The sequence below is a fragment of the Ahaetulla prasina genome, chromosome 1, assembly GCF_028640845.1.
Source record: "Ahaetulla prasina isolate Xishuangbanna chromosome 1, ASM2864084v1, whole genome shotgun sequence".
Classification (NCBI taxonomy): domain Eukaryota; kingdom Metazoa; phylum Chordata; class Lepidosauria; order Squamata; family Colubridae; genus Ahaetulla; species Ahaetulla prasina.
Genome location: NC_080539.1, coordinates 270,459,578 through 270,565,816, shown reverse-complemented (window position 1 = coordinate 270,565,816; position 106,239 = coordinate 270,459,578). Strand labels below are relative to the sequence as shown.

Here is a 106,239-nt window from a genome sequence, read left to right as displayed (position 1 = left end):
TATTTTGTCACAACAGTATATGTAAACATCGACATAAAACAACAACACATCATAAAAGAAAAAACATTTATATAAGCAAAAGTATGCAACAACTATATTAATTTGATATAATGAAAGGGAACAATAGGACAGGAACGGTAGGCACATTTGTGCTCTTATGCACGCCCCTTAAGCTTTTTAACTTACTATTTTCCTTTCTTTGAAATTACCTCCTTTCCCTCTTTTTAAAGTTCAAATGCAACAAGCCCCTCTTCCATCACTTCTCCACAGACATACACATATATCTTGGTGATTAAGTTAATAGTTATTTCCCTCTAGGTCTAGGAGCAGGGAAATCTTCACTTTGGCGCAAAAGAAGGCTGGGTGACTTTGAACCAGTCATTCTCTCAAAGCCTTAGCCTGAAACATCAGAAAATGTTTGTCAGTTGCACTGGATCACATAGTAGATTAAAGTTCGTAGCCTTAATGGCAGTGGATTATTATTAATTTTTTTTGCCTAATTGGGACTGGCAACTGTCCATTGATTCTGCTTCTTGGAACTTAGCTGTGAAGGATGCAAATGATGATCATAGGAAATTGTTGTGGTTCTAAATGCCTGCAGCTGTAAAGACCTAAATCTTGGTCATGTAACTACAGAAACACTGCAATTGTTGTTAATGGGAGGACCCATCATAAAGTTACGTTTTCCGTTGAGCTTCCACAATAAGTTCAAATAGACTAGGCAATCATCAAGTGAGAACTACCTGTATATACATGTAGTCCTCACTTAATGACTACTTGTTCAGCACCTGAACTTGCAGTGATGATGATTGATGGTACTTATGACCAATCCTTGAAGTTCTGGTTGCTGCAGCATCCTGTGGTCATGTGATTGCAATCTAGGAACTGGTGAGCAACCCAGATTTCTGACAGTTGCAGCATCCCATGTTCGCGTAATCATGATTTTCCCTGCTGGATTCCCAGGAACAAAGTTAATGGGGAAGCCCGCAAGTTTCAATCACATGAAGTCGTTGCTTAACAAATCTATGGAGCTTTACTTAACAGTGGTAACTGAGGACTGTTAAAACTGCCATTGGAATGTGGTGTGGTCATGTGATATCATGCTTTATGTCATTTAATGATGGAATTTCTGATCCTAATTAACAATGTTAAGTGAGAAATAGTGCTGTTTGTTTTATTGCTTTATCTGCTGGCTTTCAAAACAGCAATATAATTACATGCCAGGCAAGTATTGTAATCACTATGCTGTGGTAGAGCTTCTGCTAAAGGTACCTCTATAACAGGGGTGTCAAGCGTGCAGCCCACAGCCCGGATGCATCACACGTTGGCCATGCCCACCCCTGGTTTAGTGAAGGGAAAAAAAGTTGCGATGCGTCATGTGACAACAATGTGTCGGTGCAGGTTTGACACCCCTGCTCTATTAAGATATTAGAGACCATGCGAGTTCCACTTCTTTCTGGTAAAAAATCAATATGCCACCTGTTTTTTTTATATATTAAATTGTGGAAGGAGTTTTATTTTTCTGCATCTCACTCTGGGATCCAGACATAAAGTCAGATTGCCTTATCTCCAAAGCACATTAGACCAGATTGGGTGGATTCTGCATATTCCTATTCCATATCAGCTTCTGGAATTCCCATATCTTTAACAATATTCTTCCTTATCTTTTCCCACAAACCATTTAACCTAATTGCTCAGAGCTATTTCCCTAAACAGTGGAAAGAGGAATTCTTGTGAAGGAAATGATTTCGTTGCACTCTTTACTGCCAGCAAAAACAAGCGATTGAAACAGAGATTTGACTTTAACAAAAAGTAGCTTGGAATTATTTTGAAAAACTAGGATTGCTATTTTCTTCCCATATTTTCTACTACAAGGTTTATTTTATTATTATTTAATCTACTATTTTCATGATGCCTTTGTTTTGGCTGTATGCTCTTTCTGTCTTGTTCAGCAAATATTTTCTTTTATATCTTGTTTGCAAGTCGTGTTTATCCAACCATTTTCCTTTAGTTGTCAAGCAACAACTACCCAAGCTACGTTCTTTGAACCAATACCAGCCTAAGAAAGAACAGCAGATGGCCTAGCTGCTAAAACAAAGAGTTGCTTTCATTCTTAATTTTGTTTCCTGTGCTCTTTTCATTAAGGAACTCTGTAATGGAATACCTGACCTTTATAAAGATCAAAATGTAAATATTGTTCTTTACATGTTGGTCTTGAATGTTTGACTTTTAAAACGGTTGCTAAAGCCCTGCTATGGTTAAAAACATATTCTTGTTACCAAGATATATCTATTCTTTTCATACTTTCCTTCTTCCAACCTTTAAATATTTTCTTTTATTTATTTACAACATAGAGAAAGGAAACCTCTATTAACTGGCTTTTTTTGTGAACACATAATTGCATGCCTGGTTCAAACTAAGGATGTGCATATACCAAATAGTTTACAGCCTACTGTCCACAATATACCTGTTTCTGATGTTTTCTTCTGGACACGATACAAAACAGACCATTTGTTCTGGACAGAAATGGGCGAGGACAGGGAAAATGCTGAAGAGAGGGAAAACAATGGAATATTACGGAGGCAGGTGAACCAATGGGATATGTCACCCCAGTATCTAGAGAAAGACAAGAAGGAGTACCAATTTTTTGCTGCTTAACCCATCCAGAGTTGCTTTTGCACCATCCAAATCAATTAAAGTGTTCTGAGATTGCCTGAAAAGTTCAGCAGAATTGCTGGAACTTATTTAACTTCCCTGGATTCAAAAATGTCCCTCCGCTTTCATGCATATTTGTGTATTTGAATTATAATCTGCCCAGAGTAATTTACCGAGATGGGCGGTTATAGAAATGAATCAAACAAAGAAATGAATAATAAATATGAGGAATATAAATTCATACAAAAAGCCACACTAGATCAGTCAGAGGCTTCATTCTCAGTCAGCCTTCAGTTCTCATAGTGAACAACTCTCCATTAGAAGTCTGCAAACAAATAAACAAACAAACAAACAAACAAATACAGTGCCCCTCCATAGGGATTCCCTAGTCTGGTGTTCATCATGTATTGGAGTTCAAAATCCCATAATCCTTCAATTCTCATAATTCTTTGGCCAAATAGGTTTGAAATTATGTGAGCTGAAATCTCATTCATCTGAGAAAAACGCTAATTTAGGAATGTGGTTATTAAACACTGATGCCTTTATTTTCCAAAAAAATAGCTTGTTTTTCTTTTAAAGGAATTCAGGTTGGCAACCATCTTGCAGAAAGAAAAAAAATCCCATTTAATTTCAGGATGATTCCAAGTTTAATTATGATTTCAGAATGGAAAAAAGTCATTCTCCTCTACCTCATATCTATAATTTTAGATAATTCTATCATGTTCTTCTGTCTTCACACTTTTTCCAAGTATTCAGCTTACTTTTTCAGTTCAACAATATCTTATTTCTCATGTAATGATCAGTAGTTATTGGTAGTCCTTGATTTAGAACCATTTGTTTAGTGACTGTTCAAAATTACAGCAGTGCTGGAAGAAGTTGACTTATGACCAGTCCTCACATATATGACTGTTGCAGCTTCCCTATGGATCACATGATCAAACTTCATATGCTTAGCAACTGGCCTGTATTTACAATGGATGCATTGTCCTGGGTCACATGATCACAATTTGTGACTTTCCCAGATGGCCTCCAATAAGCAAAGTCAATGAGGGGAAGTTGTATTCTCTAATGATTGTGTATAATCATTTTATAATTTATAAATATAATAATAATTTATTATTATTATATTTATAATAATTATAATTATTAATTATAATAATTTTGTGCATAAGAGCACAAAAGTGCCTTCCGTTCCTGTCCTATTGTTCCTTTCATTATATCAAATTAACATAGCTGTTGCATACTTTTACTTATATATATATATATATATATTTCTTTTATGATGTGTTGTTTTTTATTTATGACGATGTTTGTGTATACTGTTGTGACAAAATGAAATAAAAAAAAAATCACTTAATGGCCACAGCAAGAAAGCTTGTAAACATCAAGTGTGCTCACTTGGCAATGCTTCAGTTCCAATTGTGATTCTGAGTTGAGGCCACCTGTATTCCAAATAGTCCTATCATAGAATTCTATAAATGAGGTGACATTATTCTGACGGACAAAATCACTTTAAAATCATTTCTAAGTTGCTGACTGGTTTTATGAATTAAATTATTAAAATAGATGAAAAGTAGATTATAATAGCTTCTTCATTAGAAAAATAAATACGTGCTCTGCACAGTTTGTACTGTAGGGGATGAAAGTATGTGTTAGACAAGCCCTGAAGAACTCAAGGTACTTTTATTGGAATTTACTGATGATAAACAATCACGGAGCTACAAATCATTTCATAAAGAACTGAATCACCTTTTTATGAGTAGAAAAGTACACAGTATTTTTTTAAAATTTGTCTTTCAACTTTTATAGGAGACATGTTTATGAAGAGTCAAAATTCTGCAGAACTACTTGTTTGCTCACTTTTTGTCATGGAAATGTATCTGGATTATAGACAGTCTACTTTCTTCATAAAATAAATTTGAGGTCCAGAAATAGTTCAGTTTTCTTTCTGGAGAGTGAATAACACATAGTTCTATTTTTAATAGCAATTCTTGGAGACACATAAGTGCAGTTTAAATAAATACTACAAAAATAAGCCAAAATGTTTGTAGGCTCATAGCCAAGTATATTACAAATAGCAAAATAATTTAATTATGAAAAAAATAAGAATTTACGACCCATCAGGACCAATGTAAACCATATGTATTACTTTTAGTACTGTATTGAAACTTATTTGGGTTGTTATTTTGACTAACAATTTGATCTACATTGTGTTTCAATATAAATTCTGAAAGCCACCTGGAGTCCTCCGAGTTTTGTTGGATAAATTAATCCCATAATAAATCACAAATGTAATTACTGTAGTTTCATAATGTAACAAAGAATAAAACAAGTCTAAGATCTGGACAGCATGATTTTCCATGAATATTCAGGAAGCTATAAAAATGAATAAATCTTCATTTCAGAACTAGAGAATCTGTCTTGATGAGAAGAAAAAAGCATAAACTCTTGCAGAAAAAGGAAAAGGTGATAAGTGGAAACCCCTTCCAAATCTGAGAAATGTAACATACATACATACATACATACATACATACATACATACATACATACATACATACCATGGAATCAATTGGATCATTAGATGACAAAGAAAAAGGAATGCTGAAATATAGTACTTGGAGAGAAACTGCCTACTTTGTATATCTATTACAAAAGATATAAGGCAAATATTTGATTTTCTCACAGACTTTAGGATATCTTTAAAGTCTACCCAGTAATAAATAGTTTGATTCTAATCTCTGTACTGTGGAATCCTTAAACAACTCAGATGTGAAATCTTAGCAAAAATGTATAACTTTTTCCTCAAGTCAGGCTCAGTCAAAGTGTGATACCATGTTTGAAAAAGAGATTTGGGAAAGTGTATAGTAATCAAAAACAACATAAACATACAGAGGAGTAAGATTTGCTGAAGGAAATCAGTAAGGATCCTGCAAAAGTAAATCCTACCTCATCAACACTTCATTTTGAAAAATGCTTTGGCAAAGCTTACTAAGTAAGAGTAAACATGGCAGTCGCAGCCAGGATATGAAAACTTGACTATTTAAGGATTTCTGACTGGTTAAAAACAATAAATTGCCAATTTAAAGGGTCTCCTTAGAATGATCGGTCAAATGGCAAGTATGCTTCAGTTTCAGTAAGTGTAAAGTGATGCATATTGGAGCACAAAATTCTAACTTCCTGCATGGCATGTAAATAAAGCTATTTTTGTTGCTGCAGAATTTGCGCAGCTCAGGAAACACAATGATCTTTTGGTCTTTATTCTCACTGCTCTGGTTTTCAGAGTTGTTTTTAACCCCTTGGGAAGTCCCAGGAAATGTGTGACATGTGAGCACACCCTTCTTGTATCAGTTCTTGGTTGATAAGACTACCTGTCCTGTTTGCTATGCCTTATAAGGAAGAAAAGAGGCCAAAGGGTATAAACTTAACGTCATAACCATAAAAAAAACATACTTCAAGTCAGATAATGAGAAATAAAAATCAAACAGGTGCTCATGTTCAAAAATCTGGCAGTGGTCTTCCATGCTTAGTCAAAAAAGCCTGTCAGAAATATATTATTCAAAGAGCCTTAAAAGTCCTCAGCAAAAGTTCATTTTACTCCATTGAAGTAAGAGATTCTTCTACTTCAAAGGAAAGAAATTAATAGCAGCAGCCTTAAAATTATTTGAGGTCAAAATCCTCACTCAACCTTTATACAGAGCCCAGGTAGCACCTTATATTAAAAAATGCAGTCAACTTTATACAAACAAATTTTTAAGGTCCATACTTACAGCCCCAAGGAACATTCCCAGTGACCTCACACTTGAGATAGGAGTGACCAAATTAATGGTGAGAGCATGGCATTTAGTTTTGATATGTTGGTTTAAGGTTAGAGTCTTTCCCAGTGGCCTGATTATGCTAATATTTTTGGCTAAGCACCCATCACCATGATTATCACACTGGACTAGAAACTAAGGGACTATGGGCTGGCCACAGATTCACTCTTAACTTCTGACTTTTCCCCAAATACCAGAATCCTAATAGTGAAAGACCGCTGACAACCTGCAAGTTATCTATATACACTGATCTTCTCCAAGCTGGAGGAGGATTTCTTCAGAGCCAAACTATGATTACATGGGAACTATTACAAGGTTGATTTACCAAAGCCCTATTAATAAAATGTACCAGTCCTTGTGCTTCTGAAGACATAAAAACTATCCATTGTGTGCTTTTCCACTGTAATTCTTATATAGCTCAGCTTAGGGGTAATATGTTCTCCCAGGAAGGACTGAAGAATATGTCTATCTTTTTAGATTTCTACTATATTAATACCCACATAATAGCGAAATTCTATGATTAATAGCCAAGATAGCCATAATAGCAAAGACCTATGATTTTTGTGGAATTGAAATTTGGTAAATTGTATAAAACATTTTATGACATAAATTTATCATAAAACGTTTTATGACATAATACACAACGTCATAAAATGTTTCCTAACCTGCTGTTTGACTATGCTAGAGAGTTCAAAATGGATTGTTTCAAGGAAAGATACAGAATATATTTCTGAATGTATTCCAACTTTTCCAGTGAAGGCAGTACATTAGAAGTTCTTTAATTGTTCAAGGCTTTGAGGAATCTGTGAGGAAATATCTCTGAAAGGAAGTCATAGTGGGTCATAGGTTGCCTAGTATACTATTACAGCTGTCATATCTGTTCCTTTAACTGGACAAAACAGTACATCATAGAAGCAAAACCTTTTGAACTAAGATGGGCTAAGTTACATAATGTATCCAAAATCCAGAACCCCACGAGTCCCATGGAATTGAAATTAGGCAACTTTTTAAAAACATGTTTAACATAATGCAAAATGTCATAAAATATGGCTTGTGGTCAGCTACTGATGTTTGACTGTACTGAACAGTTCAAAAAATGGGCTATTTTTAAGGCAGATAACATCTATGAATATCTCCCTGAATTTTTAAGAATTTTACCAGTGCATTAGAAGCTCTGCCATTGTTGAAAGCATCTAGGAATCTGGTAAGGAGTTATTTCTGAAATAATGAGCCAAGGGGTCACTGATTATCTTAGTAATTTATTACATTTGTATGCTGATCAGTTCTCGATGGGTGGCTCACAACAATGAAAGAAATTACAATCAATAAATAATAAAGATAAAAAAATGGAAAGTGAAACAAAGTGAGGGATCTCATTTTCTCCTTGCCAAAAGCCTGGTTGAAAAGCCTTCCAAACAGCAGAATGGATTTGAGTGGTGGAGTTTATTCAAGAGGTCAGACGCTGCCACAGAGAAGGCACACTTCCAGGGTCCCAATAGATAACATTGTTTAATCGAAGAAATCCAGAGAGTGCTTGCAGGATCAAAGTGGCTAGGCAAACACTGTAGTTTAATTCCATTTAGTACAGGCAGTCCTTGATTTACAACAGTTCACTTAGGGACTGTTCAAAGTTATAACAGTACTGAAAAAAGTGACCTATGACCATTTTTCATACTTATGACGGTTGCAGCATCTCCATGGTCACATGATTTACATTTGCATGTTTGACAACTGATTCACATTTATGACAGTCAGTGTCCCAGGGTCACGTAATCACCTTTTGGAATTTTCTGAGGAGCAAAATCAGTGGGGAAACCAGATTCACTTAACAACGGTGTTACTAATTTAACCACGACTTTGATTCACTCAACGAACGTAGCAAGAAAAGTCATAAAATGGGGCAAAGCTCACTTAACAAATTTCTCACTTTGGCAACATAAATTTTGTGACGGGAAGTTGAGGATTACCTATATTACCGATCTTTTGATCTGTCACCTTTGATTTGAATTCAGCATCGAGATAAGATGAGCCTAGTACTTAGCTCAAGTTGGAAAGCGGGGAGAGAGAATTCCTGCAAATTGGGAATTTGGGAATCAGAGCGGGTGGCTTAAAGCCAAGCTGACGCTTCGCGAGGCCGTAGAAAGGGCGAACTCGCGCCTTAAACACTGCATTCCTGCCCTCACAAGGATTAAACTTCCGCAAAACTCGTTAGAATTTACAGTACCGTATTTCTCATCGCCCATACGGAGTCGCTCCTCCCCTTTCTATTGGGGGGGGCGATACCCACCCACACGCATTCTCCTCCTCCGATTGGCCACCTTGGCTACCCTTTCCTACTTTATGACGTACGCCCTGCCGGGCGGTCGGCGGGCAGAGAGAGAGAGAGAGAGAGAGAGAGAGAGAGAGAGAGAGAGAGAAAGAAAAAAAAAAAAAAGCAGAAGCCAGCTCCTGCATTTGTGCCGTCACATGAGGGCGTGTCTTGGAAGAGCGCGTGCGGACCTTGCTGCCCTGGAACTCTGGGAGGCGGCAGCGCGTTCTCTCCGAGAGAGGGGAGGGGGGTGAAAAAAAAAAGGGAAAGGGATACTTTTTACCTCTTTCTATCTTCCTGTCTTCTACCCACCATGCTCCCAGTCCGGACTCTGCTGCGATCCCGCCGCCGTTTGCGCTTCAGGAGCGAGGCTCCTTATATTGCTGGCTTTCTCCGGCTTTTTCCTCTCTTGGGCAAAAGATTTCAAAAGATTTCTGCAGGGTCGGGAGGTAAGAAAAACTGACCGAGCCCGGCTTCTCCTCCCCCGCCTCCTCTTCTCCAGCTTTTCCCGCTCGAGCACCATGAGGGACGAGAAAGAAGCCGCCGCCGCCTCCGCTTCTTTGCACCGCGGGCTCCACAAACTTCTAAGCCAGCAGCCTTCGGCGCGCGGCTCTGCAGAGCCCAATCTGCGGAACGGCTACTACGCGAAGGGTGGATGCGCGGCTCCTGTGGTCCGGAACAGCCTCTTGCTGGACCTTCGGGCGCTCCTCCCAACCACCCCACGCCGGGCTCTGGTCTGGGGTCTGGGTGTTGCTGCGGCGGCAGCGGCGGCGGCTACCTTGGCGCTCCTGCCGTGCGCCTTGCTCTGGGGAGACCGTCAAAGTAAAGCGGGCGCGGCTGCCAGCAGCCCCGAAGCCACCGGGCTGTTGGCGCCGCTCGGGCTTTGCCGGTGCCTGAGCCCCCTCTTCAGCCTCGCCTGTGCCTTCTTCTTCCTTACCTGCTACCTGGCCCGGGATGAACCCGGCGGGCCCCGGTGGCTTCTGGCGCTGCCGGTTTGTTGCTACGCGGGGGATTTGGTGACGCTGCAGTGTCTCCTGCTGTCCCGCCAAGCCGAAGCCGAGGAAGGCGTCCCGCGCCCTCCTCCGCCAGCCGAATTGCAGATGCTGGCGGGGCGGTTGTTGGCCGCGCTGGGCACCGTGGCCGGACTGACCCTTTTGCAGCGCAGCCTCAAACTCCGCAGCAGCCTCCTGGTTTTGGTTTTCTCCAGCCTCGTGTGGCTGGTCTCGCTCACCAGCCTGGGGTCCCTGCCTCTTCCCCTTAGACCGCTGCTGTCCTGCTTCGCCGGGACGGCGGGATGCTTGTGGGCGCTGCTGGGAGGAGAGCGCTGCGTTTTCTCTTCTCGCTCCCTTTCGGCTCGGGGTTTACAGCAGCACCTCCACCAGGGATCGCATCCGAAGTTGCCCGGCAGCGCCGAGCACAAAGTTCCAGTCATCCGACCCAAGAGGAGATCCAGTTGCGTGTCCTTGGGAGAGACTTCTGCCGCTTACTATGGCGGCTGGAAAACGTCCAGGAGACCTTCGTTGCCTTGCTTTTCCAAAGAACAGGTAAGCCTGACTCTGCCAAGAAAAGACCTTAGGCACTGCGTAGAGTAGGGGGGATGATATCTGCATTAGCATCCTTGCAACTCTAATGCAGAACTCTCTTTTCCTGTTAGGCAGTGGCTTCCTTTTCCAGCCAGTGCTTATAAAAATTGTACCTGTATAATTTGGTCAAGATTATGCAATGTAACTCACTTGACTCAGAATAGAATAGAATAGAATAGAATAGAATAGAATAGAATAGAATAGAATAGAATAGAATAGAATAGAATAGAATAGAATAGAATAGAATTTTTTATTGGCCAAGTGTGATTGGACACACAAGGAATTTGTCTTGGTGCATATGCTCTCAGTGTACATAAAAGAAAAGATACCTTCATCAAGGTACAACACTTAAAACACTTAATGATAGTTATAGGGTACAAATTTTAACACTTAATGATACAACACTTAATGGTACTCATAGGCTACAAATAAGCAATCAGGAAACAATATCAGTATAAATCATAAGGATACAAGCAACAAAGTTACAGTCATACAGTCATAAGTGGAAGGAGATTGTTGATGGGAACGATGAGAAGATTAATAGTAATGCAGATTTAGTAAATAGCTTGACAGTGTTGAGGGAATTATTTGTTTAGCAGAGTGATGGCGTTCAGGGAAAAAACTGTTCTTGTGTCTAGTGTAAACCTATGTTCTCCTGGAATAGACACCTTAGCCTGTTGCAAAAATACAATTTGTCTACTGTACTTTGATATTATGTGGCTGCGTACAGAATGACTTCATGTTATTTCATGTTACGTTACTTTAGTTGATAATTTGCAAAACAACTGCATTCTCTAAGCCAAACTAAACTTTTAAAGGACTTTGTAACTATGCACTATCTGATGGCCTTTATTGCTCAGGGCCAACTTAATATACATTTTCAAAATGCGGGCTACAGATTCTCAACAAGACTACAAACTAGGTTAACATTGGGTTGTTGGATACTTTGAAACTAATTCAATATTACTTTTATCATTCCAAAATAGGCTGAGAAAAGCAGGAGGAACAGTCATGTAAAGTTTGTTCTGTAATATGTTTTTGGAACTATTCACAAGTACTCAGCCATGTGACAAATACAGTCAATTTTGTTTTGACAAACAGGAGACAGATAAAGGTTTAATATTATTGGAAATGGCAAGAAAGATAAAAGCCTAGGGACAGAACAGTAAGAAAGATGTACCAACTGTGGAAAAAGTAGAAAACATTTCTAAAAAAATCTCATCAATAGTATTGCTTTCAAATTGTACTCAGCCTATTTCATTAGCAGTAATTGTATTTAAAGGAGATTATAAGTGAGCAAAAATTTCTCTTGATTGATTCACCACTTACATTATTCATTATAAGGTAGATATATTATCTTACACTGAAAAGATTAAAATTATAATATTATATTACAATCATCTGAAGTGAACATTGTCAGTTCAGCCTCAGAGCTAACAGACTTGATTATGAAAGATTCCATAATTTGAAAAACTCACGGTATAAAATCTATTAGCAAATAAAGGAAGCTTCTCTGCAGTTTTGGGTGATTTGGGTTTATCATGTACCATCTTGTTTTTTAAAATTAATTTGTACAATAAGATTGCGATTCTGTGCATATCTACATATGTTTAAGTTCTAAGGAAAATTGTGTTTATTCTGTACATAAGATTGGATCATTCATTCTCAAGTATCTTCTTCCCTGAACTTTTAAATATGAAGTTGTATATTACATAGCAGATTATTAGTTAAATGTATTACAACTGAAAGAATTAGCTTTGTATTTATATAAGATGGAAGAAAAATATTTACAAGGTACAAAATACTGTTGCAACTATTCCGTCTAAGGAACAATATGTTTTCTAGTAGCCATTTATAAAGTAGTTTACTACTAATTATCTTAAATACATAAGCTTATAAATATGCAATGACTGCAAACAATAGATACCCTTGAGCATAATCACTTAAGATTAGATCATTGCCCTCAGTTAATTTTAATCAATATTAACTTTTTATTGTTTTAAAATATTAACATAAATATTGGCAAATAAATCCATAACTGGTAATGTATCAATTGTCAAGTTTTTAAAAAAGTTATCCTTCTTTCTTTATATACTGTAGAAACCGCCATTACAGATTAGTACGGTATTAATTTAGATTAATGTACTATTTAAAATTAAGATTAATTTAGTATTTAATGTTATAAATACTAAGATTAATATTTAATGTGGCGCTAACATTTCCAAACATTTTGTTTCTTAAAATATTAGGTTTTTGGTATAGTAAAGAAATGTATAAAGACAATTTGGATTTTATATGAAAACATTTAAGTTATATTTTAGAAAAATATAAAACAATAGACATTATTTAATTCAGGAAAGTTCTGAGGAAATACAGAAAAAGTATATTAGGTCATTTTTTAGCACATCTTTGTAATTTAAGATTTATTTTTTGAAAATAAAATCAGGGGCTGGATAGCTCAGGCTGGTAAGGCCTGTTATTAAGAACACAAAGCCTGCAATTACTGCAGGTTCAAGCCCGGCCCAAGGTTGACTCAGCCTTCCATCCTTTATAAGGTAGGTAAAATGAGGACCCAGATTGTTGGGGGGGCAATAAGTTGACTTTGTAAAAATATACAAATAGAATGAGACTATTGCCTTATACACTGTAAGCCGCCCTGAGTCTTCGGAGAAGGGCGGGGTATAAATGTAAACAAAAAAAAACAAAACAAAATTAAACAATAATACATCATTAAAACATAGATCAAATAATCGAAGCAGGAAAAAGGTGTGCTATACACAACCATGAGTGAAACAAATAGGACATTTTGTGTACTCTAATAGACACTGTTCTCAGTAAAAGTATTTGTCATTTTCTAATGTCACACCTGCCATAGCAAAACAGGAAGTACATCTCATTAGTGAATTATACTTCTACTGTTTTATTTCAAACATATAGTATATGAAGCTTAAACTGTGATTGAACATTCCTTTTTATGCTTTATATAATACTAATAGGAATGAGCTGTAGAAAAAAATGTTTATTAATATTTCATTAGCTAACGTTAAAAGACTTAACAGTTCCAATAATAATCTGCACTATAGCTTTTTTAATCATAGTCTGAAAAAACCAAGAATCTTATAATAATCTTATTATGGGTAGCATATATCATTTCAAATGATTCAACAAAATATGGTGGTGAAATTTAGGTTCAAACCATAAGAAACTATTGATTATTCTGTAATTCAAATTTCTTTTAAATTAAAATTTCAAGGAAGGCATCTTCCAAGGCATACATTTAAAAATACTGTTCAAGTAATAATTATATAACTGGGATTTTATTAAAAGCCTGATTCATTCATCTGAACTTGGTAACATCTTCTTTGGAGCAGACTAACATTCCATGTAAACATTCCAGGAAGATAATTGCTACAAACTGTCAGGAGTAAGGGGCCAAGACACAATGAATTGCCCATAGTAGTTTCCTTGTTGCTCTTTGCCCATAGACAGGAGTCTTGCCAGATTAAAGCACATCTGCATAACTATCAGATTTATTCTGTGAAGGTTTAGGGAGGATCCCTCCTGGGCCTTTTTCTGCACATAAAAGACTCAAAGCTAGTTTGCCTTTTAGCTCTTTGGGAAAGACCGCCTCCCACCTGCAACTCAGTGCCAGATTCCACCACAAAAACACATCTCTTAGGATCAGTTTCTTTCCTTAACTAATTATCCAGAAAGTAAGGAATATAGGCATGAATCTCAGGTTAGCTTTTTCTATTTTACAGGGTGTGGACATTTTAAAAAGTAGAAACTATTAAAATAGAATAGAATAGAATTTTTTATTGGCCAAGTGTGATTGGACACACAAGGAATTTGTCTTGGTGCATACGCTCTCAGTGTACATAAAAGAAAAGATACATTCGTCAATAATTCTAAGGTACAACACTTAATGATAGTCATAAGGTACAAATAAGCAATCAGGAAACAATATCAATATAAATTGTAAGGGTACAAGCGACAAAGTTACAGTCATACAGTCATAAGTGGAAGGAAATGGGTGATGGGAACGATGAGAAGATTAATAGTGCAGATTTAGTAAGTAGTTTGACAGTGTTGAGGGAATTATTTGTTTAGCAGAGTGATGGCGTTCAGGAAGAAACTGTTCTTGTGTCTAGTTGTTCTGGTGTGCTGTGCTCTGTAGCGTCATTTTGAGGTAGGAGTTGAAACAGTTTATGTCCAGGATGCGAGGGGTCTGTAAATATTTTCACAGCCCTCTTTTTGACTCGTGCAGTATACAGATCCTCAACAGAAGGCAGATTGGTAGTAATTGGTTTTTCTGCAGTTCTAATTATTCTCTGAAGTCTGTGTCTGTCTTGTTGAGTTGCAGAACCAAACCATACAGTTGTAGAGGTGCAGATGACAGACTCAATAATTCCTCTGTAGAAGTGTATTAGCAGCTCCTTGGGCAGTTTCAGCTTTCTGAGTTGGTGCAGAAAGAACATTCTTTGTTGTGCTTTTTTGATGACGTTTTTGATGTTAGCTGTCTATTTTAGATCTTGCGATATGGTAGAACCTAGAAATTTGAAGGTTTCTATTGTTAATACTATGTTGTCTAGTATTGTAAAAGGTGGAAGTATGGAAGGGTTTCTCCTAAAGTTTACCACCATTTCTACGGTTTTGAGTGTGTTCAGTTCCAGATTATTACACAAGTTTGATTGATAGACTGATTGATAGACTGATAGATTGATACACAAGTCTGTACGCAGATTCATCATTGTCTCGAATGAGACCGATCACTGTGGTGTCATCTGCGAACTTCAGTAATTTAACAGATGGAACATTATTGGACAGTGTGGTTGCATTATTTTTTTTACAGCTTGGGGAAAAAAGTTTGTGTAAATGTGCAAGCTGTAAAAATTGATATTGTTTATGTGTTAACAATATCAATTTTTTAAGCTTGCACATTTACACAAACTTTTTGTGTAAATAATCCTATTTTATACAATAGTATTCTTTACAGAAGAAAGAAAATGCATTGCAATACTGTAGAAATGAACTGGCATATCATTTAAACCGGTGCTTTCCAAGCCTGGCTAAATTATTCAAAATTGGATAAAGGTATTTTTTTCTTTAGTAATGTTAGCATGCCCATTATTCAATTGTAGTAGGGACATTTAAAGTGACTTAAAAGTCTTTTACCTATGTTTTAGCTACTTTCTGATAAGCAGTTTTGTGTATTAAAGGAAAATGTTTGGGAAACACTGATTTAATCAGTTGAAGCCTTCTGGGGCAGGAAGTGGGGGGAGAAATCACAGATTTAATAAATAATTTAATATACTACATTACTTTTTTAAAATTGCTATTATGTTGAGTACTTTGTGTAACTTTGTATGTGCTGTTGTATTACAATAGTTATTTCATATTTTATTCCACATTATTTCAGGAAGCAAGTATGTTAAGCCTGATTCCATGAACTTTGAACTGTGATTTATTTGCTCTTTCTCCCTATGTTACAACAAAATAATTTGTCAAAATAAAATGCATTGTAGCAAAGTTTGCACCAAATTATTTGTCTTCTACAGACAGCGAAATGACAACACAATGTCATATGATATATCATTATAACAATCGTTTCATCCAGTCAACAAGGAATGCACAGATAGTCTCAAAGGTGCTTTTTTTCAAGAGGCAATTGGAATTCCCCCCTTTTTTTAATTTTGAAGATGTTTTGCTTCTCATCCAAGAAGCTTCTTCAGCTCTGACCGGATGATGAGGAAATGGAAGGTTTTATATTCCTTACAGACAGCTGGCCATTGGCATTCTTTAGAGAGTGATTGAGACCATTTGGGGGTTTATCTGTGTCCTCAGGGTTACCTGAGTAGTGCAAATGACTCCAAATCATTTGAAGAAAAAAAAAACAAGGAAGTCCAGTTGCCTCTTGAAAAAAAAGCACCTTTGAGACAACCATGACCTGAATGATTGAGAATCTCCATAGACATGAATGCACATGTAATTTTAAACAGCACTGGCTTAATAGCTTCAACAGTCCAAAAGAAATTCTGTCTACAAAATATGCTGCATTAATATATTCAATGATTATAGTTATTCTATGCTGCCATGTTTTCTGTCGTTGTTTTTAACCTCCTTGCAACATACTTTCCCCTCATAAGTTTCTGCTGCTGTTTTTTCCCATTTAAGCCAATAATTGAAATAAATAAGGATCAAGAAGAAGCTTCTATCCTTATTTGGAGGGAAAAATTGGGCATTTCTGGCCATACAGCTGCTGCTTATTCAGGTTTTTGCACATAGAATCAAAGGTTTGCAAAAGAGCATATTCAATAAGCATGCATAGAAGCCTTCCCATAAGTGGGAGCACTTCTCATTCACTGCAATGCTCAGTTATGAGGAGACATCTCTGTTTAGTTGAACATGCATAAACTTTAGAATATAATATCCAAAGGGCTTTATAGCTATGGATCCCGCAGGATTTTTACTGAAAGGGAAAATTATGTGGTCTTGCCCTTACCGTATTTTAACTCTTACAAAGATAATAAATGGATGCTAGCTAAGTAATTGACATGCTAAGTAATTGACATGTCAAGTAAAATAATTTAAACCCATGCTTTGTTTCCCTGGAGTGCTTTTACGTAGGATTGAGATACTTTGGAAGGTGTCCTGAAGAAGACCTGGAAGGACATGAATTGGTGTTGACAGTTTTGGATTGGATAGTGTGATGGGAGGAGATTGTCCCATGGAGTCTTGTTCCAAACTGAAGCTGAGTACCTCCCCACTGGCTCTCTCCCTTGAACTCAGGGTCAATCTCCCTGACTTTCTAGCTGGTTTTATCTGGTTTCCTTATCAAGAAGCAGTGGGGAAGGGGTCATAGGGTAGGTTAAAGATGTAATGGTCTGATTTTTCTTCTATCAACTGCCTAAGGCAGGTGCAGTCTGAGGAAGGGCATTTGGGCTACTGTGAGGATCTGGCATGAATGTGAGTGTAGATTTGAGGTCAGTGGGTGGGGCAAATGGAAGTCGTGGCCTGGGAAATAAGAAAGAGGGATTGGAGGGACTTGGGAAGAGGATATATGATGGCAAGATGGAACTTCTAGTCCCGCCTTAGTCATGAAAGCCAGCTGGATGACTTTGGGCCAGTCACTTTATCAGCCCAAACCACCTCACAGATTGTTGCTGTAGGCAAAATAGGAGGAGGAAGGTGTGTTGAATATGTTTGTGGCCTTGAGTTATTTGTAAAAATAAAGGCATGACACAAATTAAAAAATATTTTTAAAAAGATTTTCTTGACATTTTTTTTTCAAAGGGGTTTGCCATTGTCTGCTTCCTAAGACATAGAGAGAGAGTGACTGACCCAATGTCACCTGCTGATTGTGTACCTTAAGGCAGGACTATAACTCCCAATCTTCTGATTTTTAGCATAGTACCTTAAAGTCTTTCACCAAACTGACTTTCCTAAAATAGTTCTTAATAAAAAAAATATTTTTAACAAAACAAATCAAAATCCTTCCCAGAATGACTATCTGGATACTAAACAAAAAAAAAAAATAGTTATGCATTCCTTAGGAACTGAAACACTTTTAATGCAATTAATTGCTGTGGATGTTTGAAAGATATAGCATATGAGCTAGGAGAACAGTTTTTAACCTGCATGGCTTCAGGTCCTCTATTTGTCTCCTTTATCTTTTTAGAGAGTGATTTTTAATATAATTGGCAAGAAAAGCACTTTTTTGGTTTTGTTTTGGGAGACAGATTGATTCTTTTGCACCTCACTATTTTGTTGGCTATCACTAGGGGAGCAGGACAAAGTTAAATACAGATATTCCTCCTTTCCCAGTGATCCTTATTAAAAATGTTTTTTTCTGTGCATCTATTAATTGCTGGAATACACATTGATGGATCCTAACAGTTGGGTGGCAGTAAAAAGTGCAATAATCTGAGCTCAGAGAAAGATTTTCAGTCACGAGTTACCTGTATGAGCAATTAAATATAACGTAGTAGGTTTTCTATAAGTAGGGGGAAAAACCCTGCAAATCACAGGTACTGTATTTTAGAAAATCTGCTACTCCTGATAAAGGCAATTCCAAAAGATAGGCTAGGATATGGTATGGTTTGGCCTCTTAGGGTTTATGCTCTGGGATCTAATAGAGCTACAATTTCTCTTGTGTGCTTTCTAAGCTTCTACTTGGCTCAATAAATCCAACTGAAATATATACTGTAAAATGTAAAGTTTCATACTGATTTTTTACTGATATGGGGGAAGACATGGGAGCTGCTAAATAGGTCTGTGTGAAACTTTGGATGTAACTTTGAGTAAAGGCTGACATAAATGTTCTTTTAAGTCTACTCTGGTACCTTTTTCAACTGGAGAATTTGAGGTAGGGGAACCACAGTTTCTTTTAGCTAGAGCACTCATAGTGCTTTATCATTCCTGGCTTCATGTTAATGCTTTAAACCATCAGTCACTGTTTTTAAAGTCACTAATTTATACATTTTTTCCTATAAAACAGGTTGTGATAATTGTCATATTACAATAATATTATTGATTCATAGTAATTTTGCGAGACAAACACATTATTTCTTTTTCATATTCTCTGCATTAGGATGCATTTTCCAAATACATGTTTAGATGGGTTTAAATATACTTGAAATAAATGCATGTGTGGATTTTTAATATTTAATAGTCATGTTAATGAAATATAGAAATCAAAATATTGGTATGAAGGATGCTTTCGAAACTATGCAAAGGTTAGTTAAGGGTTAAACATTGCAGCCTCTATATTTCTGTATCTTTTAAGAGAAACAGGATGTAGTGGCTGCACTGTCAGGCTCCTGGTCTGAGAGCAAACAGATGAGGAAGTACAAGGCAGACACTCCAGTTCTTGTTGTCGTGGAAACTTTTTGCGTCATTCTATCCAGCAATTACCTTATAGTGCCTTTATTTTTGATAGTGGAATCAGTTGAACTTAACTGTAACGAAGGAAGGTCGGATTTCAGATGTCATTATTACAATCTCATTTTGAAGATGTGGCTTCATTGGAACTGCTTAGAAAATAAATATTTAGGAACATATTGCAATTTGAACAACATCTGTAGTCAAAATCATCTTGATTTTGATTGGATATCAGTTTGTTAACTAGGTAGCCCTTTTAGTGATTAGTAATAAAGTTGATTAGGGGATGGGAGGCCAAAATATATGACGAACGGTTGCTGGCATTGGGCATCTCTAGTTTAATGAAAAGAAGGACTAGGGGTGACATGATAGTATTCTAATATTTAATGGGCTGCCACAAAGAAGAGGAGGTTATCCTATTTTCCAAAGCACCTGAAGGCAGGACAAGAAGCAATAGATGGAAATTAATAATGCAGTGAACCAACCTGGATCTAAGGAGAAATTTTCTGACAATTAGAACAATTAATCAGTGCAATAACTTGCCTCCAGAATCAGTGCTCCAACACTGGAGGTTTTAAAAAGAGATTGGACAGCCATTTGTCTGAAATGGTATAGGGTTTCTTACTTGAGAGAAGGTTGGTCTAGAAGACCTCCAAAGTCCCTTCTGTTGTTCTGTTCTGTTTTCTGTTCTGATCTACTACCTCAAACAGCCACCAAAAGTAACTTTGCCACCAAAGACCAATCCTTACATTTACAACCTTCACAGGTCTGAAGTAAGACCATAAGTGCAGTCACAGTTTTACTTTACAACCCCTTCATTTAACAACTGAGTTGCCTCTCCCAATTGTGGTTGCTAAATGAGGACATCAGTAAAAGCAAACTGAGTCAAATCTATTGATGTTGTTCACTTTACAATGAATTATAAATAAATAGTATCTATTAACTTTTGCTGCAACCCAAATAGCTTATTCTCATTTGTGACTGCTTTGAATTTAATGTGAATTATATACTTCTGTATCTTTTGCTGTTTTGCTTTATTTATGCTTGTCATTCCACATATTCTTTGTTCTTTCTTCGGTCATCCCTATAATTTACTATTAACTGTTCCTCATTATTTCTTTTTGTTAATCTCGTATTTCTTTTAAATTCCACCACATAATTAGATTTTATTGGAATTTGTAAATGTTGTACCTTGATGAACGTATCTTTTCTTTTATGTACACTGAGAGCATATGCACCAAGACAAATTCCTTGTGTGTCCAATCACACTTGGCCAATAAAAATTCTATTCTATTCTAGACAGTTTAGTTGAAATTACCCTCTTTCCACAGAAGTGCATTCCACAGAAATGCAAAAGAGAGTTTTTGACATTGCTGAAGTCGTTTTAGATATAGCTGGGAAATTTTCTGTTTTCCCATAAAATGTATGAAGGAGTCTCTAAGGGTTAAATTTTTCTGTGTGGACATAACACATTGTGTGCGTTAATTAATCAAGGATATGTTACTATTTTAATGCAATTATTTATATCCCAGTTTTCAGAATAACTTATTTCAAAATGGCTTATAAACAGTGGAAACAATTGTTTAAACAATCCAATAAGTATTCTTTAAAAATAAACTTCAAGCATCTTTTCTGCAAGGCAGTGTATTGCTTTGGGCTAAGGAAAACTGCCTGCTGCTGAGAGGTCCTTCCACTCATCCCGTGTCTTTAAGGAGTCTTCCTACAGGGTAATTGATGGTATCTAGCAGCGTAGCAGTTTTATTTTACTTTAAGTTACCAGTTTTACAATTATTACTAGTCAAGACAGTTTGAACTATCATCAGCTCATAGCTGTGGAAACTACCATATTTTCAAATATAGCTGAAATAAAACATATGATTGCTTTCTGCACTGAGTGACAAATAGTTAATGACATTTTTACACATAATTTCTGGATTTAAGAATGTTATCTCTTAAAGAGCAATTTGGGGCATATGTTTTAACATCTGTATTGTAGTAGAAGTTATTTATATAAATGGCTAAGGACAACGCAATCTCCCGCTTTAGGAACAGCATTGGAAAAACGTCCTGAAAATAAGTGAGGTCTTTCAAATGGAAACATTCCATTTGATAAATTCCTAACAAGGAACGTTATTCATATTCCTCATTTTTGGGAAATATTTGTCAGTGGTGGCCCAGATCAATTGAGTGGTCCCCCATTCTCTAAGGCTAGGTTGGCATCTAACAAAATTCACACACACACACACACACACACACACAGCTTTGCTGCCTCATTAAAATAACAATTAAAAACATTGTCACTAACATGAATTTCCACCTCTAACATTTTCTTGTTCTGCCCAGTGTAGTTCCTTCTGGTTTTAGCTGGGGAGCTGGAATGACCTTTATACCATAGTGACCCTGCTAAAGATTATATACTCTGTATATATATTTTCAGTCTTCATTCATCCCTCTTAGGAACACTCCCTTGCCACAACAAAGCAGCAAAGCTGTGTGTGTGTGTATTTGCATGCACGCACGTACACATGCATGTACGTGCAAGTGAATGCACGTACACTTGCACTCACTTGCTATCCATAGTACTTCCATCTTATTTATTTATGCATTCATTTATATTTTGACTGTATTATTGTTACAAATAATTCAAGGCTGCAAACATATCCAACATCCCTTCCTCCTCCTATTTTTCCTACAACAGTAACCCTGTAAAGTGAGTTGCACTGAGAGAGTGGCCCAAAATCACCCAGCTGGTTTTCATGGCTAAGGCAGATCTTGAATTCATGGTCTCCCATTTTCTAACTTGGTGCCTTAACCACTAGACCAAATTGGTTTTCTATTACAGTAGCAATACTTTTATTGAACCTAGGGTAAGATGGTGGTAAGCATTTACCAGGAAGAGGGGAACAACAAGAAGCTATTTTCTAATCACTAGGATAAATTTGACCAATTCATTCTTTATTGCTTTTTAGTCAAAGTTTAGCATGAATGAGTGATCTGGAATGTAAAGAAATAATACTTGAATAGCCAGAAGCATACAGTTAAACATTCGGAAATAAACTTTATGATCTAAATAATGCTTATTTGAGCCACGGTGGCGCAGTGGTTAGAGTGCAGTATTGCAGGCTCCTTCTGCTGACTACAATTTGGCAGTTCAAATCTCACCAGGCTCATTCAGCCTTCCATCCTTACAACGTGGATAAAATGAGGACCCAGATCGTTGGGTGCAATATGCTGAGTCTGTAAACTGCTTAGAGAGGGTTGTAAAACTGTATATAAGTGTAACTGCTATTGCTGTTATTTAGATAGATGAACAAGGAACCGCAAGAAAAGTAACAGTCAAAAACAAGTAAAATAATTTACTTATTAAAATTACTTTGAAAATTTTAAAGTAATTTAAAGAATTACAATTTTGAGAAATTTCACAATTTATACACAAGATGTAAAGATGACTTAACACAAAAGATGAAAAACAGGTGATATATGAGAAATTCTTTTGAGGAGCATGAGAAAGGGAAAATAAAAATAATACATTAATGGGGTATTGCAGTGACAAAGTGGTAAGCTTTTTGGACAATTGGGAAATCAGGTTTTAAATTTAAGTTGATCCAGAATAACAGAAGTAAGATATTGGCAACAGTAACTCATTCTTAGCTACGATTTTGGATTTTCTGCCTGCAATATTTAGTTTTCATATTTAAAAGTCTAGCAGAAAGTCAGTGGATCCCAAATCTGGGTAAATTTCCGAAAATTGTGTAGAAGTGTTTTTTTTTCTTTGAGTGAGACACATGAACCTATTATCTGATCACAATAAGAATATTTAAATCAATTTAAAGTTCTTATACTGGGTAAAAAGGATTTTATGATAAGCAGTTTGGAGTAATGAAGGAAAGTTTGTTTAATAATGTGTTCTTTTTGTAAAAGTAGTGTTTCTCTTTCTTTCAAAAACAAACTGTAAAGATTTTTGCAGATTTGCCTTCTGAATCAAGTTGCTATGGTGTTATTGTCTTTGTTTGGTTAATGCTGTGCTTAGTTTCCATGGAAATATTTATTTACTGAGCTAAATCTGATGAGATGCTGTTGGCATATCTGAACTATTTTTAATCAATAAAAATGTTGAATAAGATAGATGTCAAAATAACGTTAAATGAATTTTGTCTACCACATACTTTTTACACTTAAAATATTAGGTTGTTGGATATTCTTATGGTAATTTGAATTACCTATGCTCTGATCATCTACACTATTGATGCTCTACTCAAATTTTATATTTTGTAGGTTCTGAAAATCGGCACATATATCCACTATTTTATTGTACTAAGCCTGCATTAAAATAGTGTAACTATCAATTTGAAGCTGCAATCTTGTTCCATTCTTATGTGGAGTTTACATATACATGACTTCAGTATAAATATTTGACCTGTCTAAATGAGAGTCGTGGGGAATAATCATATTAATTGCATTTAAATAGTTATTTGATTAAAATTAAATTGTGTTTCATGTCTGGCTCTGCAAACTTTATGGAATACTGCCCTCTAGTAGACAGTTAAAGTCCAAAATTCAAAAACTAGCATCATTTGGAAAAATTGCTATAAATTACTTTGATGTTTTGCCTGAAATTAGTTAATTTGTTATTGTTAAATTTGATACTGATCCTCTCATCTCCATTGTTTGACAGATAATGCAGTTACTAATAGACAGTCCTATTAAAATGATGCTCATCAGATCATTGATCACAGATCAGATCAAAATTGAGAGCAACTGAATGACAGAACATGAACTTTGGGTGGAATATAAGATTTGTTCCATGAGCTGAAATCTTCCTCTAATAATATGCCCTATGTGGGCTAGATGAAATCATAATCATTGGTGCTAGAACTCAGTCACATCCGTTGAAGAGATCAACAGCTCTTGAGAAAACCACTTCAAGCAATAAACGTGCTTGATATCACTCCTTCCATAATATAGTTGTGCTTGCAGGTTCCTTATCCAGAGAATCAATAAGAAAAGCTCCTGTGATCTTTCTACTTCAGAAATATTATAGAGCAGCTGAGGTGATCATTCTGCAGGTACTTGAGGTTCTTGTTGCAGGGAGAAAGACCAGGTGGATTTGTGAACAAAGTTTCACTCAAGATCTCATGAAATGAAGCCGCATGACCAATTCTGAAATGGCCGGGATTGTAGTTCTGTTGCAGTAGCATATTTTGGTGTTTTTTTTTGTTATGTCTTACCTACTAATACTATCATCACCTCCTAAGCATATCAACCTGTTCTTTACATCTATAAAACAACTATTATTTGGAATATGGTTTCCTTTTAGTCATTTATCTTCTATCATGACAGATCTAGGCAGGAGAATCATGTGTCTTTTGAAATTATTCTCATTTTCTTAACTTTCAGAAAGACAAAGATCTCCAACATCCTTTAAAGTTGGTACGTTTCAAATCAGATGGTCTTCACATCCTACCAACTTTCAGTGCAGAAATAATTTAAAACTGCTTTGCCATTTTCTTTATTTAAAGGCCAACAATTTGGTACCCTCACATTCAAATGAGACCCATCTCTTTTTTTTATTTTTGCAAAATACAATAACACGTCATAATCACTAGTACTCTTTGATATTTATTGATTTTATTTATAGCCGTTTCTTCAGGAATTCATGGTGGCTTACCTAGGAATCTGTCTTTATTTTATCTTTATCAGAACAACTCTATGAGATAGGCTGAATTGAAAGTCATCCAATTTCCATGGCTAGTGGTAGATTTGAACATGGGTCTTCCAGTTTTAGTCCATTAGCTAATCCATATTGATGCTTTACTGTACTATTTAGACAAAATATACAATATCAACAATCTTTTCATGAGATAGGGGACTGTGAGTTGCAGTCCCACCTTTGGCATGAAAGCTAGCAGGGTAATTTTGGGCCATTTACTCTCTCTCAGCAACATACCTCACAGGGTTGTTGTTGGGAAAAGAGGATAAGGAAGGAGCATTAGGTATGTTCACTCACTGCCTTGTGTAACTCATAAAGTAATAAAGAATAAATAAAAATCTAATAATAAAAATAATAAAGGAAGGTGTCACTCTGATCAGCAAGTCTTAAAGCTAATTTTATTTAAGTAGCATCTTTAGTATTCTTATTTTTCACTGAATAAAAAACAAGAATCATGAACCTAAATTAAGTAATAATTTCTCTTAGAATTACGTTTTGAGCACCACCTTGTGGAGGCTTCTCTAACATTTGAAAAGAATATCTTTGCCTACATCCAGAATCACAGAATGAAGCTCAAAGATTCACTAGTTCAATTTCTAGCTGCTGCAGGAAATTCAGAATTGTGACACCTTTAAAAAACAGCAACCCAGCTTTTCATTGCCCCCACATCATCTTCCATTCTCTGATATTTTGCCTCTTAAAATGTAAATTAGATCTTTTGTGGTTGTTTTAATGTGGTTTAAGACCTACAGTTCTCACAAAAAAAGAATCCTTCACAGTATATTTATTAAAGAAACTTATACAGCCTCCCTTCTAACACAGGCAGCAAACAAAATAAAAACATAATGCACTAAAAGGACCTTTAAAAAAATAAACAAGACTGAGGCCCAAATACAATTGCATTCATCCTATTCCAGGTCCATCAATATCCTTTCCCCAGTGCCTCAGAAAAAGCTTTTTGCTTTCCTAAAGGCCCAACAGTGTCAGGGCTATCTGTATGTCTGGAGTGAGACTTCTTCTTAAGGCAGGTACTATGACAGACACCACAGTAGATGACATTGTGTTGTGACCCAGGCCCAAGTAGGTAGTAATAAACTTAGTCCGTGGAAAAATAAACTTTATTCAAACAGCTGGGAATTACTTCATTCCCAGCATCGTTCAACTCAAAGTAAAACAAATGCCTCCCAAACACAGATTCTTTAGATATCTCACAAACCTTAGTCCAATTAGTTAAACTGACAAAGGCCCTTCCTGGCAAATGTCCAGAAGCCACAAAAACAAAGACGTACACGAAGCAGAGGACGCAGCTACAATGTTGTTTTACGGCAAGCTGAAACACTGGTGCTGGTCTGTTTTAAACCTTATGGGAGGGACCAATCATCTCTTGGCCCTACTCCTGAGTTGTCCTCTCTGCTTGAGCTGCTCTTGCCTTTTGGCAGCTCTTCTCATGAGTGCATTAGGAACAGGCTCCTCCTGTTCCTCTGCCTTACTACTATTAGTCTCTGGAGGCTCTGGAGTCCGCACCTCACTACCCGATGGCCCTGGCCTCACCTCAGCCTCATCGCTGTCCAATTCCGTTGCCAGCTCCATAGGCTACTGACGGACCACAACACATTGTTTCACTGAGGGAACCTGGAACATGTCCACCTGTCCAGATCTAGTGAGAAGATAGTTATCAAATCACTTCTTAATCCTTTCTTCTGCAATCAAAAGTTATCTATTTCCAATTTCTCTTTATTTGATTGATCTCTAGGCCCCTTATCAACTTAGTCTCCTTTCTCTGCATACATTCTAATTTCTCAGCATGTTTTTTAAACTGCAGTGCCCAGAATATCAGCAACTAATATTCTAGGTACTATTGGATAAGGCAGGACCATTATTTCTTATAACCTGACAGTTGTAGCTGATGGTCTGCTTGCACAATCTGACTAAGCCAGTAGTGGGTTTCAATTTAGTTTGCTATCAATTCGTTTGTGCGTGTGTGCGACACTTCTGCGCATGCACAGAAGCGTCCTGGTGGGTAGGCAGAGCCTCCCGCTGCTGCCACTATCAGTTCACCTGATCTGGGGTGAACAGGTAGCAATCCACTACTGGACTAAGCCCTTACTCACCAGTAATGAGAGGGCCACTGTGGGCCTTGGATTGGATTGCACCCATGTGACCTCCCTCTTACCATTGACCCTATCACTATCCATGGTTCATGCTGAAGGAGATGATACATGAGAAGAGACATCTAGAGCACGAGTGTCAAACTCGTGGCTTCACGTTGCTGTCACGTGATGCTTTGAGACTTTTTTCCCTTCACGGAGCTGAGGTGGGCGTGGCCTGTACATGACGCATCCGGCCTACTGGCCGCCAGTTTGACACCACTGATCTAGAGTGTTATTGGAGGTCAGCAAGAGATGAGTTTGATCAAAGATGGGCTATAAGATAAAATCAAGAGAATTGAGGGCAGAAGAATAATAGTTGCTAATGTTTTCTTATTTACAGCTGTTAGAAAGATTTAAAGTAAACAAAAGAGTTTAGGGTTGCGAAGATTGCAAGACCGAGTTTGAAATTGAATTATAACACATGATTAAATATGAACACATGATTACTAAAATATGAACACATGATTACTAAAATACATAAACTTATATTGAAATGTGAAAAATGAGAATATTGTGAATTTTTTTATTTTTTTTATTTTTATACCGCCCTTCTCCCGAAGGACTCAGGGCGGTGTACAGGCAAAGTAAAAAACGAACAATACAATATACAGTTTAAAAATGCAAATTTAAAAAACTTATTATAATTGGCCTGAAACTTTAAAAATATATAAAAACTAAAACCCCATTTTAAAAATTAGTGGTAGAAAATTTAAAATCAATAAAATTTAAGCCAGCCCCGCGCGAATGAAAAGATATGTCTTCAGTTCGCGGCGAAAGGTCCGAAGGTCAGGTATTTGGCGTAAGCCCGGGGGAAGCTCGTTCCAGAGTGTGGGAGCCCCCACAGAGAAGGACCTTCCCCTGGGGGCCGCCAGCCGACATTGCTTGGCGGACGGCACCCTGAGAAGTCCCTCTCTGTGAGAGCGTACGGGTCGGTGGGAGGCATGTGGTAACAGCAGGCGGTCCCGTAAGTACCCAGGCCCTAAGCCATGGAGCGCTTTAAAGGTCGTAACCAAAACCTTAAAGTGCACCCGAAAGGCCACAGGTAGCCAGTGCAGTCTGCGCAGGAGCGGTGTTACACGGGAGCTACGCGAAGCTCCCTCTATCACCCGCGCAGCTGCATTCTGGACTAACTGAAGCCTCCGAGTGCACCTCAGGGGGAGCCCCATGTAGAGAGCATTACAATAATCCAAGCGAGAGGTAACGAGCGCATGAGTGACCGTGCATAAGGCATCCCGATCAAGGAAGGGGCGCAACTGCCGAACCAGGCGAACCTGGTGGAAGGCCCTCCTGGAGACGGCCGTCAAATGATCTTCAAACGACAGCCGTTCATCCAGAAGGACACCTAAGTTGCGCACCCTATCCTTTGGGGCCAATAACTCGCCTCCAACAGTCAGCCGCAGCTGCAGCTGACTGAATCGGGATGCCGGCATCCACAGCCACTCCGTCTTGGAGGGATTAAGCTTGAGCCTGTTTCTCCCCATCCAGACCCGTACGGCTTCCAAACACCGGGACAGCACTTCAACAACTTCATTGGGGTGGCCCGGGGTGGAAAAGTACAGCTGGGTGTCATCAGCGTACAGCTGGTATCTCACCCCGAAGCCACTGATGATCTCACCCAACGGCTTCATATAGATGTTGAACAGGAGGGGCGAGAGGATCGACCCCTGCGGCACCCCACAAGTGAGGCACCTTGCGGTCGACCTCTGCCCCCCTGTCAACACCGTCTGCGACCGGTCGGAGAGATAGGAGGAGAACCACCGATACACGGTGCCTCCCACTCCCAATCCCCCCAACCGGCGCAGCAGGATACCATGGTCGATGGTATCAAAAGCCGCTGAGAGGTCTAATAGGACCAGGGCAGAGGAATAACCCCTGTCCCTGGCCCTCCAGAGATCATCCACCAACGCGACCAAAGCTGTCTCCGTGCTGTATCCGGGTCGGAAGCCGGACTGGAACGGGTCCAGATAGACAGCTTCATCCAGGTATTGGGGTAGCTGTCGCGCCACAGCACTCTCTACAACCTTCGCAACGAAGCGAAGGTTGGAGACTGGACGATAATTAGCCAAAATAGCTGGGTCCAGGGAGGGCTTCTTGAGGAGGGGTCTCACCACCGCCTCTTTCAAGGCGGCAGGGAAAACCCCTTCCAACAAAGAAGCGTTGATAATCCTCTGGAGCCAGCCTCGTGTCACCTCCTGAGTGGCCTGTACCAGCCAGGACGGACACGGGTCCAGTAAACATGTAATGGCGTGAAGCCTCCCCAACAACCTGTCCACGTCCTCGGGAGCCACAGGGTCAAACTCATCCCAAACAGACTCGACAAGATGTGCCTCCTCTCCCTCGCTTGGGTCATCCCAATGTCGGTCCAGACCGTCCCGGAGCTGAGCGATTTTATCATATAGATAACCACTAAACTCCTCGGCACGTCCCTGCAACGGGTCGTCCCGCACCTCCTGATGAAGGAGGGAGCGGGCCACCCGAAACAGGGCGGCCGGGCGGTTATCTGCCGACGCAATGAGGGTGGAGGCGTAGGAACGCCTCGCCTCCCTCATTGCCACTAGGTAGGTCCTAGAATAGGACCTAACTAGTGTCCGATCAGCTTCGGAACGACTGGACCTCCAGGTGCTCTCTAGGCGTCTTCTCCGGCGTTTCATCTCCCTTAGCCCCTCGGAGAACCAAGGGGCCGGGCGAGATCTGCGCCGGGTCAGAGGCCGCAAAGGCACGACACGGTCCAAGGCCCCAGCCGCGGCCTGTTCCCAGGCCACGACTAGTTCCTCAGTCGTGCCGTGGGCCAGATCCTCAGGGAATGGCCCAAGCTCTGTCAGGAACCTCTCGGGGTCCATCAGGCGCCTGGGACGGAACCAACGTGTAGGTTCCGTCTCCCTGCGATGGTGAGTGGCAGTTCGGAAGTCTAGACAAAGGAGGAAATGATCGGACCATGACATCGGTTCTGTTACTAAATCATCTAATTCCAGATCATTTAACCACTGTCCAGAGATATAAATCAGATCCAGCGTGCCTCCCCCCATGTGCGTAGGGTCATCATTTACTTGAATCGGGTCCAAGGCCGTCATGGAAGCCTGGAACTCTCGAGCTGCTGTAGATAACAAGCCAGCTGATGGCAGGTTGAAATCCCCCATGACTATCAGTCTGGGGGTCTCTACCGCCACAGCGGCTAGAACCTCCAACAGCTCGGGCAGGGCTGTGGTCACGCAGCAAGGAGCCAGGTACGCGATCAACAAGCCCAACTGATTCCTATGGCCCCACCTCACATAGAGGGATTCACAGCCGGCAATCTGAGGAACAGTGGCCTCCCTCGGCTCTAGATCTTCCTTAATAACAACCGCCACCCCCCCACCCCTACCTTGGGCCCTCGGCTGATGAAATGCTCGGAAACCTGGAGGGCACAGCTCAATAAGGGGGACCCCCCCCTCTGGGCCCAACCAGGTCTCTGTAATGCCCATAAGGTCCGCGGACTCCCCCTGAATAAGATTGCAAATCAGGGGAGCTTTATTGACCACGGACCGGGCATTACATAACATCAACCGAAGATCCAAGCTCTGAGGATCATGGCCGGAGGAACGGGTAGGGACTGAGGGGCCGGAGCACGTGATCGCTTTAAGACATCGCGCACGTGCTCCCAACACTCGATACGCCCCCCCCCTCCGCCATATCTGCCTCTCCCACTTACCGTACAGATTGAACAACCCTCTAGTCCTGGAACAAGACCCTCCCCCCCTGCCTTCAGACCAGATGTAGAAGTGCCGCGAACAAGCACAGGGGCTGGATCCCTCCCCGACGGGTTAATCCCCCCACCCGTCGTATCCCTCCCTCCCCTTAAAAAACCCCTTTTTTGAATGAATGATAAAGTGACAACTATCTCTATGCAAATGAAGTTCATCTGCCTATCTCATTGTCTCTAAATCTGAAATGGAAAACAATATTTTGGTGGTGTGGATCCTGCTAAGTTTCTATACTATTAATAGCTTGGATTAAATTGTCATATGTAGTTTTTTTACACTTTTTATTTTGAATATGTTACTTTTGTAAAATGTGTTTTTTATGGTTTGAATGGCTTTTATTTTGAATTATTTTGATATTATAGTTATCTGATATTTGTTATTTTTTGTATTCTTTTTTGTATTTTCTTGTTTTGACCAGAGTCACATATGGGCAGCTATATAAATTGAACAAATAAATAGTTTTTAATGAATATATTGAAAAATATTTACTGAGAAAGAAATTTGTGAAATACAAAATTGTTTAAATTACTTTTTAAACTAATTAACTATTTTCCAGTAACCTTCTTATATTCACTATTTATTGAAGTGAAGTGCAACAGCTAAATGCAGCAAATACAGATAATTTATAGAAGATTTTTTTATTTGTAATTCATGATTTGAAGAGATGAACATTGCCAAATATGGACAATTTGCTTATAACTTCCTATTTTTTTGTTGTTTTACAGATGATTCTTTGGGACTGGGATTTAAAGCAATGGTATAAACCTCATCATCAGGTCAGTACATGTAAAATATAAAAAGAATTCTAACAGAAAAAAAATACCAAATTGATATTTGCCTTGTAAATAAAAATGTGCGTCAAATAATGTAGACTCTTTCTCAGGAAATCTAGGGAAATTTTATATAGGCAGTCAGTCATTCTCTTTTGTCATGAATAGTTTGAAGCACCGGCAAGTTCACCAAAACTTCCATAACACATATTCTACCTATATATATTCATAATATATTCATCCGGCCTCCTCTTAAAATTGAAATTGATGTCGCACTTCAGACCTAGGGCCCATTAGAGAAACCACCAAGCCTCTAGAACTTAGCAATTATTAGGAATTGTTACAGCTTCATTTAGCTTCTCCATTATATTTTCTGGTAGACTTGGGCACTGACTGGCTACACACTCACAATTGACATATTCAATGGGCCTAAGATAATCACCTTTTATTCCCCAGGGTGCAACCCTCAAAACATCATCCTTCTACTTGACCTGACAAATATGGAACAACCCTATGGAATAACCTGTTCCTGAGAGCTGAATGGTCCCTCCCCTGTTGTTTTTCCAGAAGCCAGGATATTTCTTCCTCCATGATTCTTCTCCTACTTCTGTTTTGTACATGGGAAATTTCCCCTTCCCCAATACTCTGACACCAGTGTATTCACATGAGTTCCTTAGAACTGGAACATTCTTAGAACTGGCTTAAATTAATTTATAATTGTGAAATTGATGCTTCCACTGAGATATCTCCATTTCGGGCCAGATATATAACAAGCACCCTTACCTATTGCTGGACATGTGTCTGGCTCTTTTATATTCCTCCTATTTTTTCCAGAAATTTGGAGCCTTTCAGCACCCTCTTGTGGATCAAGTGAATTGTGCTTAAATTGCGTATGAGTCCACTCTTAAGCATCCTTATCAGGAAGGCCAGCCATGTTAGATACTTTTATTTTTCCTGGTGTTGAGAAAAGGGATGAGTATTACGAAAATTTGGATACAAGAAAGCAAGGGTGAAAAGAATATGAAACCACCTCAAAGAGAAGGGGAAGAAGAAAAGGAGAAAGAGATAATGAAGTTGGCAAGTAGCAGTAGTTCCCTTGAGAGAAGTCAACACAGCTGCCTCTTCTTGCCTTGAAGAAAGTGGCAAAACATCCAATGACTGAGAAGGATGAGAGGAAAAGGTTTAGGGTTAATACCTTGGAGCATAGATAAATATAACCCACCACCACTATCACCACCAAAGTTTTGATTGCTTTCAATTGTGGAACGTCATTTGTATATTGTTTTATGCTAGTCTGCCATAAGTAACTAATCTCCTTTGGTTCTCTCTAAGAGCTTTCCAGGACAATGTCTGGAAGGTCAACATTTCCTGTAATACCTAAAGGGAAAACAGACATTAGATTACCTAAAGGGAAAACAGACATTATAATCCAGTGAAGTAGCATTATATATGGGCAAAACGAAGCAAGAATGGGATTTGTTGATTTTTCGTAATTAAGAATAATTTCAGAATAACTCTGAAAAAATGAATTTGTGCCTCAGAAAATGTAATGCAGAATAACCAATACGCTTCAGTATTACTTGTATAATGTTCATATTATATAACAACAAATACTTGCCTCTGTATCCTGTAAACTGTTTCAATTTTTAATGTTTAAAAAATCATTTTAATTAGAATGCCACACCCTTCCATTTAAATGCAGTAATCCTTGAGTTACGACAGTTCACGTAGCGACCATTTGAAGTTATGACATAATCCACCAAGTACTTATAACCCTGAAGTTACAAATGTTGCGGCACCATGGCAGTCATTCACACAAATGACCACAGAGGCACTGCAACATTCGCCCTGCCTATTCCCTCCTTCCCACTGGGTTTCCACAGGCACTGGGCGTGTGGAGACTCACCTTGTGACGATCTAGTGAGCTCTTGGTTCCTTTGCCTGCTTTGGTGCATTCGCGGAGAACAGAGGCCTAAAGTAGTGCGATATCAGTAGTGTGAGCTCTTGTGCTAGTGATCTCACATGATCTTGCACTACAGTAGTGTAGGCCTCTGTTCTCTGTGTACCGAGGCCTGCACCAAATCCGCGGCAAAAGCTTTTTTCCATGGATTTTGTGCAGGTCTCTGTCTGCTGAGAACAGAGGCCTAAACTACTGTAGTGCGATATCAGTGTGCGAGATCTTGCACTAGAGTACTTTAGGCCTCTGTTCTCAGCGAACCGAGGCCTGCACCACATCTAGCCCAAGAGCATTTGCAAGTTAATGAGACTTTGGGGCAAGCCTCCCATTGGCTTACAAATGCTTTTCATGCTGAGACTGGAAGCTTCTGTGGGCTGTTATCTCATGCGAGATTAGCAAATGCATGGGTGAAAGCAGGGAGTGATCACATTTGTTTTACGTGATTCACTCCAACATATCCTCAGGTTACGAATGTAATTGGCATGCTCCATTACATTCATAACTTGAGGACTACCTGTACAATTGAAAATAAAGATTTAAAAACATCTGGCAATATTGTGTCAAAAATGTATACTATTTCAAAAAGCCTAGAAATCTGCAAATATTTTCCCCAAATTGTAAATAAGTAGCAAAACTTCAAATATTTTTCTATTATCTTAATATTACAGTAAATTTCCACAATATTTACTTGTTAAAATACATTATGCATCACATTGTTGAATGTACCTTTACAGAATATCTGAGATGTATTTCCTATTTCTATAAAAAATATTGTACAAGATAAAAGCTCCTGTTATAAATAGCCAATATTCTTTTTCTCTATTATAGAATGCATGCAGTGGAACTGAAGTTGATCTTTCTGTACTAAATCAGACTCGCAACATAGTGTCTGATCTTCTGTCTGATCCAGTCCTTCCTCCACATGTGATTTCTTCTCTTCAAAGCATCAATAACTCACTAAGTGCTTTCTCAGGTTCATGCAGGCCAAAGATTAACCTGTTTACTCCCTTTCCGGGGTTTTATTCTTGTCCAGAAATGGAAGACTCACCTGAAAGAGGAGACTGTAAGCTGCACAAGGTTAAAATATTATCATTGTAATCAATACGTAGCATGTACATAACATATTTAAATATCTTCCAATGGAATAAAGTACTTGGTGCTTAAAGTGTTCCTGAATTCCTCTTCTTCTCTTCCCTTAATTTTCACATTATTTCAGTAGAATTTAATCAATAATAAGGAGAAAAGGGATTCCAGCAGCAAATTCCTTACTTATGCTACTCATCACTTACCTTGTTAACACCTTTTTCCTTTAAAGAATGGAGACTGTTACTAGACATTAGTGACCTGATATTAAAAGAGACTAGATTGACATCCTGGAAGAAGGAGAAATATTGGAAGAAAATATTATGAAAAGCTGCAAATAGGTTACTTAAACATGAATTCTGAATTTTAATAAACAAAGAAATGATACAAGTATGACAGGAGAGGCTAGTAGGAAAAAAAGCTAATTTTATGTGCTTTAAAAGCTATTATACTGAAAGCAAAATTGTGAACAATTTCAATTTCAATAATGAAAAAAATGACCGTAGAAGAAGCCAAAGTGGCCGTACAAAAAATAAAAGGATGATCTAAATGGAAAAAAATGGCAGATCATGAAAGAAAAGTAAATTGGTCAGTTTAGAATTTTAGAAGGATGAAGGTCAGAATGAGGTAGTCAAGGAATGTTAAAAAAACCCAGCAATATAAACTTCTTCAGGAATTTTTAAACAGAAGATAAAATAAACCTATTGCTTAATGAAAATAGCAAAATGCTTATAGGTAATGAAAAGCAGAATTGCTTAATTCTGCCTAGAGCTCTGATGATGTTACCTAGTTTGGGTAATGAAATGTCTGTAAGAAAACAAGCAAACTCACAGAGCACCAAGGACCCCTCATGTCATCCCCAAGCTACAAATATTCTCCTGAACTTGCTGAACTCCTATTATTTGCAGTCAAACTGATAACTTTCCACTCTTACTAAAGTCTTCGTTTAAAGTTAAACTGCCTAAGAAATCAACTTTCTGTTATCATACCAGGCCTTCCAATCAATGATGGAGACAATGTTGTCTCAAGTAAAAAATTAATATATTTGTATAAATGCAATCCTCTGTGGTGCTTATGGCAGAAAAATAAATAGATAAAGAGAACTGATAATGTGGTAGTCAAACTTTTTAAAGATAAAGTTGTTTACAGTTTAATTACTTTAGCTATTATATATCTAGCTGATTTAGAATAGAATAGAATAGAATAGAATAGAATAGAATAGAATAGAATTTTTTATTGGCCAAGTGTGATTGGACACACAAGGAATTTGTCTTGGTGCATATGCTCTCAGTGTACATAAAAGAAAAGATACGTTCATCAAGGTACAACATTTACAACACAATTGATGGTCAATATATCAATATAAATAATAAGGATTGCTTATTTGGAAAGTAAAAGAAGGTAGAAGAGGGAAGAAGGTTAAAAAGGGGGGTGGTGACTGGGCAGGCCCGACTAATTGTATATAACTGTACATTGGATGAATTATTTGATAAGATTGTAAAAATAAAACTTTTTTTATAAAAAAAATAAAAATAAAAATAAATAATAAGGATTGCCAGCAACGAGTTATAGTCATACAGTCATAAATGGAAAGAGATTGGTGATGGGAACTATGAGAAGATTAATAGTAGTGCAGATTCAGTAAATAGTTTGACAGTGTTGATGGAATTATTTGTTTAGCAGAGTGATGGCCTTCGGGAAAAAACTGTTCTTGTGTCTAGTTGTTCTGGTGTGCAGTGCTCTATAGCGTCGTTTTGAGGGTAGGAGTTGAAACAGTTTATGTCCAGGATGCGAGGGGTCTATAAATATTTTCACGGCCCTCTTCTTGATTCGTGCAGTATACAGGTCCTCAATGGAAGGCAGGTTGGTAGCAATTATTTTTTCTGCAGTTCTAATTATCCTCTGAAGTCTGTGTTTTTCTTGTTGGGTTGCAGAACCGAACCAGACAGTTATAGAGGTGCAAATGACAGACTCAATAATTCCTCTGTAGAACTGAATCAGCAGCTCCTTGGGCAGTTTGAGCTTACTGAGTTGGCGCAGAAAGAACATTATTTGTTGTCCTTTTTTAATGATGTTTTTGATGTTAGCTGCCCATTTTAGATCTTGCGATATGATAGAACCTAGAAATTTGAAGGTTTCTACTGTTGATACTGTGTTGTCTAGTATTGTGAGAGGTGGAAGTATGGAAGGGTTTCTCCTAAAGTCTACCACCATTTCTACGGTTTTGAGTGTGTTCAGTTCCAGATTGTTTTGGTTGCACCACAAGGCTAGTCGTTTGACCTCTCGTCTATATGCGGATTCGTCATTGTCTCGAATGAGACCAATCACTGTTGTGTCATCTGCGAACTTCAGTAGCTTAACAGATGGATCATTGGAGATGCAGTCATTGGTATACAGAGAGAAGAGAAGTGGGGAGGGCACACAGCCTTTGGGGGGCCCCTGTGCTAATTGTACAGGTATTTGATGTGATCTTGTTTAGCTTCACCTGCTGCTTCCTGTTTGTTAGGAAGCTTGTGATCCACTTACAAGTCTGTTCCGGTACCTGTAGCTGGTTTAGCTTAGTTAGAAGAATGTCTGGAATGATGGTATTGAATGCTGAACTAAAGTCTACAAAAAGGACCCTTGCATAGGTCTTTGGAGACTCAAGATGTTGTAGGATGTAGTGCAGAGCCATATTAACAGCATCATCTGTTGATCTATTTGCTCGGTATGCAAATTGCAAGGGGTCTAACAGTGGATCCGTGATGGTTTTCAAGTAGGAAAGCACTAGCCTTTCAAAGGTTTTCATGACTACAGATGTTAAAGCAACTGGTCTGTAAATAATATTAAATATATTAATATTAATATTAAATAATATTAATATTAAATAATGCTAATATCTCTGTGCTTCTGAGAACAACAAAGCATGATTTAAAATGGATTTATTTTGTGGGGAAAAAGTATAATTTTTCTTAACTTGTTCTTAATTAGGTACTGAGCAGCCGAAATAGTTTACCAACACCACAGTTAAGGCGAAGTTTAGGAAGCTTGCTGCCTATTGATCCAACTTCTAGATGGGAACGTAATAATGGCAAAAGGTCGCACCATGAATATAATCTTTCAAGGTTAGCATATTACCAATGTAGATTTCATAGTATTTTTTTACCTACAGTAGAAAATATTCAGACATAAGTATTGTATTGAATTGAATTGAATCAATATTGTACAATATAGTTCTCAAATGCTATAGTGTAAAATATATGTAATTAAATTCATTATTTCATTCATCCAAGATGTTTAAAGTATGGTGTTTTAGGCAGTAATTAATAGCAAACACTAATTCTGAACATCAAGAGTTAAGAAATGAAATTGCAACTAATGATAAGTCATTTCTGTATGATATTTATTAGATAATGAGATAAAAAACAGGAATCTAGCACCACTTGAAAGCATTTAGTCAGCTTCTTTTATTCTAGTTTAGGTGATAATTCTTAGAAATAATATAAAAGGAATGAATGCCATCAGGTTGCCTAAAGTCAACTGGTTATTATAAAATTTCAATATGTATAAATTAGATTGTTAATTTAATTCGTATTATATTTAACACACACACACACACACACACACACACACACACACACACACACACACACATATATATATATATATATATATATATATATATATATATATATATAATTATTCAATAAGATAACTTTTTTCCAAACAGACAAATGAATCATTAATAGAGAGATGTAGCTTAAATTATTCAATTTTATATACGATCTAAAATATATGAAAAATACATTGAAAGTTCTCTCTCTATCTAGACAACAAAACACCAGGCTTCAAAAATCTTCTGAGTTCTGACCATACCTAAATGCTTCAAAAGTACGTTAAACATTTTAAACAGCAGATGGCATAGTTTTACAACATCGCTGCTATTTTTCTATTCATTTTTAAAGTGAAAGAGTTTCCTCAACTCTTAAGTATTCTTTTTTAATAGCAGCCCAAGATAGATTCTGATAAAAAATACATGCTCGGTGAACTTTAGTACTAAATTGGCACTTCTAGGGTTACACATTAATGTTATTAATGTTATAAGAAATAGATTGCATTAGTTAATGGGCACAGAGTTGCACAGTGCACAAGTTAATAAATAAAATCTCCTAGTTAAACACATTGTCTGGAGAGCATTTGAAATTTGGACTATTCTTTTTAATAGGAAACAATCTGTTTAAATTTATTAATGAAATACTTAATAGTTCAGGATTTCTAAACTCTTCATATATGTTTCTCGTTTAAAATTAGCTACATCTAAAAACTTTTTCTTTAAGAATTACATGAGTGAAGACAACAAGAACAGAAATGCTGTTTCTATCCATTTTTCTGCAGTCATTATTCATCAAAAATATTTCTTTGTTAATAGGCAACAGCAAAAGATAAATCAGTATTGTTTAAAGCTGTAACCTCTACTTTCAATCAATTATATTATAAATTTTTAAAATAATCAATATATAATCACTGCGCAGAGCCTCTCTCACCACCCAGAAACCCTCTTATGAGGGAGATGGGCAGCTTAGAAAATACAAACAAACAAATAAATGGTGTTTTTGCCTCCCGAGCAATGAACTTAGAATTAAGAAAAGTGCTATACAGATAGTCCTTATTTAGCAACTGTCTCGTTTAGCTGCTGTTTGTAGTTATCACAGTGATGGAAAAGAAACTTTACAGCTAATCCTTGCATTTACAATTTCTGCAGGTCAGTAAACAAAGGAAAGCTGAAATAAGATCATAAGCATAGTTATGGTTTCACTTTGCTTTGCTTAATGACCAAGTTACTGGTCCTGATTGAGGTCACTAAACAAGGATTACCTGCAAATATTTGAGGTGATGGTCCTCTGTCTCTTTTAAATTATATTGTGCATTGTAAATTTTATGTTTGCTTTGTAGATAAAGCATTGCAATATTTAAAAAAAGTATCACAGACTGAAAGAGCATGACCTGCTTTTAAATTCCCTCAACAGAGCTGTGTCTTCAGCATGTGGTTACCTTTTATTAGCTATTGATAATAGTGCATAGTTGCTAGGGAGCATGAAAAGTATATTCTCTTGTACCTATGTCCCATGTTTGGGCTTCTCGCAAGAGCTTGCTGGAGTAATTAGGCCTATGGTCTGATACAGTACAACTCTTTTTATTATGTTTCCAAAATATATTATGTTTCTATGCTATATTTTATAGCACTTAACTGCATTTCTGTGTGTTTAACCTTTACTATATCTGTTAGTATATAATTATGTAGCTGTGCCTGGAGAACTTTATGAATAAGGTGCACTTATAATAATTATTATATTGCTGTGTTGTTCTGATGACTTGCATGAAATGGCAGTAATAATCAGGAAAAATAACTGTCCCCAAAAGACCACATCTGCACCTTCTTATCATGTAATATTTTGGAATGGTGGCCAAAATGAAAAGACTATTTATTTTTTTAAAAAATTCAAAATGTGATGTATTATACCACAAATGAGTTACAACTGAATTAGACTAAAGTAGGTTTTATATTAATTCAGTTTGTCCCAGTGAGGTGAGAGACTCAAGGATGGATTAGTGAATTCTCCTGTCTTCCTTAGAGTGTTAGGCAGTTGCAGTACTGCCATATTTTGTAAGAGTAATTTAATTTGTACACACCTCTAAATAGGTCCCAAATAAAGTCACACTGAAAAATATACCAAACAAATATGGCAAAAAAAAATCAATTTATATTAATTGGTGTGGTGCTAGTACGGGTGATAATGGTCATACTTTCTACTCACAATTTTAATGTTGTTATCTGGATGAATCCCTAGTGGAGCCTCTCCACCCAAGTTCAACAAAGGACTAATGAGCTTAATGAGATTTTATCTGAGACAGTTGACCACATACCTGGACCTTTGCATTTTAAATAGCGTGTTAATTGGCAATTAACAGCTAAGTTGAGAATAGAAAGAAGGTCAGTTGGTGATTATTGGATCACTTCTCCCAAAATTTCTACTTTATCTTTTAAAGTTAGAGGTAGTAGCACATCTAGAGAGTTGGCATCATATTAGCTCCAATAATGTATAATGGGTTGGTGGAAACTGAGGCAAGATATGCACTGAATTTAGGAGTCATTAAACACTAATATGTGATTAAGGTGGAATGAAAGAAATGCTAATGCTATAATTCAAATGACTCAAAAGTCACAAGATGTTATAGAAATTACTGAGATTTAACTATCTATTGACCACAGGACTGCCACATAGATTTGTACAATAACCAGCAAATTTTATTTTATCTGGCATTAGATAAGAGCCCTGGTGACACAGTAATTAGAATGCAGTGCTGCATGTTATCTCTGTTCACAGTCTAGAGTAGGGGTATCAAGCTTGTGGCCCATGGGCCAGATGCGTCACACGCTGGCCATGCCGACCCCGTTTTAGCAAAGGGGAAAAAGTCACAATACGTCACATGATGACAACGTGACGACACAAGTTTGAGACCCCTGGTCTAGAGTTCAATCCTGACATGCTTAAGGTTGACTCCGCCTTCCATCCTTCCAAGATCGGTAAAATGAGGAGCCAGGCTGCTGTTGACTATAAACCTCTCAGAGAGTGCTGTAAATCACTATGGAGTGATACATAAGTTTAAGTAATATTTCTATTAGGAGAAAGGGACAGATTCTGTCTGGCCTCAAATCACTATATAAATTAATTCTTAGGCAGAAAAAGTAGAGAGCTATAATAGATGCCTGGCCCCAGCTCATCCTTTTAGTCAGACAAAATTACTGTCTTTTTTGGGGTGTGTGTGGATTAATTGATAGTCTGGTCAATTTGATCCTTCAAGAGAAGGAGAGCTTTAGGTTAATCTCAATAGTGAAAATGTTTATCCTGACTTCAGCACTCTGGATAGCTGACTCCAATTACTTAGCAGAAAGTCTAACCAGAATCAGTTAAGACTGGGAAGATGCCAGATAATGAACTTGTCTTACCTGAAATAATTAAAGGGAACTGTAACTGGTAGGCCTCCTCGTTGACATTTCTGTTTATATTGATTGATTGAACAGAGAAGATTCCTAAGAAGTGGAATGGAGGTAACCGTAGGTGCCCAAAAATAATATTGAAGGCCTAGCTAATTATAGACCTATCAGTCTACTAAATGTTATAAACAAATTATGTTCAAAGCATCTGAGTAATAAACTCCAGATTTGGATGGAATCTGAATAAATTTTACAGGACACACACACACACACACACACACACACACACACACACACACACACACACACCCTTACTGACCATTAGTTGATTCCTTTTAGCAATAAAGCAGTTAATTTGAACTTTAATATGTGGACCTGGTCTTTTGCACCTGAGAATCATTCAGTGTTTTGTTTTAGGGTTCTTATTACTACTTTACTATTTTATTGCTATTTGTTTTATTTTACTATCTTTACTATTCAATATTCCTGCCTTTGGCTGTAATCATTGATAGATGTCTTACACTTAATTGCAATTTTAAAATGTACTTTCCTGTATTTTAGTTTAGTAAAATAAGAGGAAAAAGATTTCTTCTTCTGTTTTTCAATTAGCCAAGGATCTTATCCAAATGGGCCTCTTGTTGGCACAAACCTGTTGACAATTCCAAAACAAAGATCATCTTCAGTGACCTCAGCAAACAATACAGGTTCTAGACGAACCGGTAAGAATGTAACAATTATTTGTAAGTTGTCTATAGGGATGTCCATAGAATGATACAGTTTATTTTGAAAACAGAACACTTATGCAACTTAAAATTATATATTGCTTAGATTATTTTATTTTAATTAAAATATTTTGTTCCTTGCTCAAGTAATAAAATACATATTTTGCAGAATGATAAAGAATGTTTTTATTGTTCTGTTTGCTATCAAAGTTAAGGGTGTGAGTTGCTTATTGTGTAAGTAGCTAAAATAAAACGGCTGATGGGACCTATAGAATGCCCAACTGCTGGATTGAATTGGAGGGGTAGAAATCACTAGGAAAGGACAGTCCCTTAGGTAACCCATCCCTAGTAGTAAATAGTAAAGCTGATAACCAGCGAGTTCAATTGCCCCCAGAAACACACTGGGAACAAAACAGTGGTGTTACATGTGTGGCAGTAAAGATTCCCCTTTAATAAACATTATGCCAATTTTGCCTAAGTGAAATATGTTATAGATGTTTTATATTTTAGTAGTCGTTGGCTTATGACCACAACTGAACCCAAAATTCCCATTGCTAAGCAATGCAGTTGTTCAGTTGTTCCTCATTTTATGATCTCTGCAGTTGTTAAGTGAATTGTGAGGTTGTTAAGCAAATCCGGCTTCCTCCAGGACTTGAAGCGGCTGGGAATGTTACAAATAGTAATCACATGACTCCAGGACAGTGCAATTGCCATAAATACTTCCAGTTCAAAGCGCCCAAATTTTGATCACATAACCATGGGGATCCTGCAAAGATTGTTAATGTGAAAATGGTCATAAGTCATTTTTTTCAGTGCTGTTTTAACTTCAAATGGTCAGTAAGCGAATGGTTGCAAGTTGGGGACTACCTGTACTTGCAAATATTTACAAAGCAGTCCAGAGGTTAGTCCTTGAAGAGCAAGCTTTGCAGGCTGAAACTTTGTCAGCCTTTTAATATTTGAATAGTCTTTAAATCTTCAGTATAGTTCCAGTTCCTCCCTCTGCCCCTCTTTAACTGGGACATTCTGAAAGGCTATAGGATAAGAAATATCTGCGTGTGAATCCATAGATAATCAATGAAGAATTAATATAAGTAACCAGATACAGTTCAAAAATTTCAGCCCTCGATTGTCTTCAGAGATAACAAGTGCTGTAGGCAGTGGTGGGATTCAGCCAGTTCGCACCACTTCGGGAGAACCGGTTGTTAACTTTCTGAACAGTTTAGCAAACTGGTTGTTGGAAGAAATCATTAGGGCAGAGAACCGGTTGTTAAATTACTTGAATCCCACCACTGGCTGTTGGATACACATCATTCTCACATTGTGTGCATGTGTGTGTGTTTATGCATATGTATGGTGCTGGCTGGTATTAATAAAAATACAAGTATGAATTAACATATGAAGCAAGTTCTAACAATAATGTATAAGTAGAACTACATTTTTTTGCAAAATAACTCATAATTCTTAATAGATCTGGGATACTCTTGTGGAAAATTAAATTAAAACTGGTTAATGAAAAGTTCACTACATGAAAAATATAAAAGCAGAAATCACAATATATCAGTAGCTAGAATTTTTTTAATATTTAGGTAGTTTATGGAGAGAATGCCTTTCTGAAAATAAATATCTTGACTCAGTAGAAATATACCAACAAAGAGGTTTCAAACAACCTTTCAAGACAGAGAGTTCCAGATTTTACCTGGAACCTGAGAACATCTGTTGAACCAGTGCTATTCTTCTAATATTTTATTTCTTTGGATTCTCTTTCATCTCCCTTTTAGGAATTTCTCAGAATTTAAGTCCTGGCATTTCACCCAGTAATGGATTTCTTTCCAGTGGGTACCACCGATCACCTGCAGAATTTCCCGATACAACTGATTTCTTTACTAAACCTAGTATTAATGTACATAAATCTCTGGGAAGCCCATTTAATTTTTCAGATTGTCAACAGCAATTTAGAACATCTTCATGTTATACCTGTAATAGGTAATGATCTATTTTTGTTTAAGCATTAGCATGTATAATATCTTTATTTGATAGAGTGGGTCACCGTAGGGTGTGTGTCCCCCACTACTTTTTAAAATTAAATAATAACTTGTTATGGTATGCAGTTTCAATATTTTTTTAAAAAAATATTGGCTTATACAATATTGGCTGCTTTTATTTGAACTTAAATAAGCTTTCTCTAATGATGATCTTTTTCTGTTGGCATCAGCCTTTATTTTTTTATACATTTCTCTCTTCTCCAATATCCTAAAAATGTGTGAGACAGTACCAGATAAAGAAATTATCTAAAAATATTTGGTTCTCTATGTTCCCTTGTCTTAAGTGAAGCTAAAATGATATTGGTGGATGTCCAAATCGGAGTTACAGTAGTGATAGTCTTACAAAGTTTTAATATCTCTTCATTGCTGCAATATTTAAGAAAAAATACATTCAGAAAAATGTGAATACAAATTGAAAATGACATTTCTGGTTTTTTTTAATCATCCATAAGTTGCAGACGACAAGTATTCAACTCAGCTGCAAACTCATTATTTGAATCTGTAGCAGAATGTCAAAGTCAAAAATCAGGTAGGATTATGGTCCATGTGAATATTTAACATCCTTTGTTTCAGTAATAACTATTTATTTGAGAAAATGAATTTATGAAAAACACTTCAGGTGATTCACATTTATGAATTTCAGTCTCAGCTACAGTGTTTTCCATCCAGAACTGTGTGAAGTGGAAAACGAGCAGAGTTTGCTTGTATAGAAAATGGGAATTTTAAATGTTTTCCCCATCCTCCACTCCCCAAAACATAGTAGTGAAATGTTGGTCTTGCAAACACACTAGAAGATGAAGAATTATTTAGTTATTATTTTTTAAATTAAAACTGAGAGGTATAAAGCATTGAACATAGTAACAAGAAAAGAAACATAGTGACAGATAAAATCCCACAAGGGGCTTAATACCTATCCTAATTCAAGGCTTGGGAAACCAGCCAAACTTTCAGCAATTTCTTAAAATCATCAGGGTGGGAGCCATATGGATCTGAAATGCTATTTTTAAAATATTTTACTAAAATACTTTATTTTAGTATTTATTTAAAACTAATATTTTAGTATTTATTTAAAACTTTTGAATATTTTGTTTTAAAATTCTTAGAGCAATCTATAGTAATTACAATGTTTTCAAATGTTAGTATGTTTTATAAAGTCATCTAATGGGATTCAGTTTAGGAAATCATGTTTTTGAACAAATTTGTTCGATTAAATTACTAATATTATGTGCACTTGTTTAAGGTGAAGATGGAAACAGCGAAGTTTCAAAAATCCCCAACCATCTTGCAGAGAAACTGCACAGTGAATTGGGAGAAACAAAAAATCCCTGTTGTCAAATGGATCAAACTAAGAATTTTCAGTCTGATGCAAGTATATTATTTCAGGCATACCTTGATAGTTTAATCTCTGGTTTTAATAAGATGTTTGATATTTTATTGTAAAAAAAACTACTTCTATACTTTACCTATATTGAATTTTATTTTCTTTGGTTTTTGTTTGAATAGATCTTGAGGTTTTCAAAATATCAGAATCAAAAGAAGATGCAGTAAATGCATACAAAAATATTAAAACATATTTACATATTTCCTTGCCTTACATATTATTTTATTTATTTATTTTTTATTTATTTTGTCACAATGGTATATATAAGCATAAGCATGAAATAACTATACAACATATAAGCATATATGTAAGTATAAGCATGAAATAATTATACGAGTTGGATACGATCAAGGGGAACATTAGGACAGGAACGGTAGGAATGCTGGTGCTCTTATGCACTGCCCTTAAAGACCTCTTAGGAATGGGGTGAGGTCAATAGCAGATAGTCTTTGGTTAAAGCTAAGGGGATTTTGGGAAGAGACCACAGAGTCAGGTAGTACATTCCAGGCATTAATACCTCTGCCTCACATTATAACTGCAATGACATTCTGACTCTCTGAGCATCTTTGCTTTTCCACAAAGAAACCCAGTGTCCTGATATAATTGTCTTGGATGGTATATGGTGGTGGGTGGTGGGTTTTTGCAGATTGTTAGTGATTCCAAATGCTGAATTATAAGTGCTGCTAACAAAAAAGATCCACTTACATCTGTACCAATTGTTTCAGCAAAGCCAAAATTGAGATTTACAGTACATACATACATGCATGCATGTATACATGCTTATATACATATTGATTTTAAATTGGGAGAAGAAAGTACCTCAGATTGTGAATCTTAAAAAAATAATGCTATGAAGACTGAACATATTTTTTGAACTAAAATATGTCAGAATATGCTGCATATTTATTTACAGTAATAACATCAGAACAGTCAAATAATCTTAATTTATATTAAGAATCAAATACATGCAAATGTCCCTTTACTTTGTGTAACCATAATAGTACCTAGTTGAATTCTGATTAACCGAGCTTGATTTTATGATAACATCTTTTGTTATCAACTTCCTGTTCTTATTTAGTCTTACTATTTTTTCTGTCACAGACTGAGGAGAATTCTTCTTCAGAAAAGATGTTAATAGAAAACCATAATACATTAATGGAGGAAATGAACAGCTGGAATTTTCAAATATTTGATCTTGTTCAAAAAATGGGAGATAAATCTAGAAGAATCCTTAGTCAGGTTTGTTGCTACTGTAGAAATTCTGTTTATTTTATTTGAATATTTCTAACCGTACACATATGAACATTTTGAAAGCTGTTCTCTTTGTATAAATACTTACAGACATTGATATAAATAAGTGGCACATTTGCAAACAAACGTATCTGTTTTCCAGACTGAACCATGTTTTTCCTCAAATAGCTCCATGTGAATGAGAGGAAGTGAGAATAGATAAGAATAAAAGAAGCTGTTGAAAACTGCTGTTATCATAGGGTAGAAATGACTGTACTTACAGCTGGTCTTATAAATCTTTCTGCTTTTTCTGCTGTATATGTTTTATGTGTATTTAGAGAGAATAATTAATGTATATACTTATGGATCAGTTGATTTTGTAAATCAATTAAGTTAATTAATCAAGAATATTTTATCTGAGATATATCTAACATTTGCTCTTTTTGTATGTAAATACGCATATCCATATATATGTGACGTACAGATTTAAAAGGTAGGAAGAAAATCTCAAGGATTGGTTAGCAAATTTTTGTTATATTTGCATTAAATATTAATTAGATTGTGACAAAAACCATTAATAGTTTCAATGCTATAATTTAAGATGATTCTTTACCCTCTGTTAAGCCCCATTTCTACGCCCTTCTCATTACATATTCTTTAGGCTGAGGTGGACTGCCAGAAAGAGGCACAGGGGAGAAAACAAACATCCATTCTCAAAGAATCTTTAAAAAATGAAATGGTTTTCATAGTGTTTTCATATGTGTCTTTTTGTGTTTAGGTTGCATTTACATTGTTTCAAGACACTGGTTTATTTGAAATTTTCAAAATTCCAATTCAGCATTTCATGAACTACTTTCAAGCACTAGAAAATGGTTATCGAGACATTCCCTGTGAGTAATAGACAAAATTAGGCTAATCTGAGACTTCCATTGAGTTTTATTAGATTATATTTGTAAGGAACTATTATTGTAACTTAGTAGTATAATATTTCTATTTCTTTTATTTTTTCTTAATCTTACTAATTATGTAATAAGCATAGATTTTTAAAAATAAGAAGGAAAACAGATAAAACCAAATATGTGTAAGGCTTTGCTGATCTAAAAGAAATATTAAGGAGAGAAGGAATTAAATTCTCATTGAGCCTAGCATCTGGAGTCTAGCTGAGTCATGGCAACTAGACTTCTTTTCTTTTTGGTTTGCAATATTTTTCTGCTTATCCAAGTAGCTTCTTCAGACTGATATGCAGCAAAACGTTTCAAGAAAATAAAAAAAAAGAAGTCCAGTTCCCATAACTTCTAGACAATTCTACCTGGATGAATCTTCATTGACACATTGAGCCTAGTGAAAAATCGTATTGAATCCCTGTGCAATTAAACCATGGATTTGAAATTCTGGTAGTCTATTAACTGATGAAGAACTGGCATGCAAATAGTTTAAGGCTAGGGGGGAATACAGCTATCATCTATAAGGCCCTTTTTTATGAATTAGAATTGTGTCTTTGCCTCTGTCTTGTGTTTCTTTGGATTATTGAGTCTTTATATGTAATGGTAAGTTTACATTTAATAAAAACTGCATTATTTTTTTAGATCACAATCGAATACATGCAACAGATGTTCTGCATGCTGTATGGTATCTTACAACGAGACCAATTCCCGGATTTCAGCAAATAGACAGGGGTAAGTCTGTAGTGTTATTCCACAAGGAGACTGTGATAGAGTAAAACGAATAAAACCTGAAGTAAATATACACTTGTCTGAAGATTGCCTGCTTGAAACTAAATTTAGTGGCATTTATAAAGAATCAGATTTTAGGAAACTGATTGGATAACTGCTGACAGACTTTACTTCTTAGCCAAGTAAACTGTTTTCATTTGGAACCCTTCTCCTGAATAAGGTCTATATTTTACTGCAGTGGTCAGCATGATTGGTCAGCATGTTTCCAGCAACTAAAATACATTAGAGTGATACTTCTTTATTTAATTATTAAAGTAAACGCCTCAGACTAAAAATACTTGAAGTCTTTAATGTAATTAGAGCTTTTTAAAATTATTCCACCGGAAAAATGAAATAGTATTCAACATCCTGTTTCAATTAATTTATACCTCTTTAGTACATTCTGTTATTTTTAGCATCGTGTGAATTGAATGAATTCTTCAATATTATGTAAAGCGAACTGTGATGCTAAGGTGTATATTTTTTAATTTATATCCCTTGTGCCTTCTCCCATTAATGCTGGGAAGTTTGTCTCACTAACTCAAAGGTTGGTGTAATTTACAGGACCTTTAAGAAAAGCTCAGCAGAATCAAAATTTCTACTCTGATAGAGTCCTGATTGAGGAAATATTTAATTGGATCCAGCACAGTGAGATCTATAGATTGCTTGATATGCTGAAAATGTTTATAAAAATTCTGAATATTCTTAAAATGTTATTTTTATGATTATTATTTTGGATACAGAAAGTGATATTTCAGTGGGCCATGTTGCCTATGTTTCCTCCAAAAGCTGTCCTGTTGCAGATGAAAACTATGGATATTTAGCATTGAATATTCCAGCCTTAGAATTAATGGCTTTATATGTAGCAGCAGCAATGCATGATTTTGATCATCCTGGTCGGACAAACGCTTTTCTGGTAGCCACAAATGCTCCACAGGTAGGATCGTTTTCTGTATAATATGCTACCTAATTCAGCTATTAAAATTTAGCATTATCAGATTTCCAGCAATTCATTATTTTAAGTTTTATACTTGCAGAGCAGTATATTCAGCATCTGTTTAAAGTTATGATGGTACTGAATCAGAGAAACTTGACCAGTCCTTTAAGTTGTGGCCATTGCAACATTTCCAAAGTCATGTGATTGCAATTTAGGCACTTGGCAAATAGCTTGTAGTTATGACAGTTGTAGTGTCCCACCGTTACGTGATCACCATTTGGATCTTCCCTGCTAGCTTCCCACAAGCAAAGTCAATGGGGAAGCTAGCAGGAGGTCACACTGCCAGCCCAGAAATGCAGTTAAGCAGCTCAGGAAGAGATATGCTCTGCAGAAGGAGATGGTACAACAGCAGCGGTCCCAACTTTTCCCTGAGGAACAAGACCTCACACCCAATTATTTGTGGAACAGTGCCTCACTTGAGTTTCTGCATGATGGTTACCACTGTCGGTGTTCCAGAAAAAAACCTCCCACTCCAAATAAAAACTTGGAAGCAAGCATCTTTCAAAGTTCTACTTATTAGGATAGGTAAACTGGCACATCTGGGAAAACCCGAATCTGAGAGGTCCGGGTTTTGCCTCAGTAAATCAAAACCATTCCCTGAATCCACAGTCGATCACATGCTCCAATCACCATCTGTCCCATCTCGAGACACCACTCCAACCACTCCTTCTCCAGATGCAGGATCGGCCTGACCTTGACCAACAGAAAGAATGCTATTATATCTAAAGACAATCCCTCTACTTAATCCCCCCTCCTACTTTCCCACACATGAGAAAGTGGCTGCACGGAAGCTTCCAAAGCTGACAGCCACCCCTCCTCTCCTGCCATGGGCTTGCAATTGAATCCAACCTTAGATGGCCACATTCAGAGTGGGGAAACATCTTCCTCTGCATCCGTCCAAGTGTTGGTAATGCAAGCCAGCTTTGCCTTCTCATCTCTGATGAAATTGTAGATAAAGAGAAATTTATTACTGGCATTTAGCAGCTGCAGCTGGAGACCAAGGCCTCCAAGGGTCTGATAATCTAGTTTACAAAATGGGATAATGCATTTTGGGATAATGAATTTCAGAAGTTAATTATATGCAGTGTGAAGGGGTTTTGTGGCTGCTGCTATAGTAGTGGTTCTAAATCTCCTTCCCATCAACTTAATTGGATGGTTCCTGGTCCTACAGTTCTAAGAAAATAGGAAAATTTCTTCCTGTCCACTTTCTCCATGCTATGAGTGATTTTATATGCCCTCCTTCGATTACTTTTCCAACTTCAGCAGTCCTAGACAGTCTAGCTTTTCTTGTAGGAAATGCATTTGAATTTCCTAATCATTTTAATTTCAGTGTGGCAACCAGAAATGTACACAATATCTCAGAGATAGATGGATGTCCATTTTTGTAAGGGTACTGAATTATCACTTGTTTTATTTTCAGTCCCTTTCCTAATGGTTCCTATAATGAAATTTGCATTTTTCATAGCTTCTGCACGTTTTGGTGACATAGTAATAATCCCATGAACTGGCTAGTTAAAGGCAGCTCAGTTCGCATTATAGTATACATGAGGTTAAGGCTCTCCCTACAACGTGTATAACATTACATTCACTTGAACTAAACAATTTATTATTTAGCTGACCATCACCATATTTAATGAAATCATTCTGAAACTCTTTCTGGAAAGGTTTTTTTTTTTTAAATCAAGCTGATTAATGTGGCATCATCCACAAAATTGCCAGCATGCTGCTTACTTCTAAGTATATACGTACACTTTTGCGGTGATTATGCTTTAAATATAAAGCCTGTATCACTAATGATTCCCATGACAGTCAGGGTGTAATACTGATTTTAAGATGTTAGGAAGGGTACTTTGAAGTGCCGACAGACTGTTTTATCTTGGTCTGATCTGTGGAATTTCTCAGTTATCCAGGTCATTGTTTTCCTAAAGGTGCTTTTTCAGGAGGCAACTGGACTTTTTTGTTTTTTTAAAAAAGACGTTTCACTTCTTATCCAAGAAGCTTCTTCAGTTCTGATTGGCTGGTGGGGAATGGAAGGATTTAAATTCCGTGCAGACAGCTGGTCATTTGCATTTTTTAGTGAGTCATTGAGGCCATTTGGATGTTTATCTGTATCCTCACAGTCACCTGAGTAGTGCAAATGGGTTTGGAGCCTTCTTGGCTACAGGATGTTTTCTGCCCTTTGTCCCTTCACTGTTGAAGACAAGTGTAGGCTCTTGGGGATGAGTCTGTGTTGTCTACAACACAAACTGAAGTGCAAATAGTTCCTGTAGTCTGCAATTTTTTTCTGGAAATCTCTTTGTACTCCCATACCATTCAAAGAGTGTTCTCCAAAGTAAAAAACAAGAAACTTCAGTTGCCTCCTGAAAAAGCATCTTTGAGATCTCATTCTAATGTAAAACCAAAGCCTCAACAATTCTTATATTCAAGAATCTTTTGAAAACTATGAGTCTTTGGAACCATCCAGATTGGCCCTTTGGCCATACAAGGGCAGAATAGGCTTTACTGCATCAATCTCAGCAGGAAATAATCTGATCATTAAAATGTTTCAGATAATTTCTTTGGAGCCCAGGAGCAATCGAAATGAACTTTGTCCTGCTTTATGTTATCAAGTTAACTGTCACTGAAGTTTTGAAATCCTGATGTAATCTGATGGCAATATGTATTTTTTTAAAAAAAATATAGCCCTCTATCTTATGCAACATAACAATAGTCCCTGAGAGTGAGTTGGGTAGCCATATAAATTTCCTTCAATCAATCAATCAATCAACAAAAAACAGTAAAAAATCATAAAAGCTCCTGATGTCCTAAAGGCAACCCACACTCCACACATCCATAAAAACTTTACTGGGTTCCAACTCAGAGTTTGTGAGAAAAGTCAGATCTTCAAGGCTTATTAGAAGGCTAGGAGTGTAAGAGACCTGGCAGTTCTCATGGAAAAATATTCCAAATTTTACGACAAATATTGGTCCTTTTCCTCATATTTAATCCTTTATATCCATATTCATGATGATACCATACTGGGACATTCAGACTGCAAAGCAATTGTGCAGCAGGATGAGCAGTGACATTACTTGCACCCCCTCAGTGTGTCATTTGACCCCTTTATCCATCACTAGAGATAAAGCATCAAAGTTGCTTAGTGGGACAGCTATAATTATTACAGATTGTCCTGTCTCCACAATATAGTTACACACCTGATGGTGCATAACTGATACACCCATGATCATTGTGAATCGAATGCTAAGATAGTCAGATCACAGAAGAGGACTGTAGTTGTTTTAGCTCTTTTTTCACTCTATAATATTGTTCGGTTCTTCTCTTTTTTACCAAAAATTTGTGCTTTGAAGATTTGGCTTTAAGCTTCCCTCTCCTTGCTTCAGCTTTCCCTCTCTTTTCAAGAAGGTGGAGAAGAATGACTAAGTAGATGCTTCTATTGGTTTATTTAAACATGGTTTTTCCTTAAGACTAGGAAATTAAACTTAGTCTATGTTTGCTAGATCCAGCTCAGGTGGTGTTTTTATTTAGAGATGTATATCTAATTGCTTAGCATATTTCCCATAAACGCTTTATTCAATTTCTCATTGATAAAATAAATCGGTTATTATGGTTTTGTCAAAGGACACTCTTTAAAATACTTATACTAATTATTTTTCAGGCTGTGTTATACAATGATAGATCAGTTCTAGAAAATCATCATGCAGCCTCTGCATGGAGCCTCTTCTTATCACTACCTGAATACAATTTTCTGTCTAATCTTGACCATGTGCAGTTCAAACGATTTCGATTCTTAGTGATTGAAGCAATCCTTGCAACAGATCTCAAGAAACATTTTGATTTTCTTGCTGAATTTAATGCCAAGGTTTGTTGTTCTACTTAATATTATTTATTCATTATATTTATAGAAATGTATGGAAATATACAATATGTATGTATGTTACATAATTTAGGCAATATTGTATACTACTTATTTAAATATTTGCTTATTAATTTATGTTCTTTACAGCATATAAATAAAAGGTTTATAAATAAATGAAATATTCAGAACGAAGTTAAATTAATCCAACCAAAATATAACCAAATTGTTTCATACATACATGTAAATGTGCTTAATCTGCATAAAGACCAGTAAAATTCACATTTTAGCCATATATAAATAGGTTTTGGATGGCTTTTTAATGTGTTACATTAGGGCAAGTTGAAAAAGTAATTCCTTATCCAGCTTTCACATATTTTATTTGTTCCTGTACACTTTTACCTTGCATTAATAATCTCCTGAACATAGAACAATATAAAACCAGGAAGAAAAGTGTGGGGTAGAACAAGCCTCATGTAGGCTTGTAGGTTGTAGTGCAAGGTTGTAGTGCAAGAAGGGTTAGGATAGATAGCACAACAATTCTTCTGTGGTGATCTTCCCAGTCCATTGGTACTTCCTAGAATGGTGCAGGTAGCCTTTAATAATACACTTGCTGTAAAAAGGTTAAATTAGGTCCTTAGTTCTATGTTTTCAGAAATTTCTAAGTCAGTTTCCTTCTATAGTCAGCAAATTTTGGCTTCCGTTAAGACTGTGATGCCAACTACATTATCTCCCTCTACATGTTATTGCATGGTGCACTGTTACATGGCCTAGGTCATAGATTGCATATTTCACATTGTTATTTGGCGAATGATACTTTCCACTGGGAAAGAGCAGTTAGTTAGTTGAAGAGAGGGTACTTGTGAAATCATACAGTCCTGTCTTCTACACAAATTTCTAAGTATGGGAAATTTGTATTTAATTTGTATTTAACAACTCTTGGCTGTTATATACCAATCCACTTTGACATGCTAAATTCATAATTACTGATCAAATGTAATGGATTATAAATTTGTTCATCTCTCATAATAGAAACAAAGAATAAGGATAACTAAAAGGGAAAAAGCACAAGTTTATTGTGATTTTGCTTTTCTAATAATTAATTTAATCAGGCATATAAATTATAATCTAGAGACAGGATCAGCAGTGTTATCAGGGGGGATGAAATTCTGAAGTTACAAATAATGATAATGAAATCTTAATAATACCCATTTACCAAGCAGTTGTTTGGTGTGACAGATATTTATGCACTAGAGATTTGATTAAGATTTTTATTCTGAAAGAGCAGTTGGCCTCAATTCAATTAATCATCGGAAAGATGTTGAACCTCTTAAGAGATTCTTGCACAGACGAATTCTCTTCACAGGAATTGGCACTTTAATTATTTGTAAGCTACGTGGCATAGCAGTGATAATCTCCACTTGTTTTGGAGTAATCCAAATTCTAGACTGTTTAATATATTGCCCTATCTGGGAGCTGGTTTTTTCTTTTATTCTTTTATATACAATAGTGACTGGCTAATTTATTCTGCATAAAATGTGGTAAGCAAATAATATATATCACACTGGAAGATGTGCAGATATATAGATTCTTGATGTATGCATGATATCAGTGAATTCTGTAATAGGGTCATAGTAAGGAAAACACTGAGATCAGTTTCTTATTGTGATACTTTTGAGGAATTTTAGTTAATAACTATTAGCAGGATCTGTTTTGTAGTAGATTTTTCATGGTGCTAATTCATGTGTGTTTTATAATTATTTTAAGTTTAAGTTTTTAAGTGAGTTTTACAGTTTGAGAAATCTAATCTAAATCTTATTGTTAAAAGTCTATGATGAATCGGGGGAATCTTTGATTATATCATAGGATTTGTTTTTAAATGGTGGATTTAATAATTGCTCTGAGTGGAAGTTGGAAATTATGTATGTGTGTACATTGTAAAGTGTTCAGTTTATTCTTTCCATCAGGAAATGGAAATCTTGATCCAGTGCCTGGAGGTGCAAAGGATAGCTGGGAAGGATTCAGAATGAATTGTAGCAAGATGAAAGTGTTGTTTTTGTATAGGCCCTCTGCTAATAGGTTACTTTCATCTTTAGCTCTTGACAAGGTGGTACTCCATCAGGTTTTCCTAGAGTTGTGGCTTCTGCTAGAGCAGCAGGAATAGAAGGTCATGGCCAGAAGACACACCGGCCTGTTCCAGCTAGTGCACCAATTACAACTTTCTTTAGATCAAGAGGTGGTGTCTATTGTGAATCATGACCTTTCATCTCCCAGTTAGACTACTGTAATTTGCTTTACATGGGACTATTCTTGAATATTACTTGAAAGTTACAGCATGAATTAAACCTAATCCCTTACTTCCAGACTGATTGAAACCTGTACGTCAGAGTGATACCTGTACTGTGGAAAGTGTATTGTTGCTTTGAGTTCTGGGCCCATTTCAATATTTATTTATTTTATTTATTTTATTTTTATTTATTTATTTTGTCATGCACAACAATATATATAAGTATAAGCATGAAATAACCATACAAATTGAATACAACCAAAGGGAACATTAGGACAGGAACGGTAGGCACGCTGGTGCTCTTATGCATGCCCCTTATTATGCGGGACATTACTTAAAATATCCTTAATAGCTCATTTTTTTGGGGTGCTCTCTTCTCCATGTAGGATCCGCCTGCCCAATTCATACAAGCCAAGTAGTCATATTGAGTATTCTTATGCCTGGAAGGAGGTGGCATTTTTTGTTTCTTGAGGTCAATCAGGCCCTTTCTTTGCTGTTATTCAGGAAATCAATGAAGATTTATAAGTGGGCTTTAAGATTCCTTGAAGAGTGGCTGTCAGGTTGGCTAATGTGATGCAGTTATTACTGTCTTATACAAATATATATACAGGTAACTGAACATAAATAAATTTCAGTGCATTATGTGTTTTTAATTATTTGCTGAATTCAGTGGGGTTTTTTCTGCAAGTATTAAGTGCAAATGCCAGACAGGAACAAGGAGGTGTATGTCAATAGCGAAATTCTTTAAAAATACTTTAGCTAGATAGATAAATAGGCAGGCAGGCAGGTAGGCATTCAATTTACTGCATTCAGTGATACTTAAATCACAAATAAGTGTAAACCCATGTCTCCTTCCTTGGAAGTAAACCATATATCTAGGAATTAGTTCAAATTACACATGAATACCGCAGAATATATGAACAAATTAAACTGTGCCTTTATATAAGAAACTCCCAAAATGTTTTAAATTTATATATAAAAGCTATTAAGGGATTGAAGAAAATGTTTAATTTATGTCTTTGTCTCCCTTCAAAATAGGTAAACATGAATGGACATGGTATTGAATGGAGCAATGAGAGCGATCGACTGTTAATATGTCAGATGTGCATCAAACTTGCAGATATCAATGGTCCAGCCAAAGTTAGAGATCTACACTTGAAATGGACAGAGGGAATTATTAATGAATTTTATGAACAGGTAATCTTGTATAAGCAGAACATATATGAGGAAAATAATGCAAATAATCTTGTACATGGAATGACTATATGCATAAAATTGAATCTTAAAATATTTAAGTGTATTCTTTTACAGAGGGATCTAAAATCATGCCAAAATCCAGAATGTAAGTAATAAAAAGCCTGCAAGCTACCTATTCCTCTATTAGATCGTTATTTGTGTGAAGATACGTTGATCATAGAATATGTCCATATTTTGTATCCTATTTCATCTGTTTAGAAAATGTTTAAGTGTAATGCAATTTTAAAAGCAAAGATCTAGTTATTTTGGCTCTTTGTAACACTAGGTAAAAATATGGGAAGAAGTTTCCTTTTTTTCCTTCTAGTTTTCTGTCCAATCTGTTCTAAGTGTTTTGTATGTATAAATTTCCAGGGAGATGAAGAAGCAAACCTGGGGCTACCTATTAGCCCTTTTATGAACCGACATTCTCCTCAACTTGCCAAATTACAAGAATCTTTCATTACCGACATTGTTGGTCCTCTTTGCAATTCTTACGATGCAGCCGGCTTGCTTCCAGGCAGGTGGATTGAAAAAGATGAGAGGGAAAGCTCTGAAGAGTGTGATGCAGAAGAGGATAGCGAAGACGAAATGGAAGATTTAGGAACAAGTAAGAGTAAATGCTTTTTTGAACAATTTTATTTCAGTTGCACATAGTCCTCTGCTTACAAAGACAATTGGTCCCAAGTTTTCAGTTGCTAAGTGAGACATTTGTTAAGTGAATTTCCCCCCATTTTACAACATTTCTTGCCTCAATTGTTAAGTGAATCACTGCAGTTGTTAAGTTAGTGACACAGTTGTTAAATGAATCTGTCTTCTCCATTGACTTTGCTTGTCCAAAGGATCGCAAAAGATGATCACATGATCCCAGAACGCTGCAGCCATCATAAATATAAATCAGTTGCCAAGCAACTGAATTTTGATCACGTGACCATGGAGATGCTGGTCGGAAGTGTGAAAAATGGTCATAAATCATTTTTACAGTGCCATTGTAACCTCGAACAGTCACTAAATGATATGTTGTCGAGGACTACCTGTACTTTCATAAAAGAAGATATTGCAGTAGAATGTCACCATTATACATTATCTAGGACAGGGGTCTCCAACCTTGGTCCCTTTAAGACTCGTGGACTTTAACTCCCAGAACTCTGGGAGTTGAAGTCCACAAGTCTTAAAGGGACCAAGGTTGGAGACCCCTGATCTAGGAAGCTTGGTTATTTCTTAATATTTTCTCCTGTAACTTCCAAATGATAACTGGCCTCTTTTTGCTCCTCTCCCTCCCCACCCCCTTTTCTTTAAAACAGGACATAAATTGAATGTATGGCTTATTTTCTAAAAATGTGTTATTTATTTGAAGTGAGTTTGAAAAAATCGTTTTCTGTTGCAGAATTACAAAGAAGAAAAAACGGACAGCAAATATTTAGTCAACTAATATACCATTTGAATGAAAACCATAAAATGTGGAAGAAAATAATTGAAGAGGAACTAAGTAAACCAGAAGAAAACGAACATTCAGAAAAAAACTCCTTATGTCAAACAGATGAGATTCAGGTCATTGAGGAAGCAGATGAAGAAGACGAACGACATTAAGAACAAGAAAAAAACACTTCGAAAAGACTTCATAACAGTGTTCTAGACTGCTACAAGAATATACTTTTACCCATAATGCTGGCTGTAAACTGACAGACCTGAGAGAAGTATGAAAAATAGTACACTGAATAATGTGAAAGGATATTTCTTCAGCATTATCACACTTCTATGCACTTTTGCCACGTGGAAATAAAAACCAACAACTTCATAGACCTACTGAACTGCATTCCATGATGAGAAGATTTTATGTCCAGCTTGGTTTTCATGCATCTTGTTTTGCTGCCTTACTAAAAGTACTTTTTTCATATTAAAAGGGAACTAAGAGTTTGGAGAAAAATCAGTCCGAAATACCCAAGTTAAAAGGACATTCTGTTTTGCAGAAGCTCTTGAGACAAAGGCTTATAATGTTTCAGAATTGGTATTTTGTTTTTAATGTGAACCTTAAAAATCACTGTGGCTGTCAATAAGCAGTTCCCATAAATTTGATTTGCAAGAGTTTGATTAATGAAATTATTGCATTGATTTAACCATTAGATGGCTGCAACCAGAATTGCCAGGTCCTTATGGTTAAAATTAAATTTCCTCTGCATCTGTTTGATGCTTTTGTTTTTACTGTGGCAAATAGCCTGCTGTTTTATTTTTTCTAAAAATGTACAGGTTTCCAATGAGTATTCAGGCTAATTTGTTAAATATACCCCTGTTGCCTTTTTTTCCTCATTGTTCTGTAATAGAACATACAAGCTATTTAACTATTTTAATAATTACAGGATTTTATTCTTCTAGTCAATGTTATAAATATGTTCCACTCTTTCTCAGGATTCATGTTTAAAAACATGGCACGGCAGATTTTATATTTACAGACGTATGCTAATGCTAGATGGTCATTAAAAATTGACTTTTGCTCTGTATATAATCTTGATAAAAATTAAAAGATGGTTTTGCATAAATGTTCTAAACTCAGTTTCAGTCAAATGGTATCCAATATATCAGAAATATTATTGAATAAATTTTAATACAAAAAGCTTGAAAGAAACATTACTATATTCTCATAAAAATCAGTTACCCTGATCTATTTTATGTTAACCGAGTTTCAATTTCACTTTTTATAAAATATCTATTTGTACCTGGATGTGGCAGATAGATCTATTGCTGTTCCGGAATTGTATTCTTAATTGCAGCCAAACTGTTTTATTTCATCTGGGGCCAATAAGTAATTAACAATTACTTTTTTCTTTTCTTTAAGGGGAATAATATTTGATGGCTCATAATATTCTCCTCCCATCACCCCCCAATAATACAAGGGAACCAGATTATCAGTGCTAGTTTGAGACCGCTTTATGTTTCCTAGGAAAATTTGTGAGATGCACAATTATGTGAAGTCTTGATCCTTAATACACCACTAATAGAATGCACACACAATAACCTTACATAAGCAATATAGGGGAGGCAATCTGATATAGTAGTTAGGGCTTAAGCTAGAAAGTGGAATACCATGAGTTCTAGTCCCCCTTAGTCACAAATCCAGCTTTGTGACTTTGGATCAGTGAGCAAGTGGACAACCACTTCTGAAAATCTTGCTAGGAAAACTGGACGGATTTGTCAGGCAATCTCCAAGAGTTAACAGTGACCTGAAAGCACCAAGAAAAAAAAAGAGGTAGGCAATATCTCTCAAATTACTGGATTTATGTATCTATGATACATACGTATCTGAGAGGAAAAAATAGAGTTGCCTATGCCTTTGCTCCCACCTGGCCAGTTTAAGGACTCCCTCAGAGAAGAAAAATGCCCAGTGCTGGTGGGAATGGGCTAGTGTAGGGCTGTCAAACTTGCGGGCTGGATGCGTCACGTGCTGGCCATGGCTACGCCCAGTTTAGTGAAGGGTAGAAAAGTCACAAAAGGTCACATGACACCACTGTGACAATGCAAGTTTGACACCACTGGGCTAATGCCTTGGAAAGACAAAAAAGTTTTCTCCATGAAGCATGGCTGAAGGTGAGAAGTAAAAAAAAACCCACTTAGTCTTGGATCAGCTGCTGGTGACTGGCTGTTAGGAGACTAAAAATGAGAGCTGGAAGAAAAGTAGTAGGGAAAATAGTTTAAGGACTTAAAAAAGAAAAGAAATGCTAAAAAGAAGCAAAAAGCCAAGAAGGTTCAAACATCAAAAGTGGAGCAGCAGCAATGGTCCCAAAACTATAAGCTGCTGCCATGACCTCTAAAGGCCTCTGGCCCTTCCTAAATAATCCAAGTGAACAAAAGTTACCCAGCCAATTTTCTTTTCTGACATACAAATCCCTCTCCAGTTGTTTTTTATTCAGAAAAACCACGCTTTGTATGTAGTTGATAAATCAAGGGTTGCATCTCTCAAAAACAACAATGGTTAAGGCATCATCTGGAATATACTATATTCTGTTTTAAGCACAGGATAATAACTGAGGGCTGTTTTTAGTTGCTTATATTAAATACAGCACTTCTCAGATCACACCATCTTAGTTTGTTGTTCTAGGTTAGATGCAACTTGAGTGCTAAATTTCACTATATTTGAGCATGAACTCAGTAGTAATTGGCTAGCTCAAAAAATTATCTTGAGCAATCATGTATTCTGGAATGTTGTAACCAACTTCCTTTTGCACATTATTAGAAAATTATTGAGAACCAACGGAAAAATAAAGGGACTCTTGTCATTTCAAACTAAAGAAAGAGCCCACTGGTATTTCCCGTTATCAACACGGGATACTGTCCCCATTCTTGACCTCTGATGTTCATCTGCTCTTGTCTTTTTTCATACGGTAACAATTCAACTGATTCTTCCTTTCTTAATCTATTGAAACTTCAGCACCTTGGAGCTCCAGATTCTGATTTGGACTCTGGAGTATGTTTCAAGTAAAACCATCAGGAATATTGGGTCAAAAGTCAAAGGGCTGAAAGGCATAGAACCACGAGACTGTAGAAAGAGGCTCCTTAGTAGTCACAATTTGTTTGGGATTTATAGTTGTTAAGTCCAGCACTATAGACTCCAATTGATGAAAAGCAGAGGCTTCAAAGCAGGGGTGAAATGCTCCTGGATCGGACCAGCTCGCGCGATCCGGTAGCGATGGCGGCTGCTGGTTCGGAGGACCGGTAGCAAAAATCCCTGGCCCCACCCCCCTGCCTCTTTCTGAGCCCCACCATCAGCAGAGTTTTTTTTTACTTTTAAAAGAAGGTTTTGCTTCAGCCAAAAGTAAAAAAAAAGCCTTTGAGGATCCCGCCCCTCAGCTGAGATTGGCAGAGCCTTTAAACTTCAAAAAAAAAAAATTTAAAGGCTGCTCTGGGAATCTCACCTGAGTTCCTCATCAGCAGAACCTTAAAAAACATGTTTTCTGCAGAAAACATGTAGAAAGCCTCCTTTTAAGAGAGTCTAAGGCACTTACTGATTACTGATCCACCTCATGGCTTTTTCCCCAGCCGGAAAGCCCCAGTTTCATTTTCAGCACCAGACAGAACTAATCTAATTTAGCTAATCTATTTCATCACTGAGTGATTAATGCTGGCTGGCTTTGCTGGCTGAGGAACTCTGGGAATTGAAGTTTAGTTTAGTTTAGTTTAGTTTTATTAGATTTTTATACCGCCCTTCTCCCGAAGGACTCAGGGCGGTGTACAGCCGAAATAAAATACAGAGTATATACAATTAAAAGAAGTTAAAAGAAACTATTAATAAATGGCCGATAATTTAAAAATTTAAAAAATTTACAAATGTTTAAAATCTCTAAAACCCCAATTTAAAATCACTATTTATGCCAGTCCTGCTTGAATAAATAAGTATGTTTTTAGCTCACGACGGAAGGTCCGAAGATCAGGAACTTGACGTAAGCCAGGGGGGAGTTCGTTCCAGAGCGTCCACAAACCTTAATAATAAAATAAAATATTTGTGCAGCTTTCTGAGATTTGGTGTGTTTCTGTAGTGTTTCACTCTAACTACACAAACACACAAAATCTCAGAAAGCTGTATGTGATATTTTGTGTGTGTGTGTGTGTGTGTGTGTGTGAGAGAGAGAGAGAGAGAGAGAGAGAGTTATGTTGTGGGGTGTGTGTGTAAAGTGTGAAAGTTGGTTTTTTATGGCTGTGTGAAGTGTGAAGTGCAGCTGCTTTTACATTGTGTGTGAGTCAGTTGTGTTGTGTTGTGTGTGTGTAAAGTGTGAAAGTTGGTTTTTGGTACCTCTTATTGTTTTTTTATACTTTGTTTATTATTTTTATTATTTATTGTTATTGGCCACGCCCACCCAGCCATCTGACCACCAAGCCACGCCCACCAATTAAGCCACGCCCACAGAACCAGTAGGGAAAATTTTTAGATTTCACCCCTGCTTCAAAGCCTCTGGTAGGGTAAAGTTGGCATTGGGAATGATCCAATACTTAAGACATGGTCTTTCCCCCACCCGTATGTTTTAGCAACCAACTGCTAGAACTCTTGCTTCCTTCCCTAAAATTGTCTATTTGGACCTGTATCCGGTTTGCTCTTCTTTGAGGGGAGGAGAAGAAATGTAGAACTTTTTGGCAACCTTAGAACTTTCATTTCTGCGAACGTCTCTTGGCTAGAAAAAGATACCTTACAAGTCCTATCTGCCTGCCAAACACAGTGGTTCCCTAATAAAAAGGTAAAGGTTTCCCTCGCACATACGTGCTAGTCGTTGCCGACTCTAGGAGGCAGTGCTCGTCTCCATTTCAAAGCCGAAGAGCCAGCGCTGTCCGAAGACGTCTCCGTGGTCATGTGGCCGGCATGACTCAATGCCAAAGGCGCACGGAACGCTGTTACCTTCCCACCAAAGGTGGTCCCTATTTTTTCTACTTGTGTTTTTACGTGCTTTCTAAACTGCTAGGTTGGCAGTGTCCTTAAATAGGACACCTATTTCCATATTGCAACTTGGCCATATCATCGTTTTTCCTGTATAAGAGAAAAGGCCATTTTCAGTTTGAGAACTTTGATATATCAAAGGCTCCATGAATTTCAACAAGTATGAAACCATTATGTGTTGTGTCTTGTCCGCTCTCACCGCAGCCGGGGTCTGCTTATCTGCTCCTGAACATGGAGGAATGTATGCCTCCCGGCCCCAGTTCTGGCTCCATGCCCAGACAAGCTGCAGAGGAGGGGGCACCTCCCGGTCCCAGCCCTGGCTCCATGCCCAAGCAGGCTGCAGAGGAGGGAGCATCCCCCGGCCCCAGCCCTGGCTCCATGCCCAGGCAAACGGAGCAGCTAGACCCCTCCCCCTCCTCCACAGCATGTGAGCCTGAGGAAAGTTTACTTCCAACAACAGCTGATTGGAGTGACCCTCGCATCAGAAGATTGGATAGGCAGAAGAAAGGGAGGGGCAGGCCTTAACGAGTGCTGAGTCATGGAGCCACACCCCATGGCCTATATAAAGGATCTGCTTTCTGGCAGTCTCTGAGTCAGGCAAAGTCGAACTTATCTTGCTGAAGTCACTTACTGGTCTCCTGCCTGCTCTGAGGACGTTGCTAGGACTTTGGGCAGAGCTGCAGAGGCAAGCCTGATTCGGATTTCCCTGACTCGGCCGTCAGCGGAGGAGTGGGACACGACATTATAGTTCTATCCTCAGGATCTCCACCTTTATTGTGCTGCCTTCCAGTTTTTAGCTATGCCTCAGTATGGACTCCAGCCACCTTGACTTATTTGTGGACAGGGGAAATGTTGGCAGTCACACAGCTGGCATCTCATACATGCAGGAAGGCAGGGCTTCCCATCCATGTCATTTTCTAGAGATTAAAATATATGTCTACAATAACAATGGGAGCGGATTATTTTCATTTCCAGATGCACTACTACTTCCTCTGTTCTGTGTTCCAGGCTGCCTTCGATGGTTTCCAGAACATTTTCCATCCCTATAGAGCAGGGGTGTAAAACTCTATTTTATTGAGGGCCTCATCAGGGTTGTGTTTGACCTGGGGAGGCGAGCATGGCTACCGCAACGTCACTCATGTCGGGGGTGCCTGTGGTGACCCAAGTGTTCTGCCAGCAAAAATGGGCTCCCAAGCTCCATTTTCAGCTGCGACAGCCCGCAATCCTCTGCCAGCAAAAATGGAGCTCGGGAGGGCTGCTCGCAGCTCTCCCGAGCTCCATTTTCACGCAAAGGCACTGTGGGCCAGTCCTTTGCTGTTTCCAGGGCGGCCCCATGGGCCAGATCTAAGCACCCCACAGGCCAGATCTGGGCCCTGGGCCTTGAGTTTGACACTCCTGCTATAGAGGATTGAACTATTTTCTCACACTAAGTAATTTCTGAAGGGCTTCCGAAACCCATCTCCACCTCACATTCTTAGGCTAGATTGATTATTTTCCAAATTATTAACAACTATGTTCGGTTAAAACCAAATGAAACTCAGCAACTTTATCATAACTGAAATCAAACTGAATAGAAACCAGTTTTCTTTCCGGCTTTTATAGACTTGATTCTAGGACTCTGCTAAAAATATTTTAAAAGCATACTTTAAAACACAATAAAATCCTCTGCCAAAGAAATGACAATTATATATTGTGTCCTGAAGAATGGCTTCATTTACCTTGATATCACAGAATATTTTTGTTTAAAATGAATTTTGCTACATTTTTCAATAAAGTATTTTGAAAGATAGTTTGTCTGAAATTCAGCATACAATAAATATAGTAATTTTTTTTTAACTTTTCATGGTTTTTAACATAACATAACATAAACTATGTGGCCTAAATGTTGAGATGATAGTTATCATTGATTTATATTCAGAGGTGGGTTTCAGCAGGTTTTGATCAGTTCTGGAGAACCGATAGCAAAAATTTTGAGTAGTTTGGAGAATCGGTAGTAAAAATCCTGACTGGCCCTGCTCCCATCTATTCCCTGCCTTCCAAGTCCCAGCTGATCGGGAGGAACTGGGGATTTTGCAGTAACCTTCCCCTGGAGTGAGGTGGGAATGGAGATTTTACAGTAGCCTTCTTCTGCCATGCCCATCAAGCAATGCTACACCCACCAAGCCACACCCACAGAACCGGTAGTGAAAAAAATTGAAACCCACCACTGCTTATATTTGATTTGTAAGAGGAACAGATGTATTTGGTTCTTTCACCTGAGGTCTCAGAGGTTTGAACTGCAAACCACACTGGAATTCATGTTGTAGTAAACATCAACTTTGGATATTTATCTATTAGATTTGTTGCCTTTTGTTTCAAGAATTAAGGGTACTGGACACAATGTTCTTTCTGTGTTTGCCCAGAATAAACCTTTGACATTAGTTGGAGTGAAAGAAACTACCCAAAGGCTAGTAGGGTAGACTAGAAGCTGACTCTTCATAATCCTAGAACAACTTCTGAATCAGTATATCACAGTGGCTCTCAAGTTTGTTGGCACTGTTTATGAAACTTCCACAAGGAGGCCATCATTGAGCAGAAAGACTGTTTTTGCTTATTCACAAAGTTGGCAGGTGTGTCCCTGAGTCACTTGCGTTCCTCAAGGCTAACATGACACATCCAGGAATAACAAGAACAGTGTGTCACTCAAACTTACTTCAGGCAGAGAATTTTAACCAGAATTTGAAACCATGGCTTGTTTTAAGGTTGTTTATTGCAATGTAGTTTTGTCATCTGCCTCATAAAAAAAATTGAGACCTCACTGCTCTTGGATAGGCAACATACCACTCACAAATTCCTGCAAAGAAAATAACTAGGTTTCCTTTATCCCAAGGATGTCAAACTTAATTTTATTGATGGCTGCATAAGGGTTGTGTTTGACTTCAGAGGGCTGGGGTAGGTGTGGCCAGTGTGGATGTGGCTAGCTCAACATCACTCATGTTGGGGGCGCCTGTGGCAGCCCGAGCATTCTGCCAGCGAAAATGGGCTCCCAAACTCTGCTTTTTTTTTAAAATTTGCATTTATATCCCGCCCTTCTCCGAAGACTCAGGGCGGCTTACACTATGTCAAGCAATAGTCTTCATCCATTTGTATATTATATACAAAGTCAACTTATTGCCCCAACAATCTGGGTCCTCATTTTACCTACCTTATAAAGGATGGAAGGCTGAGTCAATCTTGGGCCTGGTGGGGCTTGAACCTGCAGTAATTGCAAGCAGCTGCTGTTAATAATAGACTGTCTTAGCAGTCTGAGCCACTCAAGGACTGCTTTTGGCTGCGACGGCCTTCTGCAACCCTCTTCCAGCAAAAATGGAGCTCGGGAGGGCCGCACGTGGTAGAGGCACCCTGGGCCAGTCCTTCATTGTTCCAGGGTGGCCCCATGGGTCAGATCTAAGCACCCCATGGGCCTTGAGTTTGACACCCCCGCTTTATCCCATCTGGTGAGATTCTACCTCCACTTGGCTCTCAACCTCCAAAATATAAAAAAATAAAAGTAAGATGAAAGGACCCACTGGTGAGCCACTAAAAGGAATGCTGGGAAGAGGGCAAAGAGGTGTGGTTTTCCAGATTTTCTGCTGGGCTTCTTAATAATGATCCTTGACTATCACACACAAGCACATTACACACATATATTCACTCATTAAGTGTTTATTCTGCTGATGACTTTAGTCTCCTAGTGATCAACTGTACAATACAAGCATAAACAATATAAATTAAAACGAATAAAAATAAGTTAAAATCATCATGTTTGTTTTTAAAATATTTTAAGGGCCTTTTAAATGCCTACAAAGCATTTAAGATTTCGTGACTAATTTCAAGTTTGCAATACATTTTGTCAATCGAAAATATTACAAATCCTATTTCCAACTGAACTATTTCAAAAGCCAGGGAAAATACTGACCATATTTTAACAAAAACCCATCAAGGGGGCAACAGTTTGCAGTTATGAATAAATGAAAGAATCACCCAAACTTCTACATTAACGTTATTGTTCATTATTATTTAGACTGATGCATTAAAAAGGGATACACACAGTGTGAAATGTTTTAGAAAGTTCCCCCTACCACTCTTGTTGTGCTTTCCCTGTGTTCCAGTAATGCTGCCAAAAGACAGAATGACTCAGACTTTTGACTCATCTCCTCCCATCAGTGTTATCCTCAGAATCACTCACTGCTAGATGAGATCAGGGGAATCAGGAAGTGCATTTCTTTTGCTCTGTTGTGGTCAAAATAGCTGAAGCCCATTTTGAAAGGTGTCCATTATGGAGGGTCAGACTAGAAATCACCCTCTGCTCTGTTTTGAAGACCAGGACTTATAGATTTATGCCAAGCAGAAGGAAGCTGTTTATCTTGGCTTGTTTATTGGTTAAGGAAACCCACAATAGTCTCTGTAATAAGTCATGATGACAGCAAAGGAACATGTGATATGACACCATTGCCCAAAAGATACATCTTAATACTTGAATCATGACAGCTACAGTTGACAGCTTCTCAAATACACGTCATGTCCTTTGTATCAGGAAATCACTATGGCATACCCATCACCCCCTGCATGTGGAACTATCTAGAAATAGGATTGCTAAATTGGCACCTATTAAGGTGTGTGTGTGTGTGTGTGTGATTTATTTATTTTATTTTTACTTTTTAATTATATAAGTGCATGAATGCAAAACCAGGGTTCACCACAACATACAAAATAGGATAACTTGTTTGTGACTTAGTTTATCATAAGAACCTGATTAATATAATTAGTATGCCAAAATTTGCAAAATTTGAGTGGCTTATTTAAACTATAAAAAAAACCAGAGCACTGCTTAGCTGTTTTATGAACAAACCATTTATAGGATACAGAAATTTTGTCCAGTTTATCCTAATTTTAATAGCATCTATATAGGTGGCCACTACCAACTATGAAATTGCAAATGTGTGTGTATGAAACCTAAATCCAACTATTCAGTTCTGCAATGGAAAAAAATCAATTATTTCACTATATTAATATTAATCAAGTTTCCTGACTTACTGTAGGAGTTTTGTTAAATGGTTGCTCATTTTAAACTGTTTGGTGGTCATCCTACTAGGAAACTTCATAGAAGTACGCAAAACTATTGTTCAAGCTGTAACATGCATATATAGACACACATAAATGATAGGATCCCTTTGATTCTCAGATTTAGCAGAGGACTAAGCATTAGCTGGATTATGTGGCACAATGTTTCTCTGCCAAGGGTCATAATTCACTAAGATCAAAATTTTCACATCAAGATGGATGTAGATAGTTGTAGATGGATGGATGGATGTAGATGATTTCTTAATCACAATTATTATAATACACATTCATCTTGGAAAAATGCCTTTTGGATTCAAAATAGTTAATAGTTGGTTATGATCAGATGCTTGGCTTTCTGCTTTAAGAAACCAATTTGTCTTTTCCTTGGCTCAAAGCCAGCAGTCAGCTGTTTTACATTGTTCTCATTGGTTGAAAGGGTGATTCACCTTATATACATCAGCATGATCATATGATTTTGTTTTTTATCAGTTTTTGTTTGTTATATGGTAGGGAGAATTCATTACAATGGTTAGAAAAATAGTTATCCATACGTAAGTTCTTATTCTATTGGTGTCTTCAATTATTGTAATGGATCTGGCTTGGTCAAGGAAAATTGGTGGCACAGAGATGGGGTAGTCTGGATGTTAGCCAAAATGCCCTCATCTTCCTCTTTTTCTAACCCTCAAGACTTGCCATTTTAAATATAAAGGCCATAAAAGAGGGCTAATATTTTAAAAGTTCAGCTATGGTGTCATCAGGAAGATGGTACTTAATAAAACTAAAATAATTATACCAGAGAAACAGAATGTTATGTTTCCCCGGTATAATAATTTTAGTTTTATTAATAAATAACATTAATAGCTACCCATTATACGATAAGTATATTAAAGCAGGGATGAAATCCAGTAGATTCTAACAGATTCTAAATGCCACCTCTGGCTGGCCCCAGAGTGGGGTGGGAATGGAGATTTTACAGTATCCTTCCCCTGCCACACCTACCAAGCCACGCCACAGAACCAGTAGTAAAAAAAATTGGATTTCACCAGTTAAAGGTAAAAGTTCCCCTTGCGCATATGTGCTAGTCGTTCCTGACTCTACAGGATGGTGCTCATCTCTGTTTCAAAGCCGAAGAGCCAGTGCTATCCAAAGATGTCTCGTGGTCATGTGCCTGGCATGATTAAACGCCAAAGGCGCACGGAACGCTGTTACCTTCCCACCAAAGGTGGTCCCTATTTTTCTACTTGCATTTTTTATGTGATTTCAAACTCCTAGGTTGGCAGAAGCTGGGACAAGTAATGGGAACTCATTGTTAAGCGGCACTAGGGATTCAAACCGCTGAACTGCAGACCCTTTGGTCGACAGGGTTAGCCTCTTAGCCACTGAGCTACCGCGTCCCTTATGTTACCCATATCTTAATATTAATAGCTACCCATTAATATACACTGGGTAGTTTTTTAAAAAAGTTTTCCATCAGAATTCATAAAAGTTCTTGAAACTATTTTCACTGATTTTTTTTCAACCACATTTAGAGAAGCATAAAGTTGATTTTTTCCCCCCATTACTTCTAAATCCTGCAGTCTGTCTTATCTTAAAAGGTAAAGGTTCCCCTCGCACATATATGCTAGTCGTTCCCGACTACTTTTCCTTAAATCATTTTTTGTAAAGCCAAGTTATCCATTCCCTCCCTCTCTAAAACCCAAAGCCCTTTAGATGCATGGAATGCAATGCCTTTGATTTGTACTTGCCAACAACTATTACAATAAATACCTCTATGTGGCTCCTTTTCATCATGGCTGCATTCCAAAGTAACACCACTGCCGCCTGTGAAATTGCTCAGGCGGAATCCTTCCTTTATGCTTACTAGCTATTGCCTTGAATGAACTAAACTTCAAAAGTTACTATTGAGAAAAAAAAAGACAGAAGCCACATACCTTCTTCGTGAACCTATTCCATTATCATTTTATTTTGTTTATTTATAGCATTTAAAACCCTGGGTGGCTACCCATCAAAAGACAGCATAATTAAAACTTAATACATTAAAAACAAAAACCTGGCACCAAGTCAAACTTCTAATGTGCAGTCAGCTCATCTTATTTGATTGTTTTGGGCGGGGTGGGGGGAATAATTTTCTCCCATTTTCTAAAAGAGAGATGCCTGGTGGGCTGTTGAAAGAGAGTGTTAGTGCAAGACAATATTATGAAGGAATGAGGTAAGAAAGAAGACACATTTTGTCACTGGAAGCTCTAGTTTGCTTCTTCTCTTTTTGGAAAAAACCTTGGCATGTTAGAAGTACCATTTTCTCATTTCAGGGAAAGAGTAACTAGTAGAAATGATACTATAGCATAACTGTTTCAACTGAAAAACCAGCATTTCTTTCCCTTGGTTCCAATATCTTTGCTTTATATTATAAATGAATATTACAAATCAGGTGAACAGAGAGAATTGAATTCTAATACTTCATATAATATGGATATAGGCTGCCTTGCACATATACTAAAAATTTAATACTTTTCCATAAATTTTCTTCTTTCACTTTTTTTCTTTTTTAGTGAAACACAAGCAACAATAAAACCATACACACATGCTTTAATGGTATTTCAGCCAGTCATTAAATTTGTAGACATAAGATTTTTTTCTACAATTTATTGCTTCATTTATTTTACAAAAAGGGGGTTAAATATATTAATCGTGATATATTTAAAATATAATCTCATAAGAGATTACTCTTCCTTCTAATATACCTTTATATGTATTTAATAAATACCCCATATAAAATACATTTTTCTTTTATTTATGAAAGAGGTCCAAGCTGTAAAATTCCAAACATTATTGCCATTCTATTTTTAACAGAATAGAATAGAATTTTATTGGCCAAGTGTGATTGGACACACAAGGAATTTGTCTTGGTGCATATGCTCTCAGTGTACATAAAAGAAAAGATACGTTCATCAAGGTACAACATTTACAACACAATTGATGGTCAATATATCAATATAAATCATAAGGATTGCCAGCAACAAGTTATAGTCATACAGTCATAAGTGGAAAGAGATTGGTGATGGGAACTATGAAACGATTAATAGTAGTGCAGATTCAGTAAATAGTCTGACAGTGTTGAGGGAATTATTTGTTTAGCAGAGTGATGGCCTTCGGGAAAAAACTGTTCTTGTGTCTAGTTGTTCTGGTGTGCAGTGCTCTATAGCGTCGTTTTGAGGGTAGGAGTTGAAACAGTTTATGTCCAGGATGCGAGGGATCTGCAAATATTTTCACGGCCCTCTTCTTGATTCGTGCAGTATGCAGGTCCTCAATGGAAGTTATCTATTAACAGTTATCTATTAACAGTTATCTAGTATGACAGTATTTTTAATAGGAGAGTATCAATGTAAAAAAAAAAGCTAGGCATACAAGCTATGATGCCAATAGAGAATATTTGTAGCTCAGGGTTGACATGAAGGGTCCTTGGTGCTCTCTGAGCTTGTTGTTTTCTTGCAGATGCTTCATAACTCAAACTAGGTAATATCATCAGTGCTAGTAAGGAATGGGCTTTGCTCTCAATTTATATTCTAGTAGTTTCCCCTGTCATTGTTTATGAAGATTCTCAATCATTCAGGTCAGGGTTCTCCTAAAGGTTTTTTTTCAAGAGGGAACGGGACTTTCCTTGTTTTTCCTTGAAGATGTTTCACTTCTCATCCAAGAAGCTGAAGAACTGAAGAAGGAAAAACAAAGGAAGTCCAGTTGCCTCTTGAAAAAGAACCTTTGGGTTATCCTGCCAGTATTAGTGGGGGTGGTCTTGAGGGATCTTTGATTGGCCCGTTTACTTGGTAATACCCCAATCAAGGACCTGCCAAACAAGCTAACAGTAAACAGGTCAATCAAAGAACTACCCAGACTACTCCCAATAATGCTGACTAGAATATAAAATGAGAGCAAACCCCATTCCCTACCAGCATTGTTGATGTTATCTAGTTGGAGTAATGAAAGGTCTACAAGAAAACACCAAACTTAGAGAGTATCAACATATGCTTGGATAACTTCAATAGTTTATATCCACTTACTTGTTCCATCAAGGTAGTTCAGAATCAGAGTCTACAGATCTTGTCTGCCTGAAGCTTCTCAAAGTAACAGGGCAACAGTCTATATAGTCTGAAATAATTTGAACTGGTTTGTTTGGCTGAGGACGCAACTTACAATAAAGTTAGCTCACCTAGTCATGTTTGGGTTACTCAGGATTTCCAATAGATTCCAGCTTTCTATGAAAGGTAGTAGAAATAACCCCTTACCTGATTTGAATAGCTAAATTAGATCAAACTAGATGAATAGAATAGAATAGAATAGAATAGAATAGAATAGAATAGAATAGAATTTTTTATTGGCCAAGTGTGATTAGACACACAAGGAATTTGTCTTAAATTAGACTCTACTCCATTTCTCACTCCATTTTTTTTTTAAAAAAACTCATTTTTTCCTATTTAGCTTCTCAGAAAGCTTGTTCATGATGTCTTCTGAAGAATGGGTCAGAAATCAGTTCATCCCAGGCAAAAGAAATGAATATGTATGTAACATCATTTCCTCATGCTTCAGTGGCCAACGTGGTAATATTTAATATCGTCTCTCTGCACAAATCAGATATGGATGAGGTTGCAGTGTCATGCCAAATTTTGGCTTAAGGTTTGGAACCAAAGCACTAGGAAAATGTAGATGAAATCTTTGAAGTAATGCTGTAAAAAATAAAAACATTTCCATTCTGGCCAGCTGCTCTCCTAAACAGTGTCTTCGTCCTGAAAGGGAGGGATGGGAAGACAGAGAAAGTGTTTGGTTTTTTTTAATCAAGAACTGCATACGAAATAAAACAAAACATAGACGGCCATTTTAAAAAAACAATCACACTGATAATGAATTGATGTATGCCAAATACAGTATGTATTTACAGTTTGAATATATGTATATTTATAAATTACTCCTGAAAATAGGAGTAATTAGGAGATCAACAAAATCATGTTTTTGAGTAAATATTGATTTTTAAATTGCGTATAACTTAAAATTATATATTCCTTATTCTTGTAAAACAGAATGAATTTTCATAGATATGTTTCTCAGCTACTAATTTTGGAAATGCTTTCCAAAGATGAAATTAAAAACTTAATTTTTTAATTAATAGTATAGAATTCATTTTATGTCGTATCTTATTTCAGCAAGTCATTGATAATTCACTATGAAGATAATCCATTAGTGGCACAGCACTTTAAAAGTTTTACACAGGAATTTCAGCAGTCCTTATAGATTGTGATAATTGATAAGGAAATTGGTATATATTGCATCTTTGGAGAGAATGCACCATTTGTTCAGTGTTTGGTTCAATGTTTTTTTCCCCATAATAACTCCAGCTAATGTTTGACCAATCACATAAACATGTAACATTAAGCACGTGATTCAATTCCCATTGTTAATTGACAGTTTCTTATCCTAAAATTCTGGGAGGTTAAAATATAGCCCATTCAAAAAGAAAGGTTTGTTTGAAAATTGATTATGACTGAAAAACTGAAAAAACAGCTACACTGAAAAATAGCAAGCGATTATTATTTGTTATATATACTGTATTAACAAACAAATCTTCCCTGGGGGATTAGTTTTACCTATACAAATTCATTCTGAATAAGAATCCTGAATATTAATCCTTAAAATTTTTGTATTTCTCTTACGATCACACACATACAAACACACAGAGAAGAAAACCTTAGGCAGTTCCAAAGTGTTTATTCTTTTCCTTTTCCTTTTAACACTGACCAAACCTTCTTTTTCTTTTTAACCGTTTCTAACTCAGAACACCACACCTGCCACAAGAACCTACAATATTTCATTTCTGGAATATCCTTATGATCTTCCATCTGCTTCTACTAAGCAGACCCTACTTCATGCAGAGAAGAGCAACAAAGATGATTAGGGGACTGGAAGCTAAAACATATGAAGAATGGCTGCAGGAACTGGATAAGAAGGACTAGGGGTGACATGATAGCAGTGTTCCAATATCTCGGGGGTTGCCACAAAGAAGAGGGAGTCAAGCTATTCTCTAAAGCACCTGAGGGTAGAACAAGAAGCAATGGGTGGAAACCAATCAAGGAGAGAAGCAACTTAGAACTAAGGAGAAATTTCCTGACAGTTAGAACAATAAATCAATGGAACAACTTGCACTTAGAAGTTGTGAATGCTCCAACACTGGAAGTTTTAAAGAAGATATTGGATAATCATTTGTCTGAAGTGGTGTAGGGTTTCCTGCCTAAGCAGGCGTTTGGACTAGAAGACCTCCAAGGTCCCTTCCAGCCCTATTATTCTGTTTTCATTTTTCAGTTAGGCACTGCCACCACCTGTGAGTTATTATGCCGATTCCTCAGATTAATAATAAAAACTGCCCTTTTACACAAATTTATTAAAGCAGAATATTTAACGCATTTTACTGTTATATATTATATTACATTCATTATGTAATTTACTAGATTTATGGACACATTTTTTAATGCTTACCTAGTGAAAAAGGAATAAATGCTTCTTTCTTGACAAACTGTCCTGAGTTGTCCAAAAATCTTTCAGGACAAAACATTTCAGGGTTATTCCAGTATTTTTCATCAAAATGTACAGAATAGAGATTTGTGATTACAGTAGTGCCTTGAGGGATAGAGTAACCACGGACAACCGTATCCTTAGAAGTTGCATGAAAAATACCCAATGGAACTATATTACAGAACCTTAAAATTTCATGTAGCACTGCCTCCGTATATGGCATTTTACACCTATCTTCTAGGCATGCTGTTTTGTTGGGACCAATGACTAAGTCAATTTCTTTATGCACTTGTCCTGTTAAAAGAAAAAGCTTTTAGACTGTATGTAAGCATCTACATTATGTGTACACATAACATTGGTACTTACGTATGAAATTTCAATGTAAGATTAACAAAGAAGGTTTTATTATCATCTGGACTATACAGAACTGTATGGCTGCTATTTCTGTTACTTTTACAGCTTTTTCTTTCTAATCAGGTATGTATATAAATTCTATGTAGATTATATAATCAACTTGGAATATAATCATGCATTTGAGAAATAGCTGAAAATTCAGAAATGTTGAAGACTCCAGACTGTTTTTGTGTTCTTGCATTAATAAAGTCTCTCTACAAACTTGGTCTTTCTGATCCCCAGCTCCGATACTTTTAAGTAAAGATTTCATGGAGTATGCCCTGGAAACTTTGAATACAAAGTATGTGTTACGTCATCAAGTTTTCTTCCAGTTCCTATATTAAAGATATTGCACAAGGGACTGTAAGCTCATCCATATTTTATCTTGGGACTGAAACAATGTCCATTCTCATATTACTTCATTAAAACACATTCTGTTTAATACAGTAGTAACTCTGTGGTGTCAGTCTGGTACATCTCTTTCTATCTCATTATTTTTTTTATTTATTGACAGAAGTTTCAACACAATGTTTTAAAAAGCAATTTCTTATTACTTCACAAATATATAAAACCGTATATTTTATTATAAAAAATGTTATTTAGAAGAAATCACTTCAAGCTATTTTTTCATATAGCAATTGTATATACCATAGGAATCCCTAAGCAACATCTTGTCTATATATATTGTATTTTAGTAATATTAAAAATAAAAATTGTGGCATAGTTGGTATCCAAAATACTTCCCCCAACTAAGGTAAACAATTTTAAAGGAGTCTTATGTTTTCAACATTTTTTAGTCCTAATAAACAGAACCATATGACAACATATCACCTGTGCTCTTATAACAGTCACAGGTTTTCTTTTTATATATATATATATATATATAAAATAATTTTTATTAAACAGGTTTTCTTTAACATTCCAAATACTTCATAATCTCTTAACCAAATTTGATGCTTCCTGATAGATTTATTCTATAATCTAGTAAAGATTATAAATCTATATTCCTTCTGTCATATAATTCTGTATATTCTTCTTAGCATATCATGAAACCCAAAATTGCCTACATGGCCAATTTGCACCCATTTTGTGCTTGTCAGAATTTGTTTTGCTATATGTCAAGGCAGAACAAGAAGATATATATAAAATATGTATATCAGTTCAGTGTACAAGGCCAATGATTTATGTCAAATAATATTAATTGCAATTTATTCTCCAAAATACTAGTAAGAACTAATATTGGCCAAAGAAGCCCAATTTTCTCATCAAAATAACCTCACCAGTGCAATAATTTTACATGTCACTGTTTTAATATATAATTCAAATTTCAGTAATTTTAGGGGGGGAAACCCAAATCTTTAATCTGAAGGTGGGCTACAGTATGCTTATAAATTGTATTAAAAGATGTAGTAGAAAAACGATGTTCTTAGTTATCATGACATGCAAACTTCTCATCATAACAACTGTATATTACTTACCTTGAATATTAGGATAAAGAGCCATGAACAAGACTGCCCATCTTAGAACATTTGTTGTAGTTTCTGTTCCAGCAATTATAAGTTCTCCAACTGAAAAAATTAAATTTTCCATTGAAAACAGAGATTCAGGATCATTTTTATTCTTATCCATTTCATCTAAATATACATCTACAAAATGTCGAGGTGCTTGAGGCTTCCTGTTCTGCGAGAAGCGCTGAATAAGGTGGAGTAAAAAAGTATAGACTTCAGCCGCATTTCTAAAAAGTTGTTGATGTTTTCCAAAGGGCAAGTTTCCAATCCATGGGAAAGCATTGTATAAAAATACTGAAGCGCTGGCAGCCAATTCAATATTTTCACTGAATATTTCCATCATATGCTGAAATTCAGTGTCTTCGTAGGTAAATCGTTCTCCAAAAATAATTAAGTTAGTAATGTTTGAAACTGCATTCGTTATCAAGTACTTTAGATCAAAAGCCTTGCCTTTGTAAGTATCAATGGCATCAAGAAAAATAACCGATTCTTCTGCTATTTTGCTTTCAAAGGACTTTTGACAATATCCAAAATTTCGAAAACTAGTTACTGCTAATTTACGATGCTCTGTCCAACCTCTGCCATATCTTGCATTCAGCAAACCTGAAACATGCAACATATTTATATATTTAACTCATAATTCATAATTATTTGTTATAAATTTATTTTATTATCATTTATTACCTTTATTTTTTCAGAATTTTTTTTTGCCAAAAATAATAAACTACTAACTATTGGGAACATAATTCTTATGTTTTGATTCAAAATTAAGTGCATAAACCATATTATTCTACTCAATGACTCAATTATCTTTGTATTCACAAGAAGGTCATCACCTCTGGGTATAGGAAAATTGGCATCTTTAAGCAGTTACCATAATAAATTTATCTTAAAGTCCCCCCCCCCCAAAAGGACATTTTCAATGAAGAAATCTCTTCCATTAAATAATTATGTATTATTAAAAAAACATTTAAAAAAAACCAAAAAGCTATACAGAATCATATGTAAAAATGCACGCGCCTGAAAAAAACACTTCTAATCAATTAATACTCAGGACAACAGTATTAAAATCATGCATTAACATAATTCAGTGATGCCAGCCAAAAACATGGCATCTATTAAAAAGAGAAAAGGTAGATTCTACTTGGGGACTAATTAGAGAAGGGTTTCTACACTGATGTTCTTATATAACCTTATAGTGAGATACCACATATACTATGGATTGCAGTTTAGGTCATAGCATCAGAAATACTTAGCCTGAAAAGTCTGTTTTCTTATTCATTTTCTGATAAGACTATGTGTTGCTTGCCTTAACTTTGGCTTCTTCATATGAATCCACAACCTACCCAATCTGCTAGTGACCCTTTTGGGCTGGCCAACTTCTACAACTTTGTGACTTGTATATGATTCTAATTTCCTGCTGTTTGTTCTCAACATCTTTGTTCCTCTTTTTCCTTCATGATCATCAATTTATTGCCTTTTGCGCTACTGTTAAAGACAGTGTCTTTTTGTTTTTTGTGGTTTGACTTCTGGTATCTCTGTCCTTTGGGCTATTTTGGCTTAGGAATCCATAAAACGTTTTCCGTTTAAGCCCAACAGCCCAAAGATCTAAGGTGTAAAGACCTCAGAAGGATTGACAATGTGTGTTTAGGTTGAAAGTTTGCTAACTTTCTAAGCATATCTTGGGTGCCAAGTTTGACATTTTATCCCTCTAGTTTATCTTCACTCTCCACCTATCCACAGGATTTTAACTTTTAGTTTTACAGTTTTATCAAAAGTATGCGACTTAGGTTTCATATTATCTAGCTAACTTTTTTTTTATTCAATATATCTTATAAAGTTTGGGGAATCATATGTCAAAGAGAAGTGGGATGCAACACACGTATGCACATGTTCCACAGATATGTATGCATTGTTATGGAGTCATATTTGGGACAGACTCTTGTTTGGCATACGTGGACCTATTTGAGATTCAAGTCAAGAATCAATTTCCCTGGCCTGAGAACTCTAACTGAAGCAACCTCAACTTGCACTGTAAGCCTTTGGTCTAATTTGGCATCTCAAATCAGGGTGCAAACAAAATATATTCAAGACTGGGTTTTTTTTCAGAATAAAATATAAGATTATAGACATATTTCAAAACAATTCTGTTATGCAATAAATGTCAAAAAAAATAATAATCACCAGACAACAGACATACCTCCCATTTTGGTCAGCTTCTTGAACAAAGGCAGAGAAGGTCTATCTGAAAAAACTTCACCTTGCTGAACAAGGCATTCTTTGACTGCATCATAGCCATTCAGTACAATAGCTGATATGCCTCCAAGATCAAGACTAAAGATCTTAAGAAATTAAAAAAAACTTCATATAAAAGATATATTAACAAATATTCTCATTCATTCGTCTTTTCCAAATTCCACAGATAATTTCTAGAAACACTTAATTATTCAGCCAATCCTTTCTTTGTCTAAGATTGCTCTCACCATACAAACACACTACATACAGTGAGTTTCCTATTTGTTTTTACCTTCCAGTAAAAAGTTATTTTGACTTTTGCTCCCCCTCACAACTCTGTATCCAAGCTCTCAACTGGTTGCTTCATTCAAAGCCTAAGCAGAGAAGAAAAGCTGTTTGGCCCTTATTGCATACTTAACAGGTTTGAAAGAAAATAGGATTTTGTTTTAAATTTTTTTAAAGAACTCAGCAGGTGACAGTTTTAACTTTATACTGGACAAATTTGTTTGCAGGACTATTTATTGAAACAGGTGGTCAGTCTATAAGTGTTCTATTTTATTACTGATATACTACACAAAGCAAACCATCGTCCAGTAAGTCTCTCATGTTGAGTACAGGCAGTCCTTGATTTACAACAGTTCATTTAGTGACAGTTTGAAGTTACAACGGTACCAAAAAAGTGACTTATGACCATTTTTCACATTTATGACTGTTGCAACATCCCCATGGTCACATGATTTACATCTGGATGCTTGATAACTGGTTCATATTGATAACCGTTCTAGTCTCCCGGGGACATGTGATCACCTATTGTGACCTGACAAGCAAAGTCAATTGGGAAGTCAGATTCACTTAACAACCGTGTTATTAAATTAAATTAAGTGATTCACTTAACAAATGTGGCAAGAAAAGTTGTAAAATGGGGCAAAACTCATTTAACCAATTTCTCACTTAGCAACATAAATTCTGGACCCAATTGTGATCATAAGTCGAGGACTAAGTGTATAATGAAGCAAAGTACAAAGAAATTACATTCTGACATGTATGTACCAACACTTATAAGATGACACACTCAGAATTATGTCCTGCTGAACCAAGAAGTTAATTATACATAGACTGTACAGAGTACTACTGAAATTCCCTCTGCCCCTCACCACCCTCAGCTAAAAAGTCACAAAAATGTACCAAAGATCACGGCCATAATAACCTAAGAATAGAATTTTTTATTGGCCAAGTGTGATTGGACACACAAGGAATTTGTCTTTTCTTTTCTTTCTTTTCTTTTTCTTTTTTTTCTTTTTCTTTTTTCTTTTTCTTTTTTTTCTTTTCTTTCTTTTCGTTTTCATTTTAAGCTTGCCCTTGCAACAACTGTTTTCAGCTTCGTTGCCCTGGGATAATAAGCAATAATAAGAAGCAATAATTTCGATAACGATCAGCAGCCAGATTTCTCCAAACATGCAAACCCAAACCGGGCATCCTCCGCTACGCTGCAAAACAACTCCCATCACCCATACCAGCAAAGTCACAAGATAAGCAGGGATGGGAGTTGTAGTCCAACTTATGCGGGCGGTGCAGCTGACCGGAGAAAGCTTGAAAGGCTGCGACGCGAGTGACGAACGAGCTGACGGCTCCCTTTTGATCTGCCACGGTCACTCCCTCCGAACCTACTTGCCCGTACAGCTGACTTTGCCTCTTCATGTAGACGTGAGGCTGCTCCGCGGCCAGGGAATGAATACTGCCGATGAGAGGGAGCCCCGCCGGACCAGGCGGAAAGCCAGCGGGTCTCTTCTGCTTCAGCAGCTGCCTCACCACCAGCGCCAGCACGAGGAGGAGGAGAGCCGCGCCGGTAACTAAACCCACCAGCAGCCCCTCGGACCGCATTCCTGCCTCCCAGCCCCTCCCAGCCGAGTGGCAAATTGTCAACACAAGAGTCCAACCTCAGAACCCCCTAGTGGCTTTCTTCCTCCTTTTTTATAGGAGGCCGGAACTGCTTGTCAAGCCGTTGACGAGCCGGATTGGTCAGTTCTTCTCACTCGGTGGCGCTGCTTTCCCGCTTCCTCTTCGGCGTCCGGATTCCAAATTCTACCCGTGGAATTCCACCGAGCTGGGACATCTTAGCCACGTGTTGCACGGAGTGAAGGTCCCTCCAAGCCAATGCCAAGGCTACTCTCCCTCTGTCCCGCCCCTTTACTTCAGGCAGGGTTTTCCAATAAACAAAGCGGCTTATGTAACGATACGGCGTTGCCGAGATCCTCTTTAAATAGGGTAGATAATAATTTAGATTAGAATTTATCCAAGCCAGAAGCAGAGATGCGCCTTCCTGACACTCGTTTTGAAATCTAGAGCGTTCCCAACCAGCTTCACTTCTTTGGGCTTTTGACGTCTCTTTCTGAAGTCTCTTTCTCAAGTGTCCCATAGAAAATGTGAAGAAAGAGCTTTAGGCAGCTAATAGTGGGATCAGTTTATGGTGTCTAATCGTAGTTTTTTGTTTTTGTTTTGGGAGTTCGAAGTGGATACACAAATAAATGAGCCTGCGGGAATAAATGTTTGCCCCTCTTCAAGAAACCATTTTAAATCGCACCATGCATTTTTTTTAAAAAAAAAACCTTTTTAAACCTTCTCTTTTGCGGAATGTTATTTGCACAGCCTTGGAACACCTTTTCAAGTGGAACACCTACTTTCAAGTGGAACACCTACTTTCAGTTCAGCCATAAAACACATTATGAAATGTACACATAATAGAATATGTTTCATCTATTCTGTGGGTAAACACAGAAAATTCTTCTATGAATTAAACATGCTATTTTTTTATTGTAACGAGAATGGCATCCAAATATGTTTTATTTATAATATTAATGCATGCTGATATGATCTGAAATATTAAAAAGTAAAAAAGATGTTGAGACTCTAAAAAGAGTGCAGAGAAGAGCAACAAAGTGATTAGGGAACTGGAGGCTAAAACATATGAAGAAGGGTTGCAGGAACTCGATATGTCTAGTTTAATAAAAAGAAGGACTAGGGGAGACATGACAGCAGTGTACCAATATCTCAGGGGTTGCCACAAAGAAGAGGGAGTCAAACTATTCTCCAATGCACCTGAGGGTAGAACAAGAAGCAATGGGTGGAAACTAATCAAGGAGAGAAGCAACTTAGAACTAAGGAGAAATTTCCTGACGGTTAGAACAATTAATCAGTGGAACAACTTGCCTGCAGAAGTTGTGAATACTCCAACACTGGAAATTTTTAAGAAAATGTTGGATAACCATTTGTCTGAAATGGTGTAGGGTCTCCTGCCTGGGCAGGGGTTTGGACTAGAAGGCCTCCAAGGTCCTTTCCAACTCTGTTGTTGTTGTTATTTACTCTTACCTTACTATAAAAGAGGGTGGGGTTTTTTTTTTGTTTCTACCTATTACTGAAAGAATGGAACTGCTACTACAAATCTTTATAGAATACTGTCCTTTGCTCATTCTCTCTTTTTATTTCCTTTTGCTTGGAAAAATTACTGAAAGAGATTTTGGATAGAAAGATAAGTTGTGTTCTTTAGATATTCAGGGATCATTTCTGTAAAGCAAGACATTGTGAGTTCTAGTCTTGTCTAAGGTATGAAATCTGGCTAGGTAACTTTGGACCATTCACTCTATGAAATCAGGTTTAGCCAACAAACTAGTCAGTCACTTCCAGTTAAAAAGCAGACTCTGCTAGGAAGAAAAAAACAATTACTATTCTTCCATCAAGATTCTCCTATAGAGTACAGGCAAGGCATGGGTAACCTTTTGATGGCCTAAAGCTGCCCTTAACTTAGATGTGGGAAGTGGACAACATTGGTTTTAGCAATGATACAAAATAGGTGATGATACAATTTTTTTGGAACATGATACTCATGAAACACATAATATTTCTGTTTTTGTTTTAAAAAAATCTTTGATTCTTTTTTTGACATTCTTGATTTGCTTCTGAGATCATGATTATAAAATAGATAATTATTTGACATGGTGCTGGTATCAGACAATTCTTGAAACATCACCAGTGGCAGTTACTAATTTGATGGGATATTTAAGCAATATTTTCCCAATCAGAGAAAATATTGCAGAAATATTCTATCAAATTCGTGATTTTTTTAATCAAATGTCTCCCATGGGAAGCTATGCCTTGAAAGCTCAGAATGCATTCATCATACAAGCAAATGTTTTAATTTATCCAGAATTAAATATTCTAAACTATGGAAGTGCCCTGAGACAGGAACAAAGGTATCTTCTTTTTTTAAAATTCTGACATGCCTTCCTGAAAAAGACCCATAGGTCAGAGTTGAATCTGGTGACAAGAAAAAGCTTGGCATTTAACTGGTGTTGAACTCAGAGAGAAATTAATAGAGGGAAAGAGTCAGAAGAAGGAAATAATCAAAGAAGCATCACTCAAAAGGAAATGAAAAAAAGGGTAAAAGCAAAGGGAAGGGGAAAAAAACTAAAGAAAAGGATGATAATTAAACATTCCGAAGCAAGTTTAGAAAAGTCTACAAATGTTTTTAGCCAGAATAGCAATAATAAGATGTGAGCTTCTTTGGGTCACATAAACCAATTATTTTGGGAAGAGGGTGCATTAATTGTTGTTGTTAGTTGCGAAGTCGTGTCCAACCCGTCGCGACCCCATGGACAACGTTCCTCCAGGCTTTCCTGTCCTCTATCATCCTCTGGAGTCCATTTAAGCTCACGCCGACTGCTTCAGTGACTCCAACCAGCCACCATGTTCTCTGTTGTCCCCTTTTCCTTTTGCCCTCAATCTTTCCCAGCATTAGGTTCTTCTCCAGTGAGTCCTTCCTTCTCATTAGGTGGCCAAAATATTTGATGCATTAATTAGGTGAAGAAAATTGAGGTTGTAAATGTTTGGAAAGAAAACAGGATCTAGGCCCAAGTGACTGAGCTGCCAGGTGTCATGGAATTAGTCACCTTGGTAGACTACCTTGTGTGGTCCTTGATGGGGGACCACACCTTTCCTGCCCTATTAGTTCTCTTGACAGCTTTTGATACTATAGACCAGGAGTGTCAAACTCACGTCATCACGTTGTCATCATGTGACATATTGTGACTTTCTCCCCCTTCAATAAACTAGGTGTGGGTGTGGCCAGCGAATGACATATCCGGCCCACGAGTTTGACATCCCTGCTATAGACCATAGCATGTTGTGTCTTGCCCGCTCTCACCGCAGCCAGGGTCTGCTTATCTGCTTCCGAACGCTGAAGAATGTCCTCCCGGCCCCAGCCCTGGCTCCATGCCCAGACAGGCTGAGGAGGGGGCATCTCCCGGCCCCAGCCCTGGCTCCATGCCCAAGCAGGCTGCAGAGGAGGGAGCACCCCCCGGCCCCAGCCCTGGCTCCATGCCCAGGCAAACGGAGCAGTTAGACCCCTCCCCCTCCTCCACAGCATGTGAGCCTGAGGAAAGTTTATTTCCAACAGCTGCTGATTGGAGTGACCCTCGCATCAGAAGACTGGATAGGCGGAGGCAACAGAAGGAAGGGAAGGGCAGGCCTTAATGAGTGCTGAGTCATGGAGCCACACCCCATGGCCTATATAAAGGATCTGCTTTCTGGCAGTCTCTGAGTCAGGCAAAGTCGAACTTATCTTGCTGAAGTCACTTTCTGGTCTCCTGCCTGCTCTGAGGACTTTGCTAGGACTTTGGGCAGAGCTGCAGAGGCAAGCCTGATTCGGATTTCCCTGACCCGGCCGTCAGCGGAGGAGTGGGACACGACAATAGCATCTTGTTGGACTGCCTAAAGAGATCCAGATGATACTTGTACATGAAAACTTCAGGCAAGACAGGGAATGCAGTAGAAAGTTTGAACCGTGTCTGGAAGACTATCCAGAATCTGGATAGGGCTAAATTTGGTTATGCTCAATAAAAAGTGGAAGTGCATTTCAGTAAATATTACTCATTGAATTCCTCAGCTAAATTTCATAATTGGAAGGGAAGGAAAATACCCAATTGCATATGTAACAAAAAAGGAAGGAAAATGATGCTCTAAAATGATTCATTGTATGTTTGCTTCGTTTACTATTACTGCTTCAATAATGACTAATTATTACTCTAGAATTTCCCCTACTCTAATGATAATTTTTAGTAATTTGAATGCTTGCTCACTGCTTTTTAGTTGATCTAAATAGAAAATATTAACTTTTTATTATTTATGGATTTATTCCAATGGCCCAACATGGTGACAATCTGCAAGACCTGTTGGGGTCAGACAGCATAAAAAATTAATAAAGAAGTGAATAAAAGCATATACATATTTATTCAGACACTTTTTTCTGTTTAACATGATTGTTGCTGATGTGAGGTTTAATTTTGTGGATGTTATCATTTTTTTGTGTGTTTTTATCTTACAAGTTTTAATTATGATTTTTATAGCTATTTTAAGCACTGTTCCTGGTGGAAACACAACATAACAATGTAATGAATAATGAAATGTAACAGAAACTGCAGGACAGCCATTGTTTTTTTCAAAAAGTCTATTCATAGATATGTAAGTCACTGTTCCATATTGTGGTACACTATTTTGATTAAACATTTAAGAAATTTCATACGCTATCTGCACTCTGATAAAGAACTCCTACTGAAGGGATTAAATCCAAAAGCAAAACTTCGATGAGTGTCCATTTTCTGTTTGAGTACTTCCATAACCACATACAGATAGTCCTCAACTTACACCAGTTTATTTAGTGACTGTTCAAAGGTATGTTACTGAAAAAAGTGACTTTTCACACGACTGTTGCAGCATCCCCATGATCAAAATTCAGATGCTTAGCAACTTGTTCATATTTTTGATGGTTGTAGTGTCCTGGGGATATGTGATCACTTTTTGTTACCTTCTGACAAGCTATGATAATGAGGTAACCAGATTCACTTAACAACCATGTTACTTACTTAACAACTGCAATGATTCAATTAACAACTGAACAAAAGTTATAAAATGAGGCAAAACTCACTTAACAAATGTTTCACTTAGCAACATACATTTTGGGCTCAATTGTGGTAACCTGTATCAAGGTTGCATTTTGTTTTGAGATCTCTCTGCCCAAACTGCGAACTATAGTTACTTGCGATTCCAAATCCCACATTTGTGAATTAGTCTTCTGCCTGAGGATTCCGAAAGTTGCAGTCCCATCACATCTGGACTACACTGTGTTAAACTGCCATGCTTAGATCATTAGAAGCTAAGAAAGATATTACCTCCATATAGATTTTGTTTATAGATACATACTCTTTCAGATAATTTCAGGCATGCATATAAGGTTTACCCAAGATTCCAAGCTGGCTGATTTCTCTGAATAGGAAAATAATTTTGGACTTCTCCCCTACTGGGAAAATCTGTTTCCCCTTATTTCCCAGTTTTTATTAGGATTTCTGGAGAAAGGAAATGTTGCTTCCTGGAGAGAGAATCAAAGAGACTGAGACAATGAGGGAGAGGGGAGGGAGAGAAAAAATTTCACTAACTCCTAATGTACATCAGGATTCAAAGGTGAAAGGGCCATGACCTCTGTGTGCATAGATGCATACAGCTCTAAAACATTGATAGGGCTGCCTCTGTGAAGTGACATGGAAATGATTCTGCAGATACCAAGAACTCCTTAATATTCTCAGAGTTTTCAGCGATTCATAGAATTGGGACTGTTTTACATACAGTATTTGCTTTGTGGAGTTGTACAACATCTAAAGAGATAATTGCTTGCTATATCAATGGGTCTCATCATCAAATTTTGTTAACAATAAACTTAAAGACTCAAGATCCATCCCACCACTAAAAGATTCCAACAACAAAGAATACAATGACGAAACAGTTAAAGCTAACCTCTTCAACATTTTCTTTGGCTCAGTTTTTGTTAACAGCAATAACACATATCCGATATTCCATAAACGCACCAGCATTGAATATGATGACTTAACCCATATAGATTTCACAGAAGATAACGTTGAAAAAGTTCTTCATAACTTGAAACCATCGCTATCTATTGGACCTGATGGACTATGCGCATACTTCTTAAAAAAACTTTCCACTAATATAGCAGAACCCCTAAGCATAATCTTTGACAAAGCTTTCACTACCAGTTCCCTTCCCAAACTTTGGTCACTAGCCACAGTCATCCCTATCTTCAAAAAAGGAGACCCCAGCTCAGTTGAAAATTACAGACCGATCTCTCTGTGCTGCGTCACCTGCAAAGTCATGGAATCAATCATCAACCAATCCATTACCTAACACTTAGAAACTAACAACCTACTCTCCAATAAACAATTTGGTTTCAGGAAAAAATTATCATGCAACTTACAACTTCTTCACTGTAAAAACATATGGACTACAAATCTTGATCAAGGCAAAACAATAGATGCAATCTACATAGACTTCTGCAAAGCTTTTGACTCAGTAGTACACGATAAACTTCTCCTAAAACTAAAATCCTATGGCATTTCAGGACCCCTTCACAAATGGATATCTGCTTTTCTGTCTAACAGACAACAAGTGGTCAAAATTGGCAATGCTCTATCAAATCCTGTTCCTGTCAAGAGTGGCGTTCCTCAAGGCAGCGTCCTTGGACCAACACTCTTCATACTATACATTAATGATCTTTGTGACCATATCGCAAGTAATTGTGTTCTCTTTGCTGACGATGTCAAACTATTTAACACCACAGACAATGCATCTATCATCCAAAAAGACCTTGATCATCTAACCACTTGGTCTAAAACTTGGCAACTCCAAATCTCAACCAGCAAATGCTCAGTCTTACATATTGTAAAAAAGAACCCAAACACTAAGTACATACTTGATGGATATTACCTTACAGATGACCCCCACCCCGTTAAAGACCTTGGAGTCTTCATGTCAAATGATCTATGTGCCAAAGCCCACTGTAACTACATAGCAAAAAAGGCTCTAAGAGTTGTTAACCTAATCTTATGTAGCTTCTTTTAAAAAAACACTACACTACTAACCAGAGCATATAAAACATTTGCTAGACCAATTCTAGAATACAGCTCGCCTGTTTGGAACCCTCACCACATCTCTGACATCAATACAATTGAACGTGTCCAGAAATATTTTACAAGAAGAGTTCTCCATTCCTCTGAAAACAACAAAATACCTTATCCCACCAGACTTGAAATCCTAGGCTTAGAAAACTTGGAACTCCATCGCCTACGACAAGACCTAAGTTTAACTCATAGAATCATCTATTGTAATGTCCTTCCTGTTAAAGACTACTTTAGCTTTAATTGCAATAATACAAGAGCAACCAACAGATTTAAACTTAATGTTAACCGCTTTAATCTAGATTGCAGAAAATATGACTTCTGTAACAGAATCATCAGTGCTTGGAATACTTTACCTGACTCTGTGGTCTCTTCCCATAATCCTAAAAGCTTTAACCAAAAACTTTCTACTATTGACCTCACCCCATTCCTAAGAGGACCATAAGGGGTGTGCATAAGCGTACAAATGTGCCTACCGTTCCTGTTCTATTGTTTTTTTTTTCTTCCTATATATATATTGATGCTTATACCTCCTAATATTTACTCATATATATGTTTATATACTATATAATCCTTTTTATATGATGTTGTGACAAAATAAATAAATAAATAAATAAATAAAACAAATTGGTTAACTGGAGTCCTAACCAGGGAGGTAATTTGAGAATTTAACTTAAGTTTCCAAGTTATTTTTGGATAAGTCGGTTCCATTGGTTTACTCAGTTGTAAGTTCTCCTTGGCTAAATTATCTTTCTCCATGTAGGCTTAGACTCCTATCCTAGGCTTACCTGAGGCCACACACTTCCTTGAAATATAGTTCTAAATGGACATGTGCAGGATTGCCCAATTGAGTTGCAAGAAACCAAAGGTACTTAATACTCAGACTTCAAAGAAAAAAAAATCTAAATTAAAGAATATTTACATTTGTCCCAGCCATCTTGGCAAATGCGCTTAATCTGTCCAGAGAAATACAGTATGAAACTCTCAAAAGTCACAGACTGTTTTCTGTTAAAATGATTAGATGATGCCCTTACATCTTATCAATGAAACTGAAATAATCCCTTGCATTTTATTGCAGGGACCTTGCAGTTTTCCTTATTCGCACAATTGCATCTTGGTTTAATGAATGCTCCACAATTCCTTTCAGCATCAGGCTGGCTAATTATTATAAAATCTACCTGACTTTCTCTTCCTTTCCTGGCTCTCCTTTAATGATTTAATTATGAAGAGATACAAACTCTTTCAAGGAGTTTAACCTTCCATGAAAGTTATCTTACTTTCTGGATTTACTGGAAATGCTTATTATCTATTATTTATTTGCATATTTATATCCCACTTTTATTATTTTGGAAAACATACTTAATACTCCTTTCTCCTCCTATTTTCCTCACAACAACAACCCTGTGAGGTGAATTGGGCTGAGAGAGAGTGACTGGCCCAAAGTTACCCGGCCAGCTTTCATGCTTAAATTGGGACTAGAACTCACAATTTCCTGGTTTCTAGACTTGGGCCTTAATCATTAAACTGGTTCTCCTATTAGATTATGAGCTACAGCCACTTTAATAGTGAGATGAGCAACATATACATTTAATAAATAAATATATTATATTACAATACACAATATATAATAGTTTACACTATTAGCTGATATAGATATAGGTGTGGATGTATAGATATAGGTATGGATATATTAAATATATTACATATTGTTGCTAGACATTTTCTGCAAAACAAAGAAAATAAAATAGCATTGAGTAACTCCATTTGATGTCCAACCAAATGAACAATCAAAATTTGAAATTCTGTGGTATACCTGAACAACTGCCATCTGACCAGATAAGCACTTCTATTCTGGATATTGATAAAACCATCGGGCAAGTGCTGTGACAATGTAAAAGCTATTTCATTACTGATGGTTTACTATAGTGCTGGCAGGATCATTTTGTACACTGCAGTGAGTTTTGATTGTTTCAGTGGCACTAGAACAGTTTAGGAGAGGTATATGACATATGGTTTTAAAAATTCCTTAAATTCTACCATGACTACCCTGAGTTTCCATAAATTCACCTGAGAGAATATGGCACAAAAAATTGGCATCTCTCTACCTCTGTCTTTGTCTCTATCTCTGCCTCTTCTCTCTCACACAGTTTGTTTGTTTGTCTGTCTGTCTGTCCATCCATCCACCTACCTACCTACCTACCTACCATCCATTTGTCATGTCATCCATCCACCCACTCGATTTGTCTGTCTATTCATCAAATGAATTAAGCTAGGGAACCTGCTTGCTCTTCCCCCCACCCCTCTGATGGGTTTTCACAACTTCAAGAGACTCATTTAGTTCATTCTATGAAAAATCTTAACCTGCTGCTTTCTTATTTGTTGCCCAGATTTTAAAAGCACAACCATGTTGCCTTTCTAGAAATTGCCCAGGCGAAATTACCTGGATTTGCTTTACTGGTCCTCTCAGAACCATTAATACCGGTATTTGCTTGTTGAATGTATATTCCACGTTTCCTTCAACTACTCAGGGTGGCTTTCGTGGGAGAAGCCCTTTGAGGGACATTGGGCTGAGAGCAGCCCTACCTGGCCAACTACACCAGAGAAATAGATTGCCAGTGGTTTCCCCTGGATCTGTGACAACGGATTTTTGTAAATATGTGTCGCCTCCAAATGTGGTGATTTCATTTTAACCATTTAAAGCCTTAGCTATACAGATGCACTCAGTCCTATGCAGATTTATTCAAAGGTAACTTTGTTTAATCGGAGCTGTTATTATAATTCATTTAAATTTATTATAGGCGCCCAATTCCATTAGGCTCTTTGAATGACTACGCCTCGTATTAGGCAGCGTGACCTTAGAAGCAGCTTGTCTATGATCCAATGCAATTTACTTTCAACTGAATGTATTGGCTCTTGCGGTCAAACGGAGTCGCAAACTCGGCAAGCCAGAAGTGCCAGAGAATCCCGGCTGCAACGAATGGGGTTTTTCCAGAGTAAATACGAATATGGCATTGGAACCTAACGCGCAATGCCTGCTCGTTCCGAATTAAGTTCCATATGTTGAAGGAGGCAGGCTGCCAGGGAACTGGAGAACGGCAGAGCGCCTCGCCATTCCTCCCGCGGCGCGAAACCACTTAGCTAATTACTTCCCTTCCCTTGTTAGCTCGGGTGAAGCTCTGGCTGTTTAAGACGGGGCCAGGTCCAGAAGCCCATCAAAGGAGTGTCTTCGAGCTGGCGGCATAAACCCCCTTCGCCTCTGCATTCAATTAGGGGAAAGAAAACAGGGCAGCGTTTTCACTCCTCCAGGGAGCCTGCCCACCCAGTCCGCCTGTCACCCGGGAAGCAGACCTGTGTGTGTGTGTGTGTGTGTGGGGGGGGGGCTATTAGAGGCATCTCTTCCATCTCCCGCCCTCTGGGCTGCTCCACAGAAGATCCTCCAAATCTTCCAGCTTCCGGGGTTTCCCCACTTTGTAACGTGGCGGAGTTCATGGCAATCTCTGTGCTTTTTCTCTTCCGACAAAGAGAGCCGTCTGGTAAAGGAAGTAGAAGATAAGTTTTCGCTTTGGGTTTGTGTAGAAGCCATCTGGGTTGATTTTCTTCCCGCCTGAGACCATTTTCTCTAAAGTCTACACCCCCTCGCCATCACCTTCCCGCTCCTCAGATTTCTCCTCTGTCCAGTGGAACAGGGGAAGCCGGACTGTAAGTCTTAGAAAGTGGCGGAGACTTTGACCCACTCTTGCCAGGGTAATTGATAAAACACACACACACAAACTTGAGTTCGAGCTAGCGAGCATCCTTTAGTTTTGCACCAGCCCCCCAATCTTCCTTCCAGGGGAACGGCCGAAATTTCATGTTCTTGGTGAAGAGCCTAAACTCAGCTTCATTCAAGAGAGAGGGAGGGAGGGAGAGAGAGAGCGAGAGAACAGCGTTCCTTGGGCAGGTAGAGAAAAGAACAGGGCGCGCTTGTAAGCACAAACACCCGCTTACACGCGAAACGGAGCGATTTCCTGAGTCAACATCTCTTAGGGAAGTGCACACCTTCTCAAAGCTCTTCTACCTTTCATTACTCTTCCTCATTTTTTTTTTTTTTTTCTTTTTGTCCTGGCGGAGTCCGAAGGTACTCTCTTATGACTAGCGCACATAGCAAATCCAAACATCCTGGATGGAGCAGGTGTCCGAGCGCCAGACACGACTCCGCAGCTGCTAGACAATGACTAAGAGCCCTTTAAAGAGTGATGGATTGGGCCCTTGTAGCTCTCCACGAGAGGTTTTTCCACCTCCTCGGCGGATATTGTTCTTTTCGCTCCGAATGCCAGGGGCTTAGCGAAGCAGCTGGAGATCTGCCGGGTAGAACGTGACCACTTCAATCCAGGAACAGAAGGGGGGAGGGCAGATTGGGAGGGGCCGGCCGGAGGGCAGGGGAGAACCTACCCGGGACTCCTGTAGCAGAGACTTCAGGAGGGGAAGAGCGAGCGAACATTGCTGCCTAGCCCAGCCCAGCCCAGCCCAGCCCTTGCCAATGCAATTCCCCATTAAGACAATCGATTCAGCCGTGGCGCTTGGCACCGAGAAGTAAATTACACTCAATCCCAGACATGCAGCCGTGACTGTCCAGGCTCTCCCAATTCCAGAGCTTTAGACAGGTGGGACGGGGAAAGCCCCCAATCAATCTCCTGCGGGAGCACCAGGATCCTCCTTATGTCACTTTCCCAGCTAGGATGAAGGTAACTTCGCTCTCCAGTTTTTGTCCTCCTCCATCATCATCATCAGACGACGGGCTGAGGCTACCCCGTTTGCATCGGTTGAGAACGGGTTCCACCCCCCTCTCCTCCTCCAGACAAGCCTTTCAAAAAGTAGAACATGCTGAATAGCTTCCCTCCCAAAGCAAGGATGGGTCCAAAAATCAGCCTTGCTAGAAAGGAATCGGAATTCTGGCTTTGGGTCGCTTTGGCAAGAAGCAGCTTTTCTTAAGGGGTTACAGTAGCCTTCCCCCAACCCGGCACGTTCGAGATATTTTATTTACTTTTGTATTAGGTGACTCTGGGCGGCTTACAAAAATAAAAAACCCCAATAAATCATTGAAGCAATTAATAGTCATATTAATACTATTTTGGATTATCTCCGTAATTCCCCCTGGCCTGATTGGAAACTTTTTTTTTGGGGGGGGGAGCTGGGGACAACCCGATATATCTTGAGGGCACCTAGTTGGGGAGATTGCTTTGGCTTTTCACCTCCTTGTTCCCCCTCCTGTTTCCGTTTGATTATCGCCGGGTCTGAAATAAATATTCACTGGCAGGGAAGAAGTCGCCAATTGCTCATTCATTTTGTCCTGCCTTGCCTTTCCCGGTGTGTCGGTCTCCCGATCTGACGGGTGCTGGGAGGGGGATGCCCTTGGAGGGTGGAAGCCCTTGGGTGTTGGTGATTTGAACCCAGAGTCCTCCAAAGGGATTGACTGAACGGGGTTACGAAACCCACGGCCTCCGGTTTTCCGCGTTTGAGGCTTGGATGCATTTGCACAGAACGTCAAGCTCTGGCATCAGCCGAGTAGGCTTGAGAAGACGCTGCTTTCTCTGCGGCAAGGGGTTAAATGAGGAGCGGACAATTCCGCTGAGCTGAAATAAGCCGCTCCCAAATTACCCACACGCTTTGCAAGGGACCATCTCTAGATCCAAGTGCGGAAGTTCTCTGGTCACCCAGCTTCTTGCACTGCCTCCAAAACCCAGTGTTAAGAAATGGGGCCTCGCGACAAAATGTGTCCAGGCAGCCCGAGCCTACGTCTCCTTAACTCGGTCAGTCCTCGCTGAAACCTTTCATATTTCCAAAGAGTTGCTGTCGGGCTAGCTGCCTTTTTCGTTTTTAAAGATAGTTAAGATTCCGGAACTGGAGAAGGGACACCTGCCAAGCAGAGCCGACTCTTTCAGCAATTCTCCCCGCAAACCAGCTTTTCCCGTCCTCGTTCATTTTGGCTGGAACTGTTGGGAGTTTGTGATCTGACACGTCGGAAGGAGATCTGATTGGCCAGGCTCTTCTAAAACAAGACATTCCCTGTTTTCCTCCAAGCCGCGATGGTAGGAACCTTAAGCATCCTTACCTGGGCATTGAATTCCGTTAGTCCCAATTCCGACCAATTATGAGAAAGTTTTGGCTACACAGCATAGTAAAGGAAGGAACCTTTCAAGGCACGTGAATTTAATACACGCCCCCCCCTCCAAGACACTGTGCGGGTGGAAATAGTGCCTCTCTCGGACTCCGAAACCAATAATTAAGATTAGAAAAGGGATTGTCCACTGATCGCCCCCTTGCACTGCTGGGGTCAATGCTAAGATGCAAAGTTGAGAAAGCATGTATGCCAACCGAAGTCCTTTTTTTTCTGCAATGCAGCACTTTTTGCAGTAGATGTCGCCTCTACTAAGTAAATATCCTGCCCTTTTGAGTTTATTCATCAAAAAGATTCGGGAGATCTTGGAGGGATAAAAGACAATGGGGGAGGTCTAAATATTATTAATGACTTGGGGCGATCTCCCTTACATTTCATTAATCATTTTCTGTCTCTTCCTGCCCCCCCACTCCCCCCCCACCCCCAGTCGCTCAGTGACCTAAATGCAAATAAACCTATCGGATGTGCCTAAATGACTGGCAATTTTTTTGTGAATGGAATGCTCAGTGACTGGGAATGACGTAATTCGGGAGTTGGGAGTTTTGTGGTCAGTCGTGGATTGGTTTTATAGTGATAAAGGAGATGCTGATTGGCGAGTCAGGGTTCTGTTGAACGCCTACACATTTCTGTCCTGGTGATATGTATAAAAAGGGGTCGTTGACCATTGAAGACCACCACGACTCTGAAAATCACTCCGAGGAAACCTCCACTACGTTTTTCACTCTTCCTTAAGAAGGTTCGCATCTGAAGGTAAGCCCTTCTCTACTACCGGTAGCTCTGCTCCTCACAGCAACCATACAACTCTAGCAGCAGAAATCCTGGCCACACTTTCTTTAATGTCTTACTGAGTCCAGGATGATTTACTCCCAGATCCGTAGAGAGTGTCGCAGCCTAAAAGCTGCCAATGTCCTGCATTCCTCAGTTTTATGTTTCAAGGATGCTAGACTTCTTGTCTGGTTTTTGGAATAGATGGCGTAATTAATCCTTTCTGGATATTAAAAAAAAAAAGAATTAGCATTTCAAGATATTAGGGAATAAGGGGAAAATGTTCATCCTGCAAATTTTAAACAAAATTTATTTGCAAACGAGAAAGCTTTTATTTTGCTGGAGATAACTCCTTAAAGATGCATTTAATTTCAATGTACGAGTTATCTCGTGTTTTTTTTAAAGCAAGGGTTATCTTAAAGATTGGTCTAATCAAGGTAATATATATTAATTTAAAATACCTTTTAAAGCATCCTTCTGTCTCCATGCTCCCCCCTCCCTGAGACAGTAGACATACGGAATTTCCTTATAGGTTTCTTTGCAAGAAAAAGTCTAAATGAGGAAGAATTTAAGATGAATCTCTGGGAGTGTATGTGTGCCAGGCGTATACAGAGGCATTGAGGTCAGGGATGCACTGTAAAAAAGCTGGAGATAGGAAAATTCAAGAGTGTTGGAAATACATATTTATGGAGATGCTATATATTCAACATTTTTAAAATGTTGAATATATGAAAATGCTTGAAGCGGAGAGGAGGGGGGACAAAGAAATCATATGTGGAAAAACAGCTTATAATTATCTGCACAAGATTATTTCTGTATTTTACAAAATATATAGTATATTTATTTTCCAATAATGACTCAAACAAACTCCGATTTTACAGCATTGCCTTACCGCGTTTTCAGAGGTCCACTTGTTTTAGCTGTTCTTTTTATTTTTTTACTTCAAAAAACGAGGCATAAAAACGAGGCGTCTCTCTTCTAAGCGTAAATACATCTCGCCACTTTGACTCGTTTTCTTTTAAGAAAGGTTCTATTTTTGGTTCTCTTCTCTTGGCACCGATGTTCCGAGTTGCTTCTGCCCAGTTCCGATAGTCCGTATAAGAACGCTGCCGAAGCCCCCAGAATTCCTAAATGGATATTAAGAGGACCGGTAAATTCTCTGCAAATACTTCTTTACTCGCGTAATTAACGGATAATTTATTACCCTCAGAGAATTCCAACTTTAGGCCAGCCTGGTCCTATGCATAACATTTGCCCGGGAAGGATGTGTCGCTGTTTCTTGGACTTACCCCAGCCAGCCATATATGTTTTCTCCTTCAGAAGGGAATCCTTATGCGCGTCAGTTGGGATGCTCGTCGATGGGATCGCAGCCCAAATAAGTCAGAGGGGAATAGGCAGGACCGCAGAGGCTGCAATGAGGCTCCTCGATGAAACTGAGCCTTTCTTGCAGAGAGAGAGAGAGAGAGAGAGAGAGAGAGAAGAGGCCATGGCTGTGCTGAAGATCTCCTCGCTCCTCGCCGTTTACGCTTTGGTGGCCTGTCAGATGGAGAACGGCCAGGCGGTCCCGCTCAGGTAAGAGGCAAACCGACGGCGGACTTACCTGCAGCTTTCGGGAGGAGAGTCTCGAAGTTCCCTCCGGGGCGGGGGCGCGCGAAGCGAAGAAAGTCCTCCTTGGACGGGATGGAGCTCGGTTAGGAGGGGGCAAAAGGAGAAAGGTCTGGGCGCTCGGCAGGCGCGGATTTGGCTCCGTGGGGACCCTTCGCCCCGGATGACCAACCAGTTTTTAGAGCCCCCTCCTTCGTTTTTTGTTTTTTTTTTAAATTTCAAAAACATCGGAGCTCGATCGCCACTTGCCTCGCCTCCGGGGCAGTGAGACCGAAAGTAGAAAGCGGAGTAGAAATTACGCAAGCATATCCGTGGCCGCCTTGTGATTTTCTTCCCCTGGCCAAGCAAAACGGATCACTCGCACAGTCTCCCCCTTCGGAAGCCTTCCAGATACAGCGGGCACCAGTATTCATAAAACTCCCCCCCCCATCCCCAGCCTTGGTTGGGAGAGAGGAGAGTCGCGCTCCACGCCAACCCCAGGGTAGGGGGTGGGATGGCTGGCGGGCTCCGGCTGGAAAAGCCGCTCCCTCCCGCCCCTGATCCCACCCCAGGCTGCCTGTGGGGAGGAGAAGCGCTGCTCCCAGAAAAGCGGCGCTTTCAAGGGCGCGCTTGTCTTCACGCAGAGCGGGCTTCGAGCCCGTCACCGACCGAGGCGCCCTGGGGGACTACGAAGCTCGGCGGTTACTCAACGCCCTGGTGAAAGAATACGTCCAGATGACCGCGGAAGATCCGGATCAGGGCAGCGAAGGCAGTAGGTAAGCAGCTTTCAAAGCACCGTTGCCTTTTGCCCACATCTCCCTCCCGGACGCCAAGCTGGGTGGGTGGGGGAAGGTCGAGCGCCTCCGTGGTGGGCATCGAAGGAGACCGGCGTCGTTTGCTTCTCGGGGATGCCCTTCCTCGATATTCGACCGGGGCGCTTTGCAACCACCCCGGCGATCCAAGTGGTGGGGCTCGCCAACTTTACTAAAGTATATGGTCCATTTATCCATTGACTGACTATATGGATATACACCTTGCGTACACACACACAAACACAAGAAAGGCTTTGAAGCGCAAAGAGGAGGGGTTTTGTTTGATAAAATGGGAAAGCAACAAGGTAGGTCTTGGATTTTCCCCCCCTTTTTGTTCCTCCCCCCCTTCTCACCCCGCTTCCTTAAAACCGAGCCCGCCGGACTCAGTCCTTCTCCCCTCGCCTTAGTGCCAGTGGGGGGAGAGAGAGAGAGAGAGAGAGAGAGAGAAGGTCCTTTGACATTGGAGGAAGGAAAGGGATTCTTTGCACGTAGCGCCCCCTTCCCTAACCAGGCTTCCAGCTGCACCTACTGAACTCCCCTGGTGAAGCATGAGGAATGGTTGAGCCCCAGCGACGCATGCAATACCCTCCCCACCCCGGAATTGCTAACAGTCGCAGCGCCCTCCCCCCCCCATCCCCTAACTGGTTTGCTTGACGGGCAATGGCTCACTTGCGCCTCCTACCGTTGCTCCGACCTGGTTCTTCGGATTGACATTGCATGGGGCTTGCGCCTCAAAGCACGGCATCGAGATGGGCTTGTACTGAATATAAAAAGCTCGGGAGGAGTTCTTTTTTTTTTTGGTGGGGAGGGTTGGGGGGGTGGAACGCGGGGAAGGGGGAGGGGTAAGGCATGACTACGCACGTGTTTTCTTCTTGCTTTCCCTTTTTCTCCCTCCCCCCCCCGGTTACTTTGTTCGGCATGTTTTTCCCCCTTTGCAGCTTGGATAGACCTATTTCCAAACGTTGTGCCAACCTGAGCACTTGTGTGCTGGGCAAACTGTCTCAAGAATTGCACAAGTTGCAAACGTACCCTCGTACTGACGTCGGGGCTGGGACGCCTGGCAAGAAAAGGAATGTGTTGAGTGAGCTGGAAAATGAACGCTATGCAAACTACTGAGGAAGCCCTCGGAAGCAACTAAATGGGCTCAGATTCCTCTTTTGATTTGATTTGATTTGATTTTTTTCCTCTTTTGTTTCTTTCTTTTATTTAACTTGATGCATGATGTGGATCTAACCTTCACTGCTAACTTTGCTGTGTTCTTTTAGATCTGAAGTGCTTGGAGTAGTAGAGCAAAGTCCAAGTTAGGAAATTGAGGACAAAATGCACACACACTTAACACTGTTGTAGGGAGCTGGGGAAAAGCAGAAGCCAAATTCAGAATAGTTATCAGAATAAAAACATTGCCTTGAATTTACAACTGATTTTTTTTAGAGTCTTATTTTAAGAATAAGAAGGAAGCATCATTTTTTTTTATTTGAGGCTACTCATTGTAAAAAAAACCCCGAAATAAATAAATGTTTCTTTCATGTCCGATCATGCAACTGTTCAATAAAACTATTTTTCTATAAGGAATAGGTCTATGTTCTGATTACAAATTATTTGTACCATTTTTAAAATGTGGGGCTTGTAGCAAAATTTGAAGTGTTTTCATCCAGCTGTAAGGAGGTCAGTATGGATGTTTGCATTTTTTTTTTGCTTAATTAAGAGTATTTTGAAAGAGCTACATGCTTGATTAGTATTAGATAAATCAATGTGATAACTTTCATACAATGAAGTCAGCGAAAAGATTCACACTGAGTTTGATAGTATGAATTTTACAAATCTGTTCAGAAGTATAGAAACACAACCACTGGTTTCCAAATGTGAGCAATATTGTTCAGTTATAAAAGTTCTATTCTGTTTGACTTCCTCCAGGTAAGAATTTTAATCTTATATTTATGTATCTATTTGTTCATGAAGAAGTCACTTATTTTGATTGACTTATCAGCCTAAAGATAATTTAATGCAAGAGAATCCAAAATTGCCTGTAATTCAAATATTGACTTGTATTCGTTGTGGGAACAATGTAGGCTAAGTTAAACATTCAAACCGATGAGACTTAAAAAACCTGATTTTTGTTGGTCAGAGATGAGCAACAGAAAAACCAAGTTGGATCACACCTATGGTCAATCTGATATCAGATAAATATATCATATATCATTTAGACCAGGGCTGTCAAACTCACAGCCGGTGGGCTGGATGCATCACGCTCTGGCCATGCCTCCACCCGTTTTAGCGAAGGGGGAAAAAAGTCCCAGTACATCACGTGACACCGCCATGATGCCCGCAAGTTTGACACCCAATGATTTAGACCATTCGGATAGCTTATATACCCAGAAATGGCATTACATTAGGAAATGTAGACCCAGGAGATGAAGGTAGCAGTCCTCATATGCAGTGGCATTGACCAACCTTGATGCTACAGGACTATGATCCTTGGAAATCCAGGTTTTGGGCCATCTTAGAAAAGGTGTAGGTTATCCTCCCACAGTTCTGGATTTTGCTAGGTTGGGGAAGAATGTGCAATGATTTGGTTTTTCTACACTCTGGGCTATGTTAAGAGAGTAGAAGTCTCTTGAGCAGGGGGTTGGACTAGATCAGGGATTTCCAACCTTGTCAACTTTAAGACTTCAACTCCCAGAATTCCTCAGCCAGCAAAGGTGGATCTCTTGCCTCACAATTAGGAGGTTGTGAGTTCGTTCCTAGGTAGAGGCAGATGTAGGGTCTCCTGCTTGGGCAGGGGGTTGGACTAGATCGGGATCTTCAATCTTGTCAACTTTAAGACAGACTTCAACTCCCAGAATTCCTCAGCCAGCAAAACAAAGCTGGTTGAGGAATTCTGGGAATTGAAGTCCACAAGTCTTAAAGTTGACAAGGTTGAAGACCCCTGGACTAGATGACCTGCAAGGACCCTTCCAACTCTGTTAATTGTTAAAATAAGGCAAGGTTCAAATCAGAAGCTTGCATCAAAGATCTTAACTCTAATTTATTTCTTTTTTTTAAAAAAAACCCCAACAACAGCATAACAGCACAAAAGAGAGCATGTAACACGGCAACATGTGTGACCCATCGTTTGGCAGATTTCCTAAACCGATCAGGAGGTGTGGGAAAAAACACATTTGTACCTACCAATGTTGGAGCCCATGCTTTTGGTAGGCGAAGAAGAAACGTACAAATCTAATCTGCTGAATGATTTCTGGGATATGGTAAGTGTTAAATGATATTGGAATTCTATTTCCTTGGTGAATATGTTAAGTCTTGAAAGGATGTTTAGTGTAGAGAGAAGATAGTAACGAGATTTTTTTTTTTAAATATAACCTTTATTTCAGACTTACTGAACCTGATGTCCTCTCGGTGTACTGAACCTCAACTCCATAATTTCATTTCTGAGTGCTGAAATCCAATTTACATGAGCTCTGGCATAGGGAAAGCTCTTTTAGTGGCATTACCAGAGTAGAATTACTCCTTTTAAATAATTGAAAATGAGGGTTATGAAAACCAGCTATTCATTGTTGGACTAGGCTTTCTCCCTTACAATTGGATTTGGAATCCAAATTATTTTTTTCACTTGGAAAAAGAGTGAATATTAGTATTAGACATATTAGATTAGTACATAGACATATTAGTAAATATGTCACTCCTAAATCAGCATTATTTTGATTCAGAGATCTTTTTCTTGTATATCTTAAACATGTGTGCAGCCTTGTAATGCTGCCATTTTGTAATTTGATTTCCAGTCTCCATGTTAATTTTATTGCCGTTTTAAAATTTAGCAAATGGCTTATGCAACTTCAGGCATTAGGATGTTTTGTTTATAGAGGCATTTCCTTCTTTTCTCTGCGCTCTGGAGTACAGAAATGATTTTTGAGAAGCTGTCGCTTTGTTACCTTTTTAAGCCCAGGTGGAGCAGAGAGCATGGTGGACTTGAAGGAAGCTCTAATGCAGAAGTGGGATGAGATGTCCTCTTTGCCAAATTTGGCAGAAGTGAACCCACTTGCTTTGATAGATATCTGCAGTTGGTCTGCTCTATGACCACTCAGACTGCAAGACAGAAATAGTCTCACTTAAATGTGGAATTTTTTTTGGTAATTATGCAATCCTGTCTACTATAACTGCCCAATTATACTGTTTGGGAAGAGGCCTTCTTAAGAAAAATTGCTTATATGGAATAGAGCCAAACATTCATATCTGACCCATGTTAAAAACTTATTTAAAACATATTAACTTTGCAAAACCTATGCTGTCCTTACCCCATAAAAAGCTGGTCCAGCTCCTCTTTATTTATTCAGTAGACTATCCTATTTTAACTATGGAACATAATTAAAGAAGAGAGCTATAAGTCTAATGACCTGATAAGTGCAAAGAAAAGAAGAATGTATCTTTAAGCTTGGATGTGTTTGTGTTTTTCAGATGTCATGAAACCGAGCAACGAACACCTTTTAATTTGTCTTGAAAGCAACTTCTTTTCATCATTCAGTATGGCTGAATAAATTATTCATTTTCGCATCCTTCCACTATTGAAGAAATGTTTTGTTTGAAAGTTAAATTAACTTAGGTTATATAATATATCTATATCTATATCAAATAATTATTCAATTATTGTATATTCTTTTGATAAGCAATTCTATTTCAAATAAAATGTGATAGCATCTATTTATTTATTTATCTTGTAGCATATCTGTGAAATTGATCCATGTTATTTATCTTGGCAATACTGTATTGCCAATCTCGGGGATTACACTAAATTGCTGCCTTTCAAGGTATATATGTGTAAGAGGCGGTGTGCTATGCCTTGATGTAAAACATTTAACTGACATGAGTGTATAATATGTTTAAAATACATTTACAATATTGTATTTATTTGTGAATTTATGCAAGATTAAAAAAGTATTTTAGATACACATAGATTGAGAAATGGATCTTTTATTTAAGCCTTTCTTTAAAGGGTGTTCTGCAACTTTCTTTGAACCTGGGTTCAAGAGAATTGACATAAAGCCTAGTACGGAATTTGGGTTTTTCTATGAAATTGCTGGTGCTATAGGAAGGTAATAGGCTGTAACATTTGAACATACAGAATGAATAAACATACTTATTTTTGTAGAAACTTGCATACATGAAGCCAGATTTTTGATTCCATGACTTCTGAGTCTTAAGCCTGCATATAATTATTATGTGCTACCCTAAGAAAAAAGCGGGGGTGAAATGCTCCCGGTTTGGACCGGATTGCCTGATCTGGTAGCGATAGCGGTGGGTGGTTCGGAGAACCAGTAGCAAAAATCCTTGCCCCCCCGCAATTGTCCAGCTGAGCTGCGCAATCATCAGAGGTTTTTTTTTTAACTTTTAAAAGTAAAAAAAAGCCTCTGATGATCGCGTGGCTCAGCTGGGATCATCAGAGCCTTTTAAAAGCGTTTTTTCTACAACCTCTTTGGCCTAAGAGGTTGTAGAAAAATCTTTAAAACTCCTCTAACGATCAGCTGAGTTGCCTGATTGTCAGAGGCTTTTAAAAGCATTTTTTAAAGGCAAAAAAATGCTTTTAAAAGAAAAGAAAAGCCTCTGACAGTCAGGCAACTCAGCTGGGATCATTAGAGGAGCCTTTTAAAAGCATTTTTTCTACAACCTCTTCAACCGAATGCTTTTAAAAGTAAAAGAAAAAAGAAAAAAGTTGGCCACGCCCATCCAGTCACATTACCCCCCACTCCCATCAAGCCATGCTCACAGAACCGGTAGTAACAAATTTTACATTTCACCACTGTTATATAGTGATATAATATAGAGAAACCGGTAGCATTTATCTTCCATATTGTGAACATGGATTAACAAAGAGCAATATGTAAAATATGAAAGGAAAATGCAGGCTTCTGTGATAAACTCTTAGCTAAAATTCTACTGTATATGCGCTTATCTTAGGATCAAACCATGAAGTATTTTTAATCATAAATTACATAGTAACTCCTGGACTTTACATTTGTATAAAAATGTGCAGTTTGATTGGAGAAAACATTTTCCATACGTGCCTCTTGATTTGGAATTTACCACTTCTTCCATATGGGAATTAATGAAGGGAAAAGCTTCCTTCCCTAGTTAATCTCCATCATATTAACTTCAGTGGGAAATTTAATATAAACAAAAAGCTTCTTTGCAGGTAAAGTCCCTGCAGCAGCTCTTAGGTCAAGGGCTTTGCAAAATGGGTGGATTATCCACCACATCATAGTCTCTCAGTTTAGATTGCTCTGTTAATAAAACACAGATTCTTTCTCTTCTTCCCATAAACTCACAGCTTCTTGCAGTTGCAAATAATCTCTTGCCTCAAAAGTTACTGCCTCATGATTGGTTTAAAGTTCAATTCGTTCCTTTTCAGGCCAGGAAAACAGCAATAGCTTATATATCGCTTATAGCGATATATAGACTTATATATCGCTTCTCAGTGCTTTACAGCCCTCTCTAAGTGCTTTACAGCCCTCTCTAAGTGGTTTTTACAGAGTCAGCCTATTGCCCCCAACAATCTGGGTCCTCATTTTACCCACCTCGGAAGGATGGATGGCTGAGTCAACATTGAGCCAAGAAGACTTGAACCACTGAACTGCTGGCAGCTGACAGTCAGCAGAAGTAGCCTGCAGTATTGTATTCAGACCACTATGCCACCGCTGATAGTAAAACCCTTTCTATCATAAATGAGGTGGTCCTGATTATTTACTGTACCCTAATTTTGCAGTCTCTGTAAGAGCTTGGGGTTAACTTACACAGTCCTTATCGGTGATTGTGAAAATACGTCCCTATCTCTTTTCCTCTCCTATGTTGCCTTTTTGCTTTGTCAATATCATCTGTGGGCAGGAAACTTGCACCAATCAGGGCACTGTCAAAGGAAGAGACAATTATTTTTTAATTCACCATTTCAGATTTGCACCATTTCAGTTTTATATAAATCACAAGCCACACCTTCATTATTAATCCTGATTGGGAGCCAACAACCCCACCCCCCCAAGAATATTTTAGATTGCATAAAGACAGGTGACTGAAACTGAGAATTTTTGGATATATAGAATTGTTTAGTTTTTCTTTTCAGGTTGTCTCAATTCTATGGCCCATTGCTTCATAAAGTATCTCTCTTTTGGAGAATATTGCAATGGACTGTTCCCCCTTTGTGTACAGCAATGAATACTTTCTGGGAACAGAAAAATGGTAGTTTGGTATTGGTGAAGGTGTCTATGAGCAGCTAAATATTGTAGTTGTTTGATGGATGCTCAGGTAAGAAAGGCTCATGAGATGCAACAGTAACAGAGGGCAAATACCGGAAGAGAAATGATTGTTGTTCACACCAGTTCATGATCAGAAGAAAACAGTATCTCTACATTCAGACGTGTGCTCCCAAAAAGCTGCAAAGAGGCATAGATTACAGATGTTTTATCCTGCAGCGGGACTGTGATGAATTATAAAAGAAATAAATAAAAGAAATACAAACTAAAAAAATATAAACAGAAAAAAAGTGTGAAAAGAAAGGGATTCCCCCCCCCCAAAAATGTAACTTCCTGTTTCACTTCCAATTAATTTTAGTTTATCACCATTTCTAAATAAAATATAATCTATACTCTCCCATGGTTCATCCCTTAAGTAACATCCATAGCCCTTGTCACACATTTCTTGTTAGCAGAAGTCCAGTAAGGGAAAGCAGATATAACCAATTCCTTGTTTTAGTCACAATCTGATGACAGTGACACTGTTTATATTCTGGGCTGGGAATTAGATTTAATTGATCTTGTGCTGTCAGAGAGAAGTAGTGGGTTGTCAGATCATACGGGTGCTGATTTAAGCAACAGATATAGAAAGGATCAAATAGATAACATAGGAAAAAATTAAAAAAATGTCCCATTATTTAGGTAACAGTAGGAAAGTTTCTGGGAAATAAACCCAAAATCTGGCAAACCAATGCATTGTAACGTGAATCCTTCCCTCCCTCCCTCCCTGTGGCTCACAAGCATCTTTAAAGTTGTAAACTACACTAGATCAGGGGTCCCAACCTTGGCAACTTTAAGCCTGGAGGACTTCATGTCTCAGAATTCCCCAGCCAGCAAAGCCAGCAAAGCAAAGCTGGCTGGGGAATTCTGAGAGTTGAAGTCCACCAGGCTTAAAGTTGCCAAGGTTGGGGACCCCTGTATTAGATGAAGTTCTGTCCTAGTTGTGTTGAAGAATCACATCCATTCTCTGAAGGGAGAGTCTTTCAAGTATTAACAAATCCTATCTTACTAACAGTTCCACTGATTAAAAAATAAATTTACACTAGCCTGAGTATATTGTGGTCTGAGCAGATGAAAACAGTCACAAACTACACCATTTTCCTTTCCTAATTAAAGAGATTGCTTTGTTATAAACAATTTAGTTGAAAACAAGAACTGAAGAAAGTGATTCATCTTATCCGGTCCTGGGAAAGGACTTCCCTGCCATATATAGGAGTATAAGTTCTAGAAATTGGGTAGTTAACAACATTATCATTTATCCAGTGATTCTCAAATTATGTAGAGACCCATGTATTATTTGGGCCTCATAAAACCTGGTCATTTTATATAACATAGATTTAACTTTGCCAATTTACAGTCACCAA

At 38.0% G+C, this 106,239-nt stretch overlaps 3 protein-coding genes and 1 long non-coding RNA gene across 17 annotated transcripts; 2 read left to right on the top strand and 2 right to left on the bottom strand.

Moving 5' to 3' along the window:
- Positions 1 to 8,936: 8,936 nt before the first annotated feature.
- On the top strand, positions 8,937 to 59,677 carry PDE3B (phosphodiesterase 3B). Of its 2 annotated transcripts, XM_058159203.1 has the most exons (16): positions 8,937 to 10,319; positions 31,564 to 31,614; positions 34,394 to 34,642; positions 37,619 to 37,752; positions 42,234 to 42,343; positions 44,125 to 44,329; positions 44,841 to 44,917; positions 45,629 to 45,753; positions 46,871 to 47,008; positions 47,778 to 47,889; positions 48,586 to 48,675; positions 49,455 to 49,648; positions 53,364 to 53,567; positions 56,887 to 57,045; positions 57,457 to 57,691; positions 58,469 to 59,677. In XM_058159203.1, the coding sequence occupies exons 1-16, from the start codon at positions 9,297 to 9,299 to the stop codon at positions 58,669 to 58,671; spliced, it is 3,309 nt and encodes a 1,102-aa protein (XP_058015186.1). In that variant the 5' UTR covers positions 8,937 to 9,296; the 3' UTR covers positions 58,672 to 59,677. The 2 variants fall into 2 exon arrangements, with proteins under 2 accessions (XP_058015186.1, XP_058015196.1); XM_058159213.1 differs by lacking the exon at positions 53,364 to 53,567.
- A 10,983-nt stretch (positions 59,678 to 70,660) lies between these two features.
- Positions 70,661 to 81,492, bottom strand: LOC131185997 (vitamin D 25-hydroxylase). Of its 6 annotated transcripts, XM_058159176.1 has the most exons (6): positions 80,941 to 81,203; positions 79,238 to 79,379; positions 77,488 to 77,640; positions 77,008 to 77,097; positions 75,101 to 75,430; positions 70,661 to 73,359 (listed from the first exon to the last, which is right to left on the bottom strand). In XM_058159176.1, the coding sequence occupies exons 1-6, from the start codon at positions 81,151 to 81,153 to the stop codon at positions 73,181 to 73,183; spliced, it is 1,107 nt and encodes a 368-aa protein (XP_058015159.1). In that variant the 5' UTR covers positions 81,154 to 81,203; the 3' UTR covers positions 70,661 to 73,180. The 6 variants fall into 6 exon arrangements, with proteins under 6 accessions (XP_058015159.1, XP_058015139.1, XP_058015131.1 ...); XM_058159156.1 differs by lacking the exon at positions 80,941 to 81,203 and adding an exon at positions 81,210 to 81,492 and having other exon boundaries at positions 77,008 to 77,640; XM_058159148.1 differs by having other exon boundaries at positions 77,008 to 77,640.
- A 13,634-nt stretch (positions 81,493 to 95,126) lies between these two features.
- Positions 95,127 to 102,524, top strand: CALCB (calcitonin related polypeptide beta). Of its 6 annotated transcripts, none has more exons than XM_058165483.1 (4): positions 95,127 to 95,193; positions 96,659 to 96,780; positions 97,437 to 97,568; positions 98,543 to 100,806. In XM_058165483.1, the coding sequence occupies exons 2-4, from the start codon at positions 96,695 to 96,697 to the stop codon at positions 98,718 to 98,720; spliced, it is 396 nt and encodes a 131-aa protein (XP_058021466.1). In that variant the 5' UTR covers positions 95,127 to 95,193; positions 96,659 to 96,694; the 3' UTR covers positions 98,721 to 100,806. The 6 variants fall into 6 exon arrangements, with proteins under 6 accessions (XP_058021466.1, XP_058021521.1, XP_058021556.1 ...); XM_058165538.1 differs by having other exon boundaries at positions 95,128 to 95,193; positions 96,667 to 96,780; XM_058165573.1 differs by having other exon boundaries at positions 95,138 to 95,193; positions 96,663 to 96,780.
- On the bottom strand, positions 95,201 to 97,532 carry LOC131189566 (uncharacterized). Of its 3 annotated transcripts, none has more exons than XR_009153090.1 (4): positions 96,809 to 97,532; positions 96,498 to 96,651; positions 96,101 to 96,335; positions 95,201 to 95,431 (listed from the first exon to the last, which is right to left on the bottom strand). It is a non-coding gene; the product is annotated as an uncharacterized LOC131189566 (long non-coding RNA). The 3 variants fall into 3 exon arrangements; XR_009153084.1 differs by having other exon boundaries at positions 95,203 to 95,431; positions 96,498 to 96,647; XR_009153079.1 differs by lacking the exon at positions 95,201 to 95,431 and having other exon boundaries at positions 96,067 to 96,335; positions 96,498 to 96,647.
- Positions 102,525 to 106,239: the final 3,715 nt, after the last annotated feature.

What these genes read in the sequence shown, in the direction of transcription:
- PDE3B (XM_058159203.1), top strand. Translation starts at nt 9,297, where the DNA reads ATGAGGGACGAGAAAGAAGCCGCCGCCGCCTCCGCTTCTTTGCACCGC. An exon ending in GAGACTGTAAGCTGCACAAG is followed by an intron (nt 34,643 to 37,618) that starts GTTAAAATATTA and finishes GTTCTTAATTAG; the next exon opens with GTACTGAGCAGCCGAAATAG. An exon ending in TCATGTTATACCTGTAATAG is followed by an intron (nt 44,330 to 44,840) that starts GTAATGATCTAT and finishes ATCATCCATAAG; the next exon opens with TTGCAGACGACAAGTATTCA.
- LOC131185997 (XM_058159148.1), bottom strand. Translation starts at nt 81,153, where the DNA reads ATGCGGTCCGAGGGGCTGCTGGTGGGTTTAGTTACCGGCGCGGCTCTC. An exon ending in AAAGTCAGCTGTACGGGCAA is followed by an intron (nt 79,380 to 80,940) that starts GTAGGTTCGGAG and finishes TAATTTCTTAAG; the next exon opens with ATCTTTAGTCTTGATCTTGG. An exon ending in TCTTTATCCTAATATTCAAG is followed by an intron (nt 75,431 to 77,007) that starts GTAAGTAATATA and finishes TTCTTTTAACAG; the next exon opens with GACAAGTGCATAAAGAAATT.
- CALCB (XM_058165315.1), top strand. Translation starts at nt 96,557, where the DNA reads ATGCTCGTCGATGGGATCGCAGCCCAAATAAGTCAGAGGGGAATAGGC. An exon ending in GGCCAGGCGGTCCCGCTCAG is followed by an intron (nt 96,781 to 97,436) that starts GTAAGAGGCAAA and finishes GTCTTCACGCAG; the next exon opens with AGCGGGCTTCGAGCCCGTCA. An exon ending in CAGGGCAGCGAAGGCAGTAG is followed by an intron (nt 97,569 to 98,542) that starts GTAAGCAGCTTT and finishes CCCCCTTTGCAG; the next exon opens with CTTGGATAGACCTATTTCCA.